The 138,012-nt window shown below is 48.0% G+C and overlaps 3 protein-coding genes and 4 long non-coding RNA genes across 35 annotated transcripts; 4 read left to right on the top strand and 3 right to left on the bottom strand.

Annotated features, from left to right (window-relative positions):
- Nucleotides 1–17,374: 17,374 nt before the first annotated feature.
- Nucleotides 17,375–34,446, top strand: LOC114676399 (uncharacterized). Its single transcript, XR_003727421.2, has 3 exons — nucleotides 17,375–17,501; nucleotides 34,035–34,139; nucleotides 34,240–34,446. It is a non-coding gene; the product is annotated as an uncharacterized LOC114676399 (long non-coding RNA).
- Nucleotides 34,447–46,375: 11,929 nt separating this feature from the next.
- On the top strand, nucleotides 46,376–73,630 carry COPG1 (COPI coat complex subunit gamma 1). 14 transcript variants are annotated; one of them, XR_013414226.1, is made up of 24 exons: nucleotides 46,376–46,545; nucleotides 47,390–47,442; nucleotides 48,212–48,292; nucleotides 48,554–48,625; nucleotides 48,807–48,886; nucleotides 50,562–50,637; nucleotides 50,882–50,974; nucleotides 51,969–52,055; nucleotides 53,368–53,525; nucleotides 53,625–53,758; nucleotides 56,257–56,324; nucleotides 56,543–56,731; nucleotides 60,418–60,513; nucleotides 62,063–62,306; nucleotides 63,755–63,830; nucleotides 64,659–64,762; nucleotides 65,218–65,343; nucleotides 65,656–65,745; nucleotides 67,378–67,543; nucleotides 67,878–68,049; nucleotides 68,438–68,535; nucleotides 70,761–70,899; nucleotides 71,117–71,215; nucleotides 73,201–73,630. XR_013414226.1 is itself a non-coding variant. In XM_028844504.2 (24 exons), exons 1-24 carry the CDS (start codon nucleotides 46,509–46,511, stop codon nucleotides 73,329–73,331), a joined length of 2,625 nt encoding a protein of 874 aa, XP_028700337.1. In that variant the 5' UTR covers nucleotides 46,376–46,508; the 3' UTR covers nucleotides 73,332–73,630. The 14 variants fall into 14 exon arrangements, 13 of the variants coding, with proteins under 13 accessions (XP_028700337.1, XP_077849735.1, XP_077849736.1 ...); XM_028844504.2 differs by having other exon boundaries at nucleotides 65,656–65,724; nucleotides 67,401–67,543; XM_077993609.1 differs by having other exon boundaries at nucleotides 65,656–65,786; nucleotides 67,370–67,543.
- Nucleotides 73,631–74,741: 1,111 nt separating this feature from the next.
- Nucleotides 74,742–104,561, top strand: HMCES (5-hydroxymethylcytosine binding, ES cell specific). Of its 16 annotated transcripts, none has more exons than XM_077990484.1 (7): nucleotides 74,742–74,779; nucleotides 75,603–75,808; nucleotides 85,941–86,084; nucleotides 87,448–87,573; nucleotides 96,043–96,224; nucleotides 100,081–100,273; nucleotides 103,027–104,561. In XM_077990484.1, the coding sequence occupies exons 2-7, from the start codon at nucleotides 75,626–75,628 to the stop codon at nucleotides 103,261–103,263; spliced, it is 1,065 nt and encodes a 354-aa protein (XP_077846610.1). In that variant the 5' UTR covers nucleotides 74,742–74,779; nucleotides 75,603–75,625; the 3' UTR covers nucleotides 103,264–104,561. The 16 variants fall into 16 exon arrangements, with proteins under 16 accessions (XP_077846610.1, XP_077846609.1, XP_001095958.1 ...); XM_077990483.1 differs by having other exon boundaries at nucleotides 85,923–86,084; XM_001095958.5 differs by having other exon boundaries at nucleotides 74,742–74,821.
- On the bottom strand, nucleotides 77,805–90,490 carry LOC144339336 (uncharacterized). The gene is made up of 2 exons (XR_013414299.1): nucleotides 89,540–90,490; nucleotides 77,805–80,863 (listed from the first exon to the last, which is right to left on the bottom strand). It is a non-coding gene; the product is annotated as an uncharacterized LOC144339336 (long non-coding RNA).
- An 8,895-nt stretch (nucleotides 104,562–113,456) lies between the features above and the next one.
- H1-10 (H1.10 linker histone) lies at nucleotides 113,457–114,665 on the bottom strand. The gene has a single exon (NM_001266083.2). The coding sequence runs from the start codon at nucleotides 114,574–114,576 to the stop codon at nucleotides 113,935–113,937; it is 642 nt and encodes a 213-aa protein (NP_001253012.1). The 5' UTR covers nucleotides 114,577–114,665; the 3' UTR covers nucleotides 113,457–113,934.
- Nucleotides 114,666–114,964: 299 nt separating this feature from the next.
- LOC144339319 (uncharacterized) lies at nucleotides 114,965–117,331 on the top strand. Its single transcript, XR_013414281.1, has 2 exons — nucleotides 114,965–116,974; nucleotides 117,205–117,331. It is a non-coding gene; the product is annotated as an uncharacterized LOC144339319 (long non-coding RNA).
- Nucleotides 117,203–127,146, bottom strand: LOC144339326 (uncharacterized). The gene is made up of 3 exons (XR_013414288.1): nucleotides 126,831–127,146; nucleotides 119,848–120,134; nucleotides 117,203–119,726 (listed from the first exon to the last, which is right to left on the bottom strand). It is a non-coding gene; the product is annotated as an uncharacterized LOC144339326 (long non-coding RNA).
- Between the last annotated feature and the right edge of the window lie 10,866 nt (nucleotides 127,147–138,012).

Genomic DNA, 138,012 nt, shown 5'->3' with positions numbered 1-138,012 from the left:
CAGAGTCCAAGTACATAATATCTCAGACCGTCCCAGTCCAGGACAAGCCATGTAAATATAAATCATGGATTTTATAGCATTATATAAATCTTTATAAAAGGAATGCAATAATTGATTTAAGGACATTTGTAGTCTATATGAAACTAGCAATACATAAAATATTTTATGCTTTATTCTTATACTTTAATATTCTACTCTCTCTCTCTGTGTTTTTATATATATATATATATATATATATTTTTTTTTTTTTTTTTTTTTTTGAGATGGAGTCTCACTCTGTTGCCCAGGCTGGATGGAATGCAATGGCATGATCTCTGCCTACTGCAACCTCTGCCTTCTGGGTTCAGGCAATTCTCCTGCCTCAGCCTCCCAAGTAGTTGAGACTGCAGGCATCTGCCACCACGCCTAGCTAATTTTTTTTTTTTTTTTTTTTTTTGACAGAGTCTCGCTCTGTCACCCAGGCTGGAGTGCAGTGGTGCAATCTTGGCTCACTGCAACCTCCACCTCCCAGGTCCAAGCGATTCTCCTGCTTCAGCCTCCCAAATAGCTGGGACTACAGGTGTGTGCCATCATGCCTGGCCAATTTTTGTATTTTTTAGTAGAGACAGGGTTTCTCTATGTTAGCCAGGCTAGTCTCAAACTCCTGACCTCAGGTGATCTACCTGCCTCGGCCTCCCAGAGTGTTGGGATTACAGATGTGAGCCACCGCACCTGGCCAGCTAATTTTTGTTTTTATTTTTATTTTATTTTATTTATTATTATTATTATTTGAGACAGAGTCTTACTCTGTTGCCAGGCTGGAGTGCAGTAGCACATTCTCGGCTCATTACAACATCTGCCTCCCAGGTTCAAGCAATTCTCCTACCTCAGCCTCCCGAGTAACTGGGACTACAGGTGCACGCTGCCACGACCAGCTAATTGTGTGTGTGTGTGTGTGTGTTTTAGTAGAGACAGGGTTCACCATATTGCCCAGGCTGGTCTCGAACTCCTGAGATCAGGCAATCCACCCGCCTCAGCCTCCCAAAGTGTTAGGATTACAGGCGTGAGCCACTGTGCCCAGCCTATTTTATTGTCTTCGAGATGGAATTTCACTCTTGTCACCTAGCCTGGAGTGCTATGGCGCGATCTCTGCTCACTGCAACCTCTGCCTCCCAGGTTCATGCCATTCTCCTGCCTCAGCCTCCCAAGTAGCTGGGACTACACGTGCCTGCCCCCACGCCCAGCCAATTTTTTTTTTTTTTTTTTTTTTTTTGTAGTTTTAGTAGAGACAAGGTTTCACCTTGTTAGCCTGGATGGTCTGGATCTCCTGACCTTGTGAACCGCCCGCCCCAGCCTCCCAAAATGCTGGAGATTACAGGCGTGAGCCACTGCGCCCAGCCAAAGGGGATGAATCTTAAAAACATTTCTAGGTGAAATGTGCCAGGCACAAAAGGACAAATATTGTATGATTCCAGTTATAAGAAACATCTGTAACAGGCAATATCCAGGGAATTTGAGAGTGCAGTGAGGTATGGTGGCACCACTGCATTCTAGCCTGGGTGACTAAGCAAGACCCTGTCTTTTTTTTTTTTTTTTGACACGGAGTGTCGCTCTGTCGCCCAGGCTGGAGTGCAGTGGCCTAATCTCGGCTCACTGCATGCTCCACCTCCCGGGTTCATGCCATTCTCCTGCCTCAGCCTCCCGTGTAGCTGGGACTACAGGCGCCCGCCACCGCGCCCGCCTAATTTTTTGTATTTTTAGTAGAGACGGGGTTTCACCGTGTTAGCCAGGATGGTCTTGATCTTCTGACCTCGTGATCCGCCCGTCTCGGCCTCCCAAAGTGCTGGGATTACAGGCGTGAGCCACCGCGCCCGGCAACCTTGTCTTAAAAAAATAAATAAAAGGGGACAATTTCATAGGGATAGAGAGTGGAAGTTATTGCTTAATGGGTATGGAGTTTCTGTTTGTGGTGATGGAAAATTTTGGAAATAGTTATCAGTGATAGTTGCACAATACTATAATTAATGTCACTCAATTGCTACCTAAAAGTGATTAAAATGGCAAATTTTGTCATATACATTTGGCCACCAAAATAAGAAAGAAAACAAACCAACCAGCTCTTCAGTGGCTCTGTAGCTTTGCAGAATGAAAACTCCACAGCCCCATGACTGGCAGGGAGGCCCCATGCCGGCCCCACTCAGCCTCTGCAGCCCTCTCTTCCCACCAGTTGCCTCCTCAGATCCTTCCTGTGCAGCTTCTAGGCTGCTCTTGGCCTGAGTCCAAAGCTGACTGGCCCTGCTCCATGAAGTCTTCCCAGGTTCCCGGTCTGAGAGCCTTTCTCCCTCTTGTGAGTAACCAGGCACTCCTGCACCACCCACTACCCCACCCCGACCCTCCCACCCCTCAGCTCTGAGTCACCTGGGCTCGCCCAAGGCTTTCTGCTCAGTCATCATAAGGACCAGGAGAGGAAGCCAAGCAGGTGGAGGCAGGGCTGGCTATGGCCAGGCCTTAGGACTCTAGTTGCACTAGTCAGGAAGGCGGCTGGGTACTTAGTGTCTCTGCCTCCAGTTCATGGGTGGCCCTGGAAGAGTCCCTGCCTCCCTGAGTCTGCTTTCTCTTCTGCAAAATGAGAGACTGGACTGGGATTGTAAGGGTGTTTTTCATTCCAGAATTTTTTTTTTTGGAAACGGATTCTCCCTCTGTTGCCCAGGCCGGAGTGCAGTGGCACTATCTCGGCTCACTGCAACTTCCACCTCCCTGGTTCAAATAATTCCCCTGCCTCAGCCTCCTGAGTAGCTGGGATTACAGGCGCACACCACCACGCCTGGTTAATTTTTTTGCATTTTTAGTAGAGACGGGGTTTCACCGTGTTAGCCAGGATGGTCTTGAACTCCTGACCTCAGACAATCCTCCCGCCTCGGCTCCCAAAGTGCTGGGATTACAGGTGTGAGCCACTGTGCCTGGCCCATTCCAGGGTTTTGTGACTAAAATTGGGTAGCAAAGAACAGCAGGGTAGAGGTAACCTTCTTCAGAAGAGAAAGCCTTCCTGAAATGTTCAGTTGACGATTTTATTCTTTTTTTTTTTTTTTTTTTTTTTTGAGACGGAGTCTCGCTCTGTCGCCCAGGCTGGAGTGCAGTGGCCGCATCTCAGCTCACTGCAAGCTCCGCCTCCCGGGTCTACGCCATTCTCCTGCCTCAGCCTCCCGAGTAGCTGGGACTACAGGCGCCCGCCACCTCACCCGGCTAGTTTTTTGTATTTTTTAGTAGAGACGGGGTTTCACCGTATTAGCCAGGCTGGTCTCGATCTCCTGACCTTGTGATCCGCCCGTCTCGGCCTCCCAAAGTGCTGGGATTACAGGCTTGAGCCACCGCGCCCGGCTGACGATTTTATTCTTATTGGGGCACATGGAGCAGTCTTTAAAGTTTCTTGAGAAAAAAATGGAAACAAAATCTTTTTTTTTGTTTGAGACAGTCTCTATGAGTCACCCAGGCTGGAGTACAAATGGCATGATCATGGTTCATTGCTGCCTCAACCTCCCGGGAAGACCAGATCTTCCTGCTTCAGCTACCTGAGTAGCTGGGACACAAGTGTGCACCACGACGCCTGGGTAATTTTTTTTTTTCTTTTTGATAGGGGGCAGTCTTGCTATGTTGCCCAGGCTAGTGTGAACTCCTGGATTCAAGAAATCCTCCTGCCTTGGCTTCCCAAACTGCTGGGATTATAGACTGCATTCAGCTGAAAAAAATCTTTCACTCACCAGAATTAAGAGTTTTTATATTGACTTAGTCAAGAATTTTAGTGTTTGTTATGTTATTAGGATTTCCACAAAAGAAACTACCCAAAGGAAATAATAGTTATTCTTGTTGGCCTTAGCTCATCAATGTAAGTCTAGGACTTTTGGTAGAATCTGGATATTAGCAACACATAGTTAAATGCAGAAGCAACTGCTGGGCCTGGTGGCATGCACCTGTAGTCCCAGCTACTTGGAAGGCTGAGACATAAGGATCACTTGAGCCCAGGACTTTGAATCTGTCCTGGGCAGTGTAGCGAAACTACGTCAATTTTTTAAAAATTTTATAAGCAACTAAAAGAGGTGGTGAAACGAGTAGGGTCATGGAATACTATACAGCAATGAAAACAAACTAAGCACAACTGCCTGCAACAACATGAATGAGTCTCACAATCATACATGCTGTATGACTCCCTTTAGAAAACATTTAGAAATGGGTAAATATAATCAGTGATGTTTTTCCTGATTCCAATTTGGGTTAACACTTTAGTTTTTTGTTTTGTTTTGTTTTTTGAGATGATGTCTCGCTCTGTCGTCCAGGCTGAAGTGGTACAATCTTGGCCCACTACAACCTCTGCCTCCCAGGTTCAGGTGATTCTTCTGCCTCAGCCTCCTGAGTAGCTGGGATTACAGGCAGATGCCACAATGCCTGGCTAATTTTTGTATTTTTAGTAGAGATGGGGTTTCACCATGTTGGCCAGGCTGGTCTCAAACTTCTGAGCTCAGGTGATCCACCCACCTTGGCCTCCCAAAGTGCTGGGATTACAGGCGTGAGCCACCACACCTGGCCAACACTTTGGTATTTAAAATACAATATGAAGCTGGGCACAGTGGCTCACACCTGTAATCTCAGCACTTTGGAAGGCCAAGGTGGGAAGATCCTTTGAGCCCAGGAGGTGGAGGCTGCAATGAGCTATGATTGCACCATTATATTCCAGTCTGGATTACACAACTGAGGCCCTGTCTCTAAAAAAAAAAAAAAAAATGAAATATAATATATAACTGGACAAATATTTAAGATATTTATCTATTTATTTATTTTGAGATGTGTTCTGGTTGTGTTGCCCAGACTGGGATACAGTGATGTGATCATACTCAATGCAGCCTTGAGCTTCTGGGGTCAAGCTATCTTCCTACCTAGGCCTCTTGAGAAGCTGGGACTACAGGCACAAACCACTACGCCCAGCTATTTTTTTTTTTATTTTATTTTTTGTGGAGATAGGTGTCTCCCTATGTTGTCCAGGCTGGCCTCAAACTCCTGGCCTTAAGTGATCCACCTGTCTTGGCCTCCCAAAGTGTTGAGATTACAGGTATGAGCCATTGTGCCTGGCCTGGATTTTTTAATAATATTGAAAAAGGATAAACAACCTAAATGTTTAAAGGTAAGGAATTGGTTTGTGTGTGTGTGTGTGTATATATATATATATAAAACATATAATGTATATGAAATCTTGATTAATATATATATCAGTATATAAATATATCAATACATATGTCAGATATATCATATATAAGTAATATATGACATAAATAATATTTAAACACATTTATAGTACATAAATGTATGTTTATTTATACATATGCCAGTATATCAGAACAATGAAATGCTATACAGCCATTTAAAATTTTGGAGAAAAATGTTTAAAAATACTTAATTTACTAGACCTGTATTAAGCGCTTTATAGACATTATTTTATTTAATCCTGGCAATACTCCTTGTGATTAAGATACTTGTATTTTTGGCCGGGTGCGGTGGTTCATGCCTGTAATCCCAGCACTTTGGGAGTCTGAGGCTGACGGATTGCCTGAGGTCAGGAGTTTGAGACCAGTCTGGCCAATGTGGTGAAACCACGTCTCTACTAAAAAAAAATACAAAAAATTAGCCGGGTGTGATGGAGTGTGCCTGTAATCCCAGCTACTCGGGAGGCTGAGGCAGGGGAATTGCTTGAACCAGGAAGGTGGAGGTTGCAGTGAGCTGAGATCGAACCACTGCACTCAAGCCTGGGAGACAGAGTGAGACGCCGACTCAAAAAAGAAAAAAAAGATATATTTTTATTTTTGTAGATGACAACACTGAAGCGTGGGGAAAGTAACCTACTCGAGACCACCTAATCATTTCTGGGCAAACTCAGAAATATGTCCACTAATATGTGTTTATGTGAAAAACAAGGTATGCGACAGTGTGCATAGTATTATCTCAATTTTATTGCTGTATTTTTTGTTTTAACTTTTTCTTTTTTCTTTTTTTTTTTTTTTTTTTTTCATGAGATGGAGTCTCGCTCTGTGGCCCAGGCTGGAGTGCAGTGGCGCTATCTCAGCTAAATGCAATCTCCACCTCCCAGGTTTAAGCGATTCTTCTGCCTCAGCCTCCCAAGTAGCTGGGATTACAGGTGCCCGCCACCACACCTAGGTAATTTTTGTTATTTTAGTAGGGAAGGGGTTTCACAATGTTGCCCAGGCTGGTCTCGAACTCCTGACCTCTGGTGATCCGCCTGCCTCAGCCTCCCAAAGTGCTGGGATCACAGGCGTGAGCCACCACGCCCGGCCTGTTGTGATGTTTTATGTGTGCAGGTACATATTTTGAAAAAGTTAAAACAGACTGGGCGCGGTGGCTCATGCCTGTAATACCAGCACTTTGGGAGGCTGAGATGGGCAAATCACCTGAGGTCAGGAGTTTGAGACCAGCCTGACCAACACAGAGAAACCTCGTCTCTACTAAAAATAGAAATTTAGCTGGGTGTGGGGGCACATATCTGTAATCCTGGCTACTCGGGTGGCTGAGGCAGGAGAATCACTTCAACCTGGGAGCCAGAGGTTGTGGTGAGCGGAGATCATGCCATTGCACTCCAGCCTGGGCAACAAAAGCAAAACTGTCTCAAACAAACAAACAAACAAACAAAAAATCACAACAAATGCATGAATACATAGACGTGTGTAACCTCAAAAAACTGTTAGCTCGTGGGATTATGAGAAATTATTATTTTCTTCCTGTTCATTTATGCATGTAGAGTATGTTGTTATATGAACTATGACCCTAGGTCTCAGTTCTGGGCACATTATCAATTCCAACACATGGGGGCTGCCCTATGTGACCCAGTGAGGGTCAACACATCTTTTATCACTATCAATATACTAGGACTGCCTACTTACATATTCATAAAATCTACATCAGAGCAAGGGGTGCACTTGTCATATCCGGGACCGGCATACTAGGGATTACTAATTTGCAGGCAGCCCATCAGAGCAGTTTATGCAAGGCAACAGCCCCAAGGAAATCAATCTTGGAAAGCCATTCCCCACTCCAGAGTGCAAGAGCCCTGAGCTTGCAGAGCATGGTGCCATTTGCGCCCACCACAGCAGGAGTAGCATGCAGTCTTTCTGCTGTCCCAACCCTTGAAGGTGGAGAGTCTCTGGCTGAGGGTTCTGGCCCTCCCGTTGATGAGGGAGCTCTTGTTCTGGATCACCCACAAGAAGGGAGCACCTCGGCAGCCACAGGGAGGGAGCATCCCTAATGCGACACCCACCTGGAAGTGAAGGGACTGTCTGGCCCTACCCTGCAGCAATATGCCTGTATGTGCTGTTGTTTTCACAGGAAACTTGGCTAGATCAGGTACTTTTATATTGAACAATGTTTCGTTATGCTGAATAATTTTATAAAAAATACAAGTAGTGTGAAAAAGTTGCCTCCGTTTTCATATCATTAGATCAAAGCCTATGGAGTGGAGTGACTACAACTCACCACACCAAATAGCTTTGACAATGTCTACCTTCTTTTTTTTTTTTTTTTATTAAGAGATGGGGGTCTTCGCTGGACATGGTGGCCCACGCCTATAATCCCAGCACTTTGGGAGGCCAAGGCGGGCAGATCACAAGGTCAGGATATCGAGACCATCCTGGCTAACACGATGAAACCTCATCTCTACTAAAAATACAAAAAAATTAGCTGGGCGTGGTGGTGGGCACCTGTAGTCCCAGCTACTCAGGAGGCTGAGGCAGGAGAATGGCGTGAACTCGGGAGGCGGAGCTTGCAGTGAGCCGAGATCGCACCACTGTACCGCAGCCTGGGCGGCAGAGCGAGACTCCGTCTCAAAAAAAAAAAAAAAGAGAGATGAGACCCTATAATCCCAACACTTTGGGAGGCCAAAGGGGGCGGATTGCTTGAGGCCAGGAATTTGAGACCAGCCTAGCCAACATGGTGAAACCCTGTCTCTACTAAAAATACAAAAATTAGCTGGTTTGGTGGTGCAAACCTGTAGCCCCAGCTACTCCGGAGGCTGAGGCAGGAGAATTGCTCAAACCCAGGAGGTGATTGAACCCAGGTGGTTGCAGTGAGCCCAGACTGTGCCAGTGAACTCCAGCCTGGGTGACAAAGTGAGACTGTCTCAAAATTAAAAAAAAGAGAGAGAGAGAGAGAGATGGGGGTCTCACCATATTGCCCAGGCTGGAATGTAATGGTTATCTATAGGCGCTATCATGGCTCACTGCAGCCTCAAACTCCTGGGCTCAACCCATCCTCCTGCCTCAGCTTCCCAAGTAGCTGGGACTACAGGCATGTGCCACCACACCAAGGCATGACTTATAAAGTTCTTTTTTTTCAAATCCAAAATATGTTCACTTAGTTTTGTGTCCAATGCACCTCAACTTGGGGCACTTCCAGTGCTGCTTCCATCTGATGAAGCATCCTTCCAGGAGCCTCACTTTCTCTCCTGTGGGCTGACAGACAACAGTGGAGCAGCCAACACACAAAACTACAATTGGTGCATGGCCAGAGGCCATAGTGGCTTTCCAGCATCCTGGCGTTTCACATCTATGAGGGAGGAATTGGGATTCTGTGCTAGGGACTTCTTGCGTTTCCTTATCTCTTTTTCTGTAGAAGGATGAGGGAGCTCCTTTTCAAGAGGCATTTTCTCCTGGGGAGGTCGTCAGTGCCAGAAAGTCTGACTTGTAAAGTTTTTTTTTTTAATTTTATTTTTTTTATTTGAGACAGGGTTTCACTCTTGTTGCCCAGGCTGGAATGCAATGGTGTAATCTTGGCTCACTGCAACCTCCGCCTCCCTGGTTCAAACAATTCTCCTGCCTCAGCCTCCTGAGTAGCTGAGATTACAGGCATGCGCCACCAAGCCCGGCTAATTTTTGTGTTTTTAGTACAGATGGGATTTCTCGATGTTGGTCAGGCTGGGCTCGAACTCCCGACTTCAGGTGATCCGCTCGCCTCAGCCTCCCAAAGTGCTGGGATTACAGGTGTGAGGCACTGCACCCGGCCCTGACTTGAAAGTTTTTTAGGGAGAAATCAGTTCTGAATAGCTGCAGACACCACAGTGGCCAAAAATTGTTTCAAAACCTGATGTTTCTCTGAGATCCAGACACATCCTTTTCTTCCATCCCAGCTGCCTCTGCTAGGCACCTTGCTATCTGGACATTGTCATCAGTCCGCACACTACCATGTCTTACCAGGTCTGATCGTACTCGCGCCTCGCAGTCAGCTCCCGACTGACACAGGCTGGAGTCCAACCACTTGCATGGCGAGCAAGGCTCTTGGTGACCAGCTGCAGCCAACTGTACCAGGTCTGTCCCACCTCCACCCTGCCTCATGCTGAACTCACCATGTGGCTCCTTCCCATGCTTAGCTAGCAAAGGCACCGCCAGCTCTTCTGATGAATTCAAAGTGGGAAGACGAGCTGGGTTCAGTCAGGGAGACTGTCACATAAACGACCCATGAAAATCAGTGGCGTGAGTGGTGTCACAGAAAGAGGAATCACCATGCAGACAGAGAGAACCGCTTGGAGAAGGAGGCATTTCATGTGAGTCTTGAAGAAAGAAGAGGAACTCCCGGGAGGCCAGGAAGTCTGTGGAAGGACTTTTGTAAACTAACAAGCTCCACAAATGCCACTTCACCTGTAGATGCAGTGAAGGGACTGTGGGCTTTGGAGTTACAGTCACAGTTGTGATGCAATCCTGGGTCCACCCACTCAGGCTGAGCTTGCTTACTCAGCTGTAAAAAGGGGATAAGAGGGTGGGTGGAGAACACTTAAATGAGATAAGGGAAAAAGCAAGCTCAGTGCAGGGGACACCAAAAGTCAGTTTCTTTTCTACCCTGAGCCAGGGGCAGCAGTGACTTCTTTCTTTTCCTTCCTTCCTTCCTTCCTTCCTTCCTTCCTTCCTTCCTTCCTTCCTTCCTTCCTTCCTTCCTTCCTTCCTTCCTTCCTTCCTCTCTCTCTCTCTTTCTTTCTCTCTGTCTCTCTCTTTCTCTCTTTTTCTTTCTTTCTTTCCCTCCCTCCCTCCCTTCCTTCCTTCCTTTTTTTTTTTGAGTCTCCTTCTGTCGCCCATGCTGGAGTGCAGTGGCACGATCTCTGCTCTCGGCAGCCTCCGCCTCCCGCGTGTTCAAGCAATTCTCCCTGCCTCAGCCTCCGAGTAGCTGGGATTACAGGTGCCCACCACCACACCAGCTAATTTTTGTGTTTTGGTTTGTTTGTTTGCTTTGGTTTGTTTGTTTGTTTTTGTTTGAAACGAAGTCTCGCTCTTGTATCCAGGTTGAAATGCAATGGCACAATCTTGGCGCACTGCAACCTCCGCCTCCCGGGTTCAAGCGATTCTCCTGCCTCAGCCTCCCGAGTAGCTGGGATTACAGGCGCCTGCCACCACGCCCAGCTAATTTTTGTATTTTTAGTAGAGATGGGGTTTCACCATGTTGTCCAGGCTGGTCTCAAACTCCTGACAGGTGATCTGCCCGCCTTGGCCTCCCAAAGTGTTGGGATTACAGGTGTGAGCCACCGCACCTGGCCTAATTTTTGTGTTTTTTAGTAGAGATGGGATTTCGCCATGTTGGCCAGGCTGGTCTTGAACTCCTGACCTCAGGCAATTTGCCCGCCTTGGCCTCCCAAAGTGCTGGTATTACAGGTGTGAGCCACTGTGCCCAGTCAGCAGTGGGTTTTAAGCACACTTGGGGTTGATGTGGTCAACCCTTGAAACTCTAGGTCTATTGTAAGTGTCGTTTTATACTGAACTATGAAATCCTTGTTGATTTTAGGCTGGTATTTCTTTAAATTACTGTCTTTAAATTAAATGTCTATTCAAAACCCAGGGCCTTACTCCTGGGAAATTACTGAAAGTAATTAATTGAATAAGTAGAAAAAGGCATGTGCACAAAGATGTTTCAATTAAAAATGAAAAATAGGCTAGGTGCAGTGGCTCATGCCTGTAATCCCAGCACTTTGGGAGGCCGAGGCAGGCAGATCACAAGGTTAGGGGATAGAGACCATCCTGGCTAACACGGTGGAAACCCCGCCACTACCAAATATACAAAAAATTAGCTCGGCATGGTGGCCCGCGCCTGTAATCCCACCTACTTGGGAGGCTGAGGCAGGAGAATCACTGGAACCTGGGAGGTGGGGGGTACAGTGAGTCAAGATCGCACCACTGCACTCCAGCCTGGGCGACGGAGCCAGACTCCATCTCAAAAAAAAAAAAAGAACAACCTAAATATTCAAGAGAAGACTACTTTTAACTAATTTATGGGTCATCTACTGGATGGGATATTATGCAGCCATTAATAATTATAATTTTGAGGATTGCAACAAATGGAAAATATTTATATCTTACTTTTTTTTTTTTTGAGACAGGGTCTCACTCTGTCATCCAGACGAGTGTGATGGTATAACCATAACTCAGTGCAGCCTTAAACTCCTAGACTCCAGCAACCCTCCCACCTCAGCCTCCTGAGTACCTGGGACTATAGGTACGAGCCACAAGGCCCAGCTTTTTTTTTTTTTTTTTTAGAGACAAGGTCTCACTTGAGCCCAAGCTGATCTTGAAGTCCTGGGCTGAAGTGATCCTCTGGCTCTCAGCCTCCCAAAGTGCTGGAATTAGAGGCATGAGCCACTGCACCTGGCCACTTATATCTTAAATGAAAAAATAACACAAAAGAAATAAAATGCATGATGCTTATCAGGGAATCCAGAAGCTATGGAAGCAGCAAAGATATTCATATTTGACTACTTAAAATGTTTAAAGTTTTGTGACAAAAGATACTATGAAGTCAAACAACAAAGCATAGAACAGAAAAAAAGGTGGCCTGGTGCGGTGGCTCACGCCTGTAATCCCAGCACTTTGGGAGGCCGAGGCGGGTAGATCACGAGGTCAGGAGATCGAAACCATCCTGGCTAACATGGTGAAACCCCATCTCTACTAAAAATACAAAAAAATTAGCCGGGCGTGGTGGCGGGTGCCTGTAGTCCCAGCTGCTCAGGAGGCTGAGGCAGAAGAATGGTGTGAACCCGGGAGGCGGAGCTTGAAGTGAACTGAGATCGCACCACTGCACTCCAGCCTAGGCAACAGAGCGAGACTCCGTCTCAAAAAAAAAAAAAATGTTTTAATACCTACAATAGATGTTAATATTGTTAGCAAACCAAGAATTTCTACAAATTAAAATCCAATAGAAAAATGGGTAAATAATATGTACAGATAATTCATGAAAGGAAATCCAAGAAACACAACTCCAGTCATCAAGGAAATGCAAATTCAGGCAATAATGAGATAGTAATATTCTTTTGTGAGATTGGCATACACTAAAAAGGGAAATAAAATCCAGTACTTGCAAAGATTCAGGGAAAAAAAACAACCAGCACTTTGAGAGGTTTAGGCAGGTGGATCACCTGAGGTCAGGAGTTTGAGACCAGCCTGGACAACCTGTTTCTACTAAAAATAAAAAAAAAAATTAGCTGGGCTTGGTGGCTTGCGCCTGTAATCCCAGCTACTCAGGAGGCTGAGGTAGGAGAATCACTTGAACTGTGGCTCAAAAACAAAAACAAAAAGGCCAGGCGCGGTGGCTCACGCCTGTAATCCTAGCACTTTGGGAGGCCGAGGTGGACAGATCACAAGGTCAGGAATTCGAGAGCAGCCTGGCCAAAATAGTGAAACCTCATCTCTACTAAAAATACAAAAATTAGCCGGGCATGGTGGTGGGTGCCTGTAATCCCAGCTACTAGAGAGGCTGAGGTAGGAGAATCACTTGAACCTGGGAGGCAGAGGTTGCAGTGAGCCAAGATCACACCATTGCACTCCAGCCTGGGTGACAGAGCGAGACCCCATCTCAAAAAAAAAAAAAAAAAAAGATTCAGAGAAAATGAAACTCCCATTCACTGCTGGTAGTAATGTGACTTGCTGTAACCTTTCGTGTGTGTGTGCTGGAGCCTCGCTCTGTTGCCCACACTGGGGTACAGTGGTGTGATCTCTGCTCTCTGCAAACTCCATCTCCCAGGTTCAAGCCATTCTCCTGCCTCAGCCTCCCAAGTAGCTGGGATCACAGGCATGCACCACCATGCTCAGCTAACTTTTGTATTTTTAGTAGAGATAGAGTCTCTACTAAAGGCCAGGCTGGTCTTGAACTCCTGATCTCAAATGATCCGCCTGCCTCAGCCTCACAAAGTGCTGGGATTACAGACATGAGCCACCTTGCCTGGCCTGTCACCTTTTTGGAAAGTAATTTGGTACTATCAAAATTACAAAGATATATGTTCGTTAATCTTGGAAGTATCATTAGGAGAATTCAGCCTACAGAATACAAGCGCCAGTATAAAAAGATATATGTCGAAAGATGTTTTACTGCAGCATTGTTTTGTAGAGGCAAAAAACAGGAAACAATTAGAATGTTTTATTTTTGAATGAACATAGTTATAAATAGTACAACTATAGTCGTAAATAGTAAATAGTTGAATACATTTTAGCAGATCCTTACCATAGAATATTATGAACCTATTTAAAAGAATAAGTTTAAATTTGTACTATTGACCTGAAGAAATATGCATGCCATGTTCTTTTTTTATTATTATTTAAAAAGCAAGTTGCCAAGAAATGTACACAGTCCATAGTCTCCCTATTTTTTTTTTTTTTTTTTTTTTTGAGACAGAGTCTTGCTCTGTCGCCTAATTTGGAGTGCAGTGGCACAATCTGGACTCACTGCAACCTCTGCCTCCTGGGTTCAACCGATCTCCTGCCTAAGCCTTCCGAGTAGCTGGGATTACTGGCACACACTACCATGCCCAGATAATTTTTGTATTTTTTAGTAGAGAGGGGGTTTCACTATGTTGGTCAGGCTAGTCTCAAACTCCTGACCGAAAGCAATCCACCTGCCTCGGCCTCTGGAAGTGTTGGGATTACAGGCGTGAGCCACAGTGCCCAGCCCCAGTTTTTGTTTAAGAAATGGGTTTGTAGGCCACGTGTGGTGGCTCATGCCTGTGATTCCAACACTCTTGGAGGCCAAGGTGGGCAGATTACTTGAGCTCAGGAGCTTGAGACCAACCTGGGCAACATGACAAAACACCAACTCTACAAAAAATACAAAAAGTAGCAGGGTATGGTGGTGCACACCTATAGTCCCAGCTACTTAGGAGCCTGCTGTTGGAGGATCACTTGAGTCCAGGTAGAGGCTGCAATGAGCCAAGATCATGCCACTACACTTTAGCTTAGCCACCAGAGTGAGATCCTGTCTCAAAAAAAAGAGGAAGTTTGGATATTGTTCATATAGGAAAGATGGAGAAAAAAAATATTTGGGATTATATACTTCATGTTGTTAATATTTATTACTTTAGGGGATGAAATTAGGGTAAGGTGGGGCAGATATAATTTTCCTTTCACATAATGTTGGATTATTTTGTGTGTAACAAATAAGCATAAATTACTTTTGTAATTCTTTCTTTTTTTTTTTGAGATGGAGTCTCGCTCTGTCGCCCAGGCTGGAGTGCAGTGGCCGGATCTCAGCTCACTGCAAGCTCCGCCTCCCGGGTTTACGCCATTCTCCTGCCTCAGCCTCCGGAGTAGCTGGGACTACAGGCGCCCGCCACCTCGCCCGGCTAGTTTTTTTTGGTATTTTTTAGTAGAGACGGGGTTTCACCGGGTTAGCCAGGATGGTCTCGATCTCCTGACCTTGTGATCCGCCCGTCTCGGCCTCCCAAAGTGCTGGGATTACAGGCTTGAGCCACCGCGCCCGGCCTGTAATTCTTTCAATTCTTAAAGAAAATTTAAGGAAAAAATGACAAAGACTATAAGGAAATACTAATTTTTTATAATATAAAATGACAACAAAAATATTAAATTGAATTCCTGCTTTATCCACAACTGTAAAAATAAAATATGCATGTGAATACAGTTGGTAAGGAGAACTTAAAAGTTTTTTAGGGTTTTTTAGAGTGCTAGGAAGTATGTAATCTTTTTTATTTTGTTTTTTTTTTTTCTGTAGCACTTACAAGCTAGGATATAGTCTTTTTAAAATAAATACTTGTGAATACTTGTGGGGAATAACCATAATAGTTCTATTATGTAAAAGATGCAAACTATGGATGCAGTGGACAAAGTATAGATAGAAAATGCAAGAATTAGGCTGGGCGCAGTGGCTCACACCTGTAATCCCAGCCTTTTGGGAGGCCAAGGCAGGCAGATCATAAGGTCAAGAGATCGAGACCATCCTGACCAACATGGTGAAATACCATCTCTAGTAAAAATGCAAAAATTAGCTGGGCATGGTGGCACACGCCCATAGTCCCAGCTACTCAAGAGGCTGAGGCAGGAGAATCGCTTAAACCTGGGAAGCAGAGGTTGCAGTGAGCCGAGATTGTGCCATTGCCCTGAAGCCTGGTGACAGAGTAAGGCTTCATCTCAAAAAAAAAAAAAAAAAAAGAGTAAAAGAAAATGCAAAAATTGGATGAGCATGATGGCTCACGTCTATAATCTCAGCACTTTGGAGGCCGAGGTGGGTGGATTGCTTGAGCTCACAAGTTGGAGACCAGCCTGGGCAACATGGCAAAACCCCATCTCTACGAAAAAAAAAAAAAAAGAAAAGAAATTAGCTGAGCATGGTGGCAGGGGCCTGTAGTCCCAGCTACTCGGGAGGTTGAAGTGGGAGGATGAGTTGAGGCCAGGAGGTGGAGGTTGCAGTGAGCCGAGATCACACCACTGCACTTCAGCCTGGGCAATAGATCCAAACCTTGTTTTTTTTTTTTTTAAAAAAAAAAAAAAAAAAAGAGTTGTTAACTAAGGATGACAGGCTTATGAATAATTTTTTTTCAATTTCCTCAAACTTTATGTAATATTGTACTGCCTTTAAAATAAAAAGTAACTCCTACCCCATAAAAAGCTAGGTTTCCTTTTTTGGAATTTATTACAGGAGAGAAGACAGAACAGAAATTTGTATCATGCTACAGTTACAGTGTGGTCAAACTATAGTCCTGTATGGATGAGAACTGAAGGAGGAATGCTGAGACTGTTGAGGGTTTTAAAATTTTTATTTCCTTTCCTGTTATATTACAAGAAGATGCACATCAAGAATGGGAGGAAAGAACTTCAGTTTCCGGATGCTCTATCTTCTTTTTCAAATTATAAAAATTCTCTTTTTAATTTTATTTTTATTATTTTTTTTTGAGATCGAGTCTCGCTCTGTTGCTCAGGCTGGAGTGCAGTGGTGTGATCTCGGCTCACTGCAAGCTCCGCCTCTCAGGTTCACGCCATTCTCCTGCCTCAGTCTCCTGAGTAGCTGGGACTACAGGCCCCCGCCGCCACGCCCGGCTATTTTTTTGTATTTTTAGTAGAGACGGGGTTTCACCGTGTTAGCCAGGATGGTCTCGATTTCCTGACCTCGTGATCCGCCCGCCTAGGCCTCCCTCCCAAAGTGCTGGGATTACAGGAGTGAGCCACCACGCCAGGCCAAATTCTCTTTTTTAAATACAAGCTGACCTGGGTGTCCCTGAAACACATTAGGTCAAGCTTCTGACCTATGGAGAAAGCAAATCAGAGACTATGTTGCGACAGAATTGTAATCAGCCTCAGTAGCTCTAAGAGTTGTTTAGGACACAGCCTCTTGCTCAGTTACAGCTCCAGCCCAGGGCCAGCGGGGCACTGGGACATGCTGGCAGCCACTGTGTGCTGGGCACCGGAAAGAGGATCTGCAGCAAGCTGGGACGTGGAAGGAAGCCACAGGACTTCCTCTGCAAGCTCTGCCAAGCCAAACGAGTGTTATCTGCCCTCGAGTTTGTTTTTGCCATGGGTAAACATGGACTGCAAGTTGAATGTGATCCAAGCAGATCACTTCCCTGCAATTTTAAAAAGCAAAGTAAATCCTAGACTTGATATGGTTCAAATCAGCTGGAGCAGGGCATCTCAGGGGGTGAGTGAGAGACTTGGGCTACTTCTTTTTTTTTTTTTTTTTTTTTTTGAGACGGAGTCTCGCTCTGTCGCCCAGGCTGGAGTGCAGTGGCCGGATCTCAGCTCACTGCAAGCTCCGCCTCCCGGGTTCACGCCATTCTCCTGCCTCAGCCTCCCGAGTAGCTGGGACTACAGGCGCCCGCCACCTCGCCCGGCTAGGTTTTTGTATTTTTTTAGTAGAGACAGGGTTTCACCGTGTTAGCCAGGATGGTCTCGATCTCCTGACCTCGTGATCCACCCGTCTCGGCCTCCCAAAGTGCTGAGATTACAGGCTTGAGCCACCGCGCCCAGCCACTTGGGCTACTTCTAATTTTGTTTATTGAATATCAAGAAATAGCAAATACAACTTAAACATTTTGGTATGCTTTATTTTATTTATGAAATTTTTTTAGAGACAGGGTCTCAGTCTGTCTCCTGGGCTGGAGTGCAGTGGCACAATTATAGCTCACTGCAGCCTTGAACTTCTGGGCTCAAGCAATCCTCCTTCTTCAGCCTCCCAAAGTGCTGGGATTATAGGTGTGAACCATCGTGCCTGGCCAGGTAAGCTTATTTTAAAATAGTAATATACATTGTTTTAAACCTCTAGTCACCTTTTCTTTCTTTCTTTTTTTTTTTTTTTTTGAGGCAGAGTCTCGCTCTGTGCCCAGGCTGGAGTGCAGTGGCACGATCTCAGCTCACTGCAAGCTCCGCTCCCAGGGTTCACGCCATTCTCCTGCCTCAGCCTCCTGAGTAGCTGGGACTACAGGCGCCGCCACCACGCCCGGCTAATTTTTTTGTATTTTTAGTAGAGACGGGGTTTCACCGTGTTAGCCAGGATGGTTTCGATCTCCTGACCTTGTGATCCGCCCGCCTCGGCATCCCAAAGTGCTGGGATTACAGGCATGAGCCACCACGCCGGTCCTTTTAGTCAACTTTTCAGGTAAAGCACCTCTACATTTAAAACAATGGAGTTGGCCGGGCGCAGTGGCAGTTGGTCTGGGTGACAGAATGGGACCCTGCCTTTTTTTTTTTTTTTGAGACGGAGTCTGGCTCTGTCGCCAGGCTGGAGTGCAGTGGCACAGTCTTGGCTCACTGCAACCTCCACCTCCTGAGTTCAAGCGATTCTCCTACCTCAGCCTCCCAAGTAGCTGGAATTACAGGCATGTGCCACCATGCACAGCTATTTTTTGTATTTTTAGTAGAGATGGGGTTTCCCCATGTTGGCCAGGCTGGTCTTGAACTCCTGACCTCGTGATCCACCCGCCTCAGCCTCCCAAAGTGCTGGGATTACAGGCATGAGCCACCATGCCCAGCCTGAGACCCTGTCTTAAAAACAACAACAAAAACCCCACAAAATACAGTGGAATCCATTGTTAATTTGAAAAAGTATAGTGAACACATAGAAACATTTTATATATATCCTATCTACACATAGTGAATTTCAGGTGTTATGGTTGGATAAAGAAAGACAAATTCAAGGTAATATGATAAGCATCTTCTTTTAATCCTGCCAGCGTGTCTCTGACTCATGCACACCCTTGTATGGAGAGGAAGCTCTTGGAGAGTGCATAGCCTGGCCACCCGCCCATGACATGCCCTGCTGTGGGAAAGGCAGAGCAGGGAGTGGATAGAGTCTGTGACTTGGAATCAAAGGACTCAGGGTGGAATTGCAGCTCTGCCATTTCTTGTGTCAACTCTGAGCCTATATCATCCACAGTAAGGTGGAGATAGTAATGAAACCTTCTTCGCAGAGTTGTGGGGAAGATTCACCAAGATAACACATAGGAAAGCCCACAGCACACTTTAGCATGTAGGTTGCCCAAATGTTTGCTCCCTTCGACTGTCTCTTCCTTGCTGGATGTGAGGATTATGTTGGATGATGTATGTGAAAACAAATGTTAGTTATAATTAGAAATGGGTAACAGGCCGGGCGCGGTGGCTCAAGCCTGTAATCCCAGCACTTTGGGAGGCCGAGACGGGCGGATCACGAGGTCAGGAGATCGAGACCATCCTGGTTAACACGGTGAAACCCCGTCTCTACTAAAAAATACAAAAAACTAGCCGGCCAAGGTGGCGGACGCCTGTAGTACCAGCTACTCTGGAGGCGGAGGCAGGAGAATGGCGTGAACCCAGGAGGCGGAGCTTGCAGTGAGCTGAGATCCAGCCACTGCACTCCAGCCTGGGTGACAGCGCGAGACTCCGTCTCAAAAAAAAAAAAAAAAAAAAAAAAAAAAAAGAAATGGGTAACAAGGTCCTGAATCTAATTCAAGACACCACATCTGATTGTGTGTATGTTGTGTCAGAGTGTCTGCAACAGGATGTTAGTCCTCCAATGCTACAATATTTTTTAACCTCCTTCTGAGCCCCTTCCTGTCTGGCAGTCCCCAGATCTAGCTAGCTTCTTGGAATAGGTTCTGGAAATGCAGAGAACAGTCAGGAGGCAGACTCGTGGACTGAAAAATAAGGGTCACAGCTCCTGACTCAACTAATGCTTCAAGGCAGCATCCAACAAGACCACTCACTGCATGCTCCCTCACACCTTGTCCCCTCCTCTCTCCTGTCTTGTCTTTTTTTTTTTTTTTTTTTTTGAGACAAAGTTTCACTCAGTCGCCCAGGCTGGAGTGCAATGGTGTGATCTCTGCTCACTGCAAGCAATCAATCATGACCGGCTAATTTTTGTATTTTTATTAGAGAAGACAGGATGAAACTCCATCTCTGCTAAAAATACAAAAATTAGCCAGGCCTGGTGGCAGGCACCTGTAGTCCCAGCTACTCGGGAGGCTGAGGCAGGAGAATTGCTTGAAGCCAGGAGGCGCAGGTTACAGTGAGCTGAGATCAAGCCACTGCACTCTAGCCTGGGTGACACAGCAAGACACCATCTCAAAAAAAAAAAAAAAAAGATTTATTAGCTCCTCTATGTGTTTGTCTCCATATTATTTGTGTGTGGCTGGTTTTGTGTGTGTGTGTGTTGGGGTGGGGGGTTGTGTCAGGGAAGGGGGCAGGGATATAGAGGGGTCCAGAAGGAGATCATGAAGATTCACTCCCTGAACACTTCTCAAGGCCATTCCTGTGGTCAGAGATCACGAAGCGCTCCCAGTGCAGCAGCAGTCCAGATGCAGGAGGTGAACATCGGTGTTTGGAGATTTTGAAACCAAGGTCTGTGGGTGCCCAGAAAGAGCATGGCCAACTTCCCCCGGAGACACAGGGAAGGCTTACCAATCCAGGAAGTGGCTTTTGAGCTGAGCATCAGTTGTGTTCTAGCTGCTGTCTTAAAACATGAGGAAGTTGGCCGGGCACGGTGGCTCAAGCCTGTAATCCCAGCACTTTGGGAGGCCGAGGCAGGTGGATCACGAGGTCAGGAGATCGAGACCATCCTGGCTAACATGGTGAAACCCCATCTCTACTAAAAATACAAAACATTAGCCCAGGCATGGTGGCGGGCACCTGTAGTCCCAGCTACTCGGGAGGCTGAGGCAGGAGAATGGCTTGAACCCAGGAGGCAGAGCTTGCAGTGAGCCGAGATCGCACCACTGCACTCCAGCCTGGGCAACAGAGGGAGACCCCATCTCAAAAAAAAAAAAAAAAAAAAAAAAAAAAAATGAGGAAGTTAGCAAAGTGTTTTGGTCCTTTTCTCATGTGATGTTTAAGGCCATCCCATGAGGTATTAATTGAGTCATTTTACAGCTTGTCTGTCACTGGTCACACAACTTGTGAAGGACCACTACACCCAGGCTAAAAAGAGTAAGCTTCTGCAGACTTCAAAGCCAGCCTGTCTCTGTGGCCCCTGAGGTTTGGGGCCACATCCCCTCTCTCTGGGCCCTGTCAAGGACATGCCCAACTTCCCAGCTTCCCATTTTCACAAGATCACTACTCTTTGGGGAGGGAAAGAGAGAGAGAGAGAGAAGAGAGAGAGATGCAGGTCTGTGTGACCTTGCAGCTCCTTCATGTATTAAAAACCAAACCAAACCAAAACTCCACTCTATACAAACCTAAGTTTAAGTAGAAAGGCTTTTCTCCTTCCTTTTTTTTCTTCTTTAAAGGGAATTAAGTAAATTCAAAGTGATGACACACCTTGTCTCAAGTAGATTAGAAGTGACCGGCCGGGCGCGGTGGCTCAAGCCTGTAATCCCAGCACTTTGGGAGGCCGAGACGGGTGGATCACGAGGTCAGGAGATCGAGACCATCCTGGCTAACACGGTGAAACCCCGTCTCTACTAAAAAATACAAAAAAAAACCTAGCCGGGCGCGGTGGCGGGCGCCTGTAGTCCCAGCTACTCGGGAGGCTGAGGCAGGAGAATGGTGTGAACCCGGGAGGCAGAGCTTGCAGTGAGCTGAGATCCGGCCACTGCACTCCAGCCTGGACGACAGAGCGAGACTCCGTCTCAAAAAAAAAAAAAAAAAAAAAAAAAAAAGAAGTGACCATTGGTTATTTGAGAGTAAAAAAATAATTTCTTTTACAAATGAATACATTAAAATTTTAGACTGGGCACAGTGGCTCATGCCTGTAATCTCAACACATTGGGAGGCTGAGGCAGAAGGATTGCTTGAGCCCAGGAGTTTGGGGCTGCAGTGAGCTATGATTGCGCTGCTATACTCCTCCAGTCCAGGGACAGGGTGACACTCTGTCTCTAAGAAAAAATAAATAAATAAATAGGGAAAGTGGGGATTCTTTTATTTCCCAATTTTTTATTATTTAAAAAAGTCATTAGGCATCGTGGCTCACACCTGTAATCCCAGCACTTTGGGAGGCCGAGGTGGGAGGATCACGAGGTCAGGAGTTCAAGACCAGCCTGACCAATATAGTGAAACCTCGTCTCTACTAAAAATACAAAAATTAGCCAGGCACGGTGGTGTGCACCTGTAATCCCAGCTACTCCGGAGGCTGAGGCAGGAGAATTGCTTGACCCTGGGAGGCGGAGGTTGCAGTGAACCGAGACCATGCCACTGCACTCCAGCCTGGGCAGCAGAGCAAGACTCCGTCTCAAAAAAAACAAAAGAAAAGAAAAAGGAAAGAAGAAGTGAAACATACAGAAGAGTTAAAAGATTCTACAATTGTTGATAAATTGCTATATTCACTTTGTGTGTGTGTGTGTGTGTTTATGTGTGTGTTTTCCTCAAATTTTTTTTTTTTTTTTTTTTTTTTGAGATGGAGTCTAGCTCTGTCGCCCAGGCTGGAGTGCGGTGGCATGATCTCCGCTCACTGCAAGTTCCGCCTCCTGGTTTCATGCCATTCTCCTACCTCAGCCTCCCGAGTAGCTGGAACTACAGGCCCCCGCCACCACGCCTGGCTAATTTTTTTGTATTTTTAGTAGAGACGGGGTTTCACCGTGTTAGCCAGGATGGTCTCAATATCCTGACCTCATGATTCGCTCGCCTTGGCCTCCCAAAGTGCTGGGATTGAGCCACCGCGCCAGGCCTTTCCTCAAAGATTTGGAGGGAATTTCAATTCTCCTACATCACCACCATAGCATTGTCACACCAAGGAAAATTAACTATATTTAGACAGAATCTTTGAACAAGGGTTTTGGGGAAGGAGATAACTGAGATATCTGAAATCACAAGAAACTTAGCCAGAGTGCTAGGCCAAATGCAGGTTGTGGGAAGGAAAGGGCTTTGTGCTTCTTGAAGGCCAGGACAAATGCTTGAAGTTAGCATCATTCAAGTGTATGCTTAAAGCCATCTATGGGAGACCTCAGCTGCCTGGATCTTGAGCACGTGTGATTAACTGCTTTGTGTATTAGCAAGCCCTAGGAAGACCCCACTGATGAACAGGGTGAAATGACATGAAAAACAGATGTGAATAAGCCTTTGAGAGATGAAACAAACTATACCCAAAGGTCATCCTAGCAAACAAGGGGAAAAAGACAAAAGATTCAGTGCAGACAATTTCTGCTGTGAATGAACCCAGGTCTTCCCAGGGGGAGAAGTGGGTGGGGGCGATTTGGTTGAGGAAGGAAATGAGGCTCCAGGCAGGAGGAAATTCTTTTTTTTTTTTTTTCGAGACAGAGTCTTGCTCTGTCACCCAAGCTGGAGTGCAATGGCTCGATCTCGGCTCACTGAAACCTCCTGGGTTCAAGCAATTCTTCTGCCTCAGCCTCCCAAGTAGCTGGGACTACAGGCATGCGCCACCACGCCCAGCGAATTTTTGTATTTTCAGTAGACACAGAGTTTCACCATATTGGTCCAGCTGGTCTCAAACTCTTGACCTTGTGATCCACCCGCCTCGGCCTCCCAAAATGCTGGGATTACAGGCGTGAGCCACTGCTCCCCGCCTAAGTTTTGTATTTTTAATAGAGACAGGGTTTCCTCATGTTGGCCAGGCTAGTCTCGAACTACTGACCTTGAGTGATCCACCCAGCTTGTTCTCCCAAAGTGCTGGGATTACAGGGGTGAGCCACCGTGTCGCTGGCAGGAGAAAATCTTTTACTGTGTTAAGTTAGTAAAGAATGTGCTGCATGGGCCGGGCGCGGTGGCTCACGCCTGTAATCCCAGCACTTTGGGAGGCCGAGGCGGGCGGATCACAAGGTCAGGAGATCGAGACCACGGTGAAACCCCGTCTCTACTAAAAATACAAAAAATTAGCCGGGCGCGGTTGTGGGCGCCTCTAGTCCCAGCTACTCGGGAGGCTGAGGCAGGAGAATGGCGTGAACCCGGGAGGCGGAGCTTGCAGTGAGCCGAGATCGCGCCACTGCACTCCAGCCTGGGCGACAGAGCGAGACTCCGTCTCAAAAAAAAAAAAAAAAAAAAAAAAAAAAAAAAAGAATGTGCTGCATGAATACCCTACTTTTCCTACCAGTGGCTCTGGCTACAGGGGGTCCTTCCTGCCCTGGAAGGTTTCACAGAACATTCTGTGCATTCTATGACTGGGCGAAGCCCACAGCCCTCCTTCTTTTCCTCCAGCCCTCTTGCTTCATTTCCATTCCCAAAAGACTGTTTTTCTTTATCGGAGTCCCTAAATTTCCTCACCCATAAAACTGAGGTGCCTGGCACGGTGTCAGGCACAGCGGAAAAGGCCCTAAGTGAACGGTGTCTGATAATTTCCTAGGGGTCCTCAATCTTGTGGACACTGCATTCCCAGGCTCCCTTGCCAATTGTTTTAGGCCGGGTCCAGCCACTGGGAGATGCATGTGGGAGGCTGGTGCCTTGCGGGAGGGAGAAACCAGGGTATTTCTCCCTTTCTCCCTCTGCCTGGGGTGGGATGGCAATTAATTCCCCTCTGAATTCTGGTTCCCAGTAGGACAGCCCCTCTTTCTGTGGCTGCAGTGCCCACCAGGTGGCCCCCATCACGACCTTGGTTCCCACAGATGGCTCCAGCCCCTGGGCTCCACCTCCACCTCTACCCTAGAGGCGGGAGAGGCTTCCTGTCCTTCCTGTTGCTGATCTCCCAGTTCCCTCACTGCTTCCTGCTTGGCTTCCCAGCTCTTCCATTCCTGTGTAATAATTCTTTGTACTGAATTCTGTCTGCTTTTGCCTGGGCTCTGGCTGATACACACGGTAATTGTTCACACCAAGCTATGCAGTAAAGAGATGACTCAGCAGGCTTGCGATACTCAAACCCTGCACATTCCAAAGACCGGCTCTTGGGAGATAACCTGTAAACAGTTGAAATATCCTGCCTGATAGAGTGGCTTTGCATACCTGGGGCCTTGGGCCCTGCCAGATACTTGTGCTAAAAATGTGCTTTGGGGTGAATTTCTATTTCTGTTTGCCTGGGGTGTTGGGCCACACTGAGTTGGACGTGGTTGCAGGGTCATGCTGGAGACTAAGATCAAGCAGGTGGGTGCTCCATGCCCACGTGACTAACCCTCAATAAAACCCTGCACACTGAGGCTTGGGTGAGTCTCCCTGTTGGCAACACTCCCTGCAGACTGCCACACATCCTTATGGGAGAATGAAGCACGGTCCCTACAACTCTTCCGGTAAGGCCACATGGAAACTCGCACCTGCTGTCTCCTGGATTCTGCCCTAAGCACGTTTTGCTGTGCTGATTTTAATCTGTACAATTTTGCTGTAATAAACTGTAACCATGAGTATAGCAGCTTTTATGAGTTCTATGAGTCCCCCTAGCAAATCACTGAACCTGCAACCCCCACATACCAGTTAAAAAGGACACTTTTTTCTTTTTTTTTTTTTTTTTTTTGAGACAGAGTCTCGCTCTGTGCTCAGGCTGGAGTGCAGTGGCCGGATCTCAGCTCACTGCAAGCTCCGCCTCCCGGGTTCACGCCATTCTCCTGCCTCAGCCTCCCGAGTAGCTGGGACTACAGGCGCCTGCCACCTCACCCGGCTAGTTTTTTTTTTGTATTTTTTAGTAGAGACGGGGTTTCACCGTGTTAGCCAGGATGGTCTCGATCTCCTGACCTCATGATCCGCCCATCTCGGCCTCCCAAAGTGCTGGGATTACAGGCTTGAGCCACCGTGCCCGGCCTGGACACTTTTTTCTTTTACAGACAAAATGTCGAGAGTCCCCAGAACTTACGTAACTTTCCTGAACTGAATGCGGGTTCTTGACTTTAAAGCCCTGTCTCTTGCTGCCCTGCCCACTGACTCTCACAAGGATAGGGCAGGCAGTGGGAATGTGGAAGCAGAAAGACCACTTGGCTGACAGTTTAAAGTACAGTCATGTGTCACTTAACGGTGGGGATATGTTCTGAGACATGCCTCCTTAGGCAATTCTGTTGTGTGCACATCACAGAGTACACTTACACAAACCTAGGTGGAAGAGCCTACTGCACACCTAGGCTGTATGGGACCAGCTGGCCAACATGTTGAAACCCATCTCTACTAAAAATACAAAAATTAGCCAGGTTTGGTGGCATGTGCCTGTAATCCCAGCTACTTGGGAGGCTGAGGCAGGAGAATCACTTGAACCTGGGTGGTGGAGGTTGCGGTGAGCCGAGATCGCCCCACTGCACTCCAGCATGGGCGACAGAGCAAGACTCTGACTCAATTAAAAAAAATATATAAAAATTGTGCATCTGTATAGGGTGCTTACCATGCATGGAGCTTGTGGGACTGGAAGTTGCTCTGGTGAGTCATTGAGTTTGTGGTGAGTGAATGTGAAGGCCTAGGGCATGACTATGCACTATTGCAGACTTCATAAACATTGTATACTTAGGCTGCACAAATTTATAAAATATATTTTTCTTTCTTCAATAGCAAATTATGCTTAGCTTATTAAAACTTTTTTACTTTATAAACTTTTAAATGTTTTTAATTTTTTGACTCTTTTGTAATAACACTTAGCATAAGATAAACATATTGTACAGCTGTACAAAATTTTTTTTTCCTTCTTTGTTTTGTAGACATGGGGTCTCCCTATGTTGCCCAATTTCTTTCTTTATGTCCTTATTCTATAAGCCTTTTTCTATTAATTTTTTCCTTTTTAAACTTTTTTGTTAAAAACTAAGTCGTGGCCAGGCGCGGTGGCTCAAGCCTGTAATCCCAGCACTTTGGGAGGACGAGACAGGCGGATCACGAGGTCAGGAGATCGAGACCATCCTGGCTAACACGGTGAAACCCCGTCTCTACTAAAAAATACAAAAAAAAACTAGCCGGGCGAGGTGGCGGGTGCCTGTAGTCCCAGCTACTCGGGAAGCTGAGGCAGGAGAATGGCGTAAACCCAGGAGGTGGAGCTTGCAGTGAGCTGAGATCGTGCCACTGCACTCCAGCCTGGGTGACAGAGAGAGACTCCATCTCAAAATAAATAAATAAATAAATAAAAACAAAATAAAAAATAAAAACTAAGTCATAACACACACATTAGCTGAGACCCACACAGTGTCAGGATCATCAATACCTGTCTTCCACCTCCACATCTTGTCTGACTGGAAGGTCTTCAGAGGCAAGAAGCATGGAGTTGTCATCTCCTATGATAACAATGCCTTCTTCTGGACACCTCCTGAAGAACCTGCCTGAGGCCGTTTTATAGTTAACTTTTGTTTTTAATAAGTAGAAGGATGCCAGGCATGGTGGTGCATGCCTGTAATCCCAGCATTTTGGGAGGCTGAGACAGGCAGATCACTTGAAGCCAGAAGTTCACAACCAGGCTGAGCAACATGGCAAAACTTCATCACTACAAAAATTACAAAAATTAGCTAGGCATGGTGGCGTGTGCCTGTAATCCCAGCTACTCAGGTGGCTGAGCCATGAGAACTGCTTATACTCAGAAGACAGAGGTTTCAGTGAGCCAAGATCGCACCACTGCACTCCAGCCTGGGTGACAGAGTGAGACAGTCTCAAAAAAAAAAAAAAGTATAGTATTGGCTGAACATAGTGGTTCATACCTGCAATCTCAGCACTTTGGGAGGATGAGGCAGGAGGATCACTTGAGTCTGGGAGTTCAAGACCAACCTGGGCCACATATTGAGACCCCCATCTTTATTATTATTATTCTTTGTGAGATGGAGTCTCGCTCTGTCGCCCAGGCTGGAGTGCAGTGTCGCAATCTTGGCTCACCACAGCCTGTGCCTCCAGGGTTCAAGTGATTCTCCTGCCTCAGCCTCCTGAGTAGCTGAGATTACAGGCGTGCACCACCACGCCCAGCTAATTTTTGTTTTTTTTTTTTAGTAGAGACTGGATTTTACCATGTTGGCCAGGCTGGTCTCCATCTCCTGACCTTGTGATCCGCCCACCTCTGCCTCCCAAAGTGCTGGGATTATAGGCGTGAGCCCCTATGCCCGGCCTATATGCCCAGCTAATTTTTGTATTTTAAGTAGGGACAGAGTTTCACCATGTTGGCCAGGATGGTCTGAACTCCTGACCTCAGGTTATCCACCCACCTCGGCCTCCCAAACTGTGAGACCCCATCTTTACTTTTTACATATAAAAAAGTATAGTATAGTAAATACAGACTGGGAATGGTGGCTCACGCCGACAATTCCAGCATTTTGGGAGGCTGAGGTGGGTGGATGACTTGGGGTCGAGAGTTCGAGACCAGCCAGGCCAACATGGTGAAACCCATCTCTACTAAAAATACAAAAATTAGCCAGGCAGGCCGGGCGCGGTGGCTCAAGCCTATAATCCCAGCACTTTGGGAGGCCGAGGTGGGTGGATCACGAGGTCAGGAGGTCGAGACCATCCTGGCTAACATGGTGAAACCCCATCTCTATTAAAAATACAAAAAAACTAGCCGGGCGAGGTGGCGGGCGCCTGTAGTCCCAGCTGCTCGGGAGGCTGAGGCAGGAGAATGTCATGAACCCGGGAGGTGGAGCTTGCAGTGAGCCGAGATCGTGCCACTGTACTCCAGCCTGGGCGACAGAGTGAGACTCCGTCTAAAAAAAAAAAAAAAAAAAAAAAAAAATTAGCCAGGCATAGTGGCTCATGCCTGTAATCTCAGCTACTCAGGAGGCCGAGGCAGGAGAATCACTTGAACCCGGGAGGCAGAGGTTGCAGTGGGCCAAGATTGAGCCACTACATTCCAGCCTGGGCAACTCTGTCTTAAAAACAACAAAAAAAGTAAATGCATAAACCAGTAACAGTTGTTTATTGTCACTATCAAGTATTATGTACTGTACTTTTCTATGACTGGCAGCACAGTAGGTGTGTTTACACCAGCATCACAACAAAAACATGAGTAATGTATTGCACTTTGACTTTAAGACAGCTACAGCATCATTAGGTGATGGGAATTTTTCAGAGCCATTGTAATCTTGTGGGCCACTGTTGCATATGCGATCCATCATTGATCAAAATGTTGTTACATGGCTCATGACTATAGGTGGCTATTAAGGCTCCTTCTGGCTGCAACAGCCTATAAATCTGTCGGTCAGTAAGCACTTGTTCAACTCTTAGACTGAGCAATTAATTGCTCACCAGGGGTGCCTGGAGGTTTGTGTGCACAAGGCCGTCCTGGTTGCAGAGTGGAGGGAAGACTGGACAGGGGTAGATGTGGGGGAGGCTGCTTCAGGAGCCCAGTGAGGCAGGCTGGGACCAGGGGGCACAGGGAGGGAGGGTCAGGGTGGATCCTAGTGACTGTGCAGGAAATGGGCTACGGAACACTCTCCTGGGAAGCTTGTTCCCCCAACCTGGTGCTGTCCGAGGTTTATCCATTTCAATCAATGATGTTGGCTTATTAAAGCCAGGAACAGCCAGGCGCGGTGGCTCATGCCGTAATCCCAGCACTTTGGGAGGCCAAGGTGGGTGGATCATGAGGTCAGGAGATCAAGACCATCCTGGCTAACACGGTGAAACCCCGTCTCTACTAAAAATACAAAAAATTAGCCGGGCCTGGTGGCGGGCGCCTGTAGTCCCAGCTACTCAGGAGGCTAAGGCAGGAGAATGGCTTGAACCCAGGAGGCGGAGCTTGCAGTGAGCAGAGATCACGCCACTGCACTCCAGCCTGGGCAACAGAGGAAGACTCTGTTTCAAAAAAAAAAAGCCAGGAACAGAGGTGTCACCTTGGATCCCTCCCATTGCCTTGCTTTACCCGCCCATGTCAATTCTACTTCCAAATAGATTTGATAAGGGTCCTCTTTCCTCCCTCTCCACCTGCTGCACCTTAGTCCAGACCATTCGCCACCTTTCGTCTTTGTACTGGTCCATCTCCCTGCCTTCTCGTTCCTCAGGCTTCATCTGGTATGTGGCCTCCTAAGAGAAGGCTTTTTTGCCCATCCCCATGACAGGAGATCCTCCTCTCTTGATCTCCGCCACAGCTTCCTCTTTTAGTTTTTCCCATATGAGCTTGCTTACTTTCTCTAATAATAACAACTAGCATTTATTGAGCACCTACTGTGTGCCAGATGCTGTTCTAAGCACACTGCATTATAGTAACTCATTTAGTGCTAATTTACCCAACTCTGTTGTATAATCCTATTTAAAATTTTAAAAAATTGTGAACCCAGGGGGCGGAGCTTGCAGTGAGCTGAGATGGTGCCACTGCACTCCAGCCCAGGCGAGAGAGCGAGGCTCCGTCTCAAAAAAAAAAAAGAGAAATAAAAAAAAAATTTCCTTTTTTTTTTTTTTTTTTTTTTTTTGAGACGGAGCCTCGCTCTGTCACCCAGGCTGGAGTGCAGTGGCCGGATCTCAGCTCACTGCAAGCTCCTCCTCTTGGATTCACGCCATTCTCCTGCCTCAGCCTCCCAAGTAACTGGGACTATAGGCGCCCGCCACCTCGCCCGGCTAGTTTTTTGTATTTTTTAGTAGAGACGGGGTTTCACCGTGTTAGCCAGGATGGTCTCGATCTCCTGACCTCGTGATCCGCCCGTCTCGGCCTCCCAAAGTGCTGGGATTACAGGCTTGAGCCACCGCGCCCGGCCAATTTCTCCCATTTAAAGTTAATTCCGGCCGGGCGCGGTGGCTCAAGCCTGTAATCCCAGCACTTTGGGAGGCCGAGACGGGTGGATCATGAGGTCAGAAGATCGAGACCATCCTGGCTAACACGGTGAAACCCCGTCTCTACTAAAAAAATACAAAAAACTAGCCGGGCGAGGTGGCGGGCGCCTGTAGTCCCAGCTACTCGGGAGGCTGAGGCAGGAGAATGGCGTGAACCCGGGAGGCGGGGCTTGCAGTGAGCTGAGATCCGGCCACTGCACTCCAGCCTGGGCGACAGAGCAAGACTCCGTCTCAAAAAAAAAAAAAAAAGAAAAGAAAAAAAAATAAAGTTAATTCCAAAGCTAAAGAAACTGGTTTAAAACTATCACCTCAGCTAGACTGTGGCCATTATGTGGGTAGGGATTTTGCTTGACTTGTTTATTTTTATATTATATATATATTATATATTTTATATATATATATTAGAAGGAGTCTCACTCTGTTGCTCAGGCTGGAGTGCAGTGGCACGATCACGGCTCAACTGCAACTTCTGCCTCCTAGGTTCAAGCAATTTTCCTGTCTCAGCCTCCTGAGTAGCTGGGACTACAGGTGCATGCCACTATGTCTGGCTAATTTTTGTATTTTTAGTAGAGATGGAGTTTTGCCATGTTGGCCAGGCTAGTCTCGAACTCCTGACCTCAGGTGATCCACCCACCTCAGTCTCCCAAAATGCTGGGATTACAGGCATGAGGCACTGCACTCAGGCTTATTATTTTTTAAAAAAATTTTTAAAAAGGAATCACTTCCTGGCTGGGAATTGAACCCAGACTACTGCAGTGAAAGAGCATAATTAGCTACTGGCCCACAGCATGGGACTCCCGGTCCTGTTTGTTGCTCATCCCAAGACACACAGCCTGGTCTACAGGAAGAATTCTACATATATTTGCTGAAGAGACAAAGAAGGATGTGGATGAATTGGATGTGGAGAATGAGAGGAAAGAAAATGTCAAGGATGGCTCTAGGTTTCTGGCTTATGCAACTTAGTGGTGTCATTGAGAGAGGTGAGCTGGTCTGCAGGGACTTGGAACAGGTTGACGAGTCTGGTTAGGAAAACAAGGAGTTAGGGAGTCAGTTCCTATGTTGTGCTGTGTTGGGAGCTCTGGGCTGGGTGGTGGGTCTAGATTTAGGTGTCATCAGCACACCAGTGGTAGGTTGGTTGAAAGTGATTGAGATCACCCAGGGAAGCTTGCTGAGTGAGAAGAGGAAGCCTAGGGCTGAGCCGTAAGCAAATGCCAACATCCAATGGGCAGCAAGAAGGACCCTGCAAAACAGTGTGAGATGAAGCAGGCAAAAAAGGGAAGTGAGAAACCAGAGCAGGTGACCTCCGAAAGCCGAGGAAAAGAGAAGAGGGTACCATGTGGTATTTGCAAGCATTACAGGGTTGGAGCAAACTTTGTTTTCTTTCTTTCTTTTTTTTTTTTTTTTTCCTTCTCTTTGGTCTGCATCATCTTGGCATGCACAATTTTTTTTTCTTTTTTTTTTTTTTTGCGATGAAGTCTCACTCTTGTCCCCCAGGCTGGAGTACAATGGTGCGATCTCGGCTCACTGCAATCTCTGCCTCCTGGGTTCAAGCGATTCTCCTGCCTCAGCCTCCCGAGTAGCTGGGATTACAGGCACCTGCCACCACGCCCGGCTAATTTTTGTGTTTTTAGTCGAGAAGGGGTTTCACCATGTTGACCAGGTTGGTCTCGAACTCCCGACCTCAGGTGATCCGCCCGCCTCGGCCTCCCAAAGTGCTGGGATTACAGGCGTGAGCCACTGCACTCGGCCTTTTTTTCTTTTTTTGAGAGGGAGTCTTGTGCTGTCGCCCAGGCTAGAGTGCGGTGGCATGATTTCAGCTCACTGCAACCTCTGCCTCCTAGCTTCAAGCGATTCTCCTGCCTCAGCCTCCCGAGTAGCTGGGATTGCAGGTGCATGCCACCACGCCCAGCTAATTTTTTTGTATGTTTAGTAGAGACAGGGTTTCACCGCGTTAGCCAGGATGGTCTCCATCTCCTGACCTCATGATCTGCCTGCCTCGGCTTCCCAAAGTGCTGGGATTACAGGTATGAGCCACTGAACCCGGCAGCAATTTTTTTTTTTTGGAGACAGAGTTTTTCATTCTGTCGCCCAGGCTGGAGTGCAGTGGAGTAGTCTTGGCTCACTGCAACCTCTGCCTCCCAGGTTCAAGCGATTCTCCTGTCTCAATCTCCCGAGTAGCTGGGACTACAGGCACGCGCCACCACACCCAGCTAATTTTTGTATTTTGAGTGGAGACAGGTTTTCACCATGTTGGTCAGACTGTTCTCTGAACTCCTGACCTCAAGTGATATGCCTGCCTTGGCCTCCCAAAGTGCTGAGATTATAGGTGTGAGCCACCACGCCTGGCCTGCATGCACAATATTTTAAAACGTGTTGAGTTTGTTGCCAAAAATTTAAAAAACGGGGTATTTCTTTTGAAATCTCCATTTCCAGTTTTTCTGGAAAAATCTGAAGATTGGCCATTCTGGGCCTGAATTCCTGCATACCAACAGCCAGGTGCAGTGACTCACAGCCATCCCATTACCTGAGGTGTGCATCTCCTATTTGCCTGAGTCCCTACCTCTTCCTATCCTATCCCTGCCACCAGAGGCCTAGCAGATATTATTCACCATCTCTGTTGCATTACTGCTTTTCTTCTAGTAAAGTTAAGAGAAGGGAAAGGACTTCTTAAGTTTATGTTACTGTTGAAAGTGGGGAAAACAGCACATCCCTATAGTCCCAGCTACTACAGAGGAGGATCCTTGAGCCTGGGGGTTGGAGGCTGCTGTGCCCTGTGATAGTGCCTGTTAGTAGCACTCCAGCCTGGGCAACATAGCAAGATCTTGATTCTTAAAAAAGAGACAGAAAAAAAAAAGAAAGTGGGAAAACAAAAGATAGAGTAAGTATCTCTTGAAAAATAGGAGGGGCCGGGTGCGGTGGCTCAAGCCTGTAATCCCAGCACTTTGGGAGGCCGAGATGGGCGGATCACGAGGTCAGGAGATCGAGACCATCCTGGCTAACACGGTGAAACCCCATCTCTACTAAGAAATACAAAAAACTAGCCGGGCGAGGTGGCCGGCCCCTGTAGTCCCAGCTACTCGGGAGGCTGAGGCCGGAGAATGGCGTGAACCTGGGAGGCGGAGCTTGCAGTGAGCTGAGATCTGGCCACTGCACTCCAGCCTGGGCGACAGAGCGAGACTCCGTCTCAAAAAAAAAAAAAAAAAAGAAAAAAGAAAAATAGGAGGAAGCACATTTCTTTTTTGTCATTGTTGTTGTTGTTGTTTGAGATAGGGTCTTTCTTTGACACCCAGGCTGGAGTGCAGTGGGGTGATCACGGCTCACTGTACTCTCGACTTCCAAGGCTCAAGTGATCATCCTACCTCAGCCTCCCAAAAAGTGTATTTCTTAATGAATATGAAGAATATTTCTATATTTTACTCACTTGCCTTCTCTGCTTAAGAGAGTTCTTTTTTTTAAAAGCTTATAAATAACACAAATTTATTTCTCACAGTTCGGGAGGTTGGAAGTCCGGCAGATTCAGAGTCTGGTGAGGGCCCATATCCCGGTTTGTAGATGGTATCTTCTTGCTGGGTCCTCACATGGTGGAAAGGCTGAGAGACTTCCAGTGATCCCTGCCTCCTGGGGTTTATGGCCTGTGTCAACCCCTCCCTTTGAAAGTGGGCTGGACCTAGTGACTTTATTCTACCCAATAGACTATGACTAAAGGTGATGGGATGCTCCTTTGTAATAATGTTACCAAAAATTATTACTTCCCTCTGCCAGCAGACTCTCTCTCTTGCCTTCTTGGTTGGCACACTGGAAAGAAGCAAGTTGCAGCGTTGGAGAGGCCCATGTGGCAAGGGACTGAGAGCAACCTCTGACCAACAGCCGGTAAGCAACCAGTGAGCAACTGAGGCCCTCAGTCCCACAGCACGTGAGGAACTGAGTCCTGCCAATGATCATGTGATATTGAAGGAGGGTCTTTCTCCAGCTGATCCTACAGATGAGACTCCAGCCCTTGTGCTGCCTCATGAGAGACCCTGGAGCAGACGCCCCAGCTGAACTATGCCTGGATCCCTACCCACAGAAACTGGAAGACAATAAGAGTGGTGTTTACGTTTCTTTTATTCTCATAAAAATCATATAACATGAAATTTTTCCATTCTAACCATTAAAAACGTATTTTTTGTGTGTGTGAGACAGGGTTTCGTTCTGTCACCCAGGCTAGAGCGCAGTGGTGCAATCTCTACTCACTGCAACCTCTGCCTTTCAGGCTCAAGTGATCCTCCGACCTCAGCCTCCCAAGTAGCTGGGACTACAAGTGCGCACTACCACGCCCAGCTAATTTTTGTTTGTATTTGTAGTAGATATGGGGTTTTGCCATGTTGCCTAGGCTGGTCTTGAACTCCTGGGCTCAAGCGATCCACCTTCAAAGTGCTGGGATTATAGGCATGAGCCACTGTGCCCAGCCTTATTTTTAAACTTAAAAAAAAAATTTTTTTATCAAGAGGGGTCTCAATATGTTGCCCAAGCTGGTCTCAAACTCCTGGCCTCAAGCCATGCTCCCAATTTGGCTTCCTAAAGTGCTGGGATTACAGGTGTGAGCCACCATGCCTGACCATTTCTTTTCTTTTCTTTTCTTTTTTTTTTTTTTTGAGATGGAGTCTCGCTCTGTCGCCCAGGCTGGAGTGCAGTGGCATGATCTCCACTCACTGCAAGCTCTGCCTCCCAGGTTCATGCCATTCTCCTGCCTCAGCCTCCCGAGTAGCTGCAACTACAGGTGCATCCACCACGCCCGGCTAATTTTTTGTATTTTTAGTAGAGATGGGGTTTCACCATGTTAGCCAGGATGGTCTCGATCTCCTGACCTCATGATCTGCCCGCCTTGGCCTCCCAAAGTACTGGGATTACAGGCGTGAGCCACCGTGCCCAGCCCATCCCTGGTCATTTCTAACCATTTCTTTTCTTTTCTTTTTGAGACGGCATCTCGCTCTGTCACCCAGGCTGGAGTGCAGTGGCACAATCTCAGCTCACTACAACCTCCGCCTCCCAGGTTCAAGCGATTCTCCTGCCTCAGCCTCCCGAGTAGCTGGGACTACAGGCGCATGCCACCGTGCCCGGCTAATTTTTTGTATTTTTAGTAGAGATGGGGTTTCACCATGTTAGCCAGGATGGTCTTGATCTCCTGACCTCGTGATCTGCTGCCTCGGCCTCCCAAAGTGTTGGGATTACAGGCATAAGCAACTGCGCCTGGCCCATTTCTAACCATTTCCAAGAGTACACTTTGGCCACCCATGGGGGCTCAGGCCTGTAATCCCAGCACTTTGGGAGGCCAAGGCAGACGGATTGCTTGAGCCCAGGAGTTCAAGACCAGACTGGGCAATATAGCAAAAGCTTGTTTCTACAAAAGTAAATACGAAAATCAGCTTCACATGGTGACACAAACCTATAGTCCCAGCTACTTGGGAGGCTGAGGTGGAAGGATCACTTAGGCCCGGAGGCAGAGGGTGCAGTGAGCCGAGATCATGCCACTGCACTCCAATCTGGGTGATCAGAGTGAACTTTGTCTCAAAAAAAAAAAAAGTACACTTCAGCAGCATTAGCTATGTTCACATTGTGGTATAAGAGATCTTCAGAACTTTTTCATCTTGCAAACTGAAAGTATATACTCATTGTTCAACAATTTCCATTTCCCTCCCTAAGTCCCTGGTAACCACCATTCTGCTGTTTCTTTGAGTGTGACTACTTTATATACTCAAATAAATGGAATCATACAGTATTTGTCTTTTTATGGCTGGCTTTTTTTTTTTTTTTTTTTTGAGACGGAGTCTGGCTCTGTCACCCAGGCTGGAGTGCAGTGGCGCGATCTCGGCTCACTGCAAGCTCCGCCTCCCGGGTTTACGCCATTCTCCTGCCTCAGCCTCCTGAGTAGCTGGGACTACAGGCGCCCGCCACCTCGCCCGGCTAGTTTTTTTGTATTTTTTAGTAGAGACGGGGTTTCACCGTGTTAGCCAGGATGGTCTCGATCTCCTGACCTCGTGATCCGCCCGTCTCGGCCTCCCAAAGTGCTGGGATTACAGGCTTGAGCCACCGCGCCCGGCCTTATGGCTGGCTTATTAACATAACATCCTCAAGGTTCATCCATATTGTAGTATGTGAATGATTTCCTTCAAGACTGAATAATATTTCATCATATGCCATATTTTTCTTATCTGTGTATCCTTCAATGGACACTTGTCTTGCTTCCACATTGTGGCTACTGTGAATAATATAACAATGAATGTGAGTATGCAAATATTCTCGTTGACATCCTGCTTTCCATTCTTTTGGGTATATATCCAGAAGTGGGATTGCTGCATTACATGATAATCCTATGTTTAATTTTTTGAGGAGCTGCCCTGCAATTTTCCAGAGCAGTTGTACCATTTTATATACCCTTCAACAGTGTAAAGGGAAGGCCAGGTGTGGTGGCTCACGCCTGTAATCCCAGCACTTTGGGAGGCTGAGGTGGGTGGATCACCTGAGGTCAGGAGTTTGAGACAAGCTTGGCCAACATGGTGAAACCCCATCTCTACTAAAATACAAAAAATTAGCCAGGCATGGTGGTGGGCACCTGTAATCCCAGCTACTCAGGAGGCTGAGGCATGAGAATCGCTTGAACCCAGGAGGTGGGTTGCAGTGAGCTGAGATCGTGCCTTTGCACTCCGGCCTGGGCAATAGAGTGAGACTCTGTCTCAAACGAAACAAAACAAAACAAAACAAAAAACAAAAAACAAAACAAAACAAAACAGTGTAAAGGGTTCCAATGTCTCTACATCCTCACTAACAATTGCTATCTTCTGTTTTTTTGGCAGTGACCATCCTAATGGGCATAAGGTAGCATCTCATTAAATGTGCGGGGATTTTTGTAGGGTCTATTTGTGTGTGTGTGTGTTTTTTTTTTTTTTTTTTTTTTTTTTTTTTTTTTTTGAGGCAGGGTCTCTCTGTCTCCCAGGCTGGAGTGCAGTTGTACAATCATAGTTCACTGCAGTCTCTACCTCCTGGGCTCAAGCAGCCCTCCTGCCTCAGCTTCTTGAGTAGTTGGGACCATAGGCGTGCACCCCCCTGCCCAGCTAATTTTTTACATTTTTTCGTAGAGATGGGGTCTCACTATGTTGCCTGCTCTCAACTCCTGGGGTCAAGCGATTCTCCCTCTCATCTTGTCCCCACAAGCGCTGGGATTACAGGGATGAGCCACCACACTCAGCCCCAGCTTTCTCTTTCTGATGACTCCGGGGGAACTTTGTTTCACTTCTCTTGCTCAACCTTTCAGCAACATTTGAAACCAATGACCACACCCTTCTTGGAATTCACCAAAGGAAATGGTATGTTACTTATCTATTGCTACTTAAAAATGATCTCAAAACTTAGTTGCCTAAAACAACATATGGTTGGGCACATGGTTCATGCCTGTAATCCCAGCATTTTCAGGGGCCAGGGTGGGAGGATCAATTGAGCCCTGGAATTTGTGACCAGCCTGGGCAACATAGCAAGACCCCATCTCTACAAAAAATACAAAAATTAGCCGGGTATGGTGGTGTGCGCCTGTGGTCCCAACTACTTGGGAGGCCGTGGTGGGAGGGTCACTTGAGCCTAGGAGCTGAGGTTGCAGTGAAACATGATTGAGTCACTGCCCTCTAGCCTGGGTGACAGATCCAGACCTTGTCTCAGTAAATAAATAAATAAGATAAAATACAAAAGAGAAGGCTGGGGACATTGGGCAGAGCAGATCCTAGTGGAGATGTGGGGATAGTGGCTGGCCTAGAAGAGGCAGAGACAGGGAGTGAGTAAGGGCTGCTCTTTTTAAGGAGCCATCCCTAGAATTTTTATAGGTTGTCTATATTCTTTCTTGTGAAGGAGAAAGAAATGAGGAGTAGAAGATAGTGAGAGAGAGGGTTTTGTTTTCTTTTTATTTTTATGATGGGAAAGAAACACCTCTGGCAAGGGCATGGACCACAACCCAGGCTGGATGGCTCCGGAGCTTGCACGTTACCCAGGATGCACTGTTGACTTCCCTAGTTCTGAAGCAAAATAACGACTAACATAAACCAGCAATATCCTGATATTTTTTCCTGATGGCTACTTTGAGTCTTTTTTGGGGAGTAAATATCAAATATTTAATTACTTCAAGTATTCTCCCTCCCTTCCTTGCTCTCTCGTCTTGGTTCCCCTGCTTCGCTGGGGTGCAAATACTTGTTTACTGTGTCTCTTGGGCAATCTAGCTCTGTGCCCTTCCTCCCGTACCCACTAACTCCTATTTAGGGCTCTTCCAGTCCCCAGTGACATGTTTTGCATGAGAAAACAGTCACCCAGTGGCTGCACTTCCTGGGGACTTCTAAGCTCAAGGCCCTTCCCAAATTGCTTCATAAACACCCTTCAGGGAGCTGATGGAATGGGATCGAAGTGGGCAGGCCTTGCACAACAAATGCACATTGCTTTATTCACACGAAGTGATTTGTGTACACTCCTGATGGAATGGCAGCGAAGTGGGCAGGCCTTGCACAACAAATGCACATTGCTTTATTCACACGAAGTGATTTGTGTACACTCCATGATATCAGGCAGATTTTAGCTATTATGGAAAAGCAGACTTGTTCCAGGAGATTTTGACTACAAAATGTATTGACCCAGGTACAACCCAATGTTTACTGTGTACGATGGTTTAAACAAGGAAGCGCTACTGAGGGGTTGGGGTGGGGGGCATAGGCCTGGAAGACCTTATCATAGACACTCCCTTTTGGTCTTTTGGACTGTCATTATTCTCAGTCTGCTGGTGGGTGGAGATGTTCCAAACCCTTCCTATTCATTGTCACCAGCTCCTGGTGAGTCACTAATAGCTATTCCACCACACCAGCCCTTCAGTCCTCCTGGAGGGTGGGGAGAGCTTGCAGACAGCTGCTTCTCCTACTCTACAGTGGCAGGAAAGCAGGTTCTTAGAAACCTTGAAGCTTTGCTGCAGCCTCTTCAGCTTACAGTCACACACTCAGAAGAGCAGGATGGTGTTAATTTCGTTGCTTCAGAACTTAGGATCCATAAGAAGCCGGGTAGGTAGAGTGCCCTCAGATCCCCACACCAGGGCTCTTTCAACTTTATCACATGAAAAGAAACTCAACCATTTGCACATAGATACTGATTAGACTTTACATGTCATATTATGTTTTTCTTCTTAGTAAAACTTAAGTGATCAATGTAAAGGAATTTCTGTTTTTTTTGTTTTTTTTTTTTTTTTTAGAAAAAGGGTCTTATTTTGTCATTCAGGTTGCAGTGCAGCAGCAGGATCACAGTTTACTGCAGCCTTGAATTCCTAGGCTCAAGTGGTCCTCCCACCTCAGCCTCCCAAGTAGGTGGGACTACAGGCACATGCCACCACACTTGGCTAATTTTTAAAATTTTTGTATGAATGAGTTCTTGCCATTTTGCCTAGGCTTGTCTTGAACTCCTGGGCTCAAGCGATCCTCTTGCCTTGGCCCCCTCAAAGTGGTGGGATTATAGGTGTGAGCCACTGCAACCAGCCTGGAATTTCTTTTTTTTTTTTTTTTTTTTTTTTTTTTTTTTGAGACAGAGTCTCGCTGTGTCACCCAGGCTGGAGTGCAGTGGCGCAATCTTGGCTCACTGCAAGCTCCACCTCCCGGGTTCACGCCATTCTCCTGCTTCAGCCTCCCGAGTAGCTGGGACTATAGATGCCCGCCACCACGCTCGGCTAATTTTTTTTGTATTTTTAGTAGAGATGGGGTTTCATTGTGTTTGTCAGGATGGTCTCGATTTCGTGACCTCGTGATCTCCCCACCTCGGCCTCCCAAAGTGCTGGGATTACAGGCGTTAGCCACCGTGCCCGGCCCCAGCCTGGAATTTCTTATTGCAGAAAAAGAATAAACCTGTAGTTGCTCAGACCACGGGGCTGGAATCTTGGTTCTGGCATTCATTCATTTAACTGATGTGTATTGAGTACCTATTTTGTGCCATGCCTTGCGGATATGCAGACAAGGAACTTACATTCCAAAGGTAAACAGAAGAAGATAAAAAACAAACGCTGACTTTGGGAGGACAAGGCGGGTGGATCACCTGAGGTCTGGAGTTTGAGACCAGTCTGACCAACATGGAGAAACCCCGTCTCTACTAAAATTAGCTGGGCATGGTGGCACATGCCTGTAATCCCAGCTAATCAGGAGGGTGAGGCAGATTTGCTTGAACCCGGGAGGCGGAGGTTGTGGTGAGCCAAGATCACACCATTGCACTCCAGCCTGGGCAACAAGAGAGAAACTCTGTTTCAAAATAATAATAATAATAATAATAAGTGGAGCATGATGGTGCGTGCCTGTAATACTGGGGAGGCTGAGGCATGAGAATCTCTTGAACTTGGGAGGTAGAGGTTGCAGTGAGCTGAGATGGGGCCACTGCACTCCAGCCTGGGTGACAGAATGAGACACCATCTCAAAAACAAACAAACAAAAAACAAGTGCAGTTAATTTTATGTGTCAACTTGCCTAGATATTTGATCAAACATTATTCAGGGCAGGGCATGGGGGCTCACGCCTGTAATCCCAGTATTTTGGGATGCCAAGGTGGGAGGATGGCTTGAGGCCAGGAGTTCAAGACCATCCTGGGCAACACAGCAAAATCCTGTCTTTACAAAAAAATGAAAACAAACAAACAAAAAAACTCGAACTCCTGACATCAGGTGATCCACCTGCCTTGGTCTCCCAAAGTGCTGGGATTACAGGCGTGAGCCACAGCGCCCAGGCCCCTGTCTCTATTTTAAAAAATAAATAAATAAGGCTGGGCGTGGTGGCTCATGCCTGTAATCCCAGCGCTTTTGGAGTCAGAGGCAGGCAGATCACGAGGTCAAGACCATACTGGCCAACCAACATGGTGAAACCCCATCTCTACTAAAAATACAAAAATTAGCTGGGTGTAGTGGCGCACGACTGTAGACCCAGCTACTCAGGAGACTGAGGCAAGAGAATCGCTTGAACCCAGGAAGGCGGAGGTTGCAGTGAGCCGAGATCGTGCCACTGCACTCCAGCCAGGGCGACAGAGCGAGATTCTGTCTCAATAAATAAATAAATAAATAAATAAATGCATACATACATAAAAGGGGAAAAAAGAAAAATAGTGTAAGGAAAACATGTTTATGAGGCTGATGGGACCCCCCAGGTTGTCTAATAACCATGTGTCCAGGTGTCAAACCTTGATTTCACCCCGAGCTCTCCTTTTAGTTGATGGCTTGTGATTCAGGGTAAGTAGCAGTCTGTGGAAACCCAAGAAACTGGTTTGATTCCCAGCTGTGTCATTCAGTTGGCATGTGTCCTTCATCAATGTACATAATGTCTCTGAGATTCAGGTTTGTGCCAGTGAAGTCAGCATGTTTACTTTGAACTTTCATTAGGTGGGCTCAGGATAAAATACATGAAGTGCTTCTCGTCTAGTGAGCCCTCGATAAACGCTAGCACTTGTATTGTGGTCCTCCTGCCCTAATAATGATCACACCTTAGCACAATGTTGCCCTTCACAGTTTGCAAAGGCGGGGGCGCTTATATTGATGATCTCATCCTAAAAAAGTTGAATTTTTGTTAACAACAGCTCATATGTATAGAGTACTTGCTATTTTTACAAGTATTATGTAACAGTGAGTGCTCAACAAATGCCGAATGAGCGAGGGCATGGTTTCAAAAGTGGGTGTGGGTGGAGAAAAAAACAGGTGACTGCTACTTTGACTAGAAAACTTATTTTATGAGGCTGGAAGCTGCCCCTAAAGCAAGAGTAGCCCTGAGTTTCCCTGTTATACTGAGGGAATGCTCAGGTTAGTCCCCGGACTCTGAAACTGCCCTGGGTCACTCTAGTGGACAGACAGAGCCTGGCATGGGGGCTTCAAGCCTCTTCCAGCTGTGCCGTCTCTAAAAAACTAGAGGTAAAAATAGAGAGTTGGTGCCACCTAGAGGGCAAGAGAGTGCATCTCAGAGGAGGGCTGGGGAAATCCTTAGAGTATGGAAGGTGGTGGTCATTGGAAAGTATCATAAAAATAATCTCTGCTGGCCTGGCATGGTGGCTCATGCCTGTGATCCCAACACTTTGGGAGGCTGAGACGGGAGGATCACTTGAGGTCAGGAGTTCAAGACCAGCCTTGCCAACACGGTGAAACCCCATCTCCACCAAAAATACAAAAATAAGCTGAGCCTGGTGGCATGCGCCTGTAGTCCCAGCTACTAGGAAGGCTGAGGGATGAGAATCGCTTGAACCTAGGAGGCAGACAGGTTGCAGTGAGCTGAGATTGCGCCACTGCACACCAGCCTGGGTGACAGAGCTACACTCTGGAAAAAAAAAAGGGGGTCTAGACTTAAATTACTCATACAACTCTAATAAAAAGATAAAATAATTTCAAAATGAGCAAGGGATATGAACAGATATTTTTTCAAAGAAGATGTACAAATGACCAATAAGCACATGAAAAGACGCTCAACATCAGTAGCCATCAGGAAAGTGCAAACTGAAACCTCTTCACACCCATTAGCATGGCTATAATAAAAAAGACAGTAACAAGTGTTGACAAGGATGTGAAGAAATTTTTTTTTTTTTTTTTGAGATGGAGTCTCGCTCTGTCACCCAGGCTGGAGTGCGGTGGCCGGATCTCAGCTCACTGCAAGCTCCGCCTCCCGGGTTCACGCCATTCTCCTGCCTCAGCCTCCCGAGTAGCTGGGACTACAGGCGCCCGCCACCTCGCCCGGCTAGTTTTTTGTATTTTTTAGTAGAGACGGGGTTTCACCGTGTTAGCCAGGATGGTCTCGATCTCCTGACCTCGTGATCCGCCTGTCTTGGCCTCCCAAAGTGCTGGGATTACAGGCGTGAGCCACCGCGCCCGGCCGGATGTGAAGAAATTGAAACCCCCATACACTGCTGGTGGAAATGTAAAATGGTGCAGCTGCTTTGGAAAAGCAGTTAGGCAGTTCTCAAAAAGTTAAACATAGTTACCATATGACCTAGTAATTCCACTCTGAGGTATAGACCCAAGAGAAGTTAAAACATAGGGTCACACAAAACCTTGTATATTAATATTCCCAGCATTCACAGCTTTGTTCACAAGAGCTAGACTGGAAACCACCCAAATGTCCATCACCTGATTAACAAACAAAATATGGTAAATCCATAAAATGGAATATTATCCAGCTACAAAAGGAATGACTCATGCTATAACATGTCTTGAAAATATGCTAAATGAAAGAAGCAAAACACACAAAAGACTACATAGCATATGATTCTGTTTATATGAAATATCCAGAATATGCAAATCTATAGACAGAAAGTAGATTAGTGGTTGCCAGGGACTGGGCAGATGGGCAAATGGGGAGTGACTGCTAATGAACAGGTTTCTTTTTGGGGTGATGAAAATGTTCTCCAATTAGTGCGGACAGGTGCATAAACTTTTTTTAATATACTAAAAGCCACTGAATTGTACACCTATGTGTGTGTGTGTGTGTGTGTGTGTGTGTATATATATATATATATATATATATTTTTTTTTTTTTTTTTTGAGACGGAGTCTTGCTCTGTAGCCCGGGCTGGAGTGCAGTGGCCGGATCTCAGCTCACTGCAAGCTCCGCCTCCCGGGTTTACGCCATTCTCCTGCCTCAGCCTCCGGAGTAGCTGGGACTACAGGCGCCCGCCACCTCGCCCGGCTAGTTTTTTGTATTTTTAGTAGAGACGGGGTTTCACGGTGTTAGCCAGGATGGTCTCGATCTCCTGACCTCATGATCCGCCCGTCTCGGCCTCCCAAAGTGCTGGGATTACAGGCTTGAGCCACCGCGCCCGGCCATGTATATATATATTTTTTGAGACAGAGTCTTGCCCTGTCATGTAGGCTGGAGTGCAATGGCCCAATCTTGGCTCAGGGCAACCTGTGCCTCCAGGGTTCAAGCAATCCTCCTGCCTCAGCCTCCCAAGTAGCTGGGATTACAGGCGTCTGCCACCATGCCCAGCTAATTTTTGTATTTTTAGTAGAGATGGGGTTTCACCATGCTGGTCAGATTGGTCTTGAACTCTTGACCTCAGGTGATCCACCCTCCTCGGCCTCCTGAGTGCTGGGATTACAGGCATGAGCCACTGTGCCTGGTCATGCCTATATATTTTTTGAGACAGGGTCTTACTCTGTTGCCCAAGATGGAAGTACAGTGGCATGATAATGGCTCACTGCAGCCTTGACCTCCCAGGCTTAAGCGATCCTCCCATCTCAGGCTCCTGGAATAGCTGAGACAAGACAAAAATCAGAGTTTAGTCCTCAGATGTACCATAATTTCCTTAATCATCCCTTTATTGATAGACATTTAGGGTGTTTACAATTATTTTGCTGCAAACTGCATTTTCATTTTCTTTCTTTTTTTTTTTTTTTTTTTTTTTTCAGATGGAGTGATGGAGTTTCGCTTTTGTTGCCTAGGCTCCAGGCTGGAGTGCAATGGCGTGATCTCAGTTCACTGCAATCTCTCTGCCTCCCAGGTTCAAGCGATTCTCTTGCCTCAGCCTCCCAAGTAGCTGCGATTACAGGCATGCACCATCACGCTGGGCTAAGTTTGTTGTGTTTTTTTGTATTTAGTAGAGACGGGGTTTCACCATGTTAGTGAGGCTGCTCTCGAACTCCTGACCTCAGCTGAGCCACCCACTTCAGCCTTCCAAAGTGCTGGGATTACAGGCTTAAGCCACCACACCCGGCCTCATTTTCTTCTTTTGAACAATTTTCTCCTGATTAGGGGTGGGGTTACTGATAAAAGATTTTGAACATCTTTCTGACTCTTGACAATTTTACATGTTGTAAGATCTGTTGTCCCTGGCCTTAGCCTCTGCAAAGCCAGACCCTAAAGGCTGGCCCCAGCAACATCTTCCCCTCCACCAGCTTTGTGGTCACCCTTTTCACCTGGGGCCTCTGTCTCAGCCCCCGGCCTCTCCTCTCCACAAGCCCACTCCTCCTGCCCACAGGGCTGCCAGCTTCCCCTCCCCAGATAAGCTGGGGCCGTGTCGCAGCACTTGTCTGGCTCCTTGGTATGCACTGACCTTAGCCTCAGGGTGTCCTGCATAGGTCCCCAGGAAGATAAACCCTGGGTGATGCTTCATTTACAGCCCTTCCATCTCCCCGCGTAGGCAGTGGATCTAGTTAGCACTCCATAAACATCTAAAGTATTTACAAAATAACGTTGAAGTTCCATGCTGTTTAGTTAGATCTCTTAAAGTTGATAACGTACAAGACAATTTGCATCAGGAGCAGACGAGATAGGGCCCGGCAGATATAAATTAAAAATGCAATTTCATGCATTCATTCAATGAGAACTCACTGAGCAACTACTATGTGTCAACGTTATCCACTGAAGTGAATAAAAGACAAACCAAAAAACCCCAAAAGAGCAAGAAAGTTGCCGGGTGGCTCACCGCTGTAATCCCAGCACTTTGGAAGGTCGAGAAGGGAGGATCGCTTGAGCCCACGAGTTCAAGACCAGCCTGGGCAACATCATAGTGAGACCTCGTCTCTACCAAAGTTAAAAAATTAGTCGGGGGTGGTGCGCCCAGCTCTACTCGGGAGGCTGAGGTGGGAGGATCGCTTGAGCCAGGGAAGTGTAGGCTGCAGTGAGCCGAGATTGCACAATTGCACCACAGCCTGGGCAGCAGAACGAGACCCTGTTTCAAAATAAATAAAAACCAGAAAGCAAAAATAAAGTGTTAGATGGCGATTCGAGCTGAGAAGGAAATCAGGCAGGGGAAAGAAACTGAAAGCGAGGAGTGGCTGGCAAGGCTCCCTCGGAAGGTGGCAATAACAGTCATAGACCGGTCACATCAACTGGGTGTTTACTGCGGGCCAGTGTGTGCCACCAACCTCACATCCCAAAGCCACAAAGACTCACGCCACAGAGCAAAGAGGCAGGGGCTCCTCCTCCTCCCTTGGTACACGGAAAGAGGCGTAGAGAGCAGAGTGGGGACCCTCGTCAGTAGCCCCCGCACCTAGCCCTCGCCCCTCCCTCTGGCTTTCCCCACTCCCGCTGCGGCGGACGCCGGGTTAACTTTTGACGTGGCTGCGGCGACAGAAATGAGCGCAGGCGCAGAGCGCGGAAAGCGCCTGCGCATAGCGCAGGGCGACGTGGCCAGCTGGGGCCCGGAAGTGGTCCCTGTAGAATCACTGTCGCCCCGCTGCTCCGTGCCGCGCCCGTCGAGCATTGCGTTGCTGCATTGCGCCCCACCGACTCCACTATGTTGAAGAAATTCGACAAGAAGGACGAGGAGTCAGGTGAGGGGGCCAGGCCTGGGTCTGAAGGAGGCCGGGCCCCCACCCGCCAAGCCTTCCTTGGGGTTCTCTGTCCTGACCCGGAGGCTGAGGCCCAGTGAGGGGCAGGGGCTTGTGCCAGGGTCCGCAGCTAGTCAGTGGCAGGCCTCGGAGAGCCCGAGCATGCTCGGCTGTCTCACGCTTGTAAGCTCGGACTGCAATTTTCTGGGTGACCTTGGGCGCGTCACCGCCTCCCCCCGGCCTCAATTTACTCATCTGTCAAAGGAGGGGACCAGGCCGAATGCTCTCTTGTTACTTTCTTCTTCCAACCTCTTGGGATTCGCTGGGGCTAAGTTGGTGCTGGCCATACTGGGGCGTAATCCGCGGAGCCAGCGTCCTGTGACTGGAAACTCTGACCCCATCATTCATTTATTCAGCAAAGTATATTGAGCGGTTACTATATGCCGGGCACTGTACGGTGTCCTGGATACTGCAATAGAGCAAGTAGGACACTCAGTGCCTAAGCTGGGAATATTAGAATGGTTGCACCCACGGTGGAGGAGACAGACATCAACCACATAATCACACGTGTAATTATTTGCAAATGTGTCATCTGCTATGAAGGAACTAGTTACAGCCAGATGGTGGTCCCTGGCACATAGGGACTTAGTTAATTACAAGTTATATAAATGAACACAAGACATGGCACTATGAGAAGCACAGGACTGTACTAGGGCTGCTAGGAGATTGTGAGTGGTTTGGGGTAGAGTGGAGCCCGCCTAGAAAGGGACATCTTCCCTTTACTATGTCTGGGAGAGTTTTGAAGTTCACAGTCACAACCTACCTTCTCCATTGTCCTTGACTGTAGGTGGAGGCTCCAACCCATTCCAGCACCTCGAGAAGAGTGCCGTACTCCAGGAGGCAAGTGACATTTGCTCCCCTCTAGCTTCCATCATAAATATTCACCATCAATGCCACTGAAATACCAACACATTCAAAATGTTGTTTTAAAGAGCAACACGGGAGAAAACTTGTGCCTGGAAGACAGGAAACCTTTGTTCCTGGAGAGAGAGAGTTATGCTTACTTCTTTTTTTTTTTTTTTTCGAGATCGAGTCTCACTGTTGTCGGTCTGGGCTGGAGTGCAATGGCATGATCTCGGCTGTCTGCAACCTCTGCCTCCCAGGTTCCAGCAATTCTCCTGCCTCAGCCTCTCGAGTAGCTGAGATTACAGGCACCCACCACCACGCCTGGCTAATTTTTGTATTTTTAATAGAGATGGGGTTTCACCATGTTGGCCAGGCTGGTCTTGAACTCCTGACCTCAGGTGATCCACTCCCCCCACCCCCGCCTCCCAAAGTGCTGGGATTACAGGCGTGAGCCACTGCATCCAGCTGCTGCTTTCTTGATTGTTGTCATTCATTGTTTCTGTTTCCAGTTAGTAGATGTTTGCTATCTATCTGCTAGTCAATAGGTTAGCACATCCCTAACTAATATTTACACGAGAGTTCAAGAATAATTAGTAGTTGAGTAAAGAAAAACAAACCCTTTCCTTATGAAAATAAGCTTGTTGCATACCCAGAAAGCCCTGTTTAGGCAAGTCAGTTTACCCTGAGACTTCTCAGACATTGAATATACTTGAAGGGAAATGAACTAGGCTAGAAGGTAACATCCTTGGTCACTTCTTCTTAGGCCCGTGTATTTAATGAAACTCCCATCAACCCTCGGAAATGTGCCCACATCCTCACCAAGATTCTTTACCTCATAAACCAGGTAACAGGGTGAAGCTTGGGGGTAGGGAGAATGGTGCTGGGGGATTGGAGGGGAGTGGACAAATCATGATCACTCTCAGGCTATTGGACAGCCTCTATGTGGTTGTAGACAACAGCTCAGCTCTGGGTCCCCTCAGCATCCAAGTCTCATATGTTGCCCTTGAGCCTCTTTAGGGTCTGGGGATCTGGTATGGGCTGATCCTGCAGGAATTGCTGTCTGACCCTCTGTCCCAAGCTGAGACTTCTTTCTTGATTAACACAGGGGGAGCACCTGGGGACCACGGAAGCGACCGAGGCCTTCTTTGCCATGACCAAGCTCTTTCAGTCCAATGATGTAAGTGCCTCGACCCAGCTTTCCTTGAGAGGTGGCAGCTGTCACAAGGTGGTGGGAGGGCCAAGGAGAGGTGGCCCCACCAGTTAGTGTGGGCTGCCTTTGTGGAGATAGGAGGTATCTTCTCCCAACTCTGGCCCTTGGTGAGCCCGGGCTGATAGGGCTTTTCCCACCTGTCTCCCAGCCCACACTCCGTCGGATGTGCTACTTGACCATCAAGGAGATGTCTTGCATCGCAGAGGATGTCATCATTGTCACCAGCAGGCAGGTCATGGGGTTGTGGGTGGCTCCTCTGATGGGTTCCATTGACAGACCATTTTTTCTTGTGTGTACCAGACAGTGAGACTTTTGGTTGCATATTGCCAGCTGCCCACCCCATGGCAGCTTCCCTGTTATTGCTGCCCACCCCGTGGCAGACACAAATGCTTCCTTTTCTTGATTTGTTTTAGTCAACCAAACCAGCTTAGAACTTTCCCAAAGTTCTTGAGTATAAAGAAAGAACACACACAAAAAACAGAGTACAAGTGGTATACTGCTTACTAAGTGACTGGTGTCTGCTTTAAGCTAAATGATTCAGGGACAGATGTGACTAAAGTGTAATCACTGCCCTTAAGAACTGGGGCTCAGTTCTCTTATTTCTTCCTGCCACAGTTTAGGGTGGGGGGGTCATACATTGATTTGTAGGTTCAGTTAGAAAATATTGTCTGTCAGTCCCTGTGTGTAGCTCTGGGGATGTAGCAGCAACAAAGATAGACATAGCCTCTGTAGCCCCAGAATTTATGGAGAAATAACCAGGCATCAGGCCATTAAGGTAGGGTGTAATATGGTTTATCACGGAAGTATTATGGGCTATGAGAGGAGACCAGAAGAGCATCCAGCTGGATTTGAATTAGGAAAGTCCTCCTAGGGGAATGATCCAAGTAGAGTCCTGAAGGATGAGTAAGAAGAAATAGGACAGGCCAGGCGCAGTGGCTGACACCTATAATCCCAACACTGTATCCACAGTGTAATCCATAGGCCGCAATGGGCGGATCACTTGAGGTCAGAAGTTTGACACCATCCCGGCAAACATGGTGAAACCCCGTCTCTACTGAAATAAAAATTAGCCAGGTGTGGTGGCGTGCACCTATAATCCCAGCTACTGGAGAGGCTGAGGCAGGAGAATTGCTTGAACTGGGGAGGTGGAGGTTGCAGTGAGCTGAGATTGTGCCACTACACTCCAGCCTGGGTGATAGAATGAGATTCCGTCTCAAAAAAAGAAGAAAAAAAGAAGCCCGGCACGATGGCTCATGCCTGTAAACCCAGCAGTTTGGGAGGCCGAGGTGGGTGGATCATGAAGTCAGGAGTTCAAGACCAGCCTGGCCAACACAGTGAAACCCTGTCTCTACTAAAAATACAAAAATTAGCCAGGTGTGGTGGCGCACACCTATAATCCCAGCTACTGGGGAGGCTGAGGCAGTAGAGCTTGAGCCTGGGAGGCAGAGGTTGCAATGAGCCAAGACCGCGCCCCACTGCACTCCAGCCTGGGCGACAAAGTGAGACTCTGTCTCAAAAAAAAAAATTAAAAAAAAAAAAAAAGAGTAGGACAGAGTGGAGGTGAGGGGTGAGGAGTGCTATAGGCTAAGGAAACAGCACATGCAAAGGCTGGAGAGGAGTGAGCATAGCCAGTTGGGGAAATTCAAGGAGTTACATTCAGGTCACTGGCAGTAGGAAGCTATGGAAACTTTTTAGCAAAAGCAGGGGGATGACCTGTTTGGTTTTGAGTTTTATGAAACTCCCTCCAGCAGCTGTGTGGAGTTAGACTTAGAGGGGCAAGAATAGAGGGAGAGCACTGGTTAGGAGGCTTGTGTAGTAATCTGGGCAAGGGTGGTGATGGGAGCTGGAGAGGAGTGAGCAGGCTCAGGCTTTCTGCATGCTGACAATGCCTTCTTCCCTGCAGCCTAACAAAAGACATGACTGGGAAAGAAGACAACTACCGGGGCCCAGCCGTGCGAGCCCTCTGCCAGATCACCGATGTGAGTCATGCTGGTCCTTCCCTGCTTCCTGGCCTCTCAGTTGAGGCTCTCGGCATCATCTTTTGCATGCTTTGGGGTGTCCCCTATCTCACTGAGCCAGGTGATGTGGGGTGGAGGTGGTGTGTAGGAGCACATGAGAAACACTTACTTCCTCCTCATACTCCTATCTGCCCCCATTTCTGCACTCCTGAGAGCTGCCAACGACTGACTGGATCTCCTTCCACCCTGCTTCTTTTGCCCACAGAGCACCATGCTGCAGGCTATTGAGCGCTACATGAAACAAGCCATTGTGGACAAGGTGCCCAGTGTCTCCAGCTCTGCCCTCGTGTCTTCCTTGGTGTGTAGCTGCTGCTGGAGCCCTGCTGGGGGTGGGGTAGAAAACTGAAGAAAATTTCAGAGTCACATTCCAGTAGGAAAAAAGAAAGTGTTTCCTTCTTTTTTATTTTATTTTTTTAACTGAGACAGCGTCTTACTCTCACCCAGGCTGAAGTGCAGTGGCACGCTCTCGGCTCACTGCAACCTCTACCGCCAGGGTTCAAGTGATTCTCCTGCCTCAGCCTCTCGAGTAGCTGGGATTATAGGCACCGGCCACTGTGCCCAGCTAATTTTTGTGTTTTTAGTAGAGACAGGGTTTCATCATCTTGACCAGGCTGGTCTTGAACTCTGGATCTCGTGATCCACCCACCCCCCTTGGCCTCCCAAAGTGCTGGGATTGCAGGCGTGAGCCACTGCTGCTGGCCTTTTTTTTTTTTTTTTTTTTTTTTTTGAGACAGAGTCTCGCTCTGTTGCCTAGGCTAGAGTGTAATGGCTTGATCTCAGCTCACTGCAACCTCTGCCTCCCTGGCTCAAGCCATTTGCATGCCTCAGCCACCTGAGTAGCTGGGATTGTAGGGGTGCACCACCACGCCCAGCTAATTTTTGTATTTTTGGTAGAGATGTGGTTTCACCATGTTGGCCAGGCTGGTCTTGAACTCCTGACCTCAGGTGATCCACCCGCCTTGCCTCCCAAAGTGCTGGATTACAAAGCGTGAGCCACTGCACCTGGCCAAAATAAAGTATTTTTGTATCTGTAAGCCTGAGAGTCCCACCCTTCTCCGTGAAGAGAGCCAAGGAACTCTGGGGTGATTGAAGAGGGTCGTGGGTGGATGGCGTTGACCCATGCCTTGGGCAGGGACAATGAGGGTGGGAGCATCCTGAGTTTGTCCATGGTCTCTGAGGACCAGGGCAGTGGCGAGCCCCTGAGCTATGTCTGAGGGAGGACCAGAACTGGGCCCAGAAGGTGTGATGGGGACACTTCCTACCTGCCCCTTAATGTGCCCTGTTGCCCACAGCACCTGCTGAAGTGCAGTTTTGATGTGGTCAAGCGCTGGGTGAATGAGGCTCAGGAGGCGGCATCCAGTGATAACATCATGGTCCAGGTGAGATGTGAGCAAGGGAGTGATATTTAAAACACTCAGGCAGGTGGTAAGGCACTGGCCGGTTGGCATGGCCACTTGCCACTGAGATCCTTGTGACTCCTGGCCATAGCAGGCTTTAATCTTTTTGTCATTGGATCATGGGAAGAATTGGGAGGTCCTGGGTTAGAGAATCCAGGGTACCACTTCGGGGGCTTGGGTTAGAGACTGCTTACCAGCTGGTGCTGAAATATTCAAGTGTTTTGATAACCAGCTGAGTATTGTTTTGGAGCAGATGATGTGGCAAACTTGGCCAAGGCAGGCAGAGGGCTGCCTAAATTTAGGCCTTTGCCAACTTGGCTTTGTTATGATGTGTGGAATTATCTTGATGAGGCTTTCATCCACTTTACTCTTCCTTGGTGACCTAGGCCAGCCGTTCCTTTTATCTCTCTGGGTCGTGATTTCCTTGTCTGTAAAATACAAATGAAGGTTACTGCCTCACAAAGCAGCAAGGATGAGCCGAGATCATGCATGTAACACATGACCCATCTGGGGCCTGCCTGTCGGCGCTCCCTGTGTGTTTATGTATTCCCTTCATCTCTCATCTGTCTTCTCATCCTTTGCATGAGTCTTGTCTTCAGGGCCAGCTGTGGCCCCTTAAAACACTTATGAGGGCCAGATAAGCTTCCCACATAGAAGGCATCCACAGCTGCCATAACTTCGCCCTCAAATGTCGCTTCTTTAGGAAACAAAAAAAGAGTATCGAGGACAGGAAATAACTATGAGACCTCACATCTTTAGAAAGGGAGTCCCTGGACTTCTGGCCCTCCAGACCTAGCTTTGTCAATACCAGCCAGGAGTCTTTGGGCAAGTCAGCAGAGATAAAACTGTCTACCTTCAGGGTTGTTGTGGGTAATGCAAGATTTCATGGCTAAGGTGTCCCACACAGTGACTTATAAAACATGACGGTGCTCGGGGTCTGGCTCCCACCTTCTCTCTCTCATTGTCTGATTGAAAGCACCAGGTCTCCCACATTGCTTTCATCTTTGTGCTGTTTGTTATCCCTTTCCATATTTGTATTTATGCTGCCTGTTAGGGCTCTTGCCGAAGTGGGGGTGGGAACAAGAACCACAGTTATAATTCTGTGGTTTGTGAAGCATTGTGCGGAGAGCTGTGTACAAAGAGTACCTGGGGCAATTGGCATAGCCGCTCTGTGTAGTAGCTGCTACGGTGCCCATCTTAGAAAAGAGAAGGCTGAAGGACCCACCCAAGGCCACACGGCCAGTATACCCAAAACTGATACATTTGTACTCTGTTGCTGTCTCCTGTCCTATAGTACCACGCATTAGGGCTCCTGTACCATGTGCGTAAGAATGACCGCCTGGCTGTCAATAAGATGATCAGCAAGGTCACACGGCATGGCCTTAAGTCTCCCTTTGCCTACTGCATGATGATCCGGGTGGCCAGCAAGCAGCTGGAAGAGGAGGATGGCAGGTAACGGCTCTCATCTCTCACCAGCTAGATGATGCCTCACTCATCCTACCATGCTGGGCCATCCCCAACATTTTATTGCCGTGCTATGTTCTTTTGTAGCCGTGACAGCCCGCTCTTTGACTTCATCGAGAGCTGCTTGCGCAACAAGCACGAGATGGTGGTATATGAAGCTGCCTCGGCCATCGTCAATCTGCCAGGCTGCAGTGCCAAAGAGCTGGCCCCGGCTGTGTCAGGTCACTGGGCGTTCCTTCACCCAGCCTCCCATGTTTATGCTTGCCGGGAACTAGGCCTGGGTCAGGGGCTAGGGGAAAGAAAAAAAATGCTCTCAAATAGGCCACACACTGGTGTTAAGGAGTCCATACCTAGGAAGCACCTGCCCTAGACACTATGCTGGGGCCCCACTTGTGTCACGTTTTGGGGGTGGGCTGCTGTTAGTTCACCTGACCGCTGAAGAGGCTAAGGTAAGGCTCAGGTCCACTCTGGAGTCTGTTGGGTTGGCTGGCCATAGGAGGAGGCCTGGTGGAGGAACCCAGGATCTATGAAACTGGTGCATGTGAACTGGGGCTGAGCTTTTCCAAGTGAAGGAGAGAATAGTATAGAGGGTCGTTCTGAGCCTCTAGCTCTAGCACTGGAGCAGGGCAGCCTGGGATAGAGCCCTGGCTCTGCCCCTTACCAGCTGGGCAAGCCTGGCAAGGCCACCCATTCTCTCCATGCCTTCCTTTTCTTTTCTCAGATGTGGATGATAGATCATGCCTATTACATAGGGTTATATAGCCAGAAAATGTGTGATCTAGACAAATTGCTTAGAAGGCAACATGTTTGTTGTTTGCTGTTTGCTGTTTTTTGTTTTTGCTTTTTGAGGTGGAGTCTCGCTATGTCGCCCAGGCTGGAGTGCAGTGGCGCAATCTCAGCTCACTGCAACCTCTGCCTCCTGGGTTCAAGCGATTCTCCTGCCTCAGCCTCTTGAGTAGCTGGGACTACAGGCGCCCGCCACCACGCTTGGCTAATTTTTATATTTTTAGAGAGACAGGGGTTTCACCATATTGGCCAGGCTGGTCTCGAACTCCTGACCTTGTGATCCGCCCTCCTTGGCCTCCCAAAGTGCTAGGATTACAGGTGTGAGCCACTGCGCCCAGCCGTTGTTTGCTGTTATTAAGGGGAAGCCAGCAGCCTTGAGTCCTGGAGTCTTTGGTGTCTCTGTTCAGGGCCCTGCTCCCGGTGTGGGAATCCCCCTGTCAGGGAGGAGAAAGCCTGTGAAGAGGTGCAAAGTGGTTGGTACTGGAAAGTGGGTATGCTGAGAGGCTAGAAAAGGAGAGGCACTCAGGGTGAGAAACCTGGATTCAGAGTGGAAGAGAATCTCCCTGGTGGTCTAGTGGCTAGGATTCGGCACTTTCAAAGTGGAAGAGAAGTGGGGAGTGTTTTAGAACAGGCCAATGGAAAGCAAAGATGTTGTGGCAGGAGAGTTAGATTTCCAGGTTTTGAGAAATGATTGGGCCTCCTGTTTTTCTATTATTCTCTACTATAACAGTGTAAACTTGGTCAGGGAAACAGATGGAGTTCATGTTTGGAGAGAGAAGTCTCCCTTCCTCTTTAGAAATGAAGAAAGAATGAACTGCTAGGCACAGTGGCTCACGCCTATAATCCCAGCACTTTGGGAGGCCAAGGTGGGCAGATCACCAGGTCAGGAGTCTGAGACCAGCCTGACCAACATGGTGAAACCCATCTCTACTAAAAATACAAAAATTAGCCGGGTGTGGTGGCACACATCTGTAATCCCAGCTACTCAGGAGGCTGAGGCAGGAGGATCACTTGAACCTGGGAGGCGGAGATTGCAGTGAGCCGAGATTGCACCACTGCACTCTAGCCTGGTCAACAGGGGGAGACTCTATCTCCAAAAAAAAGAAAAAAGAATTAATGAATTCACTCACTGATTTGGGTATTCATTCATTCTTATTATATCCCCCATATTTCCAGAGTAATGAAAGATATAAATAAAGTAGGGTTTTCAAAATAAACATTACGAAAAAAAATTTTTTTAAGTATTAGAGAATAAAAGCCAAGTTATGAAGAAACGAACATAGATATTCCAGAAAACAGTAGTCATCTTCGCTCCTGTGATTGAGTGCCAAATTTAGCTCTGAGCTTCCTGGCAGCCAGGGCAAGGGAGGGATATGGTACCCGAATGGCTGTCATGTAGTTAAAGGAAATAAACCATTTGTTTAAGAGAGGACTTAGTGCCGAGGGAGAAGTTCTGTTGGATCCTGTAGACACAATAGGAGACAGGTGTAGAATGTTACTTCACAGAGGTTAAGTGCTCAGGCTGCAGGTGCAGGCAGTCTTAGAATTTAATCTTGGTTCTGCCACTTACTGGCTGCCAACCTAAAGTTTGCTTTCCCCTTTGTACCTCAGTCTCCTTACCTGTAAAGTGGGCTAGTGGTGGCTGCAAGCTATAGAAGTGAGGCATGTCCACTGTATAGCACAGCACCTGGCACACAGCAGATGCCCAGTGAATAACAGCCCTCACGGGAACCCCTGGGCACTCACAGACATTATGGCCTCTGTCCATGGCTCAGGTGCATAGGGTGAGGGGAGCTCTCTGTCTTAGGTCGGGATGGGGGTGTCAGCAGGGAAATGAACTGAGCAGAGGATTTGAGTCAGAACAGCTGCCCCTGGTTTTCCCAGCTGTCCAGCAGTGAAGGCAGCCTGACATGTGGCATCCATCTCCCCACAGTGCTCCAGCTTTTCTGCAGCTCACCCAAGGCTGCTCTCCGCTATGCTGCTGTTCGTACCCTCAATAAGGTAAGAGTCCAGGTTGGGGATTGGAGGAAGCTGTCTGATCCAACTGGAGGTGTGTCCTAGCCTCTGACCTGGCTGGGAAGGATAATAGCCCTGGTCACAGTTACTTTCTTCTGGATGGTGAGATGATCTCATCCAAAGGACTTCTGACTGGGCCAAACCATCAAATGTAGTGACAGCATTGGGGTCCTGCCCTCTCTGTCACTGTCCTCCCAAAACAGGTTGCCATGAAGCATCCGTCAGCTGTGACAGCTTGTAATCTGGATCTGGAGAACCTGGTCACAGATTCAAACCGCAGCATTGCCACGCTGGCCATCACCACCCTCCTTAAGACGGGCAGCGAGAGCAGCATCGACCGCCTCATGAAGCAGATCTCCTCCTTCATGTCAGAGATCTCGGATGAATTCAAGGTACCTGCTACTCCCGGGACACCCATGGCCTCCAGAGAAAGGAGCTCTATCCCTGTTCTCTGTGGCCACAGCCTTCCTGCCAGGACTGATCTGAGGGGCTGGTCAGCCTTGAGGACTCAAGAGGAGGCCAGCGCATTGCTTGGCCTTCAGAGAAATGTGTGTAGTCCTGCCTCCAGGCCTTCATCCATATCGTCCCCTTGTACTGAAAGAACAGTAGTTTCCAGGCCAGTTAAGGGTTCCTTGATTTGTTGTCCAAGTATTTCTTGAGCACTTGCTGTCTGCTATGTAGAGTGACAAGAGGGGAACATAGCAGTGAACAAGGCAGGTGCCTGCCCTTCTGGAGCTTCCTTTCAGGGGATGGGAGAGGAACAGTAAACAGGTTAAGAAAGGAGTAGATGAGATCATCTCAGGCATGGGTATTGCAGTTAAGAGTGTAGAAATACAGCAGGGATGATCCTAGGAGGAACATGGTCTGGGAAGGCCGTTTTGGAGGGTGACATTTGAGCTCAAACCTGGATCAGTGCAAAGAACCAGGAGGAAAGGCAGGAACGAGTCAAGGAGAGAGAAGGCCAGTGGGCGGAAGAGCTGTGGGGCCAATGCAGGTGACAAAGTCAGAATATACAGGGCTCAATCATGTAAGGCCCATGGTCAGGTAAAGGGTTTTGATTGCAAGGAAGACATTGGAAAGGTGTTCTTTTGGGACAGGGAAGGATGTATTTTTTGAGCTTATATTTTGAAATAATTCGGCCGGGCACAGTGGCTCATGCCTGTAACCCCAGCACTTTGGGAGGCCGAGATGGGCAGATCACAAGGTCAGGAGATCGAGACCATCCTGGCTAACACGGTGAAACCCCATCTCTACTAAAAATACAAAAAATTAGCCGGGTGTGGTGGCGGGCACCTGTAGTCCCAGCTACTCTGGAGGCTGAGGCAGGAGAATGGCGTGAACCCGGGAGGCGGAGCTTGCAGTGAGCCGAGATCGCGCCCCTGCACTCCAGCCTGGGTGACAGAGCAAGACTCTGTCTCAAAAAAAAAAAAAAAGAAAGAAATAATTCATAGGAAGTTACAAAGAAATATACTGAGAAGTCCTATGCATCCCTCCATCAACCCTGTCCTACAGTGCCAGCATCCCATGCTAGCACAGGACAATGTCAACCAGGAAAGTGACACTGGCATGATCCATAGACCTCATTCAGATTTCACCAGCTACACAGGCAACTCCTTTGTGTGTATATATATGAAGTTCTTTGCAAGCTGTTACGTGGAGACTTTCAAAATTGCCACCACAGTGAAGACACTCAGCTATCATCTCCACAAGACTCTCATGTTACCTCTTCATAACCACGCCCATTCCCACCTCTCTATCCCTAACCCCTGGCAGCCATTAATTTGTTCTCAATTTCTGTAATTCTGTTATTTCACAATTTTTAATTAATAGAACATGTAGTATGTCACCAGAGAGTTTTAGTCAGAGCAGACAATAATATGCATATATTGAGGTAAATTCTGTAGTGTGGATTATGCAAAGTAGGCAGCAGTCTACTCTGCCTGTGGGTTACAAGAATACTTTGCAGGCTGAAATGACACAGTGAGACTTGAATATTAGATCCTTCTGGGACTGGGCACGGTGGCTTGTGCTTGTAATCTCAGTGCTTTGGGAGGCCAAGGAGGAAGGATCACTTGAGGCCTGAATTTTCAGACCAGTCTGGACAACGTAGCAAGACCTCATCTCTACAAATTTTTTTTGTTATTTTTTTTTGAGTCGGAGTCTTGCTCTGTTGCCCAGGCTGGAGTGCAGTGGTGCGACCTCAGCTCACTGCAAGCTCCACCTCCTGGGTTCATGCCATTCTCCTGCCTCAGCCTCCTGAGTATCTGGGACCACAGGCGCCCACCACCACGCCCAGCTAATTTTTTGTACTTTTTGTAGAGACGGAGTTTCACCGTGTTAGCCAGGATGGTCTCAATCTACCTGACCTCGTGATCTGCCTGCCCCAGCCTCCCAAAGTGCTGGGATTACAGATATGAGCCACTGCACCCGACCTACAAAAATTTTTTTAAAAAATTAGCCATATGTGGTGATGCCAGGTAGTCCCAGCTACTTGGGAGGCTGAGGTGTGAGGATCACTTGAGACCAGGAGTTCGAGGCTGCAGTGAGCCATGATCATGCCACTGCCACTCCAGCCTGGGTGACAGAGTGAGACCTTGTCTCAAAAAAAAAAGGCCGGGCGCGGTGGCTCAAGCTTGTAATCCCAGCACTTTGGGAGGCCGAGACGGGTGGATCACGAGGTCAGGAGATCGAGACCATCTTGGCTAACGTGCACGGTGAAACCCCGTCTCTACTAAAAAATGCAAAAAACTAGCCGGGCGAGGTGGCAGGCGCCTGTAGTTCCAGCTACTCGGGAGGCTGAGGCAGGAGAATGGCATAAACCCGGGAGGCGGAGCTTGCAGTGAGCTGAGATCCGGCCATTGCACCCCAGTCTGGGCGACAGAATGAGATTCCATCTCAAAAAAAAAAAAAAAAAAAAAATTGGCTGGGCGCGGTGGCTTACACCTGTAATCACAGCACTTTGGGAGGCTGAAGGTGGCAGATCACTTGAGATCAGCAGTTTGAGATCAGCCTGGCCAACATGGTGAAACCCTGTCTCTACTAAAAAAGTACAAAAATTAGCCAGCATAGTGGCTCACACCTGTAGTCCCAGCTACTCCGGAGACTGAGGTAGGAGAATTGCTTGACCTGGCTGGGAAGTGGAGGTTGCAGTAAGCTGAGATTGTGCCACTGCACTCCAGACAGAGCAAGACTCTGTCCCCCAAAAAAAAAAAAAAAAGTGCTTCCGGAGCAGAGTGGAGGGGTGACTGGGCAAAGAGACTGTTGGAGTAATTCAGAAGGAGAGGATGGCGCCTGAACCAGCGGGAGTAGGAGAGGAGGGACAGCGCAAGAGCTTTTTGAGGAATAATGCCTATTGGCAGGGTTGGTATGAGGGTTGAGGGGTGGATGTCAACAGAGATGATGCTATTTTCTACTTTGAGCTGACAGTGGTGCTCTTGACTAGTTTGTGGGAGGAGGAAAAGATGGGGTATTGGATGAGGGAAGGGGAAGGAGATGGAGATGATTGTGGTTGCAGACATGTGGAGTTTGAAGTGCTATGGGTACGAGGTTGAGTTGTCTTGCAGGCAGTTGGAAATGGCAGGTCTTGAGCTCAGACAGGAAATAAATATTGGGAGTCAGTGGCATATAAGAGGTGGTTAAAGCCATGGGAGGGGATAAGATTGCCGAAGAGACTGTGAGAAGAGAAGCAGCCAAGGACAGAATACCCCAGAGACAGGCTTAACCAAAGAGGAACCAGAGGAGATGATGGGTGGGAACCATCAGTGGGGGCCAGTGGTAGGGAGAGAAGCAGGACAGGTTGGGTGGAGGGGACTCGGAGACTTAAGAAGCCTGAGTAGAAGAGCAGAGTTTGGGGGACCCAGAGTCTGAGAGTCTGACACTGGGGCTGTTGGCATTGCCCTGGGTGGGCTCAGGAATTGTGCCCTTACAAGCGTGGAGTTGAGTTCCTCTGGTCTCCTTGCCCTTGTGTCATGCCCAAGGCCTGGCCTTACCAAAGGAAGGACTCAGTGGGCACTCAGGGCACTGAGTCACCCCATCTTGGTGTCAGGGCCTGCTGCTCATGCATGTTTATTTCATTCAGGTGGTGGTTGTCCAGGCCATCAGTGCCCTGTGTCAGAAATATCCTCGCAAACATGCAGTCCTCATGAACTTCCTGTTCACCATGCTGCGGGAAGAGGTAAGAGTCAGGGCATTTGGGGGATGCCAGGTCTCTTGGTGCAGGGAGTGACCTGACCACTGGCTCCATGCTCAACTTTGTGCGTGTGCTCATGTTAGCCTGTTGACCAACTGGTTTTCATGGTGCCTGCAACCCTTTAAACTTCTTGTGGACATGTAAACATGTACCAGTTGCTAGTAATTACAGTAATAACTATGACTCACCAGCCTGACTTTAAAAACTGGATGTCCTGAGGTGATGCTTGTGCAGAAGATGGGAAAATGCATATTCTTTTCTCGTGGACTCTAGTGCAGAAATATTCCGGACCATTCCAGGAGCTCGAGGGGTGGTTTCTTGTGAAACTGGTGCTAATAATGCGACATTGGTTCTATTTCTGTTCCTGATGTGAATTCTGATTCACGTATGCCACCTTTTTTGGATGTCTCAACAAAACGGGTTAATTCTTAGGAGCAATAGCAAATGTTCATGGAGTAGATTTGTTCCTCAGATACATGGTACCCCTTTCACCGAGCCCCAGAGTGGCCCATGGCTGGGCAGTAGAGGAGCCATTGCCTTGAGTGTCTTTGCGTTTCCCAAGAATGTTATAGAAGGCACTAATGTTTAGTGAGTCGTCAGCTAATGGGCCGGGCACTTTGGTGATTGTGTTTGCTTTTTTTAAGTAGAGATGGGGTCTTGCTGGGTTGCCCAGGCTGGTCTCGAACTCCTGGCTGTAAGTGGTCTTCCCACCTTAGCCACCTGAGTGCTGGGATTACAGGTGTGAGCCATCATGCCTGGCCAGGCCTAGCACTTTGGAGACACTATGCATGATAGCAGTTTTTTTTGTTTTTGTTTTTTCTTTTGAGTAGGAGTCTTGTTCTGCTGTCCAGGCTGGAGTGCAGTGGCACGGTCTTGGCTCACTGCAACCTCCACCTCCTGGGTTCAAGCGATTCTCCTGCCTCAGCCTCCTGAGTAGCTGGGACTATAGGTGCCTGCCACTATGCCCGGCTAAGTTTTTATATTTAGTAGAGACGGGGTTTTACCATGTTGGCCAGGCTGGTCTCAAACTCTTGACCTCAGGTGATCCACTTACCTCGGCCTCCCAAAGTGCTGGGATTACAGACGTGAGCCACTGGTGCCCGACCTCGATCTGTCACCCAGGCTGGAGTGTGGTGGCATGATCACGGCTTACTGCAGCCTAAACCTCCTGGGATCAAGCAATCGTCTCACCTCAGACCCCCAAGCAGCTGGAATTACAGGAATGCACCACCATGCCTAACTAATTTTTCTATTTTTTGTAGAGATGGGGTCTCTCCATGTTGCCCAGGCTGATTTCGAACTCCTGAGCTCAAGTGGTCCACCCACCTCAGCCTCTCAAAGTGCTGGGATTATAGGTGCGAGCCATTGTGCCTGACCAGCCTTTTGTTTGACAGGAAAGAGTGATAGAGGCCCAGAGAACCAAGTGCCCTGTCTCCAAGTTCTATGTTTGGACAACTGTACTTGGTCCAGCTCAGGTCTTCAGCTCTTTTCTGGAGAGAGCAGGCTCCTTGCTCAGCTCAGCTTCTCTCTGCAGGGTGGCTTTGAGTACAAGCGCGCCATTGTGGACTGCATCATCAGCATCATTGAGGAGAACTCAGAGAGCAAGGAGACAGGGCTGTCACATCTGTGCGAGTTCATCGAGGACTGCGAGTTCACAGTGCTGGCCACCCGTATTCTACATCTCCTGGGCCAGGAGGGTCCCAAGACCACCAACCCCTCAAAGTACATCCGCTTCATCTATAACCGAGTGGTCTTGGAGCATGAGGAGGTCCGGGCAGGTAGGTCTGAGCCAGGGCTGAACTTGGAAACTTAACTGCCCTTGAATAAATGTCCCAGCAAAGGGACCTGAGCCTCCAGTGGGGACTTGTGCACTCACTGTTCTTGCTGCACAAGCTGTTTTTCATAATATCGTAGGCAGGACCTTACATGTCATCTAGTTGAATGGTTCTTTGTTTTTTTTTGTTTTTTTTTTTGAGATGGAGTCTCCCTCTGTCACCAGATTGGAATGCAGTGGTGCGATCTCGGCTCACTGCAACCTCCGCCTCCCGGGTTTGAGCGATTCTCCTGCCTCAGCGTCCCGAGTAGCTGGGACTACAGGTGCACGCCATCATGCCCAGCTAATTTTTGTATTTTTAGTAGAGATGGGGTTTCACCATGTTGTCCAGGCTGGTCTCGATCTCTTGACCTCGTCATCTGCCTGCCTTGGCCTCCCAAAAGTGCTGGGATTACAGGTGTGAGCCACCGTGCTCAGCCATGGTTCTTAACCCCTATAATTTGTTGTGTTTTTTGTTTTTTTTTTAAGTATTTTTTTAATTGAGACTGGGTCTTGCTATGTTGTCCAGGCTGGTCACAAACTCCTGAGCTCAAGCAATCCTCCTGCCTCAGTCTCTGAAAGTGCTGGGATTACAAAACCACTGTGCCTTGCCTTAAGTGGTTTTTTTTTTTTTAACTTTCACTATATGTTGATGTTTAGCTTAAAAAAAAAGAAAGCTGGCTGGGCGTGGTGGCTCACGCCTGTAATCCCAGCACTTTGGGAGGCCGAGGCGGGCAGATCATGAGGTCAGGAGATTGAGACCATCCTGGCTAACACGGTGAAACCCCGTCTCTACTGAAAAATATAAACTATTAGCCGGGTGTGGTGGCGGGCACCTGTAGTCCCAGCTACTCCTTCTCAAAAAAAAAAAAAAAAGCTTTGTTGAGGTGTAATTCACATGCCATAAAATTCACGCATTTATGTAAGTTTACAGTTCAGTAAGCCACCGTCCTATTCTTTATTTTTAATTTCTTTTCATGCCCCCACTGGACAGATTTTCTTCTTTCAACAATTGATAATCTTTAAGTAATTTTTCCCTTTCTCATTTATATTATTCTGAGCCTTAACTGCAAATTGACGCCATTTGGATATGGAAGGTGAGGAGCTTTACATTATAGCCAGCTTCTGTGACCTCATCATGGTTAATTTGAAAATAGCTCCTGGAACCTTAGAATGGGAGCTACTGATCCCATCTGGCTCCCTTTTCCATTAAATAGATAAGGAAGTTGAGGACTGGCGTGGCGCCAAGATCCACCCAAAGCCACTCACTGTGTTGATAGTGACTTTGGGCCTTCTGGCTTGAGACTTCTTGCCTCTGGGGCTCTTCTGCCTGAAGACCCATTCTGAGTGCTGGAAGTACCCAGTGAGTTGTCAGGGTGCATTGGGTAAATCACATTCGCTTCCTAAACACAGGTGCTGTGAGTGCTCTGGCCAAGTTTGGAGCCCAGAATGAAGAGATGTTACCCAGTATCTTGGTGTTGCTGAAGAGGTGAGTCTAGGCCCAGGGGCCCTCATGGGAACAATATTCCCTTAGACTCAAGCAGCTTTCCTTTGTCTTTATTTTTTTTAACTGAGAAGGGAGAGAAAAGTTACAGCTACTGATTGTAGAAAAAAAAGAGAAAGCATAGAAAAGCATGAAAAACAATGCTGTACAAATCGCACCAACAAGATGTGACAATTGGTAACTTAAATTATTTTGCCCACTTAAAAAAAATAGCTCTATTGAGGCTGGGTGCAGTAGCTCAGTAATCCCAGCACTTCGGGAGGCCGAGGCAGGTGGATCACGAGGTCAGATTGAGACCATCCTGGCTAACATGGTGAAATCCCGTCTCTACTAAAAATACAAAAAATTAGCCGGGCGTGGTGGCGAGCGCCTGTAGTCCCAGGTACTTGGGAGGCTGAGGCAGGAGAATGGTGTGAACCCGGGAGACGGAGCTCGCAGTGAGCCGAGATCGCACCACTGCACTCCAGCCTGGGTGACAGAGCGAGACTCCATCTCAAAAAAAAAAAAAATCTATTGAGATATAATTCACATACCATACAATTTACCCATTTAAGATGTGTAGTTTGGTGGGTTTTAGCATATTCACAGAGTTATGGAGCCATCACCACAACCTGGGTTTAAAACATTTCATCATCCCAAAAAGGAACTCAATGTTCATGAATGTGGCCTCTCCTCACTCCCTCCACCCTCAGCCTGGGGCCACCACTAGTCTACTTGTTATCCCTATGGACTTGCCTCTAATGAAGCCCTGCAGGATCCCTCCTGCCATCCCTGCTGGGCCCCAGTCAGGACCACCTTGTGTCCCGGCTGCAGGTGTGTGATGGATGATGACAATGAAGTAAGGGACCGAGCCACCTTCTACTTAAATGTCCTGGAGCAGAAGCAGAAGGCCCTCAATGCAGGCTATATCCTAAATGGTGAGTCATTCCCTAGCTACCTTGGACTCAGCACCTTACTGGAGCTGTGGTTCTTCTCATCACTCCCTGGGCAGGGGAAATCCGAGGCAAGATGCTCGTGGCTGGACTTGCCTGGTAACCACATGGCATCACGGTGACCTCAGGAGGTCCTGGGTCATTCAGGTCACACCAGTGTGGGTGGAAATTGTCCAGTGAATTCAAACTCTCATCATTAATAAAAACTTTATTTTTACAGTACTTTACCCTTTACAAGTCACTTCGTATGTATGTTTATTCCTCACACCTACCCTGTAAGGGAGGATGTATCTGAGAATGAAGAGGCTTAGAGAATAAAGTGATTTTCTCAGGGTCGTACCACTTAGGACTTGTAACTTCGGGACCCAGGGCCTCCATGGTGGTCCCTGGTGCGCATTTTGCTCTGTCTGCCAGACATGGTGACCTCTCTTCGCCTCTAGGTCTGACTGTGTCCATCCCTGGTCTGGAGAGGGCTCTGCAGCAGTACACTCTAGAACCATCAGAAAAACCTTTTGACCTCAAGTCTGTACCCCTGGCCACAGCGCCCATGGCAGAGCAGAGAACAGGTAACACCTATACTCCTCCCAGAGGCCATCAAGGCCAGGCCTCTGTCAGAGGGTCTGCATTGGCTGCAAAGCCACTAAACCTAACTGGGACGGGTGGGAGTTATGCTGGGAGGAGGAAATGATCCTTTCCGCCTCTGGATCCCAAAAATAGAGACACACATACACACAGATGTGTGCTCTCTCACATGTCCTGTGCTTTCCACTCTCAGGAGGGTTAGTATTCATAATCCCTGAGTAACAGCGCTGGGGTCACCACCACACTGCCCCATGACTGCAGCCGTTGGTCATCATGTGTATAATTTGCTCCTGCAGAAAGCACCCCCATCACAGCAGTCAAACAGCCTGAGAAAGTGGCAGCTACCAGGCAGGAGATCTTCCAGGGTGAGTCACAGTGGTTGGGGGGTGCTTGGGACCTGGGCTCAGTTTCCTCAGGGGGATCAAGAGTAAGAACTGTCATTTATTGGTCTCTCCTGAGTGCTGGGCCCTTGAGATGCTTTAGACCTAGTATCACATTTGACCCTCAGATGGTGGTTGTTAGTTTCCTTCAATATCTGAGGAATTGAAAGTTCAGAGAGAGAAAGTGGTAGGAGCGGCTGGAATTAAGATCCAGATCAAACTGGCTCAGTGCCAAGAACTTTCCTAGATCTTGATATTTATTGCCTCATTTGTCTTTACAACAACACTGTGATCAAGATAATTGTATCAGTTTTATTGAAGAAGAGTCTGAAACCCTATCAACAGAATCCCCCAGGTAGTAAGTATCAGGCCAAAACTCTGACTCCCAAGAAAATAAATAGCAATAGAAAAGCACTTTGGTGGTTGATGGTCATGGTGGCCCAAAAGTTGCTCCTAATATCTAGCCTAGATTGTTCTGGGATTTTTATTGCCTGCGCGTTCATTAGATTCAGTCTTCAGGCTGCAGAGGGCTGAAGCAGTCGCATAGGCCGACTTTTTGTGGAGGAAAAAAGCAAAATAATAACAATAAGGCCCACCTTTCTCTATGTCTGAAACGTGAATTGAGTACCTTCTAAGTACAGGGAAAAATATCAGATCCCTGGCCTCAAAGCACAATTCCTGTTCTAATGGAGTTCAATTAATTGGGAAGACAAGTTGAGAATCTTAGAGCAGTGGTCTTCAAATATCAGTATATATTGGAATAATCTGAGGAAACATATTAGAAATGCAAATTCCTTGATCCTGAAACCAGAGATTCTGATGTAGTAGATTTGGGATGGAATCTGAGTTTTTAGCAAGCTCTACCGCCAACCCCTAGTAATTCTGATACAGGTGATCCATGGTCATAGTGCGAGGAATCCTGCCATAGAATAGGTGCAAGAGTGGTAGCTGTAGCCATTATAGGTGGACACCATGTGCACACATCTACCAGATGCCTCATTCACTTGGGTTATTCCCTTTAGTCTGCAAGGAATGCCAGGACCAGCCAGGGTGGGGTCCCATGGGCCTGTGCTTAAATCCAGTGCTTGAACCTGGCCATAGGGTGTAGGCATAGGTCTTAACCAGACACAGACCATTCTAAGTTGGGTTTTCTGCAACGCTCTCATTCTGAAATATCTCTTTATTGGCCATTTGTCTTAACTGACAAATATATAGGACCAGTTTGTTACTTTGTCTGATTTTGTAGCTATAGTAGTATCGATCTTATTTTCCTAATTGATCTTATTTTCCTAATTGTCACCTTCTTTTAAGAATCCTTGCTGAGCTAGGGGGTGGAAATCCTTGCTAAGCTTCTAAAACCGGGGGAATCTCCAATTAGGTCTAGGATTTTGTGGTCTCATATCAGTGTTTTGCTTCTGAGGTCTTTCATGGTACAGAGATGGGGAGAGTATTTGTTGGGGGTTGTATCACATGAGCAAAGTCAGGGAGATGAGAAAATGCATGGATATATTCAGGAAATAATGAGTAGCCAGGTGGGTAAACATATTTATCCATCTAAGGTAGGTGGAACACCTTGAGAATGGTCATGGGAATTTATTAGAAACCATCACAAGTTGGTCTGGGGATTTAGAAGCTGAGTGAATGTGGCCTGTGGATTTCAGAGCAGTTGGCGGCGGTGCCAGAGTTCCGGGGACTTGGGCCCCTCTTCAAGTCCTCGCCTGAGCCCGTGGCCCTCACTGAGTCAGAGACGGAGTATGTCATCCGCTGCACCAAACACACCTTCACCAACCACATGGTTTTTCAGGTGAGCAAGGTGGGCTGAGGCCCTGCTGGGGCATGCGCCCAGGGAGTTGTCCCAGGTCTGGCAGGTCCTGTAGGGACATGGGTCCCCACACTGTGTTGGTTGGGAGCCCAACTTGATGACAGAATCTGTCCCCAACATGCCTGTCTCACATATCTCTTGACCCAGGGCCTCCATGGCTCCTGATTATCAGCATGGAGACAGGGAGCCTGGGGCAGGGGGACTGGGATGGGAATCACCTTGGTCAACAGGAAAGAGGTGGGACCTCCTGGCTCTTCCTCTGCAGCATGGATCAGACCTAGAGCAATGTTTAAGCTCCCCTCTCTTCCCTGTTCAGTTTGACTGCACAAACACACTCAATGACCAGACCTTGGAGAATGTCACAGTGCAGATGGAGCCCACTGAGGCCTATGAGGTGCTCTGTTATGTGCCTGCCCGGAGCCTGCCCTACAACCAGCCTGGGACCTGCTACACACTGGTGGCACTGCCCAAAGAAGACCCCACAGCTGGTGAGACCCTCTCCAGATACCACCCTATCCTTATGGGAGCTCATGGGATCAGGAGGTGGGCGACTGGGCACCAGTTGTTTGCCTTTTATTAGAGCTTCAGCTCCTTGATTTCAGTCCCAAGAAGAATAGCTGAGTCCCAAATGCTCTTCTTTAAAAAAATTTTTTTAAAGAGACAGGATCTCACTAGAACTCATGACTTGACTTTCCTGTCCTACAAGGTGGCGCCCTCTGTCCAGCTTTGTAGGATTGTATGGCTTGTTGCTGCTACTAATAACATAGCAGGGGCCTAGAAAGCAGGCTGTGACCCCTGCCTGCTTGTTCCCTGCAGGAGGAGCCCGTCCCCTGCAGTCTGGGGACTTCCTAACTACCCAGTCTCTCTTCCCCACAGTGGCCTGCACATTCAGCTGCATGATGAAGTTCACCGTCAAGGACTGTGATCCCACCACTGGGGAGACCGATGACGAAGGCTATGAGGATGAGTATGTGGTAAGAGCCTGGTGTCAGGAAGCTCAGTTTTGTGCTGAGGCTGCAAAGCAACTCCCTTCAGAAACTGACAGACAGACTGGAGCTGTTTTTGACTTTTTAGCTCTTTAAAATTTTATTTTATTATTTTATTTTTTGAGATGAAGTTTCTCTCTTGTTACCCAGGCTGGAGTGCAATGGCACGATCTCGGCTCACTGCAACCTCTGCCTCCCGAGTCCAAGTGATTCTTTTTTTTTTTTTTTTTTTTTTGAGACGGAGTCTCGCTCTGTCGCCCAGGCTGGAGTGCAGTGGCCTGATCTCAGCTCACTGCAAGCTCCGCCTCCCGGGTTCACGCCATTCTCCTGCCTCAGCCTCCCGAGTAGCTGGGACCACAGGCGCCCGCCAGCTCGCCCGGCTAGTTTTTTGTATTTTTTAGTAGTGAGGGGTTTCACTGTGTTAGCCAGGATGGTCTCGATCTCCTGACCTTGTGATCCACCCGTCTCGGCCTCCCAAAGTGCTGGGATTACAGGCTTGAGCCACCGCGCCCGGCCCCAAGTGATTCTTTTGCCTCAGCCTCCCGAGTAGCTGGTATTACAGGCGCCCGCCACCATGCCTGCCTAATTTTTTGTATTTTTAGTAGAGACAGGGTTTCACCATGTTGGCTAGGCTGGTTGCGAACTCCTCGCCTCAGGTGATACACCTACCTTGGCCTCCCAAAGTGTTGGGATTACAGGCGTGAGCCACTGCGCCTGGCCTAAAATAACTTTTTAAACTTATGGAAATACATGTTCATGTGTAAAAAGAAAACTTGGGAAATACAAAAACAAAATACAAAACAAAAGTATGAACAACAGGAAAACATTACTCATAATCTTCAGAGTTACTTTTGGGGGGCAGTGGTATAATTGGAATCATTCTTATAATGTAGACCTTGCTATTTTAAAACCATAGTGTATTTTCCAGTGTCATTACAAATACTTCATAAACACAATTTTTTTAGTGGATTTAAAATACTGTTATATACTATGTCAAAACTTGATTGACCTTTCACTCCTTGAATGTTGGGCATTTGGGTTTCCATATTTTCACTATTTATAATGCTGCACTAAATATCCCTTTAGATACAAATTTTTATCTGCATTTTAGATTATTTCTTTAGGATAGATTCCTAGAAGGAGAATAATTGGGTCAAAGGGTAAGCATGATTTTAAGACATTTTGATTCCTTTTGTCAAATGCTTTCTGGATACATTTGACCTGTTTGCCGTGCTGGGCAGTCCTTTCATGCACTGGAATAGCCCTTCTAAATTCTCCTATCTTAGCTCGATGGAACTAAGTACAGGATCCTTCTGGGGTCTGACCTTGGGGCAGTGGCTCAGGGCCATCTGAGTGCAGACCATTACGCTTAGCCTGTGGATGGGGATTGTTAGAACTCCTCCTGACTAGAGGGACAGTCATGGTGGAATACAGCTGACATTCACCATTGTGTCATCCTAGAGTCACAGTTGAGGATGGATGGACCTTCCTTAAGCTGGAAATGACCCTGAGGCAGGAGCTGCTTTAAGACCAAGTGAGCTCCTTGAGAGAGCTGGGTCTGTTTGAGCCCACCCAGAGATGATAGAAAAAAAAAAAAAAAGAGCTGGGTCGAAGTTATATTTATATACACTGTAAACATCCACAGGAGTAGGGCCTCAGTGAAAATCTGATGGGAGAACGAATGGGGAACCTTCATGTGGACTCAGTGGGAGTATTATGTGTCAAGTTCAGAGAAGACACAGCTGAAATGGAGACAGAGATTCAGGATCTGTCAAATCCAGAGGACACAGCTGGGGTAGGAGGTTTCTGCTGAACTAGAAACAGCTGCTGCTCCTGAAGAGCTCATCATCCCCTAGAAATGACAGGCATAGGAAGCAGACCTCTGAGAATGCTATGTAATTCCCTGTATGCCAGATCCTGGAAGCACTGACACTAGGCAGGCTTAAAAGAGATGTGATCTCACAGCAGGCAGCTCTAGGATGAGTTAGTAGATTGGTACTTGGGATTAGGGCATTTTCTGTTGAAGGGATACCACTTGCCTGTGGGCACCTCAAGGATAGGTACCTGGTCAAGTTGTTCTGTGTCCCCAGAGTCTAGCACAGTCCTCAGTGCCGAGCAAGCACCTGCAGAAAGAGTTGGCAGGAAGGGATGTGTGGATGAGTTCAGAGCAGAGTGTGTGGATGGGTGCTTGATTTCTATCTCCATCTCTCCAGCTGGAAGATTTGGAAGTTACTGTAGCTGATCACATTCAAAAGGTCATGAAACTGAACTTCGAAGCAGCCTGGGATGAGGTAGGGGATGAATTTGAGAAGGAGGAAACATTCACCTTGTCTACCATCAAGACACTTGAAGGTAAAATCCTGGGAATGCCACCTCTGGCCTACTTGCCGTTCAAGATCTTTGGGTACTGTTGAAGTGCTTATACCTTTTCTCTCCAAGGATCCAGGGCCATGTCTGGGGCACATATGTCAAATGCCATTTCATTAAAAGCCCTTCAGAACATGGGGGAGTGGTGGTGGCACAAAGGGCAGACAAGATGGCTTAACAATATTGGGATTTCTCACTATAGAGGCTGTGGGTAATATTGTGAAGTTCTTGGGAATGCACCCTTGTGAGAGGTCAGACAAAGTGCCGGATAACAAGAATACCCACACGTTGCTTCTGGCTGGTAAGTGGCATTTCCAGGTGGGGAGGGCCTGGATAGCTTACAGCCTGGATGTCCACTGGATCCTGGGCTAAGGACTTAACTGTAAATACGGGGAGTCAAAATTCACAGCATTTAAAATTCGCAAACTATAAAATAATCTGCAGCGAAATGTTTCCACCTTACCTTGGCTGCCAGCCATTGAGATTCCCTTCCAAGAAACGACCAGTGTTACTATTACAAACAATGCCTGTATAACCTTGCAGTTATTTTATTGCTATAAAGGAACACATTTCCTTTTTTTAACTCAAATGTTTATGTACAAATGGTATATTGTCCTGCAATTTGCTTTTCACTTTACGATGCATCTTAAGAGATCTTTCCTGCCAATATGTAGAGCTTCCTCATTCTTTTTCTTTTAATTGTGGTAAAATATACATAAAATTCACCATTTCAGCCATTTTCAAGTGTGTGGTTCAGCGGCATTAAGTACATTCACACTATTGTAAAACTATGACCACTATCCATCTCCAGAACTTTTTTCATCCCAAACTGAATCCTTTTTTTTTTTTTTTTTTTTTTTATAGCTGCTTAGTATTCCATTGTGTGGATGCACCACATATTCTGTGGAACAGCCGCTACTGATGAACATTTAGTTTGATTTCAATCTGTTGCTATTACAGATGTTACAGTAAATAATCGTGTACACACACACACAATTTACTTTGCATGTGTACACTGAGAATATCTGTAGGATAAATTTTCCAAGGCATCACCAGGTCAAAGTGATTTGTGTTTCTCATCTTGATAAATAACTCCAAGTTGCCTTTCATAGAATTGTATACCTTTTTTCCTACACTGTGGACAACACAATATGTTACCACACTTTATGATCTTTGCCAGTCTGTGTGGACAATGATATCTTAGTGTAGTTTTTGTATTTTCATTGAAGTTAAGTATCTTCTCAAATGTTGAGGCATTTGTATTTCCTTTTCTGATCACTGTCTTCATATCCTTTGTCTTATTTTCTACAGGGTTGGCTGAGTGTACCTGCACTCATTCTCCTTCCCAGATTACTTACTAGCAAACTCCAGAAATAGCATTTTATATGTAAATTCTTCTGTATCTTTATGTTTCTCTAAGAGATAATGACCCCTGCCCTTTTTTAAAGGACAATACAATTATCATACCTAAAACAGTTAACAAAAGGAAATGGGATGATTTTTTTTGGCTAAGTGTTTATAAACAGGGTTGAAAGGAGGCTCTGCTTCAGTACCCTGTCTACAGCTGACAGTTTGTAGCCACATTGAAACAACCCAGTCCCCTGGGTCTTGCAGACACCTGCCCTGTGGTTTTCTCGTGGTGGGGCTGTCCCCTTCATTTGTGCTGTCAGATTCAGCCAACATGCAAGAGCCTATGTGACGTCAGATACGAGCCTTTTATGTCCATCAATTCATTTGAACTTAGCAGAAGCCTGAATATGGTATTATCATCCCCGCCATTTTGTAGTTGAGGATACTGAAGCCCAGAGAGACAGTGACTTTTTTTTTTTTTTTTGAGACGGAGTCTAGCTGTGTCACCCAGGTTGGAGTGCAGTGGCACAATCTCTGCTCACTGCAACCTCCGCCTCCCGGGTTCAAGTGATTCTCCTGCCTCAGCCTCCCGAGTAGCTGGGATTTCAGGCGCCCACCACCATGCCCAGCTAATTTTTGTATTTTTAGTAGAGATGGGGTTTCACTGTGTTGGCCAGGCTGGTCTCAAACTCCTGACCTCATGATCCACCCACCTCGGCCCCCCAAAGTGCTGGAATTACAAGTGTGAGCCACCGTGCCCAGCCGAGAGTCAGTGACTTTCACAGTGAAATCCCTCACTCAGAGATTTCAGCCCAGCTCTCCTGCCCATTTCACTATACCACAGCTGTCTTGATGGGCTGCTGCAAATGCCATCCTTAGCCTGCCCTGTACAATCCCTTCTGCTGTATATACCTGTACTTCTGTCTTCCCTTCTAGGTGTGTTCCGGGGTGGTCATGACATCCTGGTGCGTTCCCGGCTGCTGCTTTTGGACACAGTGACAATGCAGGTGACAGCCAGAAGTTTGGAGGAGCTGCCAGTAGACATCATCTTGGCATCTGTGGGATAAGCGGCCAGCCTGCATAGGACCTTATGCCCTTCCCCCCCAACACTACCTGGAAGTTGTGCCTTCCTCATGAAACTGGCGGAAACCCCTTCCCAAGCTTCTGTATTCAAAAACAATTAGGAATCATTGCAGATTTTTTTTTTTATTCTGCCCTTACCCCCCACCCGGGACTACTTGGGGGTGCCTTTTTTTTTTTTTTTTTTTTTAATAGGGAATGATTTTAGCTTGTCCTAAATCTTGCTATCCTCCCTTCCAGGAAAGGGACATTGTAAATGAATAAAACATTCTCGACTCCTCTTGAATTTATCCCCCAAGAAACCATCTTATCCCTCTAATAAATCAGCATGTATTTATTGAATGATTGCTACACCTTCCCCTTCAAGGCCTCCCCCAAGAGGCAGAACACGTGCCCTGTCCCCCTTGTACCCACAGCCCTTTGGCTGTTTTAATCCTGTGAGGCAGGACCCTCTCCCCGTCATCGCTGTCCCAGCACCAAGCCCAGGGGTGGGAGCGGTACAGGTTGGTTGAGTGAATCAGCTAACAGGCACTGAGTTCCCACTCCCTCCCACTCGTGCTTCTTCGCAACGCATCCTCCTCTGGTAGTCGATAAACGGAGGCTCCAAAGGGCTTGGGTCCTGTGGCCGTTCCAGCATCAGGTCCTATGTGGAGTGTGCCCTGGGGTTTCTGCTACCTGTTCAGCGAATCAGCATAGGCGAAGAACAGCCCTCTAGAGTATTCTCTGTTGGTTGCAGATAAAGAAATCTCCGGTTTAGGTCCCAAGGGGAGCAGGCTTTTAAACTCAAGCCAGGTTATTTTACCAACTTTGAGAACAAAGTACACCCGTAAGGACTGTTTTAAAAATTTGGGCCTCACCCTTAGAGATTCAGCTGGCGGGCTGGGGTGCGGGGACAGAAAAGGCTCATTCTAGTGTACACCATCGTTTGAGGGCTAAGTGCGCGATTCCTGAAAGTTCTCCAGACTTCCATTTATTCAGTGTTCCTCCATTTTTGCCTCGCACTGTGAGACGGCTGGCACGACTGTGAAGTAAGGAGTGGAGTTTCCTGGTTTCCCGCCTTCGATGACCCTGTGCCCTAGACTCAGGGCGGCGGGAACCTTCCCCGCCGGCGGCCCTGAGGCGCGCTGGGGGCGGGGAGGAAGGTTAACCCCGCCAGGGAACGGCCAATATGGAAGAAAGTGGAGTCCCGAGAAGCTTGGGATGGATGCATTCCCCAAGGCAGTCACTGTCTCCTGGGGAAACGAGAAAAGATTCATCCCAAACCGGAAGGGAGAAGACGCCGCCTCCGGTGCCCGAGGGCGCAGAGAGAACCAAGGGCCCCCCCCAGGGGGCGGGGCCTAGCGCCGGGAGCGCGGGCTGAGGCGGGGCTGACGTGCGGGGCGGTGAGGCGGGCGGCCAGAAGGGAGCTGAGAAGCGGTGAGGAGAGCCAAAGGAGGTGACGCGAACTGAGGGCGGTGAAGCGTGCTGCCGGGGCGAGGTGAGGGGAGGGAAGGCGACGCGGGCGGCCGGGGTGTGGGGAGGGGAGAGGAGGGGTAAGGACGCGACGCGGGTTGACAGAGGGGAGCGGAGGCCGGAGCGGACGCGAGGCGACGCGGAGAGGGCGGCCTGGGCCGAAGTGAGGCAACTCGGGGCGGTGGAGTCTGAGGGCCGGAGCGGAGGGGAGGGGCGAGGGATTGCGGCCGGTGGCTGGGGGCCACCTGCTCCCCGAGAACCGGCCCCCGCTCCGGGGAGCAGTGTCCGGAGCGGGATCCGCGGCCCAGTTTCGCGGGTCGGGCCCGGGGACGCTGCGGGCGGGAGGCGGGGATTCTGCACCCCGGCCCCGGGCCGTCCAGTGGCCGCCCTCGAGGTAAGCGGGTGCTGGCAGGCGTGGGGCGCTGACCCCAGCGGGGACTCGGGGGAAGGACCGGGAGTTGGGGGCACCGAGTCACCCGGAGGAGGCGACCCCTGCTAGCTGCGCTTGCCCTGCTTGGTTGGACCGTGAAGTCCCCTCCGCTGCGGCTCTTCCCTGCGCTCAGGCAGGCTTTTGCAGAGCTCCTCTGGGGACTTGCCTCAGTGCCCTGCACGGAGTTGGGCAGTGAGCTCAGGGAGCGAAGCAAATGGGCACATCCTTGTCCTTGTGGGACTTCTTGGGGAAGACTTTAGACTGTGGTCACGGAGGGGCACGGCCCTGTGGGAACGGAAAGAGAAGGCGGGACTCAAGGAATAAGACCTAATATTTGAGATATGTAAGCCTTTTCCTTACCTTTTGTAATTTAAAGGTTGCGAGGGACGGTGTTGAAGAATGTGTGGGCGAACATCCTGTCACTTACCTAGAGATGTTCTCACGAGAGCTTGCGCCTACCAGGATCGGCGGGGCCAGCAGCGGCTCCCGGAATGGAGAGACCCTGATAAGTACTGCCCCTCTTACAACAAGAGTCCTCAGTCCAACAGCCCAGTGCTTCTGTCTCGACTGCACTTTGAGAAGGTAACCAGCTTTGCACCATGCTAGCCCCTCACCCAGCCTCGCGATGGTTATCTCCTATTTGGTTTGGTGTGTGCTCAGCCTCTTGGGATGATATTAAAAACCAGCGTTTACTGCTATATTCTGACTTCCCGTTGAGAACCTCTCTAGACCTCATGAAAGAAGTTTTATCAATGGCTTCTAACACTGGTAAAGACGTATTTTTCAGCATTTTTCAGGCTCAATTTAAATGCCTTTGCTATACATGGCATACTAGCCTTAATATATGCCAAATTTATGCCAAATTTATATGAGCTTTGTGTTTTAAAATAGCAGCTTTCACTGATCATCAGGGTCATTGGAATATCTTTAAAAAATAGTAATAAAAAAATTTAAGGCCAGGCGCCCTGGCTCATGCCTGTAACCCCAGCACTTTCGGAAGCCGAGGTGGGAGGATCACTTGAGCTTAGGAGTTTGAGACCAGCCTGGGCAACATAGGGAGACCCCATCTCTACAAAAAATAAAAAAATGAGGTGGGAAGATCACTTGAGCTGTGAAGGTCGAGGCTTCATAAGCCATGGTTGTACCACTGCACTCCCACCTAGGTGACAGATCAAGACCCTGCCTAAAGAAAAAATAAAAAATTTAAGAATATTTCTATGCCCCTTACCAGGCCAGCTTAATCAGACTTTCTAGGCCCAGGACAGGCTTAAGATCAGTTAATTTAAAACACTTCTAATGTTTCTTGAACATTGAAAAGTTTTATTCTTTCTGCTTGTGTTTTCAATATTTTTATGTTTGTCTTTTACTAAAGCTAGAAACATGTATTTGGTTTGGTTATCTGAAGTTTAATTGCATTCATTGTGTTTATAGTATTTATCCCTGTAGTGTTGGAATTACCAGTCACTTACGTTCATGTTTTAGTTCTTTGCCTTATCTCCTGAAAGTGTGTGTGTCTGTGTATGTGTGCGTAATAAAAATGCTTCATTCTAGAAAGTAATAGTTTCTCTATGTCTTAAATATTTTAAATGACCTTGACATGTTTTTTAAAATCATGATTGTTCGCTGGGTGCGGTGGCCCATGCCTATAATCCCAGCACTTTGGGAGGCCAAGGCGGGCAGATCACAAGGTCAAGAGATCGAGACCATCCTGGCCAACATGGTGAAACCCTGTCGCTACTAAAAATACAAAAATTAGCTGAGTATGATGGCACGCACCTGTAGTCCCAGCTACTTGGGAGGCTGAGGTAGGAGAATCACTTGAACCCGGGAGGCGGAGTTTGCAGTGAGCTGAGATCGTGCCACTGCACTCCAGCCTGGCAACAGAGCGAGACTCCATCTCAAAAAAAAAAAATTGTGATTGTTTCCTTCCTGCATTTTGACCCTATTTGATCCATAATGCCAAAATCACTTTATAAAGTTGGTTATACCTCTGGTACATACTCTTTAAACTTTTGTGATAATATGGTAGTCAAAAAGGACTCATTTCTGCATTATAGGGTATCACATCATTTTGAAATAAAGATAACAGGCTGGGCATGGTGGCTCAGGCCTGTAATCCCAGCACTTTGGGAGGCCAAGACGGGTGATCACCTGAGGTCAGGAGTTCGAGACCAGCCTGGCTAACATGGTGAAACCCCGTTTCTACTAAAAATACAAAAATTAGCTGGGTCTGGTGGCGGGCCCCTGTAATCTCAGCTACTCGGGAGGCTGAGGCAGGAGAATCGCTTGAACCCAGGAGGCGAAGGTTGGGGTGAGCCGAGATTACGCCACTGTACTCTGTCCGGCCTGGGCAACAGAGTGAGACTCTGTCTCAAAAAGAAATAAAGATAACAAATAACGTCTGGGTGTGGTAGCTCACGCCTGTAATCCCAGCATTTTGGGAGGCTGAGGCCGGGGGGATCTCTTGAGGTCAGAAGTTCGAGGTCAGCCTGGCCAAAATGATGAAACTCTGTCTATACTTAAAAAAAAAAAAATTGTGGAGATTGCAGTGAGTCAAGAATGTGCCACTGCACTCCAGGCTAGGTGATTCAGTCTCAAAAAAAAAAAAAAAGGATATCAAATAACATTAATGTTCTTGGTTGAATAAAGCCATTTATATGAAATAGTTATTTTTGTGTCATTTTTAGAGGATGCATACTTCCGTATTGAAACTTTTTGTTTTAAATGAGAGGGGAATCAAAATAAAATATCCTGGAGAACCTTGAAGGGGAAAAGAGAACATAAAACATATTTCAAAGGAAAGCATAATTTAGAGTGAGAATAGAGGGCAGGATTAAGTGTATGAGCCTGACTGGGCCTAGTGGCTCATGCCTGTAATCCTAGCACTTTGGGGAGGCTGAGGCCAGAGGATTGCTTGAGGCCAGAATTTCAAGACACCAGCCTGAGCAAATGAGACCCTGTTTTTAACAACAACAACAACAAAAAGAGCCTTAGTCATTTATATGACCTCTTTAGAATTATAGAAAGTTAGCTGGAAGAAAAATTTGTGTAACACATGTAAAGATAGAAGTATAGAAAGATTATGACTTGTCCTAGGTTACCTAATCAGTGAGGGACAGAACTAGAAGTGAGATCCAGACCACTGTCCCCACTCCAGTGGATGCATCCTGGAACCAGGAATGGGGAAGGTGTGGAGCTCCTAGCAAATACAGCCCTCAGTTGGGCCAGTGGTATGAATTTGCTGATATAGTATTTGATTTCACATCTCTAACAAGTTTTGTTAAGATTGCTAGGGTTTCTTAATTTTGATAATATTAGGTATCTCATTTTTCTCAAACCTATAAATTATAAAGCAAACTTAGAACCATTTTAGCAGTTCATTCAAATCATCAACAGCCTGCATATATATATAGATTGCAACATTTTCATTTGAAACCACAGATTTGCAAATTACTTCCTCTTTCATTTATCCACCCCAGTGCTACCAGCTGTTCTGTTCAGAAGTCCAAAAGGGTAGATAGAGGAAAGATGACTAATACTGAGCAATGGTTTTAGTATTTTGGCTTTTCAACTACTTTCTATTCGTCGTTCTCAAATTCGGGTTTGGTTTACAGTTGTCAAGTGTACACTTTCAAAGATGATCAGTGGAATTTGTGAGAGCAGAATTCTCAACCTTGACACTATTGACAGTTTTGGCCAGGGTAATTTTTTGTTGTAGGGAGCTATTCTGGGCATTGTAGAGCGTTTAGCAACATCCTATACGTGCTAGATGTCAGTAGCATCCCCCACAGTAGCATCCCCCAGATCAGAACAACCAAAGATATCTCCAGATACCACCAGAAGTCTGGATGATGGGGAGGGGTGTGTCAGAGTTGTCCCGTACCGAGAACCACAGATTTTTCCATATTGTTATCTTGCAAATTTCTGATGAAAGATCATTTAGTTGACCATTGTGTAATGTTGTCTCTTATTCTCATTTATGCACTGAGCTGGGGGTCCTTCTGCTTGGAAGACTTTTTTTTTTTTTTTTTTTGAGACAGGGACTTGCTGTGTTGCACAGGCTGGAGTGCAGTGGTGCAATCATTGTTGCGGGAAGTCAGGGACCCCAAATGGAGGGACTGGCTGAAGCCGCAGCAGAAGAACATAAATTGTGAAGATTTCATGGACATTTATTAGTTCCCCAAATTAATACTTTTATAATTTCTTACACCTGTCTTTACTGTAATCTCTGAACATAAATTGTGAAGATTTCATGGACACTTACCACTTCTCCAGTGAATATCCTTGTGATTTCCTATGCCTGTCTTTACTTTAATCACTTAATCCCATCATCTTTGTAAACTGAGGAGTATGAATGTCGCCTCAGGACCCTGTGATTGTATCAGCTGCACAAATTCTAGAGCATGTGTGTTTGAACAATATGAAATCTGGGCATCTTAAAAAAAAACCAGGATAACAGTGATGTTCAGGGAACAAGAGAGGTAACTTTGAACTGGCCGCCGGTGAGCCAGATGGAACAGAGCTATATTTCTCCTCTTTCATAAGCAAATAGGAGAAATATCGCTGAATTCTTTTTCTCAGCAAGGAACATCCCTGAGAAAGAGAATGCACCCTGAAGGTAGGCCTATGGACGGCCTTGGCCCCTTTTTAAGGCGTCCCATCTTTTATGGTCGAAGCCGAAGGGATGAAATAAGCCCTGGTCTCCTATAGTGCTCCCAGGCTTATTAGGATGAGAAAATTCCCACCTAATAAATTGTGGTCAGACAGGTTATCTTCTCTCAAACGCTGTTTCTTGATAAGATGTTATCAATGACAATGCATACCCGAAACTTCATTAGCAATTTTAATTTCACCTCATCCGGTGGTCCTGTGATCTCCCCCTGCCTCCATTTGCTTTGTGATATTTTATTACCTTGTGAAGTATGTGATCTCTGTGACCCACACCCTATTCGTGCACTCCGTCCCCTTTTGAAAATAGCTAATAAAAACTTGCTGGTTTTACGGCTCGGGAAACATCACGGATCCTGCCGACATGTGATGTCTCCCCCGGACACCCAGCTTTAAATTTCTCTCTCTTGTGCTCTTTCCCTTTATTTCTCAACCCAGCCGAAACACTTAGGAAATAGAAAAGAACCCACGTTAAACATCGGGAGCCGGTTCTCCCAATAAATCATGGCTCACTGCAACCTTGACCTCCTGGGCTTAAGCAATCCTGCTGCCTCAACCTCCCCAACAGCTGGGATCACAGGCTTTGCCTTTTGGCAGTTTGAGGGGGAAGTTCTCACTATGTTGCTCAAGTTGGTCTCAAGACTCTGGGAGGCTGAGGCGGGTGGATTGCTTGCAGTCGGGAGTTCAAGACCAGCCTTACCAACATGGAGAAACCTGGTCTCTACTAAAAATACAAAATTAGCCGGGCGTGGTGGTGCATGCCTGTAATCCCAGCTGCTTGGGAGGCTGAGGCAGGAGAATCGCTTGAACCTGGGAGGCGGAGGTTGCAGTGAGCCAAGATCGCTCCATTGCACTCCAGCCTGGACAACAAGAGCGAAACTCCATCTCAATAAAGAAAAAACAACTCTTGAGCTCAAGGGATCCTCCCGCCTTGGCCTCCCAGAGTGCCAGGATTATAGGCTTGAGCTGCTGCCACTGGCCAGAAGGCAAATTTGATTCTGGAAGAGAAAGAGGATACTCTTCTTTCTCACAAACACACACAAATGGTCCTCATTATTCTTAGATTCCATATTTCCAAATTCACCTACTCACTAAAATTTATTTGTAACCCCTAAATTCATACTCACTTTGCTTTTGCAATCATTGGTGCACATACAGAGAGGTGATAAATTTGAGTAGCTTCATGTTTCCAGCTGAGGTTGATTGAGGCAAAGCTCTGCCTTCTTGTTTCATCTCTTATGTTATAAACAAGTGTCTTCTTTGCAGCCAGTTTAGTGCCATGTGTAATTTCACTGTTTAAAATGACCCCAAGCATAGTGCTAAAGTGCTGGCTGGTATTCCCAAGCTAAAGAAGGCTGTGATATGTCTTACAGAGAAAATGTATTGGATAAACTTTAGTCAGGCATGAGTTATAGTGCTCTTGGTCTTAAATTTGGTGTAAACGAATCAAGAGTAAGATTAAATTAGATGTCTTTAAACAGAAACACACATAAAACAAGGTCATACATTGATCAGTTGATGAAAGTGTTGTCACCAGAGGCTGTTAGAAACATAACCTTGCATTTCCCTAAGAGCAGCAGTTCAATACTCAAAGCAACTTTATGAAATCTAACTACTGCAAATAATGAGAATCAACTGTTTGTGTGTATATATATGAAAAGACAGTTGACCGGTGCAGTGGCTCACGCCTGTAATCCCAGCATTTTGGGAGGCCGAGACAGGCAGATCACTTGAGGTCAGGAGTTCGAGACCAGCTTGACCAACATGGTGAAACCCTGTCTCTACTAAAAATATAAAATTAGCCAGGCGTGGTGGCACATGTCTGTAATCCCAGCTACTTCGGAGGTGGAGGCAAGAGAATCTCTTGAACCTGGGAGGCAGAGGTTGCATTGAGCCGAGATCGTGCCGCTGCACTCCAGCCTGGGCAACAGAGTGAGACTCCATCTCAAAAAAAAAAAAAGAATTAATGGATACAGCAGGCAGGATTCTGGAAGAAGCAGGACTGGATTTTATCAGGAACACTGTGGAGGGATTAGCTTTTAAACAAAAGGAAGCCCTTCTCCTGAGACTGCCACTACCTATGATTCCTTTCTTCAGATTCCATCCTCTTCTGACTTTCTTCATTCTACTTTTATCTTAGTAGGTACTTTTACTTGGAACTCTGCCTTTACCCTAATTTCTTCTTTTAACAAAAATTTTTGTACCCCCTGGTTAAATCCTGTGCATTATATACTTTCTAAGAAACTTTATCTTCATGGCATTAATAGTCATTTCTTTATAGACAATTTTATGATTTGTTTTTAATCCTTACCTCAGAAAAATATTATACTACAATTGAGTGCCTACTCCACGCCACCCATTTTAACTATATTATCTTTCATTCTTGAAAATTATCCTACAAGGTAATTATTGTTTGTTCTATTTTTTGGATAAGGAAAGTTGAGGGCCCAAGAAATTGAGACTAGTCCAACCTCATAAGTAGCAGAGAAAGGTTGTTTGTTTGTTTGTTTGTTTGTTTTCTGCATCACAGAGTCATAGAGTGCAGTGGCACAATCTCAGCTCAATGCAACCTGCACCTCCCGAGCTCAAGTGATTCTCATGCCTCAGACTCCTGAGTAACTGGGATTACAGGCACACGCCACCACGCCCAGCTACTTTTTGTGTTTTTAGGAAAGATGGGGTTTCGCCACATTGGCCAGGCTGGTCTCAAACTCCTGACTTCAGGTAATCCGCCCACCTCAGCCTCCCAAAGTGCTGGGATTACAGGCGTGAGCCACCATGCCTGGCTCAGAGTAAGGATTTTTGAACCAAGATCTCCTTACAAAGACCTTGCTCTTTCCTCTATACCAGAGATTGGCAATCTATGGTCCTCAGACCAAACCTGGCCTACTGCCTGTTTGTATAAAGTCTTATTAGACCACAGCTGCTATGGTTTGAATGTTTGTGTCCTTGAAAAATGTGTATGTTGAAATCCTAACCCCCAAGATGATGGTATTAGGAGGTAGGGCCTTTGGGAATCAGAGCCTTCATGATTGGGATTAGTGCCCTTATACAAGACACCCCAGAGAGCTAGCTCACGCCTTCCTCCGTGTGATGACATAGTGAGAAGGCACCATCTGTGAAGCAGAAAGTGGGCCCTCACCAGACACCAAATCTGCTGGCACCTTAATCCCAGCTTTCATAACTATGAGATAAATCATATAGTATCACTTGTGCCACATTCTGTTGGTTACAAGCCCGTCCAGATTCAGGGAATGAACATAGATTTCCAACTCTCAATGGGAGGAGTGTCAGATTTTACAACCATTTTTTGAAAACTGCCACAGACTTCTCACTAGTATCAGAAATTTAACACATGATCTTCATAAAACCTTTCATCAGCATTTTTTCTTCTCTGTTCAGTAGTACCATCATTATTTCACTCTTCTGGGCTCGAAAACTTAATCATCCTGCTTTTTTTTCATCCAAATCCATTTGTACTACAATTTCTTTCTTTTTTTTTTTTTTAATCTTTTGGATGTCACTGTTTTTCTTACTGCCATCACCAGACCCCTGAACCATTATAGTAACACCCCAAAATGCACTCTCTGCTCACTGGTCTCTCCCAACCCAGAGTGTACTGTGCCATGAAGAATAATGTGTATGTGCTTCTTAATCTGTAGATTTCATCAAATTATCAAGGGGCCCATTACTTTAAAAAAATTTGACAACCATGCGTTGGGAGTCCCCAAGACTGCCCCCATATTTAGAGATTCATTAGAAGGACTAAGCATATAAGGCATATTGTGTATAAGGTTTATTAGTAAAAGGACACAGAATAGAATCAGCCAAGGGAAAAGACACTAGTAGAAATCTGGAAAAAGTCATGCACAGGTTTCCTTATGTTCTCCTTCCTGTGGGAGGATACTCCAAGCATGTCATTTTCTCCAGCAACGAAAAATGTAGTAACGTATGTACAGTGTTTTTTTTGTTTTGTTTTGTTTTTTGGTTTTTTTTTTTGAGAGAAGGTCTTGCTGTATGGTCCAGGTCCTGGAGTGCAGTGGCTCAATCACAGCTCACTAGCAGCCTCAACTTCCCAGGCTCAGTGGTCCTCCTACCTCTGCCTTCTAAGTAGCTAGAACTACAGATGCACGCCACCACACCCGGATAATTTTTTTTTTTTTTTTTGGTAGGAACAGGAGTTTGCCATGTTGCCCAGGTTGGTATGTACAATGTTTATGCCCAGAGAAACCCATTAGAGACTCAGGGTCCAAGATTTTTACTGGAGGCTGATCATGTAGGCACTCTGCCTAGCAGGTACCAAAATTTCAGACTCCCAGAAGGAAAACAGGTGTTTGGCATAAACTTTATTGTTTACATAGACTAGGCAGAATAAACCACCCTTATGAGTTGGGGAAAGGTGAGAACACTCTCAAAATCTAGTTCTGAGATGTTAATCAAGGGCCAACCTTGTATATAGGTTTTCCTAAAAATAGCATCCTCCAGTGCTTTGAGAGACCGAGGCAGGAAAATCGCTTGAGCCTAAGAGTTCGAGACCACACCAGGCACAGTGACTCATGCCTGTAATCACAGTACTTTGGGAGGCTGAGGTGGTTGGATCACAAGGTCAGGAGCTTAATACCAGCCTGGCCAGTATGGTGAAACCCTGTCTTTAGTAAAAATGCAAAAATTAGCCAGGCGTGGTGGTGGTAGCCCGTAGTCCCAGCTACTCGGGAGGCTGAGGCAGGAGAATTGCTTGAACCCAGGAGGCAGAGGTTGCAGTGAGCCGAGATCATGCCACTGCACTCCAGCCTGGGCAACAAAGACTCCATCTCAAAAAAAAAAAAAAAAAAAAAAATTTGAGACCTGCCTGAGGAACAAAGTAAGACCTCATCTCTACAAAATAGCTGAGCATGGTGGTGTGCACCTGTAGTCCCAGCTACTTGGGAGGCTGAAGCAGGAGGATCACCTGAGCCCAGGAGTTCAATGTTGCGGTGAGCTGTGATTATGCCACTGCACTCCAGGCTGGGCAACAAAGTGAAACCTGTCTCTAAAAAACAAAAAAGTTTAAAGAAACTAAACCTCTTTGCATCCCTCTGCCTTATTCAAGCAGAATGTCTTACGTTCCAGTAAATATGAATGCTAAAAAACTCAAGTTACCTACATCATGATAAATCATTAAATTGTTTTTAGTTGGTTGTGGTGGCTCACAGCTGTAATTCCAACACTTTGGGAGGCCAAGGTGGGCAAATCACTTGAGCCCAGGAGTTCAAGACCAGCCTGGGCAACATAGTGAAACCCCCTCTCTATAAACAATACAAAAATTAGCTGGGTATGGTAGCGTGTGTCTGTAGTCCCAGCTACTTGGCAAATCACTTGAGCCCAGGAGTTCAAGACCAGCCTGGGCAACATAGCAAAACCCCATCTCTATAAACAATACAAAAATTAGCGGGGTATGGTGGCATGTGTCTGTAGTCCCACCTACTTGGGAGGCTGAGGTGGGAGGATGACTTGAGCCCAGAAGGTAGAGGTTGCATTGAGCCAAGATTGCGTCACTGCACTCTAGCCTGGATGACAGAGCCAGACCTTATCTCAAAAACAGTAAAAAAATTGTTTTCAAGTAGATTCCCTTTTTAAAAATAATCTTGAATTCTTTTTTTTTTTTTTTTTTTTTGAGACGGAGTCTTGCTTTGTAGCCCAGGCTGGAGTGCAGTAGCCGGATCTCAGCTCACTGCAAGCTCCACCTGCCGGGTTCACGCCATTCTCCTGCCTCAGCCTCCCGAGTAGCTGGGACTACAGGCGTCCGCCACCTCACCCGGCTAGGTTTTTTTTGTATTTTGTAGTAGAGACGGGGTTTCACCGTGTTAGCCAGGATGGTCTCGATCTCCTGACCTTGTGATCCGCCCGTCTCGGCCTCCCAAAGTGCTGGGATGACAGGCTTGAGCCACCGCGCCCGGCCATAATCTTGAATTCTTTATATTTCAATACTACTAAATAATGTAATAAATACGTATGTTAAATTAGAATTTCATTATGATCTCCTCACTAGATCTTCTTTCCGTGGCAGGATGCAGACTCATCTGAGCGTATCATTGCTCCCATGCGCTGGGGCTTGGTGCCTTCTTGGTTCAAAGAAAGTGATCCTTCCAAGCTGCAGTTCAATACTACCAACTGTCGTAGTGATACCATAATGGAGAAACGGTCATTTAAGGTAGGTGGCTGGTAGCTATTAATGCCCTGTATACCTGAGAAATAAGGCTCCAAAGAGTGTTTCCATCCTAGCCTACAGAGGACAACCAAAAATAAATAACATAAAAAAGAATGTTCCCCGTTGTTAATGTGGAATGCTATTTTGTTACTACATAACAAACCACACCAGAGAGTAGTGTGAAACAAAATGATAAACATTATCTCTATATTCTCTGGGTTGACTGGGCTCATCTGGGCAGTTTTCACTTGGAAGTTCTCATGTTGCAATTAGATGGCAGCTGAGGCTGCTTGTCCAAGATGACTTCTTCACCCACATCTGACACTTCAGCTGGGATGACTAGAACAACTAGAAGGCTTTCCACATGCCTAACTCGAGGGTGTCAGGGTAGCCAGGCTTCTGTCATGGTGACTCATTTATCCCAGAGCTCATGATCCAACAGAGCAGGACAGAAGATACAAGGCTTTGTCTGAAAGCATCACTTAATCTTGGCAGTCATACGGCATTACTTATGCTGTATTCTTTTATTATTGTTATTATTATTATTATTATTTTTAATAGAAACAAAGTCTGGCTATGTTGCCTAGGCTGGTCTCAAACTCCTGGGCTCAAGTGATTCTCCTGTCTGGGCCTCCCAAAGTGCTGGGATTATAGGTGTGAGCTAGCATCCTGGCCTACTTCTGTTGCATTCAATGGGTTACACAGAGCCAGCCCAAATTCAGTGTGGGAGGTGTCTATGAAACGTGAATACTGGGAAGCATGCTTCATTGGGAAGGCACCTTTGAAGACTAGCTATCACAAGTACCTATTTGTTAGAATAGAGGTGATTGCTTTTATGTACATTATTTAATCTTTTCAACATCTGTGTGAGTTATAACTTTCTTTATACATAAGAGAGGTACAGAGAAATTAAATAACTGTTTTAAGGTCATACATTGGCAGACCTCAGATTTTATGTATTTATTTGTTTGTTTGTTTTATTTATTTTGAGATGGAGTCTCATTCTTTCACCCAGGCTGGAGTGCAGTGGCACGATCTTGGCTCACTGCTACCTCTGCCTCCCAAGTTCAAGTGATTCTCGTGCTTCAGCCTCCCAAGTAGCTGGGACTACAGGTGTGCACCACCATGCCCAGCTAATTTTTATATTTTTAATAGAAATGGGGTTTCACCTTGTTGGCCAGACTGGTCTCAAACTCCTGACCTCAAGTGATCCTCCCATCTCGGCCTCCCAAAGTGTTGGGATTACAGCCGTGAGCCACCGCGCCTGGCCCAAACCTCAGATTTTAACTCAAGTTCGCCAAGTAATGGCAGTCTATGAAACATTATTGTATTACTAAGACCATATCTTGCTCACATTTTCCCTCAGGTGCCTCTGGGAAAGGGAAGACGCTGTGTCGTTTTAGCAGATGGATTCTATGAGTGGCAGCGATGTCAAGGAACAAACCAGAGGCAGCCATACTTCATCTATTTTCCTCAAATCAAGACAGAGAAGGTATCATTATCAGCATTCACAATATATATTTGGAAAGGCACAGGGAAACAAATTAATCAAAGGACAATTTTTTTTTCCCTCGTAGTTTTATTTATTTGTTTTAAAATAACAGCTTTAGCCCAGTGCGGTGACTCATGCCTGTGATCCCAGCACTTTGGGAGCCCAAGATGGGAAGATTGCTTGAGCCCAGGAGTTTGAGACCAGCCTGGTCAACATGGCGAAACCCCGTTTCTACAAACAATACAAAACTAGCTGGGCATGGTGGCGTGCACCTGTAGTCCCAGCTACTTGGAAGGCTGAGGTGGGAGGATCGCTTGAACCCATGAGATAGAGGCTGCAATGAGCTATGGTCACACCACTGCACTGGGTGACAGAGAAAGAGTCTGTCAAAATAAAGTGAAATGAAATGAGCTCATTGAGAGATAATTTACCATAAAATTCACCTTTTTAAAATGTGCAATTCAGGAATGTTTTAGTATATTCAAAGTATGCAATTATTACCTCTATTTTTAGAATATTTTTGCCTCTAGAAGGAAACTCCATATCCATTAGCAATCACTCTTCATTCTCCACTATGCCCAGCCCCTGTCAAACACCAATCTACTTTCCATGTCTATGGATTTGCCTATTTTGGACATTACATAAAAATGGAATCATAGACTGTGTGGTCTTTTGTGACTGGCTTCTTTGATTTAGCATAATGTTTTCAAGATTCATCCATGTTTGGCATGGATCAGCACTTCATTCCTTTTTGTAAAGATATACCACATTTTGTTAATTCATTCATCAGTTGATAGACACTTGGATTATTTCTACTTTTTGGTTATTATGAATAATGCTGCTATGAACATTCATTTACAAGTTTTTGCATGGATACATGTTTTCATCTCTCTTGGATAGATGCCTAGGAGTGGAATTGCTAGGTCATATCATAACTCTACGTTTCCCTCATAAAACTTTCACTGTAGCTGGGCGCAGTGGTTCAGGCCAGGCAGGTGGCTCATGCCTGTAATCCCAGCACTTTAGGAGGCCAAAGCAGGTGGATTGCTTGAGCTCAGGAGTTCAAGATCAATCTGGGCAACATGGCTAAAACCCGTCTCTACCAAAAATACAAAAACTTAGCTGGGCATGGTCTCAGCTACTTGGGAGGCTGAGGTGGGAAGATGACTTGAGCCCAGGAGGTGGAGGTTGCAGTGAGCCAAGATCGTGCCACTGTACTCCAGCCTGAGTGACAGAGTGAGACACCATCTCAAAAACAAAACAAAAACTCTTTCATTGTAAGATATAATTTGAGCTATTCATGTTAAAACATTATCAGGAGATTGCAAACAAATCAGACATGCCAACCTCATGTTTTATTTTTAATTAGATTATTTAGTCTGACACTGCTGAAACACCTGAGTTCTTAGCAGTTTGCTTGTTAAAATTGGGAATTGTTTGTTCACCTGTCATCTCATTTTGAGGACTGGAAATAGTGTTACCGAGTAAAAGGGACTTGCTACCCAATGTGCTAGAAGCCAATACCATGACACTGAGTAGCTGGTCCCAGCTACTTGGCAGGCTGAGGTGAGATGATAGCTTGAGCCTGGGGTAGCAGGTGGAGGTTGCAGTGAGCCGAGATTGCACCACTGCACTCCAGCCTGGGTAACAGAGAAAAGTTTTTTGTTTTGTTTTGTTTTTGTTTTTTTTGTTTTGAGACGGAGTCTCACTCTGTTGCCCAGGCTGGTGTGCAGTGGCTGGATCTCAGCTCACTGCAAGCTCCGCCTCCCGGGTTTACGCCATTCTCCTGCCTCGGCCTCCCGCGTAGCTGGGACTACAGGCGCCCGCCACCTCGCCCAGCTAGTTTTTTTGTACTTTTTAGTAGAGACGGGGTTTCACCGTGTTCGCCAGGATGGTCTTGATCTCCTGACCTTGTGATCCACCCGTCTCGGCCTCCCAAAGTGCTGGGATTACAGGCTTGAGCCACCGCGCCCCGCCAGAAAAGTTTTTTATTGCAAGTCGACTAACAAGAAGATAGGAGTCCAGCTCCTCTCTGTCTCCCTTGCTGGCTTTAAGGCAGTACTTTTATTAAAAAAAGGTTTAGGGAATGGATTCTAGGATTAGTAGGTGATTGGTGGAAGGAAAAGGGAGGCCTGGAAAGTCTTCAGGTATGTGCAGTTATCTCTTCCTGCCTCCATATAGGTCTCATGTGCAAATTCAGGGGGAGTTAGTATGAAACGTGGTGGAAATTCAGGCTGTGATATAAGCAAGCTTGTTTTGCATATACTCTAGTCAGTTACATTGGTTCCAACCAATTCAGCGAGTTTTGTTATCTTACAGGCGGAGGGAGTTGCACTGTTTCAGCAAGTTGTTTCTTTTCTCATGTGCTATCCTATAAGCCCAAGAATTTAGTCATTGGTGTTTTTTTGTTGTTGTTGTTTGTTTGTTTGTTTTTAACTCCTGGGGCACAGTTTCAGTAGTCAAGAGAGTTTGCTTCACCCTCAGAAAATCCCCTATCAGTGATGGGTACACCAAAATCTCAGAAGTCACCACTGAAGAATTTATTCATATAACCAGATACCACGTGTTCCCCAGAAACCTATTGAAATGTAAATTAAAAAAGAAAATCCCGATCGGGCGCGGTGGCTCAAGCCTGTAATCCCAGCACTTTGGGAGGCCGAGACGGGCGGATCACAAGGTCAGGAGATCGAGACCATCCTGGCTAACATGGTGAAACCCCGTCTCTACTAAAAAAATACAAAAAACTAGCCGGGCGAGGTGGCGGGCGCCTGTAGTCCCAGCTACTAGGGAGGCTGAGGCAGGAGAATGGCATGAACCCGGGAGGTGGAGCTTGCAGTGAGCTGAGATCCGGCCACTGCACTCGAGCTTGGGTGACAGAGCGAGACTCCATCTCAAAAAAAAAAAAAAAAAAAGAAAATCCCCTGTCTAGCCAATCTAGTAACACACAAATGATTTGGTACAAGACAAGATTAATTTATAAAAACATCTGTCAATTATAATAGCAAATATTGGCCGGGCGCGGTGGCTCAAGCCTGTAATCCCAGCACTTTGGGAGGCCGAGACGGGCAGATCACGAGGTCAGGAGATCGAGACCATCCTGGCTGACACGGTGAAACCCCGTCTCTACTAAAAAATACAAAAAAAAACTTAGCCGGGCGCGGTGGCGGGCGCCTGTAGTCCCAGCTACTCCGGAGGCTGAGGCAGGAGAATGGCGTATACCCGGGAGGCGGAGCTTGCAGTGAGCTGAGATCCGGCCACTGCACTCCAGCCTGGGCGACAGAGCGAGACTCCCGTCTCAAAAAAAAAAAAAAAAAGGCCGGGCGTGGTGGCTCACGCCTGTAATCCCAGCACTGTGGGAGGCCGAGGTGGGCGGATCACAAGGTCAGGAGATCGAGACCATGGTGAAACCCCGTCTCTACTAAAAATAGAAAAAATTAGCCGGGCGCAGGGGCGGGCGCCTGTAGTCCCAGCTACTCGGGAGGCTGAGGCAGGAGAATGGCGTGAACCTGGGAGGCGGAGCTTGCAGTGAGCCGAGATTGCGCCACTGCACTCCAGCCTGGGCGACAGAGCGAGACTCCGTCAAAAAAAAAAAAAAAAATTATAATAGCAAATATTAAGCACTTACTACAAGTCAGTTACTCTGTCTAGGAACTTAATGTATATTAGCTTAATATACATTAATTTTTTTTTTTTTTTTTTTTTTTTGAGACAGAGTTTCACTCTTGTTGCCCAGGATGGAGTGCAATGGTGTGGTCTCAGCTCACTGCAACCTCCACCTCCTGGGTTCAAGTGATTCTGCCTCGGCCTCCCGAATAGCTGGGATTACAGGTGCGCACCACCTTGCCCGGCTAATTTTTGTATTTTTAGTAGAGGCAGGGTTTCACCATGTTAACCAGGCTGTTCTCTAACTCCTGACCTCAGGTGATCCACCTGCCTCAGCACCCACCAAGTGCTGGGATTACAGGCATGAGCCACTGTGCCTGGCCGTGAACTTAATTTTTACACTACAGATAGTTGGGTTTTCCTTTTTGATTCAGTCTGACAATCATTCTTTTAATTTGTGTTTAGAACATTTAATTTAATGTGTAATTATTGATGTGATTGGGTTAAAATCCATTGTTTTGCTAGTTTTCTATTTGTTCCATCAACTCTTTGTTCCTTTTCTCCTGATCTTTCTGTTTTTGGAATAATCTTTTATAATTGCATTTCGTCTCCATTATTGGCTTATTATTTTTACCTCTTTTTTTTTTTTTTTTTTTTTGAGACGGAGTCTCGCTCTGTAGCCCAGGCTGGAGTGCAGTGACCGGATCTCAGCTCACTGCAAGCTCCGCCTCCCGGGTTTACGCCATTCTCCTGCCTCAGCCTCCCGAGTATCTGGGACTACAGGCGCCCGCCACCTCGCCCAGCTAGTTTTTTTGTATTTTTTAGTAGAGTTGGGGTTTCTTTTTTTTTTTTTTTTTTTTTTTTTGAGACGGAGTCTCGCTCTGTCGCCCAGGCTGGAGTGCAGTGGCGCAATCTCGGCTCACTGCAAGCTCTGCTTCTCGGGTTCACGCCATTCTCCTGCCTCAGCCTCCTGAGTAGCTGGGACTACAGGCACCCGCCACCGTGTCCGGCTAATTTTTTGTATTTTTAGTAGAGACGGGGTTTCACTGTGGTCTCGATCTCCTGACCTTGTGATCCGCCCGCCTCGGCCTCCCAAAGTGCTGGGATTACAGGCGTGAGCCATAGAGTTGGGGTTTCACCATGTTAGCCAGGTTGGTCTCGATTTCCTGACCTTGTGATCCGTCCGTCTCGGCCTCCCAAAGTGCTGGGATTACAGGCTTGAGCCACCGCGCCCGGCCTATTTTTACCTATTAAAAATGTTTTTAGTAGTTGCCTTACAGCTTACAGTATACATTTTAAGTTAATAATATTCTGTCTTTATACACTACACTACCATTGAAAAGACCTTACAACAGTATTCTCCCAGTTCCTCCTGTCTTTTGGGCTACTGTTATGCATTTTATTTTTACATATGCTATAAACTTAAAATACATTGCTATTATTTTGCTGTAGATGGTCAGTTATGTTTTAGAGTGGTAAAAAATAAAAGTCTTTGTACATGTACCTTCATTTTAGCCATTTTCATGGATCTTCACTTATTTGTATAGATGCAGTTTTCTCTCTGGTATTACAGTCCTTCTGCCTGAAAGACTTTAAGTTTTCTTGTGGTGTGGGTCTGCTGGTAATGAATTCTGATTTTTTTTTTTTTGTCTGAAAAAGTATCTATTTTTAAAAAGTCATCATGATGCTTTTTATTGAGATATAATTCACATATAATAAAATTCACCCTTTTAAAATGTACAGCGGTTTTTAGTATATTCAAAACCTTGGCCAGGCATGGTGGGTCACACCTGTAAAATTAGCCATGCATGGTGGCTCATGCCTGTGGTCCCAGCTACTTGGGAGACTGAGGTGGGAATATCACATGCGCTTAGGAGGTCGAAGTTGCAGTGAGCAGAGATCACACCACTACACTCCACCCTGGGTGACAGAGCGAGCCCTGTCAAAAAAAAAAAACAAACCCACAAAATGTTTTGCAGCCATCATCACTAATTCCACAATACTGTTATCAACCCCAAATAAAACCATACCCATTAGTAGTCACTTTCCATACCTCCCTGTCTTTAACCTTTGGCAACCACTGTCTTTGTTTTTGAGAGGTATTTTTCACTGTGTATAAGATTCTGGGTTAGTGGTGTTTCGTTTTCTTTCAGTCCTGCAAAAAAATACACTTCATTGTCTCTGGCTCTCATAGTTTCTTTTGAGAAGTCTAGTGTATAACTATCTTTTTTCTTTTGTATGTAATGCATAAATGTGTGCTTCTCTCACCGCCTTCCCCTCCACCCCTGCCTTTAAGATTTTCTCTTAGGGCAGCTGTTTGAATACATTGTGTGTACGTGTTTTGGCCTATTCTCTTTGCTGCTTGGATCTGCAGTTTGATATCTTTCATAATTTATGGAAATTTATTGGCTTTTTCTTCTTCAAATATTTCTTCTGCCTGATTTTCTCTTTCTGGGATTCTAATGACACATGTTAGATGATTTTATTGTCCCATCGTTCTTGGATATTCTCTCCATTTTTCTTTCTTTTTTTCTCTGTTTCAGTTTGGCTAATTTTCATTGACTTTTTTTTTTTTTTTTTTTTTTCCGAGATGAAGTCTCGCTCTATCACCCAAGCTGGAGTACAGTGGTGCAATCTTGGCTCACAGCAACCCCTGCTTCCCAGGTTCATAAATTCTGCCTCAGCCTCCCAAGTAGCTGGGATTACAGGCACGCACCACCATGCCTGGCTAATTTTTTTTTTTTTTTTTGTATTTTTAGTAGAGACGGGGTTTCATCATGTTGGCCAGGCGGGTCTTGAATGCCTGACCTCCCAGAGTGCTGGGATTACAGGCATGAGCCACTGCGCCTGGCCATTATTGACCTATCTTTAAGTTCACTGAGTCCTTCTTATAGTTTCTATCTCTCTGCTAAAATTCCTTATCTGTTCATGTATGTTGTCCACCTTTTCCACAAGAGTCTTTGACATTAATTTTACTTCAAGTTCTCTGATAATTTTAGCATCTGGGAAATGTAACCTCTTGAATCTGGTTCTATTAGTTCGTATGTCTCTTGGTGGTTGATTGCTTTAGCTTTTTTTGTGTGTCTTGTAATTTTTTATTGTTGCCAGAGATGATATGTAGGACAGAGACTAATAATATGTCTGGAAATTCTTCTATTAGGCCATTAATATATGAGGTTAAGTCAGTCTTGTCAGGAATTGAACTGGGTTTGGGCTTTGTTGTCATTACAGTGCCTTTGTTTGATCACAGGCTTTCAAGGGCTCTGGTGTTACCCATTGTTTAGGGTAAGGATTGACTTTCCAGAGGGTTTCTCAGCAGCCCTGCTCTCTTCAGTTGTTGGATTTTCCTGTGATCCTGTGCCTTAGACAGGGTCTTTCTTGTGCCCTTTTCCCTCTTCCAGAAGTAGACTGCTTCTGCTTGTCACTTAATGTTTGTCATCTAAACAGAGGTGGAGGCAGCTCTCCGTTCAGTCTGTCTTAGGCAGACCTGGCTCTGTGACTTAGTCTTCCCCAGGGCGTAGGGGGCTTTTTCTTTCTCTCCTTCCCCAGCCTCTGTGGGTCTTTTTTTTTTTTTTTTTTTTTTTTTTTTTTTTTTTATGAGACGGAGTGTCGCTCTGTCGCCCAGGCTGGAGTGCAGTGGCCGCATCTCAGCTCACTGCAAGCTCCGCCTCCCGGGTTTACGCCATTCTCCTGCCCCAGCCTCCTGAGTAGCTGGGACTACAGATGCCCGCCACCTCACCCGGCTAGTTTTTTTTGTATTTTTTAGTAGAGACGGGGTTTCACCGTATTAGCCAGGCTGGTCTCGATCTCCTGACCTTGTGATCCGCCCGTCTCGGCCTCCCAAAGTGCTGGGATTACAGGCTTGAGCCACCGCGCCCGGCCGCCTCTGTGGGTCTTTACCTGTATCCTAGACGTGAAAGGGATTATTACCCTTTCCCTGGCAGCTTAAGACTTTTGCTCCTTAGTTCCGGAAAAGTGATTAGGTGAGGCAAGGGAGCTTGACTTTAAAGTATGCAACAGTGAGGATGGCTTCCTCCAGGCTCCTGCCCTGTCCCCAGTCTTTTTCGAGCACTGGCAACGTCCAAGAAGAAGAGCCTGTGAGCTGGTTCAGACTCCTCTGAGGTTTGCAGCTCCCGGGGATTCTGTACTATCCTACCAGCCCATACGCTGCTTGTAGAAATGTGATAATAACATTATCTGAATTCTTACCTGCTTGTATGAAGGCTTGTGTCTTCCTCCTGTTGCTGCCAATAAGCCAGTACTTATGTCCCATTGCCCCTTGGAGGACCCTGTCTTTTCTTAAATTTCAGGGAAATTGATCGACCTCACCTCTCTGATGAATTTAAGAAAAGTTATGATTTTGCATATTATCCAGCTTTTTTCTTATTGTTAGAATAGAAGTGATGTTCTTTCCAGCTTTCTACATTTTAGGCCTTGAATTGAGTTTTGAACGGCAAGTAGGAATTGGCATGAAATTCAATTCAATTAAGAAAGGGTGGGAAGGACATTTTGGGCAGAGGAAGATTGACAGGAGCATGAAATTTCATGAGAGCTTCATTTACCAACAGCTGGTTTGGGTTCAAATTAACAATATGAGTGATAGCTAGAATGGTGGGTCAGTTCACGGAAGGCCTAAATGTCCAGTGAAGGTGTTAAATTCTGAAAGTATTAAAGAGCCATGAATCTATAGCTTCAGTTGGCATTTGCCACCAACCTTCTTTGCTTTGGTGACAGAGGGGTTAGTAAGACATGGGCTGAATTACTTTTAAAATGATTTCCATGCTCTTGAGTCTGAAGTAGTACCCAATCTGCATGTAGAAGAAGTCTGCTGAGTGCATCTAATCTGCCCATATATTTTGCTTCCAGTCAGGTAGCACTGGTGCTGCAGATAGTCCTGAGAACTGGGAGAAAGTCTGGGACAACTGGAGGCTGCTGACAATGGCTGGGATCTTTGACTGCTGGGAGCCCCCAGAGGGAGGAGATGTCCTGTATTCCTATACCATCATCACAGTGGATTCTTGCAAAGGCTTGAGTGACATCCACCACAGGCAAGTCATACTTCTTACCCCTGGATCCAAAAGGATCCAAAGGAGAGTTTGTCCTCTGCTTTTAGGTAGCTTTAGAGAGTAGGAAACCAAGTCGTTTTACCAGGTAAAGTTAAAATCAGTTTGACTTTAACATGACATACATTCCTAAAAATCACTGTACTATGTAAAAGGATAGAATAAAAACCACATAACTTAAGGAGAAAATGGGGTTGAGACAACACTTAAAATGTTGTCAGTGACACATTAAAAATAATGGAAACCTAATAAAACAGTAACACTGCTTTATTCATGTTAAGTGGTTAAGAAATAAATAAATACTACAGGCAGGGCACAGTGGCTCACGCCTGTAATCCCAGCACTTTGGGAGGCTGAGGTGGGTGGGTCACGAGGTCAGGAGATTGAGACCATCCTGGCTAACACAGTGAAACCCTGTCTCTACTAAAAATACAAAAACTAAATTAGCTGGGCGTGGTGGCGGGTGCCTGTGGCCCCAGCTACTTGGGAGACTGAGGTGAGAGAATGGCATGAACCTAGGAGGTGGAGCTTGCAGTGAGCTGAGCTCGTTCCACTGGACCCCAGCCTGGGCGACAGAATGAGATTCCATCTCAAAAAATAAGTAAATAAATACATAAATACATACTACAATAAATATGGCACTTTACCTTGACAAGACCTGAAGTTTGCTTGTGGAAGTGGGTGTTGGAAGAAATGCATCTCATGAGTTACTGTGAAGTTGTGGAAGGAAGGTTATGTAAAATTTTTTATCTTTTGCAGTCTTAAATCCTGGGGCACATTTTTTCTCCTTTGAACGTATTTCCTTTGAGGCATGCATTTGTAATAGATACTGTTTAATCAAAATTGAATATTTGATTCAATGTATAGCCTTCTCCAATTAACTTCTGTATCACTGCTAGAAATTCTTTAGCGGCATTTTCATCTGTACTTGTGGCTTCTCCCAATAGCAGAAAGCTTTGAAAATTGTCGCCATGTTCGAAACCAGTGAACTAACCACCACTAGCACTAAAAGGAGCCACTTGTGGTATTTAAGGTTTTATTTATATATAGGTCTTATTTATATATTTTTTGTATAAACCTTATAGGTGCTTTTTTTTTTTTTGAGATGGAGTCTCACTTTTGTCGCCCAGGCTGGAATGCAATAGTGTGATCTCTGCTCGTGCGACCTCCACCTCCCGAGTTCAGGCAATGATTCTCCTGCCTCAGCCTCCTGAGAAACTGGGATTACAGGCATGCACCACCATGCCTGGCTAATTAGGTGCTTATTTTTATATTTATTTTTTCAGTCACTGAACAGAGGTCAAATATAGATGCTTGTTTATATATAAATAAGTGCTTTCTCTCTCTTTTTTTTTTCCTTGAGACAGAGTTCTGCTCTTGTGCCCCAGGCTAGAGCACAATGGTGCAATCTCAGCTCACTGCAACCTCCGCCTCCCAGGTTCAAGTGATTCTCCTTCCTCAACCTCCCGAGTAGCTGGGATTATAGGCATGTGCCACCATGCCCGGCTAATTTTGTATTTTTTTTTTTAGTAGAGACGGGGTTTCTCCATGTTGGTCAGGCTGGTCTCGAACTCCCGACCTCAGGTGATCCGCCCGCCTCGGCCTTCCAAAGTGCTGGGATTACAGGCGTGAGCCACGGCGCCCAGCCAAATGCTTTCTCTTTGTGAGAAAGGTTCCAATTTTTTGTTTTTTGGCACTCAGACCATATGCTAAAGAATCTCTCCATTGCTTCTACTCTTTTAGGCCTGGTTAGTTGGTTAGTGTTGACTTCAGAGTAATTTTTTTTTTTTTTTTTTTTTTTTTTTTTTTTTTTTGAGACAGAGTCTTGCTCCATCGCCCAGGCTGCAGTGCAGTGGTGCGATATCGGGTCACTGCAAGCTCCGCCTCCCAGGTTCACACCATTCTCCTGTCTCAGCCTCCTGAGTAGCTGGGACTATAGGCGCACGCCGCCACGCCCGGCTAATTTTTTGTATTTTTAGTAGAGATGGGGTTTCACTGTGTTAGCCAGGATGGTCTCGATCTCCTGACCTTGTGATCTGCCTGCCTCGGCCTTCCAAAGTGCTGGGATTACAGGCGTGAGCCACCGCGCCCGGCCAGAGTACTTCTTTCTCTTTTTTTTTTTTTTTCTTCTTTTTTTTTTTTTTTTTTTTTTTGAGACGGAGTCTTGCTCTGTAGCCCAGGCTGGAGTGCAGTGGCCGGATCTCAGCTCCCTGCAAGCTCCGCCTCCCGGGTCCAGGCCATTCTCCTGCCTCAGCCTCCCAAGTAGCTGGGACGACAGGCGCCCGCCACCTCGCCTGGCTAGTTTTTTTTGTATTTTTTAGTAGAGACGGGGTTTCACCGTGTTAGCCAGGATGGTCTCGATCTCCTGACCTCGTGATCCACCCATCTCGGCCTCCCAAAGTGCTGGGATTACAGGCTTGAGCCACTGCGCCTGGCCCAGAGTACTTCTTGAAGTTGTTCCAGCCATGGTCATTTTGATTTATTTTTTTGTAGCATTATCACTGATGTGGACTCCTTGATATCCTTTGCTCGGGAAATAATCACGTTCTGATTTTTATTCCAGGATTCTTTACTATTTCAAGCTTCTCTTCAATATTTAAAATGTTTCCATTCACATGCACTGCCTACCATGTTTTGAGCCAGGAAGCTTAGACATGTTTGAGATGTTAAATGTGTGTCTTTTTATATATATAGAAAAGTTCAGAAAGGCAAAAGAAGAGCAAAACACAATTTTGTGAAATAGTATGTAGTGAGCCAAAGTAGCAGTCAGTGTTTGAGATGTATGCACTTTGTGTATTTCTACAAGGCTCAGTTCAGCTGGGTGCAGTTTTCTGTATTCACCTTGTGTTTCTCACAGATGAAACTGCATAAGCAAACACAAAATTTGCATTGTGCTCCAATTACTCTCTAATATATCAGTGGCACTGGAACAGATTTGCATTTTAAACATAAGCATTGGCAGAACTGACTATACGTGTATTCTACCTTTATAATTTCTGCCAGAGCTGAGTACTCCCTGAAGTGATTTTTTGGAGTTCTCCTGAAAAGAATGCAGTGTGACATCTGTCAGGATTACCTGCTTTAGCCTTGTCGTAGGTTATATCTGTGAAAATATGCTTTCATGTGATATAGCTCTCTTGTAGTAATTAACCTTTAAAAATTACATTTCATTTAATCTAAATCACCATTCATTTTAAAATGTACCATTGTTTTATGTTACAGTGTTTAACATTATTTTATATGTTATATATATGTTTAGGAGACAAATGAACATTTGTCTCTATATGAATCAACTGTACCACCCAATAAAGTGTGTGCCACACTTTGCATTGACTGGGACATAAAACTGGAAGCTAAACCTAGTATATTTTCTTTACGTCCTCTGGGTACCCAGGAGTCATGTTTCACACCTTCTCTGCTTTTCTGACACATCATTTCCTTTTGTTCACAGTTTTCTTAGTGTAAGTCTTTGAGAGGTGGTGAGGCTTGAGATTACTTTTGATAGACAAGTTTTCAAGAACTATTTTCCCTGCATTCTAGGCTGGAATGTCATAGAAAGTTTACCAATTTGCTAGAGTGGACACTGGAGTACCCTAGACCAGTCATAGTACTCATCACTGTCTTTGCCATGAAACTTTATAATGTGGTTGTCCAGGTGTTGAATCTGGTGCCCTGTCACCCTGTGCTCAGGGAACACATGGCAGCAATCAGCATGTGAAGCGCAGAGGGAGGGCAGGTTCCCCTTGTGATATCTGAGCTATCAGCTGACTCAAGTCTCTCTCCCTTCTCTCCTTATTCTCACGCTACCTCTCCCAACCATTGTCTTGACTTCCCTGGCCAGGATGCCTGCCATATTAGATGGAGAGGAGGCAGTTTCTAAATGGCTTGACTTTGGTGAAGTCTCAACTCAGGAAGCTCTGAAATTAATCCACTCGACAGAGAACATCACCTTCCATGCAGTCTCTTCTGTGGTGAACAACTCGCGAAACAATACTCCTGAGTGTCTGGCTCCTGTCGACTTGGTGGTCAAAAAGGTAGGGGCCTGTGACTGGTACAGTCCTTTTTGAGCTTTCTGTCTTCTGTCAGTGTGCCTTTCTTTTAGGATGTGGCCTTTTATGATCAGCCCTTTAATTTGGACCATCAAAAGCTCTCATGCCCCTTGTACACGGCAAGGTAGTGTAGAGCAGCGATTCTCAAACCTGGCTATGACTCAGAGTTCCCAGGAGAAGAACTGTTTCAAAATGTAAATGCTAGACCCTATCCAGACATCCTGAATCAACATTTAGAGCTAGGCTTGGGCTTTTGTATAATTAAGAAGCTTCAGGCCGGGCACAGTGGCTCACACCTGTAATCCCAGCACTTTGGGAGGCTGAGGCGGGCGGATCACGAGGTCGAGATCGAGACCATTCTGGCCAACATGGTGAAACCCAGTCTCTACTAAAAATATAAAAATTAACTGGGCATGGTGGCCCACGCCTGTAATCGCAGCTACTTGGGAGGCTGAGGCAGGAGAATCACTTGAACCCGGGAACTGGAGGTTGCAGTGAGCTGAGATCGGGCCACTGCACTCCAGCTTGGTGACAGAGTGAGACTCCGTTTCAAAAAAAAAAAAGCTTCAGCTGGGTGCAGTGGCTCATGCCTGTAATCCCAGCACTTAGAAGGCAGAGGTAGGAGGGTAGCTTTACCCCATTAGTTCCAGACCTGCCTGGGCAATATAGTGAGACCCCGTTCTCCACAAAAAGGAAAACAAAAAAAAAAGCTTCTTTGATGAAATGAGTCTGATAAACCAAGTTTGAGGACTTCTAATCTAGACAGTGATTGTGAGAAAGACAAAGGAGCCCTTGACCATATTGTGTCTCCATCCCCAACCAGCTGTGATTTTTGGTGTCTCTTTTCTGTATCTTTGCTTTCTGAACTACAAGTTGGAGGAGCTCCAGTCCTTAGTCTCCTTCAGGAGGATTTGAGAGCATTCCTACCGTGAACCTTAACTTCTTAGAATCAGCAAGGATCCAGAGGGTGTATTTTAGGGAGGGAAGGCAAACAAGCAGAAGGCCTGCAGTGGGGAGAGAAGTTTCAGAGCAAAAAGCTGGTCCCCACTGACATTTGTGGGTAAGGGTTTAGGAGTAGCGATTGTTTTTAGGTGGCATGGAGGGACTTAAAGTAGGACATACTTGGAATGTTCCAAGAATAGACATTTTAGAATGCCGTGTTAAGGATGATTGTTAGAATAGCTAGCTGTCCCCTCTCTATTTTTCTTAAAGTTTTTTCCATACCCACAGTCAGTGTCATCTTTTTTTCTTTTGTCATGATTCTGATAAACTCCTGCAACTGTGGCACTTTTTAAAAATTAGGTAACTCTAAAACTAATTCTATATACAGGTTGAATATCCCTATCCAAAATGCTTGGGAACAGAAGTGTTTTAGATTTTGAATTTTTTCAAATTTTGGAATATTTGCATTATATACTTCCTAGCTGAATATCCCAAATCTGAAATGTACCAACAAGCATTTCCCTTCAAAGTCATGTAAGCACTCAAAAAGTTTAGGATTTTGAAGCATTTTGGATCTTGGATTTTCAGGGTTAGGATGCTCAACCTGTATTCATTTTGGACTAGATACTGCCTATTTCTGCCATGATCTGTTTTTTTTCTTTTTCCTTTTTAGAGACAGGGTCACGCTCTGTTGCCCAGGCTAGACTGCAGTGGCATGATCATAGTTCACTGTAGCCTCGAACTCCTGGGCTAAAACGATCCTCCCACCTCAGCCTCCCAGGCAGCTCAGCCTACAAGCATACACCACCATGCCTGACTCATTTTTTAAATTTTTTATAGAGATGGGGTCTTCCTATGTTTCCTAGGCTGTTCTCAAACTCCTGGGCTTGATTTTCCCACCTCAGCCTCCGAAAGTGCTGGGATTACAGGCATGCACCACTGCACCTAACCCTGCCATGGTGTTTACTCCAAAAGATGTCACATTCTGGAGAGGTGGCATTGTGCCAATTCAGAACCTTTCAGTTCAGGGTTGGGGTGTGATGTAAAGCAAGCGAATAGGGAGTAGTGACAGTCAAGCAGAGGTTGTACAGATTGTCTGCACAAAGAGGAAACAATGTAGCCATATCACAGTGGCTGTTAGAAATTCTTCTGTATCTCTCCAGTCTCATTTTCCAACACTCCCCCCGGTCATGCTGAATTACATTCTTTTTTTTTTTTTTTTTTTTTGAGACGGAGTCTCACGCTGTTGCCCAGGCTGGAGTGCAGTGGCGCGATCTTGGCTCACTGCAAGCTCCGCCTCCTGGGTTCACGCCATTCTCCTGCCTCAGCCTCCTGAGTAGCTAGGACTACAGGCGCCCGCCACCGCGCCCGGCTAATTTTTTGTATTTTTAGTAGAGACGGGGTTTCACTGTGGTCTCGATCTCCTGACCTTGTGATCCGCCCGCCTCGGCCTCCCAAAGTGCTGGGATTACAGGCTTGAGCCACCGCGCCCGGCCGAATTACATTCTTTTCCCTGAGAATGCTTCATTCTCTGCACATTTGGAATGCCTTTCAGTTCTCTTCTCTGGCTGGTCCCACACAATCCTCTGTGAAACCTTCTCTAAGAGCTGCTTTCCTGCCCCTTAGAGCACACTCCTCTCTTTCCACTCTTTACTGGTGGGCCCCAGCTGGCCCTTAGTAACATTTTCCAAGCCTGGGTAAGTACCTAATGCCTCTTCCCCTTTTTCTTCCCTGGGACTTGGCCTTTTCCCAAAAGCTTGAGCTGAATGGTTTGAGCTTTTTCCTCTTTCTCCTAGGAGCTCAAGGCAAGTGGCAGTAGCCAGAGGATGTTGCAGTGGCTGGCCACAAAGTCACCCAAAAAAGAAGACTCAAAAACACCTCAAAAGGAAGAGTCAGATGTTCCCCAGTGGTCCAGTCAGTTCCTGCAGAAGAGTTCACTCCCCACCAAGAGAGGCACTGCAGGACTCCTAGAGCAATGGCTGAAGCGAGAGAAGGAAGAGGAACCTGTGGCCAAGCGTCCTTACAGCCAGTGACACAGGACTTTCAGAGACCAAGGCCAGGGTCTGCCTCACTGCTGTTCTGATAATAGGTTCTTACATTGTATGTGTGTGTGTTTGCTTTGGGAGGAGGTGGCACTGTGTTGACAGTTGTGGGCTCATGGGGAAGTAGCCTTTTTGGCCATGAGTAGGAGCCCCTAGTGGGGCTGGTGGACAGCTTTGGAAGAGGTGTCCTGTTGCTGTCACCAGCCATGTGGGCCCCATAGGGGCACTGTGCCTGCTGCCCTTTTCCTGGCAGGGCTGGTGGAGTCTTCCCTCAAAGCATGCTTTACCCAGTTGGGAAGTCTCTGCCCTGATCTGGTACTCCTTGTAGTAAGCTATTTTCTGCTCAGCTACTGGGCTCTTTCAGTTTTTTAGAATAAGTTCTTAAAATGTATTTTTTTCCTGAATAAATTATGTTTGGTAAACTTCTGCCTACATTTTGGAAAATGATGCTGGTGGGGAAAGTTCTGGATCTTGTTTTTCTTCTAGAATCAGTCCTCAGGAATGGGTTTTGTCACAAACGGGGCATGGGGGCTTTCTGAGGAAATAACTACAAGTCTTGGTGGTGGGCTCCTTGTTATGTTTCTTTTTATTTCAGTCTTGATACTTGCAAGTTGTCTGAATCCTTTAGCTTCAAACCAGCCTGAGTTGAGTGCTTGACACAGCAGAACCTGTCCTTACCACAGGTGGGAAGGAAAGGACCAGTTTCTAGCCGTGTCGGGCCACTCCTCTTTTAAGCATCTAGAAGGGAGGCATTCACAAAAGCTGCCCCAACAGCTTTCGAAATGACCAGGAGGACTGGGCGGCGCCGAGCCCAGAACGCTCCTCGCGCAGCCTTGGCTGCGGGCGACCGGACCGATTACTACTAGTGCGGTGGTGGTGCAGGCCCCAGCCTGTATGCAAATCAGGGATCAGACGATCGGAATTTCCACCAATCAGCGGGAAGCCTCGGCCCCGTAACTCTTAATGGGAGACAGCAGCGCCACGCCACAGGCTTTTCCGCTGGAAGGGTGGGGGGCCAGGTGGGGCTCTCGCCCCGACCCTTCCCCGAGGCCCGCCCTCCTCGCCTTTTCTCTAAATTCCTCTTTTGAGTGCCCTCCCTTCCGGTTGAGAGGTGGGGGTTGGCTCGTAGTTACACACTCAGTCACCCCGCACTGTGAAGACGGGGCCTCCCTTGTGAACTGATTTGCGTGGGATTTGGTTGTTTTATTAAGAGATTTAAAAAATTTAGATGACTTAGTATGACTGTTTTGTCGTATTTGCTTCCAGTTTAATAAATGACAAAAATGAAATTCCCTTTGTTTTTCATTACCATCTCCCCACTGTTTCTCATGGTTGCAAATTAGTTTGGTGAGGTATTTCCATTTTAACATGAAAGAATATAATGCCTGCAGGGGCTCGTTTCCTTTTCATTCAGGTTTTTATACTTTCATATAAATGTGATGTTAGAAACAAATCCTGGCCGGGCGAGGTGGCTCACTCCTGTAATCCTAGCACTTTGGGAGGCCAAGGTAGGTGGATCACCTGAGGCCAGGAGTTCAAGACCAGCCTGGCCAACATGGTGAAACCCTGTCTCTACTAAAATACAAAAATTAGCCGAGCATGACGGTGGGTGCCTGTAATCCCAGCTACCTGGGAGACTGAGACAGGAGAATCGCTTGAACCCGGGAGATGGTGGTTGTAGTGAGCCGAGATCATGCCACTGCACTCCAGCCTGGGCAGCTGAGCAGGACTCCATCTGAGGAAAAAAAAAAAAAAGCAAGTCCTTACATCTGAGAGCATGCAGTATCATTTTATGAGTTTCAGGTTTACATAAACTGAAGGGCATTCTGCAACTTCTTTTTCTCTTAAGTCATCGGCTTTACTAGGTATTGCCAAATTGCTCTCCAAATTTTCATGTATTTCAGGGGCATAAAAATCTTCATTTTCCCACCTTGCCAACATTGAATCCTGCTTACTAGAGCAATGGAGCATCTTCCCCTGTCTTCCGTTCTTAGTCAAATCTCAGGGACCAAACAGGGTAGTTCCTACCTGCCTGTCTGGGTGTGGCCAGGTAGAGCCAGGCCCTCTACCATTCTCTGGAGCAGGTGGGGGCAGGCCTAGGATGTGGCCATCTGGCCCCTCTGCTTGGCTCCCAGATAGCAGTCCTTCCCATCTCCCTCCCTTTCACCCTCTAGCAGTGACCAGGCTTGGCTCTAAGCCTTAAGGGTATGCTTCCCGCACTGTAGCCTTAGAGGAGGCAGAGGGTTCCCTGGGATTTCTGGTCCTGATGGATACAGGTGCCTGCCCCTCAGTCCTGTCTGCAGTCCATGTTAATCCATTGTCTCATGCAAGGCTTACATACCTAAAGCTGAACCCTGCTTTGTATAGAGGTGGAAGCAGACCCAGGCAAGCAAATATGGCTTGACATAGATAAGTTAAGGACAAGTCCACAGGACTCCTGACTTGGGAGGAGTGTATCAGCTTGGGGAAGTTGGATGAGATTTTGCTTGTTGCCAAGAAAAGCCCAGAGGGTGGGTGTTGTGGGGGGAACCAGAGGCAATAAGTGAGACCTCAGACTCCTAGATTCCTGGGCCTGTAGAAACTCCCCATTCTTACCTGGGCCTCTTTCTTCTCAACCAGAGTGAGGAACAAGTGATGGGAAGGGTTGAACCTCATTACCTGGGGATAGGAGCTTTGGCTCAGGCTCCTCTGAGGACTCTCCACCTGAGAGGGTCCTCAGTACACACAGACTTTTTTTTCCCGCCCCCCCCCCCCCGCCCGAAACAGGGTCTTGCTCTGTCACCCAGGCTGAAGTGAAGTGGCGTGATCTTGGCTCACTGCAACCTCTACCTCCTGGGCTCAAGTGATTCTCCCATCTCAGCTTCCCAAGTAGCTGGGACTACAGATGCATGCCACCACACCCAGCTAATTTTCATGTTTTTTGCAGAGATGGGAGTCTCACTATGTTGCCCAGGCTGATCTCAAACTCCTGGGCTCAAGCGATCCTCCTGCCCTTGGCTTCCAAAAGTGCTGGGATTAAAGGTGTGAACCACGGCACCACCCAACCCCCTGTCCTACCACAGAAAGTTGTAAAAGGCAGAGTCTTTCACAGTCCCTAACCAAGGCAGCCAGAAGAAGGATAGGGGATGGGAGAGCCAAGAAGAGGTGAGCAAGAAAAGTAGCCTCTGTGAGAGCATATTTATAGGATGCACTGGACAAGGCTCTGGGGTCCTAATGACAACCCTCTATGGAGAGGTTGTTACCCAGGTGTAGATGCTCAGCACTGGCCGATAGGTCTCTGGCTTTCACCAGTGTATGGCTTCCTTTGGTTGAGTCTCCTTCAGGATACCACCATTTGGGGCTCCTTGTCTTGTGAAGTGGCCAGAAGGGCCCTCATAGAAGATCCAGTTGAGAAATCTCAAAGCTGGGGGACTTCGGGCCACATTTAGCTCACACAGTGATTTTGTTTGGCCCATACAATATGTATGTATGTATTTATTTATTTATTTTATTTATTTTTTTTGAGACGGAGTCTCGCTCTGTCGCTCAGGCTGGAGTGCAGTGGCGTGATTTCCACTCACTACAAGCTCCGCCCCCCGGGTTCACGCCATTCTCCTGCCTCAGCCTCCCATGTAGCTGGGACTACAGGCGCCTGCCACCGTGCCCGGCTAGTTTTTTTTGTATTTTTTTTCAGTAGAGACGGGGTTTCACCGTGTTGGCCAGGATGGTCTCGATCTCCTGACCTTGTGATCCGCCATCTCGGCCTCCCAGTGTGCTGGGATTACAGGCTTGAGCCACCGCGCCCGGCCGTATTTATTTTTTAATTCTGGTAAAATGCATGTGACATAAAATCTGCCATCTAAGCCTTTTTTTTTTTTTTTTTTTTTTTTTTGAGACAGACATCTTGCTCTGCCCCCCAGGCTGGAGTGCAGTGGCAAGATCTCGGCTCACTGCAACCTCTGCCTCCTCAAGCGATTCTCCTGCCTCAGCCTCCCGAGTAGCTGGGGCTACAGGCACCCACCACCACGCCCAGATAATTTTTGTATTTTTAGTAGAGATGGGATTTTGCCATGTTGGCGAGGCTGGTCTCAAACTCCTGAGCTCAGGTGATCCGCCCGCCTCGGCCTCCCAAAGTGCTGGGATTACAGGCGTGAGCCACTGTGCCCAGCCAAACATTTAAAAATATACATTCAATACTGTTAATTGTATTCACGTTGTTGTGCAACCAATCTCTGAAACTTTTTTATCTTGCAAAACTGAAAGTTAAACAACTCCCCATATTTCCCTCCCCTCAGCCCTTGATAACCACCATTCTACTTTCTATCTCTGTGAATTTGACTATTCTAGATACCTCATTCAAGTGGAATCATGCAGTGTTTGTCTTTTTGTCACTGGCTATTTTCACTCAGCATAATGTTCTCAAGATTCATCCATGTGGTAGTATGGGTCAGAATTTCTTTCCTTTTTAAGGCTAAATAATATTCCATTGTATGGGTAGATCACGTGTTTAAAAATCTACTCTTCTGTCAATGGATCCTTGGGCTGCTTCCACCTTTTGGCTATTGTGAATAGCGCTACTATGAACATGAATGTGCTCTTCTCTACTTTACATTCTTTGGGGTATTTGCCCACAAGTGGAATTGCTGGATTACATAGTAATTGTGTTTAATTTTTTGAGAAACTGCCATACTGTTTTACATAGCAGTTGGACCATTTTACATTCCTTCCAACAGTGCACAAGTGTTCCAGTTTCCCCACATCCTTGCCAACACTTGCTGTGTTCTGTGTTTTTTGTTTGTTTGTTTGTTTTTTGTTTTTTAAGACAGGGTCTGGCGCTGTTGCCCAGGCTGGAGTGCAGTGGCTCGATCTTGGCTCACTGCAATTTCCACCTCCTGGGCTCAAGCGATTCTCCCACCTCAGCCTCCTGAGTAGCTGGGATTAAAGGTACACACCACCATGTCCGGCTAATTTTTGTATTTTTTGGAGAGATGGGCGTCTCGTTATGTTACCTAGGCTAGTCTTGAACTCCTGGGCTCTAGTGATCCTCCTACCTTGGCCTCCCAAAGTGCTGGGATTATAGGTGTAAGTCACAATGCCCAGACCTGTTTTTTGATAGTAGCCAGTCTAATGGGTATGGGGTATTTGTTTTTTAAGCCCATATTTTAAAATAATGGGAAATTTCAGGTAATAGTATAGTTTCCACTTTAAGAAATTTTGAGGAGGTGCCTCCGACACCCAGGCACCACTGCTGCACTGAGGTACCCTACCCCATTCCTCCCTGGATGTCCAGACCACTCCTAGCCTCCAGAGAGGGACATGGAAACTTTCAGGAGGTGCTGCTTCTAACATTATTTGGAAAACTGGGAAGCTCTGAAAACAATCAGTAGGAGCTGGGTAGTCACTGCCCCTCTTCATGTGCAGTCTGTGTCTTCCAGTTGGCCAGAATGTTCTACCTGGTCTGGAAGCCCTCCTCACCACCCCCCACACCCATTTTTAACTGTGGAATTGGGAGGGCTTTGCAACATGCCAACTTGGCCTGGCTGAACCATATTTTCCAGAACTCCCTGACTAGTATGTTTTCCATTAGGGTGGGCCAGGAGGCAGATTCTCACCAGATTTGGAAGGAAGCAACCATTTGGATTACTGATCTGCTGACTCACCTGATGGGCATGAAGCAGCACCTGGACCTGCAATTGTTGTGCTTTTCCTGGACTCTCCTTCAGTTTTTTCTGACTCCTGGGGCAGGTGTGTGCACGTCTAGCTCTGTGACTAAGGGTCCCAGCTTCTACCTTCATCAGTGAGGTCAGAGGTAATAAGAATAGACACAGGTTTCAGTCTGTCCTTATGGGTTCTCCCTGTGCTAGTGAGGTTTCAGTATGTTCATGTGCTCATGGTCTTCCCCTCCTGACCACCTGCCTGTGGACTTCAAGCTCCATCAGTCTTGGAGATACAGCCTTACAGAAACTGCTTAATCAGCCCCTACAATTGTGCAAGCCAGTTCCCTGGTTTTCCTTCTCTGTTGAGTTTACATGGGAACCTGAAGCCCTGCTGATTTATCCGGCCTCATGCCCTGTCACATCTCCCCCACTGCTTTTACCACTACACCTTTCACCATTCCCCAAACCCAGCAGCCTGTGCTACTGTGGGGTTTCCAGTCTGGAATGTCCCTAATAGGAGCTTGCTGGTTTATCTATCCTTCTCCTGCAAGTGACTGCGTCCCATCACTGCCTCTGCTCCCATTCACCCCCAGCCTGGCACAGTCCAAGAGAACGGGCCCCATCCAGGAGGTGTTGAATGAATGACTGTGGACTAAACCCTTGGCATATGAGATGTTTTGTTCTCCCATACCTCTGCAAGTATCACCGCCCCCAGCTTGCAAGTGTAAGTAGCCCTAACAGCAGTTGCTGTGGGAAGAACCAGGACCTTTGCCTATTCATAACTGGTGGAGCTGCTGGAAGAGCTAATATGCCCTGGGCCACATCACTCAAGATGTGATGACTGGGACAGTGAGATGGCAGCACCCCTTGTGCTAGGAGCTCAGACCCTCCCCAACAGGCCCTGTGCTCAGCTCCAAGCCCTGCCCTGGCAGAGTGACAGCTTTAGACCAGGTTGGTCTAGGGACATTGACTGAAGATCCCCTTCTACCAGTCACCAAGGCTACACACCCTGGGATGGGGCCTTTGCAGTGTCTGCAGAGCTGTCCTGGGGCCAGGGAGAAGGCAGACTGGGGGACCCAGAAGGCAGAGGTGAGATGTTGAGGAGGCTCACAGGGAGGAGGCAACATCGAAAGCAGAGTAGCCCTGGTGACAGGTAGAATGCTAACCCCAGGAGGATTCAAGGGATTGGGGGTGCAGAGGCTAGAGGTCTTGACCAGAGATAGTGTGATCAGACTCTGCCTAGTTAGCAGATGAGTGATTTTAAAGTCTTTCTTAGCACCATTTATATATGAGGAAACAGACTTGGGGAGAACAATCTTGCCCCAGACCCAAAGATCCTAGTGGAGATAGGTCCACTATGGGAGCCTCTAGCAGGGGCCTGCTCCTACCTGCCCGCCTAATACTAATCCGCACTGGGCTGCAGAGGAGAGCTCAAGCCTGGGCTGTTTTGCACATAAGCCCTTTACCTCCTTGCTGTACCAGGGTCACCTCCTCTAGAAAGCCCTTTCTTCCTTAGCCTCACAGTGTCAAGTGCCTTCAATGTTCAACTGGAATTGAGGCGTCTTGAAGCCAAGTCCAGGAGACACAGTAAATAAATGGTGGATCCTGGACTCCCCAGCCCACTGTAGGAGCTAAGCATCAGGGCAGAAAAATACAGGCTTTGGAGCCACATAGAGCAGGTTTGAATCTTGACCTGGCTGTGTGGCCTCCCAGAGTCTCAGCAACTGCATCAGTAAATTTGGCTCTTGAACACCCTTTTTCAAGATTGGGGTTGTTTTGAGGTTGAGATCAGGCCTGTGAGTCCTCAGAGTACCAGACACAGTGAGTACTCAGGTGTGCTTGGTTGTGGTCATGTGGCATCAACTTAGGGCACCTCTCAGGAATATGGGACCTACTCTGTGAACCCCACAGTAGCACAGGTCCCATAAAGTCAGAAAGCCACCCAGCTGAAGGGGCCAACTGAGCAAGCTGGGAAAAAGGGAGGGGAGGGGCCTGTGGGCAGAGAATGGGACACTAGAAGGGTGGTTCAGAGGAAGAGCAATTTGAAAGGATGACAAGGTCCAGGATGGGCTTGTGGGGAGGGTTAGGTGACTCATTCCTTTGAGTGAGAGACCAGGATGCAAGCAACAGAAACCCCAGTCAAACTAATGTATGCAAAAAGCAATGTATAGGCTCACAGGATAGTCAGGGCTATCCAAGCTTTAGGCATGGCTTGATCCAGAAGCTCCATTAATGTCATTAAGCATCTGTCCATTTCCTGGCTCCAATTTTCTCTATCTTGGCTCTTTATTCAGGGGAGCTCTCCCTATATGTTGACAAAGATAGTTACTGGCAACGCTGGCCCACATCCCTAACATTTAGTGATCCCAGTGAAAGAGCACCTGTTTCTCAGCAGTTCCAGGGGAAGTCCCAGGATTGACTTGCATTGAACCCACTGGATCAAGAACCCACTTCGGGCCTAATCACCGTGGCTAAGTGAACAACTGATTGAACACTTATTGGCCAGGTCTTCAGTCATGTGACCACCCTGGGGCTGGGTCCCCAAGGGAAACTCACAATATTATCAGCAAAGTGGATGGCTTGTCTCACTGAGGGCTGGTCTACTGGGTGCTTAAGTGCTCCTACAGCCTCAGGGTGGAGAAGACAGCAAGCTGGGGCCCATGCCAAGGAATGAAGAGAGGGTGAAAGGTGGCAGGGGTGGGAGGCAGCACCAGAGGAGGCGGCCACTAGTGGAGGCAGGTGGTGTGAACAGCAAAGGGTAGCTTTTGGTGAGAAATACGGAAAGGCAATGAGGAATAAGGACAGCCCAAAACGCACTTTGGGGCACTGGATTTAGCTGGCCAGCAGCACCATCTCTTTAGCATCCTGGGTGTGCCAAGGCCTCTTCTGGACCCTTGCTGCTGGTGGCCTATTGGCTGGCCCTGCAAGGAGTATGGGACAGGCCTGGGCTGGCACTTGGACATGATGGGATGTCCTCAAAGGACAGATGGTCAGCAAGGTGGAGGACTTAGTTAGGGAGGGAGGTTTAGGAAGGGATGAAACTCTGTTCATGGAGCACTTAACAGGCAGGCAGGAAGGAGCAGTGTCCACAGAGGACAGATGTCTGAGGCCTTGGTGGCCTTGGTGCCCATGGCCCCCTGCTGCAGCCCTTCCCAGCCCTCTGAATCCCAGAACCACCTGGGAAGCTGGTCAGAAGGCTGATTCCCAGGCCCAGCCCGAGATTCAGATTTGGACAACCAGGACATGAGCTGGCAGCAGGGGTGGAGCTGCCAGCCTAGGCCTACCTGCCTCCTAGGTGCCCACAGGAGCCCCAGACCCCCAGACCCCAGCGACAGCCGTCTGTGTCCTGATGATGGTACCTCTGCCCTCATCATTCACTGTCTCCACACTAGCCAGGGAGCTTGGGCAGGGCAGGCACCTGGACTGGTTTTGCCTACTGCTGTGTCTGCAGCGCTTGGCCCAGGACAGGGCAGGTAAGACTCTCACTGGCACCTGGCTCTGCAGTTCAGTGAAGCAGGAAGCAGCAGGGAGGAGGCCCCAGCGGGTTATGAAGATTTGCAGATGGAATGGAGTGGCAACTCACCCAGGCGCCAGAGAGGTCTGCCAGGCCCAGATCAAGGGTAGCAGCAGTCCTGGGCTCCTCTCCAGCAATGCTTCCTCCCCTCCAGTCTACAGCCAGGAGGTCCTGCCCCCACCTGTGGTTTCTGCAATCTTTTACACAGGGGGTAAAACATAGTGGGTAAAATGAGCTCTCCTGCATTCTCACCTAACCCCAGCCCAGGGTCACTCACACCGGTATGAGTATATACCCACTGTTTTAGAACCTTCCCCCATTTCCCACTGCCCTTGGGGGCCTGTTTTGCAGTTGTCCATTTTTAGGGACATCTGTCAGAATAGACTTTGGCCTATTGCCCAACTGGACAGACAACTATCCCATATGCTGGACACCAGAGTGTCCCAGGGCTGGGGATCCTTCTGCTTCTACTAATTTTCCCAGCAATCCTTTGGGTCCCGTTTGCGCTCCAGCTTAACCAGTAGGCTCAGGGAGAGCTAACACCCTTCTGAGACCACAGTTTGAGTTGTGGTCGGCAACTCCACTCTGGCCACCACACCTCGTCCAGGTCACAATCTCTAACTCTCGCTGGAATCAGAATGACTAAGCTTACAGGCCAGGCTGGTGTTAACTTTGTAAGACCTACCTCTCTGGAGACCAAGTTGAGGTCCCTGGCAAGGGCCCTGACCCTTAACCCTGAAAACCCATTAATTCCCCCACCCACCTCGGCAATGGCTGATGTACCCCCCTGTGCGGGCAGACACACCCATCCCTCCTAAAGGACCGAACCTGTCGATCTCCCTGCCCCAGGTACTTTGTTCGTCCCAGGCCAACAATTCCCACCTCTTGCTGAAGGCCCCTGGCTCCATCCAGGCTTACAATGGCCAACATATCTGGGGTATACGGACCCGAAGGGCCCGCCCTCCAACCTTGCCTGCCGAAAGCGCCCATCTCTATTCCACTCAGATTAAACGAGAGAGGCTGAAAGGTTTAAACGCTTTATTGTGCCCAAAAATAGGCCCATGGAATGAAGGGAAGCGCCGCGCAGCCCTGAGCCCTAAGCGATTGTTTGTCGCGCACCCAAAGGCAAGGAGGGTGGGGAGCCGGGAAGGGATGCGCGGCCTCCGCGTCCCCGCGCGCCTGGGCCCGGCCAACCAGCGGCCCCCGCCTGGTGGGCAGGCGCGGCCTCGGCCACCAGCGCCTAGGGGCCAGTAACCATGACGACGACCGTTGCCAAGGCCGAGAGCCAATGGAGGCGTCGCCAGGGCTGTTTCAAAAACCTAAAGCAAACAACGAAAAACGCTACATCGTTGGGGGAGGGGAAAGACAGAGAGGACCCGGGGCCCCTCCCTGAGGCTCAGAACAGGCCCCGCGGCCCTGGCCAGGGCGAGCCGTACAAAATCTACGTCACTTGGGGTAGAAAAACAAAAACATTGAAAAGCCCACGCCGGCCGCTCTGACCAGCCGGCACGCTCACTTGCGGCCCTTGGGCACTTTGGGGACGCTGGGCTTGGCCGCCTTCTTCACCTTCTTGCCCCCGGCGGCCGCCGTCTTCTTGGTCTTGCCGCCTTTGTCCTTCTTGGCGGCAGCGCCCTTCTTGTGCGAGCGTTGCTCCGGCTTCTGGCCCCTGGCGGGCTTCTTGTCCGCGCGACGGGAGCCGGCCGCGCCTGGAGCCGCCTTCTTCGCTTTGTGCGCGGTGGGCGCCGGGGCGGTGGCGGCCGCCGGGGCTCCGCGCCGCTCCCCGCCGCCCTCCAGCTTCTTGCGGTTGAGCTTGAAGGAACCGTTAGCGCCGGTGCCCTTCACCTGTAGAAGCGTGTCGTTCTGCACCAGCGCCTTGATCGAGTACTTGAGGTAGGTGCGCCCGTTCTGCTGATCGAACCACGGAACCTTCTTGGCCTCGGTGTAGATCTTGGCTAGCGACGAGCCGTTGCGTTCGCCCAGCCTGCGGATGGTCTCCACCACCAGCTGGCTGTACTTGCCCGGCTGATTCTTCTTCTTGCTGTTCTTCCTCTTCTTAGATGGGGACAACGCCGCCGAGCCGCCAGCCTTGGTCACCTTCTTGGCCATCCCCTCCGCGGTCGTCACCGGCAGGGCCTCCTCGAGCTCCACAGACATGGTAGCAAGCGGGTTGGTGGCGGGCGGTGCGCGGAAGCCGGGGGGCCGCGCCGGGAAGAGGAAGGCGAGGGGCCGAGGGGGTGCAGGGGGGCTGGGGGCGCGCGGCGGCTCCAGGCGGGAGCGGCCGCGGCCGGGCCTGGGGCCGGGCGGCAGGGCTGGGGTGGGGGCCGGGCCGGGCCGGAGCGAGGGTTGGGGGGCCCGGGGCCGGGCTAGGGGACCGAGTTGGGGTCAGAGACCGAGTCCGAGCCGGCGGTTGGAGCTGGGGACGCAGACCTAGGCCGAGTTCGAGCGAAGAGAAATCCCGCCGAACGCGAGACACCGCCGCAGCTTCCACTGGCTCCTCTGGAACTCGCTGGGCGTGCGCGCTGCGCTCTGGCGGGAGGGCGCCTCTCTCGGCTTTTTATAGCTTCATGGCGGACCACGTTGAGAACAACAACAGCCTGGTCCGGGGCCAGCGCCAACTTGTGCTTCTTGGAGCCCCTTCTTGGGCCGCTGGCTTCTCGGATCGCGCCTCACCAGCGCCGCGGCGCCCACAGCGGGGCGCCTCGGACGGGGCTTGAGCTCCTGGCGCAGTGGAGAGGCGGCTTGCGTCCTGGAAGGGCTCAGCAAAGGCGAACGGAGAGGTGCACCCTAGGCTGCGGGAGCGCGAGAGGAGGGGGGCACTTCGTTTGGAGGCCAATAGCGCGGGCCCCAGGGGAGGCCCCACGGCCGGGAGCTTGGCAGCCGGCAGCCCAGAGAAGGCCACGGGCACCCGAGCCCTGGTCCGGCCCCGGGGGCTCCAGGCCTGCCCGCAAGAGGAGCTTTAATTTGTCCAAACTAACACAGGGCGCGCCCTCACGTGGTCGGCTGGGGCAACGTGAACTGCGCTAGGACATCCTCGGGGGTTTTCCGCCCCTTCCAAAGCGGATGGCGGATGGGAGGCACTCTCCAGCTGCACCCTGGGGTCTGGTTGTGCCTCTGGGGGCCTAGGCACAACCCGGGAAATGGAGGACGACAGCAGGGCCTCTCTGGGGACACTGCCTCGCCTCTCCCCCTACCCCGTTGCCGCTGATGTTCCCATGGCCTCATTTTGTGATCCACAAGTAGTTGCCGCCGGTCCTCCCAAAGCCAAATGGGGACTCCAGGGTGGGACAGGGTGGGCGGGGGTGAGGTTATGACCCCCAGAGGCGTACCTGTGAGAGGATGGGGAAGAGATTAGCTCTTAGTTCCTGGGCGCACCCCTCCCCCTCTCCCGTGCACAGGGAAATGATGGCGGCAACACAGCAAAGGAGACCATGTCCTGGAGAGGGTCCCGGGTCCGGGGCCCCACCCTCCCCGGGGGGCTTGTGCAAGCCTGGCGGCTCGATCTCTGCTGATTCCCGTATTGGGGGTGCAGAGGAGGCACAGGACAGTTTTTGTCGAAGCCAGTGCAGCCTCCACTTGGGGAAGCTGAGACCAGAGTAAGATGCTCGGGTAGGAGAGGGGATCTCTTTGGGGGTAGGTGATGTGTAGGGCACAGGAGTGGGGTTGGGGCTGGGGGGTGGCAGGGATGCAGGCAGGAAACAGTCTCCGGAGGCCCAGCATAGAAAAGCGATGGAGGGGTGAGGGGGAACAGGACGCTGGCGAATTGGGGTTCCCAGAGTGAGGGATAGGCACATTTACAGGTGGACAGAGCAACAGGCCCTGAAAAGGGGGTGGGTGGGTACATTTATGGCCTTGGACCCAAGCAGGCTTCTCTGAGTGAGGGCTGGCAGCGCCTCCCTTCTTCTCCAGCTCACCCCTTTCACACACACACACCCCATTTTGTCACCCTGACGAGGGAATAAGCCCTAGAGAGGAAGAAATTGTGTCTAGGAGGAAACGGTGAGCCTGGATGAGTTTCTTTGCCGGGAGGCTGGCAGGGGCATGGCACCGGGAACAGCCTTTGCCCTCCGGAGCACTGGGTACCCTGAGAAAAGTGAGAAGAGAGATTGCAGCTAGGTCCCTGCGGAGGAGGATGGGCTCCTTTACCAGGAAGGACTGGCTGAGTGGACTGTCTCCAGGGCACAGAACAACATTGAGAGACTGAGGCCTCCACCTGCTTGAGGAAGGCCCATGTGAATTTCCTGACACAGAATGGGGACGAGTTTCTGACAGCACCACCCAGCTGAGCCTGCGCAGACTGAACAGCTGTTTCCAGGCCAGGCTGGCTGCATGGAGGACATGAGAGGAGCAGCCAGCTGTGTGTACTGGACCCACTGATCAGGGTGCTCAGGACCAGGAGCCCTCTGAGGATGTGCAGAAGGGACTCTGGAGAGAGGAATGTGGCGGCCACAGCTGGAGTGACCGCAGTGTACAGAGATGGGATGGGAGCAGGAAACCCAAAAGAGCTGACCCTGGAACCAGGTGGAGGGGAGGCAGCCCAGCCATGCCAGAGAGGGTAATATGGTTTGGATCTGTGTTCCCACCCAAATTTTAGGTTCCATTTTAATCCTCAGTGTTGGAGGTGGGTCTTGATAGGAGGTGATCAGATCATGGGGGTGGATTCTAATGGTTTAGCACCATCCCCTTGGTGCTGTCCTCATGATAGTGAGCTATCATGAGATCTAGTTGTTTGAAAGCATGTTGCACCTCCCCTGAACTTCTCTTGGTCCTGCCCCTGCCATGCAGGACACCTGCTCCACTTCACCTTTCACCATGAGTAAAAGCTCCTTGAGGCTTCCCAAGAAGTAGATGCCCCATGCTTGCTGTACAGCCTGCAGAACCGTGAGCCAATTAAACCTCTTTTCTTTATAAATTATCCAGTCTCATGTAGTTCTTTATAGCTTTGTGAGAATGGACTAATACAAAGGGCTTGAGCTTAGGTCTTCTGAAAAGTCAAAGGGTGAGGAGAAGTGATACCCTTGAAGGAGTCCCAGCCATGGGTGACAGGGCCATCGCTCGGCCTCTTGTGCAGCCACTACGGGGAGAGGAGTTTGCTGGACATGCCACTCTGGAGCTGGCTGCAGCCACAGGCTGGGCCAGGGACACTCCTGGGTCATCCATGCTGGGGAAAGGGAGGATGCTCTAGTGGAGACCGAGGGACAGGGTCAGGGAGGAAGGCAGGACCCAGGTGTAGCCTCCTTCATGAAATCTGAGGAGAGGAGATGCGAGAGAGAAGGACTGGGCACCACAGCCACTCACAAAGTGGAGCTGCCGTCTGGGGGACTGAGGAGAGTGGCCAGGCTCCTGGCCACCGTGCCCTGGGGCACCTGGCTGGGACTGCAGGGGAGAAGCAGTCAGCACAGGACTGGAGCCCTGCGAGCAGGTCAGTGCTGTCCAGTCCCAGGGGCAGGAAATGAAGGATGCAGCTCAGACCCCATGCCAGCGTCAGTGGGCACGTGGCCTGGGGGCCAGCTCCTCAGCCTGTGAGGGGAGGGCTGCTTTTGTCAAGAGGGAGACTGCCTGTGGCCCAGGGCTCAGAAGACTAATTCTAGACTTGGGGAGCTGGCAGGGACTAAGTGGGATCTTCACCTGCCCTCATGATATGGTGGAGGCAACTGAGGCCTGAGGAGGGGGTTAGCCAGAAGGAGACCAGGACTCAGGCTGGGGTCTTGCAGCCTTCAGGGTGTCTCTTACCCCCCATGCTCCTGGTCACCCTTCCTGCATTACCCCTCCAAGGAAACCATAGGTGGGGAAGGTCCCAGATCCTCAACCAAAAAAAAATGGCCAAATAAAAGAAAAGGAGCTTCTGGAAGTGGCCAGGGCCTAGCAGAGACCAGGGCAAGACCATGTACCCAGCACCTGAGTCGCGCCCTTCCCTGGGCCTGGCCAATCTGGAGGAGGCTCTGGCTCGTGAGCAGTGGGGTTTCTGGGGACGGAATCCAGAAGGGGCTCTATGGCTGCTGGGCTCTCTCCCTCCTCCCTGTTTTGGGGATTGTTCAGTCCTGGGGCTGCAAACACCACCAGTACCCTGATGATGCAGTTCATTTCTCTAGCCCGAGGTCGGCCTCTCTCCCATGCAGACCCCAGCATCCCGCTCCTCCTGCCGCTCTCACCTGGAGTCTAGGTGTGGCCAACACAGACCCCGCTCCTCCCAAACTTTTGCCAGTGATTCTGCCCAGAGACAGGAACTGCTCCCTGATTTCCCTACTCTCTCATCCAACCCATGGCTTCCTGCCTGTTTACCCCAGAACTGGTCCCACAGCCACCGAGCCCCCACCCTCTCTACCCTTTCCCCCCGGCCTCCTGTTCTCTCCGCACAGCCCCAGCACAGAAGTCTGAGTAGTGGGTCCTGGGTCTGCCAAAAGGTCTCCAGTGGCTTCTCACCAGACATAGGGTAAAGTCTCCCAACACCTTTGCCACTAGCCTCTACCAAAGCTCTGACCGCAGCTCCCCCACTCAGTGCTCAGCCTCACAGCCTTTTTTGCTGCCCACACATACCCAGAGGGCTTTCATGACCTGGGGCTTGCTGGGGTGGCCCCATGGCTGGCTCCTGCCCTGGCCAGCCTCCCTAGACCCCTCCTCAGGTGCTCCTATCAGAGCACCCTCCCTGCCTGGCTCACAGCACCTGCCATCTAGTGTGTCCATTGAGTTGTGGGCTGTGAGCTAAGTGCAGGGTGGGGGCTGTCATGCTTGTAGCTGCACCAAGGCGGGGTGAACGCAGCACGCTCCCAACACAGACACACCTGCGGCAGCAGCGGATGGGAGGGAGGACAGGGGTTAGGAGCTCCTCCTGGCTGAGCTGTGACCCGGGCTGTCCTTCAAACCCTGGGTGTGATTCCTTCCCCACCACCACTGCCCAGCCTCAGTCTCCCAGTTTGTATAAAAGGGCTAGATGTGTGGAGTCTGAATGATCCAGCTTGACAGTCTGATTCTGGGCCTCCAGACACACACCATTCACACCCACAGTTCACACCCACAGACACATTTACCCTCACACATGCTCACCATTCACATGCACACTTCACACATGTACACCTACTCACAGTCACATGCTCAGACACGCTCACACCATTTACACTTACAGTTCACATGCACACCTCACCTATTCACACACAATTTACCCTCCCACTCACATGCTCACACACCATTCACACAGTTCACATTCATACACATATCTACCCATCCATTCACACATATATGCACATACACTCATATCTACACATTTACCCTCACACATACCATTCACACACACAGGTTCACACATTCACCTACTCACACCTGTCATCCTCTCATTCACGTGCTCACAAAATGGTCACACAGTTTACCCCTCACACCCACATGCTCACCCATTCACACACCATTCACACTCACAGATTCATACACATTCACCTACTCAGACACATCATCCACCCATTCACATGCTCACACACACGTTCACACAGGCATGTGCCCTTCACACTCATAAGCTCACCATCACATACCCTTCACACCCACAGGTTCACACACACATTCACATGCTCCCACTCACTCCCCTCACACACACATGCTGATTTACATAGCCACTTGCACATGTACACACACGCTCACATTCGCACAGGTTCACCCATTCACACACACTTGACACATTTACCCTCACATTCACCCACTCACCATTCCCACTCACCAGTTCACATGCACTCACCCAAGCTCACACTTGACCATGGACACACCCTCAAACATAGGTGCTCACACACACATGAGCCAATGCACACTGACCTAGCCATTCATACTCAAACACATCCTCACATACCCACACAGCTCTACACATACCCACTTTCTTACACATTCACACACTGACACATTCAAACACACCCATTCTCACATCCTCAAAAACACCTGTGGCCACTTCCTCACTCACACACAAAGTCGATGCCAACTGCAGGGAAAAACGTGGCGTCAGCTAGGGTCTCGCTGGAGGCTCTCCCTGCCTTCGCCCTCTCTGTCCTGTCTCGTTTCCACCCTCATATTCTAGGGACCTTGAGACTGATGCACACAAACACACAGGCCCATGACAGAGGCCCCAGAATCTGGTGGCACCTACCAAAGCTCAGGCTGCAGTGGGAAGAACCCCTGACCACAGAGCCAGCTGCAGGGCGCTGCCTCCCTGACCAGACACAAGCTCCCAGCATACACCCGTGCCCACTCATCATCTGCTGGGAGGTCAGCGACCACACCTCTGCTCCCAGACCAGAGGAAACAACACCACAACCCAAGGGGCCAGGATGGTGACACACCTGAGCGGGCAAGGGAGCCGGTGCCAGTGCACAGACAGGACACCAGTCACTACACCAGGGGACAGCAGGCCTGATGTGCCGTGCCCTGCACTGACCATGAGGACTCAAACCCCATCTGAGGCGAGTCCTGCAGGCTAATGCCATGTGCAAGCAGGAGGGTCAAAGCAGTGACACGTCCCATGTGATGGGGTTGGAGATACTTATGCCTTGAATTTGAATGTTTTCTCTAAGGGCATATATCTATATCTATATACAGATATATATAGCTTTCAAAACACAACTTTTAGAAAAATAAATGTTAATGAAATTCAAATCTGTATTCCAGAATTTATTGTATTTTCTTTTCTCTATTTTTTCACTATTGGTTTTTGTTGGGCTTTTCCTGATTACAAAAAATGCATTGCTATGATGGAAACCTCAAGAAACAACAGAAATCATAAAGACTGTGATTTAAAGTAGGCCACTAGAGAGTAATGTTAAAAGTAACAGAATGAGGCTGGACGTGGTGGCTCATGCCAGCACTTTTGGAGGCCATGGTAGGAGGATCACTTGAGGTCAGGAGTTCAAGACCAGCCTGGCCAACATGGTGAAACCCTATCTCTGCTAAAAATACAAAAATTAGCTGGGCATGGTGGTGTGCACCTGTAGTCCCAGCTACTCGAGAGGCTGAGGCAGGAGAATCACCTGAACACGGTAGGCAGAGGTTGCAGTGAGCTGAGACTGCGCCACTGCACTCCAGCCTGGGTGACAAAACAAGACTCTGTCTCAAAAGAAAAAAAAAAGTAGAATGGACAAAAAGCCACAATCCTATGAAAATACAAAAGGAATGCACCCAGAAGTGGGGGTCTCACGTACCTTTATTGCGTACTGATGGGTACTTGTCTTTGGTTCCCATGGAAACGTCAAGATGCTGGGATACAGGGTGATGGGGATGTGAATTGCCACCTCCTGCTGGTTCCACACAGGCACCCATAGTGTGTGGACCCCTCCATCCTACAAGGGGTGAGAGTGCCATACGTCATCATGACAACCATGTTGTCAGCAGTCTTTCCCAGTCACCAGACCCCCATCCCTCCCTGGGGATCAGGCCACAAAGGTGGATTTTGTGGGAGAGTGGAGAAGAAGGTTCCAGACACCCTGCCACTGTCTCGTTCTCCACGGGGATGGCTTTCCATGGCTCTGCTACAGCCACTCCTGGAAGTGCTGCCTGACTGAATCCTCAGGGCACCCTGGCAGGATGAATGTCGTCTCTCCCCCACTTTACAGATGGGGAAACTGAGGCCTGAGAGCTAAAGCAGCCTGCCCAACCTCCAGAGCTGAGGAGGCTGACTCTGGCAGGAGTCACTGTCGGTGCATGGGCGTTTCTTCCTGTTACGGCCTGTGGCCCCTTCCAGGCCAGGAGGTCTCCTGTGCGGGATAGGAAAATGGGAACACCAAGGCCAATTTTCCAATCATCAGAGCTTTGCTCCCTAAGGCTGATAGGCTTCTTAAAGACAAGGGAAAAAAGAACCCAGGATGCAAGTAGCCCAAACAGGCAAAGGGACGCTGGTGACCCAACTCCCTGGGACTCATGGCCCTCCTGGGCTGACATTTCTGCCTACAGAGGGGGGCTTCATAAGCCAACGCAGGGGAGACACCAACTTGCCTGGTCCACCACAGAGGTGAGGGCCACGTCAATGGCCGTCTGTCCCCTCTTTAGTGCCCTGACGTGATGGTACAACCCATTCTGGGAGGACGAGAGCACCTCAAAGAACTCAGCAGGAAGCACAGTTTCAATTTGGATGTTCTGGAAGGTGAGGCAGGACAGGAGAGAGGTGCTTCTGGGGTGACTCTGGAAAGTCAGAGTTTGGGCAAGAAGCTACAGGACTCAAACCAGCAGCCAGGCCAGGCCAAGGGGCCCCCTGGGGCTCAGCAGCCTTCACTAGCAGCAGATGGGTGGGCCAGGCCCTGGAACAGAGCTCTGACCACTACAGCCTTTGTCCCCACTGAGGCCGCCCTCCCTGCGTGCCCGATGACCTGCACTCCTGTTTCATCTCCCCGTGTGGCACCTGGGGCAGCTTGGAGCCTACTGAGGTCTCAACAAGGAACCAGTAAATGCAAAAAAAGGACATCACGTCCCCTACAGCTAACTGCAAATGGTGACCATCCCAGCCCTTGTTTGATAACATGAGCAAAGCAATGACTTCTGTAAGGACACCGAGAGGAACCTCACCTCCTTTTTTTTTTTTTTTTTTTGAGACGGAGTCTAGCTCTGTTGCCCAGGCTACAGCGCAGTGGTGCGATCTCAGCTTACTGCAAGCTCCATCTCCCGGGTTCCTGCCATTCTCCTGCCTCAGCCTCCCGAGTAGCTGGGACTACAGGCGCCCGCCACCATGCCCGACTAATTTTTTTTATATTTTTAGTAGAGACAGGGTTTCACCTGTGTTAGCCAGGATGGTCTCGATCTCCTGACCTCGGAACCTCACCTCCTTCTGAAACCTCCAACGCAGGGCCAGGCGCGGTGGCTCACACCTGTAATCCCAGCACTTTGGGAAGCCAAGGCGGGCGGATCACAAGGTCAGGAGATTGAGACCATCCTGGCTAACACGGTGAAACCCCATCTCTACTAAAAATACAAAAAAATTAGCCGGACGTGGTGGTGGGCACCTGTAGTCCCAGCTACTTGGGAGGCTGAGGCAGGAGAATGGTGTGAACCTGGAAGGCGGAGGTAGCATTGAGCCGAGATCATGCCACTGCACTACAGCCTAGGGGACAGAGCGAGACTCCGTCTCAAAAAACAAACAAATAAATCTCCAACGCCACCTGGAAGGGCCTGGAGGCACTCACTGATGAGACTGGAGTTTCTCACAGGGGACAGAGAGGCGGCCAAGACTCCTGTACATTTCCCCATCTGTCTGACACCCCCTTCCAGAACCAGAAAGCAAGCTGAGCTCGGCCTCTGTCATGCAGGGTTCCAGGTATTTGGGGCTCAGCAGGCAGAAGGCCAGGACATGCTCCCTGACTCTCTGCAGGGCAGGAGGAGAATGGATTCTCTGAGGTCCCTAGCTTGGGGAAAAGGGGGTGGGAGAGTGGCGGGCAGAGACCTCCTCCCTATCCCCCTCTCCTGGAACCCTGCCGCTGTGGCACCCTCTGCTCTCCAGCCCGACAGGGGCTCCATGGCGGGGCCGGTGTGCAGGCTCACAGGCTCTGGAGATGCCCCGGGACGCCTCCGCATTATCTCCCACAGACCCGGGAGCGCCGCTAGACACAGGACCCCTCCTCGGTTGACCTGCATGGGGGCTCCTGTTGCTTTGGGGGCTGTTTCCAGCAGCTGCGTCAGGCAACGACCCCACCTCATCCCCCAGGCAGGACAAGCAGGCACTCACGTCAGATAAATAGACCTTGTTGCTGAAATTGTCAAAAACTTCAATAGTGATTTCATACAGGCGGCCGGTCTCCAGCACCCACCTGTCACCAGGGTGAACGGTGAACCCTAAAACAGGCAGGGGAGCCTGAGCACTCAGGCCTCAGATGCAGCAGGGTGGAGGAGGATGGGACCACCACCCTCAGCACAGGGGCCCTCAGCATCCACATGGGAAGCCCCACCCCATCCACCTGTGGGCCCCACGCCACCCATCTGCGGGTCCCACGCCACCCACCTGGGAGCCCCACGCCACCCACCTGCGGGCCCCATGCCACCCACCTGCGGGTCCCACGCCACCCACCTGCGGGCCCCACGCCACCCACCTGCAGGCCCCACAACTATGGCCCTGGCCTCCTCCATGGAGAGGGAACTGCTGCTGAGGAACAGATGCCTGATGCCGCCTTCAGCCCTGAGTCCTGAGCTGACCTCCCGAGGACCAAACCTGGACTCATCCCACTCTATCTGAAGAAGGCTCCTTCAAACTCGTTCCTATCCTCCGTGGGTCTACACTCAGAATCCTAGCAGCTCTGTCCTCAACACACAGCAGGGCTATGCTCTGAAGTGTTAATAGGTCTATAGTGTTCACAGTAGCACTAGTCCGAACCTTTGGGGGGGTCTATGCTCTGAGGAGGGATGGACATAGACTCCAAGAAAGTGATGATTCTGGAAAAGGAACATGTCAAAGTTTGTTGATCAAACCCGAACACAAGGTTTGTCAGAATCTACCACAGCATTTCCTATTAACACCTCCCACTGGGGACCGGACAACACTACGTCTCACTCTCCCCAGATCCCAGCTTGGGGAGATGTCGGGGACGTGGTGGAGCCTGCAGTGTGGGCTGCTGGGCAGACCTGACTTCAGGGATCCTTCCCACACAGCCTCCCACTTCAGCCTGCATTTACAAACGAGCCCACCATTCCCCTGCACAAGAGCAATCTGCACCATGCTTCCATCTCCCCAGCATCTCCCAGTGCCAGGCCACACGGTGATTTATTTCCTTGCCTGGTTACTCTAGGTGTCACATGTCGAATTGACCACAAATCCAGGACAATCCTGCTCCAACCAGCCTGGGTGTCTGGTATTTCTATTATCATTTGGCTCAGGTGCAGAGCTGCCTGGAAGCTTGTGGGGCCTGACATGGCAAGGGACTGGGGGCTGTCAGAAGGGGACGGGGAACCAGTATCCCCCTCAATATCCAATGTGCGCCAGGCCCAGAGAGGGGCCCTGAGTGGATCAATCTGCCGAGCTGGGCATGGGATCCCCTCCGGCTCTGTTTCCCAGGGCAGGAGGCTGAGGCTTAGGTGGGTAATGTTCCCTGGCTAAGGCCACATGCAGGAAGTGACAAAGCCAGGACTGGAATCCAGGTCTCTGACTCTGTCCTGTGGTTGTGGTTTTACAAACACCAGAAACCGCAGAGCTGGTCCAGAAAGCTCTGCCTTCAGGAGGGCAACTCAGCTCTCAAAGGCATGAGGATGTGAGGACGTCTGCCTGGAGTCACCGTGAGCTGAGCCCTGGAGAACGTTGTGATGGAGGAACTACCACGTCCCCAACATCCCCTGTGGCCCAGAGCTGGACTTTAATGGAGTAATGGTGGGTGGATCATGAGGTTAGGAGATCGAGACCATCCTGGCCAACATGGGGAAACCCTGTCTCTACTAAAAATACAAAAATTAGCTGGGCATGGTGGCTCGTGCCCGTAGTCCCAGCTACTTGGGAGGCTGAGGCAGGAGAATCGCTTGAACCTGGGAAGTAGAGACTGCAGTGAGCTGAGATTACACCACTGCACTCTAGCCTGGTGACAGAGTGAGACTCCATCTCAAAAAAACAAAAACAAAAACAAAAACAAAAAAACAGATGACGGTAAACTCCCCAACAAAGGACTTATAATTACAAAGGGGTGAGAAGGCGACTTCCCCAAATCAGAAGCAAGTGGAAGAATGGAGTCTCACTTCGGTGATATTCCCGCCGAAGACGCAGCACTCAGAGCCTGGCCATGAGGGAACAGCAGATAAACCCAAAATGAGGGCTGCTCTACAGATAACCAGACTGTCCTCTTCACAAGTGTCACGGTGTCCAAAGTCAAAGCCCAGGAGACTGTCCCAGGCTGACAGAGACTAAGAGAAACAGGACACATGCAGCAGGTGACTCAGGGCTGGGATTTTTCTTTTTGCTGAAAGGGATAAAACTGGGACAAATGGCCGGGCATGGTGGCTCATGCCTGTAATCCCAGCACTTTGGGAGGCTGAAGCGGGCAGATCATGAGGTCAAGAGATCGAAACCATCCTGGTCAACATGGTGAAACCCCGTCTCCACTAAAAATACAAAAATTAGCTGGGTGTGGTGGCGCATGCCTGTAGTCCCAACTACTCGGGAGGCTGAGGCAGGAGATTCGCTTGAAACCTGGAGGCAGAGGTTGCAGTGAGCTGAGATGGTGCCACTGTACTCCAGCCTAGTGACAGACGGACTCCTGTAATCCTAGCACTTTGGGAGGCCGAGGCGGGCAGATCACAAGGTCAGGAGATCGAGACCATCCTGGCTAATACAGTGAAACCCCGTCTCCACTAAAAATACAAAAAAAATTAGCTGGGTGTGGTGACACATGCCTGTAGTCCCAGCTACTCAGGAGGCTGAGGCAGGAGAATCACTTGAATCCGGGAGGTGGAGGTTGCAGTGAGCCAAGGTTGTGCCACTGCACTCCGGCCTGGGCAACAGAGTGAGACTCCGTCTCAATTAAAAAAAAAACTGGGACAAATAACCAAACTCGAGTGAGGTCTGAAGACAGTCGGCATCAGTGTTCGTTTCCTAGCACCATAACTGCACGGTGGCCATACAGGACAATGTCATTGATGGTCATAAAGCACTTGAAAATCATCAAGGTGATGAGACATGAGGCTGGCAACTGGCTTTCAGGTGAGGGAGGGAAACCTCTTTTTGGACTGCACTGGCAGATTTTCTACAGGCCTGAAGTGCTGCAAAAGGAGACTCAAACATGAAATAAAACTTTAAAAAAAGGGATCATACTCTTTAAAAAAAATCACATAGCAAAACTTGAGGCAAGCAGCACAGTCGCGAATACAAGCTGAGACCCTGGGCCTTCACCAGCGCTGGCCAAGGACCCGTGTGGCTCTGCTCCTGCCCTGTCCCACATGTGGCAGCACTTGCCGTGCAGCCAGTGAGCCCTGGACAGGAGGCTTGTGCATCTCAGGAACTGAACTGCTCATTTCCTTTTCTTTCCTTTTTTTTTTGAGACGGAGTCTCGCTCTGTCGCCCAGGCTGGAGTGCAGTGGTACAATCTCGGCTCACTGCAATCTCCGCTTTCAGAGTTCACGCCATTCTCCTGCCCCAGCCTCCTGAGTAGCTGGGACTACAGGTGCCTGCCACCATGCCTGGCTATTTTTTATTTATTTATTTATTTTGTATTTCTAGTAGAGACGGGGTTTCACTGTGTTAGCCAAGATGGTCTTGATCTCCTGACCTCATGATCCACCTTCCTCAGCCTCCCAAAGTGTTGGAATTACAGGCATGAGCCACTGCGCCTGGCCAAACTGCTCATTTTCTAACTACAAGTAAATAACCCTGGGGCCTGTGGCTCCCACATGAGAGTGAAGATCCACATGGATCTGAGTTCAGACTCCAGCTCTGCCTTCCCTGAGCTCAGACAAACAGCTCGGCCTCTTCAGGTCTCAGCCTCTATGACCACTCAATGGAGAGTACAGTGGCGTGCAAGCTCGCATGGCTGCTGGGAGGATAACACAGGTCAAGAAGTTTAAGGCGTCCACCTCACAAAGGGTCCGTGTACACCACTGTGGGCTGACTTAACTTGTTCCACCTGAGACCAGCGGGCACAGCTGGCCCATATCCCAGCAGAAACCTGGCTGCCCTTTAACTGATCCCCCCGTTACGAGGACAGAACTTGAAGATTCTGCTGCAAGTCCCGAAAGTGCAGAGGGAGGGCCCGGGGGCGGTGGCTCACACCTATAATTCCAGCACTTTGGGAGGCCGAGGCGGGCAGATCACAAGATCAGGAGATCTGAGACCATCCTAGCTAACAGGATGAAACCCTGTCTCTACTGAAAATACAAAAAATTAGCCGGGCATGGTGGCAGGCGCCTGTAATCCCAGCTACTCAGGAGGCTGAGGGAGGAGTATCACTTGAACTCAGGAGGCGGAGGTTGCAGTGAGCCAAGATCGCACCACTGCACTCCAGCCTGGGTGACAGAGCGAGACTCCATCTCAAAAAAAAAAAAAGAAAGAAAGAAAGAAAAGAAAAGAAAAGAAAGGAAGTGCAGAGGGAGAGGGCCGACTTCTCACCCAGCACCCGGCGCTCACTAGATGGACTTCCCATCCAAGATCAGGTATCTGCCTGTGAGAGAGTTGTGTCTCACCAGATTACTTCCCCCGGAGGTCAACACCCAAAACTCAAACCAAAATCTTTTGTGTATCATTCCCAAGACGTGAAACATAATCAAAGGCTCTGAAGTTTGCTGTGGCAAAGGCAGGAAAGATCTGATGCTTTGGGAAAGACTATCTTTAAGTATCAGCGTGAGGACTATGATGGCAAACACAGCACACTTCAGAGCCCAGAGGCGCCATCTCTGTATGTTGTTAAAATACAGAGAGAACGAATCAGATTTTACACATTTATTTCTGCTTTCACAGCTCCCTTCCAAGGCTTCATAGCCTCAGGTGTAACCCTCGTGCTCCCCAGAAGCCTCTCCCGTTGGGTCCTACCTGGGGTGCAGTTCCCTACCTCCCGTCTTCATCCTCACTGCTGCGCGCATCGCGTGGTGTCCAGGGCCACAAACATCAGCAAGAATGGTATTCCAGTGAGTGACTCACCCATCCCTCCTACTCCACTGAGGTCACATTAGATGGCACAAGATCACCCTTCTCTGTCCTCTGGGCTCTCTTACCTTCCTTGGGCTCTATGGAGTTCGAGGCCATCAATGAGGCGTTGCTGACAATTGTAAATCGTCAAGTGAGAAGGTCTCCTTTCCTCCTCTCACTTCCCCATTTTCACTGCAGCGTTACAGCTCTCAGCTACAGACTTATCTACCTGGAATTGCAACTGTGATGGAAACATTGTGAGGTAGATGAGCTCATTCAACAGACCTGGGCTGGGCTCAGAGCAGCTACCCAAGTGTTCTGTATGGAGGGAAATGCTCTCTGTGCTGTTGAGTGCTATGGTCAGTGGCAAATAACTCCTAGGGACACGTGAAATGTGGCTGTTGGAGTGTTTCATTGCACTGTAATTAACTGAATGAATTAATTAAGTTAGTTATAAGCAACACCTCCGGGTAGTGGCCACCACACAGAAGAGCGCAGCTTCAGAGATATAAAGATGAAGAAGACATGATTCTCCTACCCTGGTGTTTTCTTGCAGAGTAGGTGACTGCTCTGATCCAGTCACCCATTTATGGGAGCTTCCTGGGCACAGGTACAGGGGCCAGGCACTCTGTGAGGCCTGGGGATGCTGCAGCGGGGAGCACAGCATCCAGGTCAAGGGTTCCCAGCAGGGGCTGCACTTGTATACAGAGATGAAAAGCACGAACCAGCAAACCCTGTCCACACAGGATCAGAGCAGCAGGGACAGAGGGGATGGGGACACCTTACTGTCTTCAGGAGCCCACTCTCATCTCCTCTGATCCTGGATCAGAGCCCGAGAAGGCACCTGGATTAGTGTGGGACCCAGCAGGCTAGACAGGGTGAGGATGAAACCTTTCCACGCCTGAGCTAGATCCCAGCCCAGTGATGTGCTTATCAGAACCTCTGGGAGGACTAAGTTGGGCTGCCCAGGGCTGAGCTCTGGGATGACAAGGAATGGGAAGGCCTCAGTTCTTGCCCTGGCAGTGACCAGCCATGGCTAGGATTCACTCTCACTTAGACGGAGCACAGAAATCACTGTGCAGATGGCTGTGGCTGGATGATGGTGTACTGACTTTTCTGAACTTTAAACCCTGGAATCCATCCTCCCCCTCCTGTCCACACATGGCCTGGACATTCTTGTGACTTCTCTCAGCCCTACTGTACTCCTCCCTCTTCTGGTCCAGCCCAGGGCCCCGAGCCCTGCCTTCTCCCATGGAGTCCATGGGCGGCTGTCTCGGAACTCCTAGAGCCCTTGGTCTTGGTGTCACTCATTTGAACATTTCATTCCTCACAGCAGGTGTCTCCTCAGGCACCACTGGGAAACTATTCTAGACAGCAATGGTTCTTGGAGACTCTTACTATAAGAAACATGTTTCTTGGGGGGAAAGTGACATTTTTAAAATTGAGCAGTCTCACTTATTTTTTATTATTATTTTGTGGGGAAAAATTTTGACACCTACAGAGCAATCAAATGCTGTTAAAACAAAGTGTGTCACACAGTATTCATGGTCAAAGGGATTCTGAAGCCATGATTTTGCCTCATTTGATATTTTGTGTTTACTTCAACAAACACCTTGACTTGTTTCCTTGCAAAGGAGTTGGGAAGTAACAAGAACCTATTTCAGTGAGTGGGTCCTACCAGGCCGAGTGAGGATCATCCTGCCCCCCGTGGCTGAGTTTATCTTTCTCCCCCTTGCAATGCACACCCTACTATGTCCTCCTCCTAGGAAGGAAACCACATCTCCACCCTGAGGCTGGGTCCCTGAAGAAGCCCCTTGTTTCTCTTTCATTCTATAGTGTGTGTCGCTCCACCACCCAGAAGCCAGGGTTGGTGTAAGTAACAGGAGAGATTATCCACGTGGAAATGGAATCACCTATTTTCGGCCACATTATCTGAAGTGGAATAGTAGACCTCAATTGAGAAAGCTGGAGGGAAATTGCCCCAATTTGTCTAGAGGATCCTCGTTTCTCAGAGTCCTCCCAGAACTAGGTGTGGGGCTCACTGTAGAAGAAGGCCCAGCCTGGCGTCCATGTGTTTACGATGGGGAGGGTTAATTCCGAGGCTTCCTGTAATAAAAAGGCTTGGGGGATGTGGAGAGGTATAAGGATGAAGCATCAATGGGGGGACTCTTCCTCCTTGAAATCCTAGTGTTTGAGGAGCAAGGACTCTGGGGTTCCTGCAGTCTCTGTCCTGGCAAGTGTTCCACACAGAGGGACCCAGGAACAGGATTAAAATCCCAACTGATGCCAAATTCATAGTAGAAGCTTAGAGTCTATCCCAGGAAGTAGAGGTGGGAAGAAAGTGCATGGGATTTGGAATCAAAGGGTTAATCTAAACCTGTCACCTAATGGTAGTATATTTTATTCTATAGATCAAATAATTATTTGAATTTTATAACAATACTTAAGGCCGGGCGCGGTGGCTCAAGCCTGTAATCCCAGCACTTTGGGAGGCCGAGACGGGCGGATCACGAGGTCAGGAGATCGAGACCATCCTGGCTAATATGGTGAAACCCCGTCTCTACTAAAAATACAAAAAAGTAGCCGGGCGAGGTGGTGGGCGCCTGTAGTCCCAGCTACTCGGGAGGCTGAGGCAGGAGAATGGCGTAAACCCGGGAGGCGGAGCTTGCAGTGAGCTGAGATCTGGCCACTGCACTCCAGCCTGGGCGACAAAGCGAGACTCCGTCTCAAAAAAAAAAAAAAAATACTTAAGACACACAATTCTTGTTTAATGTATTAAAAACATTTAAATGTGGCCAGGTGCGGTGGCTCAAGCCTGTAATCCCAGCACTTTGGGAGGCCCAGACGGGCGGATCACGAGGTCAGGAGATCAAGACCATGCTGGCGAACACAGTGAAACCCCATCTCTACTAAAAAATACAAAAAGCTAGCCGGGCGAGGTGGTGGGCGCCTGTAGTCCCAGCTACTCGGGAGGCTGAGGCAGGAGAATGGCGTAAACCCGGGAGGCGGAGCTTGCAGCGAGCTGAGATCCGGCCACTGCTCTCCAGCCTGGGCGACAGAGCGAGACTCTGTCTCAAAAAAAAAAAAAAACGTTTAAATGTTTGGGAACATTTAAATATTTAGGAGATTGAGCTGGGAGGATTGCTTTAGCCCAGGAGTTTGAGACCAGCCTGAGCAACATAGCAAGATTCATGTCTCTTAAAAAAAAAAAAAGAAAAGAAAAATGGCCGGGTGCAGTGGCTCATGCCTGTAATCCCAGCACTTTGGGAGGCCGAGGCAGGTGGATCACGAGGTCAGGAGATCGAGACCATCCTCGTTAACATAGTGAAACCACATCTCTACTAAAAATACAAAAAATTAGCCCGGCATGGTGGTGGGCACCTGCAGTCCCAGCTTACTCCAGAGGCCGAGGTAGGAGAATGGCGTGAACTCGGGAGGCGGAGCTTGCAGTGAGGTGAGATTGCGCCACTGCACTCCAGCCAGAGCGACAGTGCAAGACTCCGTCTCAAAAAAAACCAGAAAAACAAACAAAAAACCAAAAGCTAGCTGGGCTTGGTGGGCCATACTTGTGGTCCCAGCTACTCAGGAGGCTGAGGTGAGAGGCAGTTAGCTGTGATTAGGCCACTGCACTCCAGCCTGGGTGGCAGAACAAAACCCTGTCTCAAAAAATAAAAAACTTAAATGTCTTGACTTAAAAAAAAAGGGTGTTTTACATCTATGTAAATCTACATAAAGATAATTGTCATTCAGAATGACAAAACAGAAATACAGATATATAATTCACACATAAAAACATAAAGTTACGTTAATGTTTACAATCAGATTGTGGTAGTGACTGCATAAATCTGTGATTATATTAGATTATATACTACATGTGCATAAATTTTATGGCATGCGAATTTTATCTTATTAGCACTATTTTAAAATGAATGGCTTCATATTCTAGTGTTAAGAGATGACTTTATTTAAAACATAAGCTAATAATTTACATTAGACTCACTAAAAAAAGTTACAAAGGGAATTTCCAGATCACCCCCATCTCCATGGACTAAGAGGTTTTTCTGCTTTTCAGTGCCTTGAAATCAGTGAGGTATAGTTAGGAAATTACAAAGTCACTGCTTTTTAAATGAGGAGGTTACTGGGTGAGGCAGAGTTGGGAGAGACATTCCTTTCACATGGAAACTTCTGGAACCTGCAGAAAGCAAGCGTATGGTTAGGCGACCTTCCTCAGGAGCTATTGGAAAAAGACTTTAGATCCAAGGCTCGTAGTTTACGTAAACAGATAGGGTCATTTCCCTGGCTTTTTAAATTATCAGCTTTCTACATATGACACAAAGGAAAAATAAAAAGAGAAAGTATCTGGTTTATAGTCATTTCATTAGATAAAATTTTCAACAAAGAAACAACTTTTGAAACAAACACTATACAAGTCAAGCTCAGTAGAATTATTTTTTGATGAATAAATGCTGTCAATGACTCAGATGAGTGCTCAGACAAAACAGCTGTGGGTGAAGACCTGCAGGAGGAGGTGGGCGGTGCTCCCTGTAGATGACCCTTAGCTGCCTCCTCAGGGCTGCATCCCCGCTGGGCAACTTGGGGCCCAGGTTTTGCAAACCCCAGAGTAAGTCTAAAGCCTTGTGGGGACATCCAAGAGATTCTCAGGTATATCTGAAAGAAAGATAACTAAATCATCATGAAGCCTGGGAAATAAAACTTCTACTTCAGCTGACACTGGCTGTTCCTTGTCAATGTAGCACAGATTAGAGAGTGATCACAGCCCTTCCATAAGAAGGAAGGATGCCTGAGAACATAGAATTAATGTTTACTATGTACCATTTATATTTATTGATATAAAGTCAATAAAGTACAAAAGATAAATGGTGAACAGCAACAAATATATGCCGAGTATATTACAAAGGTTTTAATGTATTTAATATATAACAAGTCTCTAAAGACTACCAACAATCCCATGTAGGTATGCTAGACACATGAACAGTTCCAAGAAGAAAAAAGACAAAAGCCTCTTAATTTTATTCAAAACAGAAAAATGCAAATTAAAATATACTGAAATATACTTATCTGTAGCAAAATTTCTATAGTTTCACATGTAACTGTGCTAGTGTGGCTGTGTACACATTGTTGTGCAGAGCAATTTGGCCATATTTAGTAAAACCGCATAGTCATTAACCCTGTGACCCACAATCCAACATCTTAAAATCTACCCTAAAAGTAGACAGGCAAAAAATATTTTAAAAAGGCTCATGCACAGGTCTGGCGTGGTGGCTCACACCTGTAATCCCAGCACTTTGGGAGGGAGGCCGAGATGGGCGGATCACGAGGTCAGGAGATCGAGACCATCCTGGCTAAAACGGTGAAACCCCATCTCTACTAAAAATACAAAAAATTAGCCGGACCTGGTGGCGGGCGCCTGTAGTCCCAGCTACTCAGGAGGCTGAGGCAGGAGAATGGTGTGAACCTGGGAGGCGGAGCTTGCAGTGAGCCGAGATAGTACTACAGCACTCCAGCCTGGGTGACAGAGCGAGATTCCATCTCAAAGAAAAAGAAAAAAAAGGCTCATGCACAAGGACATTTGTTGCACCATTATAAAAATTAGAGCATTTTTTCGGGGGCACGCCCAAGATGGCCAAATAGGAACAGCTCCAGCTTCCAGCTCCCAGCTTGAGCGACAGAGAAGACGGGTGATTTCTGCATTTTCTTTTTTTTTTTTTTTTTTTTTTTGAGACGGAGTCTCGCTCTGTCGCCCAGGCTGGAGTGCAGTGGCGCGATCTCCGCTCACTGCAAGCTCCGCCTCCCGGGTTCACGCCATTCTCCTGCCTCAGCCTCCCGAGTAGCTGGGACTACAGGCGCCCACAACCGCGCCCAGCTAATTTTTTGTATTTTTAGTAGAGGCGGGGTTTCACCGTGGTCTCGATCTCCTGACCTTGTGATCCGCCCGCCTCGGCCTCCCAAAGTGCTGGGATTACAGGCGTGAGCCACCGCGCCCGGCGATTTCTGCATTTTCAACTGAGGTACCGGGTTCACCTCACTGGGGCCTGTCGGACGGGTGGTGCTGGTCCACAGGTGCAGCCTGACCAGTGAGAGCTGAAGCAGGGGGAGGCATCGCCTCACCTGGGAAGTGCAAGGGGGAAGGGAATTCCTTTTCCTAGCCAAGGGAAAGTGAGACACACAAACCTGGAACATCAGGTAACTCCCACCCTAATACTGCGCTTTACCAAGCAAATGGCACAGGTCTGGCGTTTATATCCCACACCTGGCCCAGAGGGTCTCACGCCCATGGAGCCTCCCTTATTGCTAGCACAGCAGTCTGAGATCTAACTGAAAGGTGGCAGCAAGGCTGGGGGAGGGGCGCCCACCATTGCTGAGGCTTAAGTAGGTAAACAAAGCTGCTGGGAAGCTCGAATTGGGTGGAGCCCAACACAGCTCAAGGAGGCCTGCCTGCCTCTGTAGACTCCACCTCTGGGGACAGGGCATAGCTACACAAAAAGCAGCAGAAACCTCGGCAGAGGTAAATGTCCCTGTCTGACAGCTTTGAAGAGAGCAGTGGATCTCCCAGCACGGAGATTGAGATCTGAGAACGGACAGACTGCCTGCTCAAGTGGGTCCCTGATCCCTGAGTAGCCTAAATGGGAGACATTCCCCACTAGGTGCAGACTGACACCTCACACCTCACACGGCTGGGTACACCCCTGAGACAAAGCTTGCAGAGCAAGAATCAGACAGCAACACTCGCTGTTCAGCAATATTCTATCTTCTGCAGCCTCTGCTGCTGATACCCAGGCAAACAGCATCTGGCGTGGACCTCAAGCAAACTTCAACAGACCTGCAGCCGAGGGTCCTGACTGTTAGAAGGAAAACTAGCAAACAGAAAGGACACCCACACCAAAACCCATCAGTACGTCACCATCATCAAAGACCAAAGGCAGATAAAACCACAAAGATGGGGAAAAAGCAGTGCAGAAAAGCTGGAAATTCAAAAAATCAGAGCGCATCTCCCCGTCCAAAGGAACACAGCTCATCGCCAGCAATAGAACAAAGCTGGACGGAGAATGACTTTGATGAGTTGAGAGAAGATGGCTTCAGTCAATCAAACTTCTCAGAGCTAAAGGAGGAACTATGCAACCAAAGCAAAAAAACTAAAAACCTTGAAAAAAGATTTGACAAATGGCTAACTAGAATAACCAAAGTAGAGAAGTCCTTAAAGGAACTGATAGAGATGAAAACCATAACACGAGAACTATGTGACAAATGCACAGCCAACAGACACATGAAAAAATGCTCATCATCACTCGCCATCAGAGAAATGCAAATCAAAACCACAATGAGATACCATCTTACACCAGTTAGAATGGTAATCATTAAAGAATCAGGAAACAACAGGTGCTGGAGAGGATGTGGATAAATGGGAACACTTTTACACTGTTGGTGGGACTGTAAACTAGTTCAACCATTGTGGAAAACAGTGTGGCGATTCCTCAAGGATCTAGAACTAGAAATACCATTTGACCCAGCCATCCCATTACTGGGTATATACCCAAAGGATTTTAAGTCATGCTGCTATAAAGACACATGCACATGTATGTTTATTGTGGCACTATTCACAATAGCAAAGACTTGGAATCAACCTGAATGTCCATCAGTGACAGACTGGATTAGGAAAATGTGGCACATATACACCATGGAATACTATGCAGCCATAAAAAAGGATGAGTTCGTGTCCTTTGTAGGGACATGGATGCAGCTGGAAACCATCATTCTCAGCAAACTATCACAAGAACAGAAAACCAAATACCGCATGTTCTCACTCATAGGTGGGAATTGAACAATGAGATCACTTGGACACAGGAAGGGGAACATCACACACCGGGTCCTATTGTGGGGAGGGGGGAGGGGGGAGGGATAGCAGTAGGAGATATACTTAATATAAATGACGAGTTAATGGGTGCAGCACACCAACATAGCACATGTATACATATGTAACAAACCTGCACGTTGTGCACATGTACCCTAGAACTTAAAGTATAATTAAAAAGAAAAAAGTAAAAAAAAAAAGAAAAGAAAAAAATAAAAATTAGAACATTTTTCTAAACTCAAATGTCTATATAAATCATAATGAAAATTAGATAATACTGGCCAGGCACGGTGGCTCACGCCTGTAATCCCAGCAGTTTGGGAGGCTGAGGCAGGTGGATCACCAGGTCAGGAGATCGATACCATCCTGGCTAACATGGTGAAACTCCGTCTCTACTACAAATACAAAAAATTAGGCTGGGTGCGGTGGCTCACGCCTGTAATCCCAGCACTTTGGGAGGCCAAGGCAGGTGGATCACGAGGTCAGGAGATCGAGACCATCCTGGCTAACACGGTGAAACCCCGTCTCTACTAAAAATACAAAAAATTAGCCAGGCGTGGTGGCGGGCACCTGTAGTCTCAGCTACTCGGGAGGCTGAGGCAGGAGAATGGCATGAACCCGGGAGGCAGAGCTTGCAGTGAGCCGAGATCCAGCCACTGCACTCCAGCCTGGGCGACAGAGCGAGACTCCATCTCAAAAAAAAAAAAAAAAAAAAAAGAAAATTAGATAATGCTAATAAATGATTAAAACTGTGCAAATTAAAAATTGTGAGATGCTGCAGTAAACATGTGAGAGAAAACTGTAGCTTTATTTACATTAGGAAAGCAGAAAGGATGGACATTAATGAAGCTAATAACCAACATATGAGAAAAAATAACATGAGAATAAACCCAAATAATGTAAATGGAAGGATAAATAGATGATAAATTAATGAAACAGAAAAAATGAGGATAATCATAGAAAGACGGAGAAAGACAGAGCTAATAGTTGGTTCTTTGAGGAAAGTATCATATACAAGTCTTTAATGGGGATTATCAAGAAGAAAGAGAAATCACAAAAACTCAGAAATTAACAGGAAGATATAACTATGGAGGTAGAAAATATTTTAAAAGATAATAGCCTATTATGAAAAATTGGGCCGGGCGCAGTGGCTCAAGCCTGTAATCCCAGCACTTTGGGA

The sequence above is a fragment of the Macaca mulatta genome, chromosome 2 (assembly GCF_049350105.2).
Source record: "Macaca mulatta isolate MMU2019108-1 chromosome 2, T2T-MMU8v2.0, whole genome shotgun sequence".
NCBI classification, from domain to species: Eukaryota; Metazoa; Chordata; class Mammalia; order Primates; family Cercopithecidae; genus Macaca; species Macaca mulatta.
Note: the sequence above shows the minus strand (reverse complement) of the source record. Positions and strands in the feature narration are given on the sequence as shown.

Bases quoted from the DNA above. Each gene is read 5' to 3' on its own strand.
- COPG1 (XM_077993608.1), top strand. From the start codon at position 46,509: ATGTTGAAGAAATTCGACAAGAAGGACGAGGAGTCAG. The intron at 53,759-56,256 runs GTCACTGGGCGT...ATCTCCCCACAG, and splicing joins GCTGGCCCCGGCTGTGTCAG to TGCTCCAGCTTTTCTGCAGC. The intron at 56,732-60,417 runs GTACCTGCTACT...TATTTCATTCAG, and splicing joins AGATCTCGGATGAATTCAAG to GTGGTGGTTGTCCAGGCCAT.
- HMCES (XM_077990483.1), top strand. From the start codon at position 75,626: ATGTGTGGGCGAACATCCTGTCACTTACCTAGAGATGTTCTCACGAGA. The intron at 87,574-96,042 runs GTATCATTATCA...TTTTGCTTCCAG, and splicing joins CTCAAATCAAGACAGAGAAG to TCAGGTAGCACTGGTGCTGC. The intron at 96,225-100,080 runs GCAAGTCATACT...TTCCCTGGCCAG, and splicing joins TTGAGTGACATCCACCACAG to GATGCCTGCCATATTAGATG.
- H1-10 (NM_001266083.2), bottom strand. From the start codon at position 114,576: ATGTCTGTGGAGCTCGAGGAGGCCCTGCCGGTGACGACCGCGGAGGGG.